The sequence below is a fragment of the Hesperophylax consimilis genome, chromosome 7 (genome assembly GCF_061612785.1).
Source record: "Hesperophylax consimilis isolate HC1 chromosome 7, BYU_Hcon_1.0, whole genome shotgun sequence".
Classification (NCBI taxonomy): domain Eukaryota; kingdom Metazoa; phylum Arthropoda; class Insecta; order Trichoptera; family Limnephilidae; genus Hesperophylax; species Hesperophylax consimilis.
Genome location: NC_142842.1, coordinates 34,676,892 through 34,801,191, shown reverse-complemented (window position 1 = coordinate 34,801,191; position 124,300 = coordinate 34,676,892). Strand labels below are relative to the sequence as shown.

The 124,300-nt window shown below is 36.0% G+C and overlaps 6 protein-coding genes across 10 annotated transcripts; 4 read left to right on the top strand and 2 right to left on the bottom strand.

Moving 5' to 3' along the window:
• Positions 1-16,838: 16,838 nt before the first annotated feature.
• Positions 16,839-29,823, bottom strand: LOC149422678 (UBA-like domain-containing protein 2). 2 transcript variants are annotated; one of them, XM_089633904.1, is made up of 4 exons: positions 29,610-29,823; positions 25,780-25,857; positions 24,495-24,722; positions 16,839-19,437 (listed from the first exon to the last, which is right to left on the bottom strand). In XM_089633904.1, exons 1-4 carry the CDS (start codon positions 29,718-29,720, stop codon positions 19,435-19,437), a joined length of 420 nt encoding a protein of 139 aa, XP_089490030.1. In that variant the 5' UTR covers positions 29,721-29,823; the 3' UTR covers positions 16,839-19,434. The 2 variants fall into 2 exon arrangements, with proteins under 2 accessions (XP_089490030.1, XP_089490031.1); XM_089633905.1 differs by having other exon boundaries at positions 16,839-19,420.
• Positions 29,824-43,298: 13,475 nt separating this feature from the next.
• LOC149422677 (uncharacterized) lies at positions 43,299-77,319 on the bottom strand. 4 transcript variants are annotated; one of them, XM_089633439.1, is made up of 17 exons: positions 77,204-77,319; positions 76,020-76,649; positions 75,639-75,841; positions 73,848-73,976; positions 73,245-73,377; positions 72,476-72,623; positions 71,996-72,206; positions 61,751-61,983; positions 60,527-60,553; positions 57,909-58,077; positions 56,234-56,275; positions 52,854-53,047; positions 50,650-50,730; positions 50,021-50,192; positions 47,424-47,508; positions 47,131-47,301; positions 43,299-44,602 (listed from the first exon to the last, which is right to left on the bottom strand). In XM_089633439.1, exons 2-17 carry the CDS (start codon positions 76,645-76,647, stop codon positions 44,457-44,459), a joined length of 2,772 nt encoding a protein of 923 aa, XP_089489565.1. In that variant the 5' UTR covers positions 76,648-76,649; positions 77,204-77,319; the 3' UTR covers positions 43,299-44,456. The 4 variants fall into 4 exon arrangements, with proteins under 4 accessions (XP_089489565.1, XP_089489566.1, XP_089489569.1 ...); XM_089633440.1 differs by having other exon boundaries at positions 76,891-77,308; XM_089633443.1 differs by lacking the exon at positions 56,234-56,275.
• A 609-nt stretch (positions 77,320-77,928) lies between these two features.
• On the top strand, positions 77,929-91,580 carry Nhe1 (Na[+]/H[+] hydrogen exchanger 1). Its single transcript, XM_089633438.1, has 7 exons — positions 77,929-79,309; positions 79,449-79,605; positions 81,662-81,816; positions 82,269-82,420; positions 83,950-84,078; positions 85,009-85,101; positions 85,275-91,580. The coding sequence occupies exons 1-7, from the start codon at positions 78,073-78,075 to the stop codon at positions 85,419-85,421; spliced, it is 2,070 nt and encodes a 689-aa protein (XP_089489564.1). The 5' UTR covers positions 77,929-78,072; the 3' UTR covers positions 85,422-91,580.
• Positions 91,581-97,216: 5,636 nt separating this feature from the next.
• LOC149422675 (uncharacterized) lies at positions 97,217-102,727 on the top strand. Its single transcript, XM_089633987.1, has 3 exons — positions 97,217-97,222; positions 99,274-100,809; positions 102,692-102,727. The coding sequence occupies exons 1-3, from the start codon at positions 97,217-97,219 to the stop codon at positions 102,725-102,727; spliced, it is 1,578 nt and encodes a 525-aa protein (XP_089490113.1).
• Positions 102,728-107,304: 4,577 nt separating this feature from the next.
• LOC149422674 (lipase 3-like) lies at positions 107,305-114,248 on the top strand. Its single transcript, XM_089633901.1, has 5 exons — positions 107,305-107,418; positions 110,961-111,159; positions 111,673-112,037; positions 112,857-113,015; positions 113,868-114,248. Exons 1-5 carry the CDS (start codon positions 107,305-107,307, stop codon positions 114,246-114,248), a joined length of 1,218 nt encoding a protein of 405 aa, XP_089490027.1.
• Positions 114,249-118,565: 4,317 nt separating this feature from the next.
• On the top strand, positions 118,566-123,587 carry LOC149422673 (lipase 3-like). Its single transcript, XM_089633902.1, has 5 exons — positions 118,566-118,702; positions 119,185-119,368; positions 120,138-120,484; positions 121,669-121,845; positions 123,169-123,587. Exons 1-5 carry the CDS (start codon positions 118,586-118,588, stop codon positions 123,547-123,549), a joined length of 1,206 nt encoding a protein of 401 aa, XP_089490028.1. The 5' UTR covers positions 118,566-118,585; the 3' UTR covers positions 123,550-123,587.
• The last annotated feature ends 713 nt before the right edge of the window (positions 123,588-124,300 follow it).

Below are 124,300 nucleotides of genomic sequence, written 5' to 3'. Positions count from 1 at the left end.
TCTGCTGGTCTGGTATTCCCCTGCAGGACGAAATGGTACCCGCAACATGCCGAGCTTTCTGACAGTTCCAATGTGAGTTTTCCTGTTCGCGGTTTTTCTTATAAAGACAGCAGTTTTCATAAATCCTTTTAGTTTTCATAATTATTTTCTGTACTGAAAGCAAAGTTAACAAGATAATAAATAATGTGAATGTTTGTTAAACACCCAAGATAAACAATTAAGTGAAGTGAAAAAACTGCTGATGGATTACTGACCTACGCGTTGTTGTTGTTTTTCAATGTTTATTTTTATCACTTAAATTTTATTTAAGATAATAATAATAAAGCATATTATTTTTTATTACCATAATTTTGTATCTAATGTTGTTGTTTGGCTTTCTCCATTATTTCTACATTATTGGTACAATACCACCGCGTTGTTTTTTCGTTAATTAGCATCACTTAGCATAAGTTCGTTTTAAAGCAGTACAATAATAACAGTATCAGCAAATAGGTTTATTTTATTTTATTATCACCCCAAGGACACTTAACTTTTGTTTGATGCTAATATTTTTTTCTAAAGAAAAAATGTTTTATTGCACTTTGCCTGACTGATCTGACGTGAAATTAATACATAACAATTTTGAAATGAAAGAAAAAATGTAGCCCTACTATGGTAGGTACCCCATTCTAAGGCCACGTTGAACAATATTTGTACATTGGGGCTGACTGGATGGGATGCTGGATGCATCGTTATGAATCCTGAGTGGGTGAATCTTCGATGAAACTTACAGTTGTCAGTGTTCAATTCTGGCCTCGTCCGGAGCAGTGGACTAACGTGGGAATGTTGTGAAGCTGAAGAAAGTGGGGGAGAGGAAAGAGAATAGGTTGGGAAGTACCTGACTATTCAGGTTTGATCATCTGCCATCTGAAACAATAACGTTTCAATTCTGAATGGTGGTCTCTGACCTGCAGTGGAAGTTCCGTTGGTAAAAAATTGGAAAACGCTTTCAGTGGAAGACACTTTTAGTGGAAGATACTTTGAGTGGAAAACAATTTCTATGGAAAACACTTTCAGATGAGACACATTTAATTGATGACTTTTTCAGCGGAAAACACTTTTTAGTGAAGATAATTTCATCAGAAGACAATTTCAGTGGAAAATGCTTTCAGTGGAAGATACTTTTAGTGGAATATAATATCAGTGGAGAGCACTTTCAGTGGAAGATACTTTTAGTGGAATATAATATCAGTGGAGAGCACTTTCAGTGGAATATAATATCAGTGGAGAGCACTATCAGTGGAAGATAGTTTTAGTGGAATATAATATCAGTGGAGAGCACTTTCAGTGGAAGATACTTTTAGTGGAATATAATATCAGTGGAGAGCACTTTCAGTGGAAGATACTTTTAGTGGAAGACAATTACAGTGGAAGACAATTTCAGTGGAAGATACTTTTAGTGGGTGACACTTTTAGTGGAAGACACAATTAGTGGAAGACACTTTTTAGTGAAGATAATTTCAACAGAAGACAATTTCAGTGGAAAATGCTTTCAGTGGAAGATACTTTCAGTGGAAGACACTTTTAGTGGAAAATAACATCAGTGGAAAGCACTTTCAGTGGAAGACACTTTCAGTGGAAGACTCTTTCAGTTTTATTAGATATGTAGCTTTCTATTGCTTTTTTGACAAACCATCTCTGAGAATAGCTTTAGCTTTTTTTAATGACCCGATCTGATGTTTTCTTAGCTTCCTCTTCCCCATCTTCTTACCAATTTCTTTCCGTCTCAGAACATTCCCATATGGAGATGTCTGAGTGCCATTGACAAAGGGCAGTTGCAAATTATGTGCGGTATCACATTAAATAAATTTAAAAAATTTTGAGTCTAATATTTTTTTTAAAACTAAGTGAAATGACTTCAAAGCCGTTCCAAAGTTTCATTTTTAGTAAAAAGACTCAATCCCAGACACTAAGATAAAACAAATTGACAATAAAACGCAAAAATTCCACCAAATCGGAACTATTAGTTCCGCTCGGCTAGAGGTGCTCAAAAGATAGAAATCTCCTCCCGCGCCGCTGCAATCCGCTCCCATTTATCCGGGCATCTTTCCGCCCAGCAAGACAGATTGATGACAGCATCATTAAACGAATATTCCGGTAATTGGCGGACCACGTGGCGCCCCTGGACCGAGCGGGCCGGCCAATCAGGGGCGCGCACGGACCTCGGCCACTCCTCCGCACGTTCCATTGGTCAGCCGAGATGAAAACAGATTTAACACCTCGCCTAGGGTTGAATCATGTCATTTCAACTGCGGACTTACAGATGAAAACCTACGGTACCTACCTACCTACGGTACCTACCTACCTACCTACCTACCTACCTATACGATACGACGCCAATGTGTATCAACATCACTTCCGTTTGATTCATTTCAAATTTTCATGGTATCTATACAAATAAATTCGTTGATACTTCCAAGATAAAAGAAAATCATTTCGGGGGACACCTTTGAATGTAGATATTTTTGCACGCCGATACTAGATATGGTAAAAGAGGTCGGGGATGCCCGAGGAAGACACGGCACGATCAAGTGAATCAGATACTTAATTCGAGACATCTCAAGAGTCAGAATAATATAAGATTATGTACGAGACGATGTATAAATGTGAATGTTGCAAGGACTGTGTGCCAAGAAGGATTGGCCTTTCCCTGCGGAGAAACGGCGTGATGGTTAGTTAGTTAGTAGAAATCGTAAAGTCAACTAGTTGGAACTAGTTTGGAACACCCTACAAATTCGCTAAAATACTGGCGTAGCAACGTTTGTCAATTCAGTTTATATTTAACAAACAAAAGTTTTCAGTTTCAGTTTCAAAACTAACTTGGAAAAACATATAAGATGAGAAGAAAAATTAATATCCATAAATAGCGCCATAAGTTATTTCTACCCTATGCTAGTAAGAAGTGAGAAGTTAGAAGTGAGAAGTGGGAAGTGAGAAGTGAGAAGTGAGAAGTGAGAAGTGAGAAGTGAGAAGTGAGAAGTGAGAAGTGAGAAGTGAGAAGTGAGAAGTGAGAAGTGAGAAGTGAGTAGTGAGTAGTGAGAAGTGAGAAGTGAGAAGTGAGAAGTGAGAAGTGAGAAGTGAGAAGTGAGAAGTGAGAAGTGAGAAGTGAGAAGTGAGAAGTGAGAAGTGAGAAGTGAGAAGTGAGAAGTGAGAAGTGAGAAGTGAGATGCGAGAAGCGAGTGGCGAGAATTGAGAAGTGAGAATATTAAATTATCTATAATACAGACAATCAAATACTCCTATATAATACAGAATCATATTTTCATACTCTGCACCTTTTAGGGAAATCGAACATAAAAACCTTAGAAAGCCTGCAAAACCAGATCATTCAACTAATAATGAATGCTCCTTCGTGGATCAGCGTTATAAAAAGCCCCCAATAAAGGAATTAGTTCATTAATTCAATTAATCACTTTCAGAACCATTTTATGTCGGATTACCAAGACATGAAAACCCAACGATAAATTCGCTATCCTAGCTATGATGCAAATTCCACATTCGCATATAAAAAACCGAAAACGGTCCTCCGAGCAGAGTACCTAACTCCTACCATCATCTCTGCACTTAGTTTTATGATTTTCGTCCTGAAAATCTTCATACAAAATATCTCCATATAAATCAATATGTTTACGGTAAATATTTATATGTTATGTTGTATAGGGTCACTGCATAAACTGGTAGAAGTGCAGTGTTGTCAGCGTGTCTCTGAGTCAAAAGTGAGCAAAACATTTCCTTACTATTCGAATATTCACGAACACCTGTTCCGAGATCATGAAAATATACCTATTCGTAATTTACTAAAAGTTTATCAAAAAACCTGTTAAAAACTTGTTTGCAGGCCTTTAACGAATGAATTAACAGTTTTCCTGGTAAGTTTTTAACGATATTATCACGATGTCGGAACACATGTTTGAAAATGTGTATCTACTACCTAACTACTAATATAAACCAGTTATTTGTATCTACTCATTTTTCCAATGAAATATTCAATTTTTATTGGAACAACTTTCCTTTTAATAAGCTTTTAAGGTTATACCCATCAATGTAATATATCATTGAAAAAGAATATAATACTAATAAATCTAAATAAAATATGAAACAGAACATAACGGACTCAACTGGGAATTTAACCAAGGATCTGTCTTATCGGGATAATCAACCCAAGATATTTGTAATTCATGTTCCAACGTCGTGAAAAAGTAGGTACTCGAAATTTACTCAAAAAAATTATCAGGAAACCTCTTACTTCATTCGTGAAAGGTCTGCAATCCCATTTTTAAGCGGATTACCAATACTTTTGATTAAAATATTATTAATAAATTAGCAATACTCATTTTTGCAAATTATAATATTGTTGTATTTGCAAAGACGTCTATGGCCATTTCAAGCAATGTTTGGATACGGAACATATTCAGCTATCGGGGGCAGTTGCTGATATTTCATCAGTAAAATTTGGGCAAACATTGCTGAAGATTCCTTAAAATCTTCATACATAATTCATAAATTCAAAAAAATTGGCTTTTTTCAATGTGAGTATGTACCTACCGCACAAGAGTTCCAACTGCTCTATAAAAAGCGAGACAACATCATCCCCTAATTCTAAACCTACTTGGGGTATGTTGTAAGGCTCTTGGTAGTGGGGAGTGGAAGGAGATGAGGAAATACTTGGCTGTTCAGATCTGGTCACCAAACGGTAACGGTCACGGTTAGAGACATTTCAACGTTTCGATTTTGAACGGTGGTCTTTGACCAAGGAGATTCTAAAAGTATCTGCCACTCTGTAAAGTGCCGCAATTATATAACTATGCAGGGTGTAACAGCATGTACCTGAAGATTATTAACCTGCGGTTCCTGTGCACATATGGAGTTAAAAATGTAGATATCTATGCTGTTTTCAACTAAAAACAAAAAATGTTTTTTTCCATCACACCTTATCACTGGGTACCTGAGTACAGCCTAAGAGGTCACGTGACGCACTCAATCTCGTTCCAGCAGAGCACGGTAACAGATGAGACAACAGTGTGATTAGCGGCGAAAAAAAAGTTTTTAATTGCAAAAAATAACATCGGAGAGCAAAACATCATCTACATTTTTCACCAATCGCGTGTTAAAATCTACGTACTGTTACAGCCTGTATATTATTTTGTTATTAAAAAACTAGTGAATAACACAAATTAATCAGATAAAATTTTCATGCGCAAGTCGGGATTTGAGCCCGCGACCTCCGGATTCGTAGCTAATGATTGTAACCACCACGATTTCAATCACGGAGCCCGCCAACAACTTGGCTAATTTTGTACAGCCACAAATAATTCTTGAAACTCCCAGATAGAGTAGTTCGGTATAAAACGGTTCTTGCAGCTCGGCGGTGACACGCCGCTGCCGAGATCAAACATTTTGCCACCCGCGGTCCTTTCTTCTGCTAATTAGAGGTCTAATGATCTGCCTGTGTCGGCGCGGCCTCTCCATTGAGGGTTCGTCACCGCTACCAGTCATAACTGTCGACTTCCCATATTCCCACGTGTCTAAAGATTATGACACGTGTTCGTGTGACATACTGACATGTGAATCCCAACCCTGATTCCAGAAGTACCTACATATTTCAATAATAATAATAACACTATCCAAATGGACAGTTTATTTCTTCTTTTTGAATGAAACAAAAAATTTTAAAGGCGAGATATTTTTTTCTACACAAATGTATTCACAGAAACTACAGTTTGACATAGGTACTTATAGTGATGTATAAATTCCCGGGAATTTATTTCTGGGGAATATTCCCGGGAATATTCCCGGAAATATTCCCCTGGACGGGAAATTTTGGGAATTTTGATTTTAACAATATAATACCTCAAAAAGAATAATATTTATTAAATAAAAAATAAAATATACACACATATAGTACATATAGAGCAGGATAGATCCATAAAAACTATTCCCATATATATAGGAATAGGATCCAAGAGAAAAATAACATAAAAACACCGATCAAAATTATTTTAAAGTGAGTAGTATCTCTATATAATTGTATACTGTACAGTATTAGTAGCCTATAATATATACTTTATGCTAGTAAACGGTACATATAAAAAATCAATCGTAAAACTGTAAAAATGACACAACTTCACAGATCGTTACTGTTCATCTGATGATACCGATTGGACACTGACACTATCAACTTCGCTTCCACTTTCACCTTCATATTCTTCTTCTTCTTCTTCTTCATCCGACCCTGACGAAGTTGTTGCCGACTCAGAATTATCCACGTTTTCTTCTTCCTCAGCAGGGACCGCGGAAGTACTCTATGACGGGGGGGGCAAACTTGTTTAGTCACCCTCTTCCTTCAGTCTCCTCTCCAATCAATCAACTAGTTATAAATAAGACAAAACGGAGATGACCAGGTCAAACAAATAACAGGTTCAGTAAACATTCATTGAACGATACCAAAAACGTTGCGTCTCTCAGCCGTCTTCAATTTTTCAAAGCAAATTCCCTAAGAATTTCATTTAAATCTGAACTAAATGTTTCCGCCTTACGAGCAAGACTACTAACTTTTCTACTTCATTGATCATTGCTCTTGAAACTTTAGGTAGATTAGCCAGTTCTCTTGCGTACTCTCGGACAGTCTTCACGTGAGGTATTGCTTTCTTAGCTATCTTCATTTGCAATGCTAGTGAGTCAATATCAAAATCAGTTGCGTGAACGCCTAATTCGACACTTTTTCGTTTATGAAAAAAAGCACTGTGAAGGATACAGATAATCTTTACCAGAACAGATAATCCTTCTTTACCTAGGTAGTAAAATTGGAGGGGGCGCGGCCCCCCCCCATTTGATTTTAGGGGGGCATTTGGCCCCCTCTGCCCCCCACTTCCGCGGTCGCTGTTCCTCAGTACCAGATAGGTTTGAAACGTTATGATGCAAAGCAATCTGCTCATCCGTGGAAGAAAGGATTTTCTTGGAAGCAACTTGAGAGCCTCTTTCAGAGGAAAGAAGTTTCCAATTGTGTGCCACAAATGTTATTTTCCCTGCTCTTTGAGTTGTTAGACGATTCCTCCGTGTTGTATGAATGCGACTAAACGTGCTTAAAGATCTCTCAGTGGCTGCTGAAGTAATGGGAGCAGTCAATATTCTTATGGCAACCTGTGACGAATCAGAACATGCGCACATCCCCTTCCACCAGGTCACTGGCGTGATTTTATCGACACACTTCCATAGGAATGCCTTGCTCCGTGATTCTTCTTTAGTCCTATAATTGGCTAAATCAACATGAACATTTGCACTATCAACAGCCTCCATATGACTCGCTACTTGGTCAATGAATTCAAGTGCTTCAAGTTGATGTGCGTGGCTTAGCAGATGTCCTTGGGAACGCGGATCTAGTAAGGCAGCAGCCCTACCAACCAGTATTGGAGCAATAGCTAATTCTTTGCGCAGCGCCGCCTTTTCCAGTATTTGCTTCTCTTCGGCATGTGACAGTAGAGACGCTGGAAGAGTTTTACTTAGACTGCTCTCAATATCCTCAAAAGCATACAATGCTTTGTGGGTTAGTAGATCGTCTCCCTCTAGTTGTGTAATCCAGGAAACAATCGGTCGCAGAACATCGGCTAATGATGTCACTCTTGTCCAGTAAACATCATCATCCAACAGGCTGTTCTTCATATCATGAGGCAGCTTCGTTTACTGCAAATGTTTGCAGGCTTACTTTACACGCTAACACTCAATAAAGCATCCAAGAGAAGTGTAGAAACCATTTTATTAAAAATAAAATAAATTCCCCGTTTTCGGGAATTTATTTCAGGTCGGGGAATATTCCCGGGTCTACATCACTAGGTACTTATCATGTCGATTAAACTCCGCAAGAAGAGGCAGGAAGCGCCAAGAAGAGCTAAGAAGGTACGAGTACAAGAGACGACAAGAGAAGCCAAGAAGAGACAAGAAGATACAAGAGACGACAAGTGAAGCCTACAAGAGACAAGAAGAACCAATAAGAGCCAAGCAGAGAGAAGAAAATCAAAAAGATGCAAGTAGAGTCAATAATAGTCAGTGGTAATTATTTTATAGAGATCCGATATGAACTTTGAAACACAGAAGTCATGATATCTGAAGTTTAATACGATTTACATAGATAATTACTTGGCTATTTAGAGTCACCACACGACAATATTTATGCTTATTTTTTTTAAGTTACTGTAGTTATGCCCGTAGTTCGTGGCTCGACTCGCGAATATTGTGTTCTGTTTATCATACCCTAAGAGACTGTAATGGAATCTGATATTTATTGCTAGTGATGTCCCTCAGAGGCTTGAAGGGTTAAAAAAGGTGAAAAGAAAAAATCGATAGGTACCTATATAGGTATATTATATATCCATCAATCCCGATTCCAATTTATCCTGGACAAAGTTACACATTATATTATATGTACAAACAAACAAAAATTGCGATTTTTAGATACGAAATAGCGGTCAAAGTAAACATTTTTCTATATTCATTTAATTGGTCAATCACACTCAGCCTTTTGCTAAATATAGATTCAGCCTAGTATTCAAATTTCAAGAGCTTGATATAGCTTGTGCGGTCGTTCAGTGAAATGCCACCCTTCATAAATCAGGGGTGCGATGGGGTAGGAATTTTGGAATGCGGAAATGTAGACGAATTTGCTGAAGCATTAAAAAGAATTATTCTAAGGAGTTCAGTAGTATTATAAGATGCACATATCACAATTCGCATTTCTCACCTACCAAAGTGCGTCATCCGGGTTTTCGACACGAGCCATTTTCTGACAGTATCTACCTACACTATATAAAAGAGCTTCTAAAAAATCGTCACTAATTACTTTCCATAATTATTTAATAACATACCGCGTAAATAAAATGAAATGTAGTACCTACCTTCCTAAACTCGAATGTCATCAAATAGTAATAGCTTGGTGTTTTGGAATGTAGTACTTATGTACCTGTCATCGTGCAAACTTTTTAAAATTGGTTACATATAAAAATATATATAGCTGTCGTTTTCCTACCCAGCGTTTGCTCGAGGTTATGGATACTTTGAAGTAAAATTTTGAGGTTGTGAATTCAAGATAAGTAGTAAATAATTTTACTATTCCATTATAGATTCTGCAGGTTCGTCAAGACGCATCTTTCCTATTACACATTCCCGGTATTTCCTCTTTTCACTTCTAGGGTTTACAATCGTTGCATTGCATCGACAGTCCACCTATTGAAAAAATGGCACGCCTGACATAATCCAATGTATGGTCATATTGCGCATTTTGCAAAAGATTCGAATTCAGCTCCCCTCGAACCTCCCTTATGGGCTACAGGTAGGTACCGATTTGGAAACAAATCGGTGGAGAACTCAAGATGGTTTTACAATTATAAGATTTCAACTAACTAACCATCACGCCGTTTCCCCACAGGGGTAGGCAGAGAGGACGGACCGCCAGACAACTCGGTCTTGGCACACACTTCTTGCCTCATTCACATTCATACATCATCTCATACATACTCTTCTATTATTCTGACTCTTGACATGGCCCGACTTGAGTATCTGATTCACTTGATCGTGCCATGTCTTCTTCGAGCGTCCCCGACTTCTGCTACATGCCCAAACCATCTAAGCGTCCCTTTCTTGATCTTACTCATTACGCTTACATCAGCCTTGCACTCTTTATGGATCTCCACATTCTTCACACGATCATACATGGTTTTATCACTCATACGCCTCAGTGATCTCCTTTTAACAGCATTCAATCTACTTTCATCCTTTCTCTGCCAGGTCCATGCCTCACTTCCATACATCAGGGTAGGTACCAGCACTCCATTGTGGACTGCTAACTTCGCTTCTTTGGACAATTTTTTGCCAGCGCCAACTGCGTTCAGTCCTCCATTAATTAATTAATTTTGACATGAGATTAGAATTCAGCTTCCTCTAATAGCGGGTTCAGACGTTTCAATTTTAATTGATCAACTCGACATTTAAAAGGATATTGACAAGTTTGAACCTTCTTTCGATAAAATTGATCAAGTTTTTTGTTAAATCTCATAAAAGATTCTAAATCAGCTCCACCTTAACCTCTCCTACACCGATATTGAAATCGGTGGACAACTCTAGAAATTTATATATTATTTTGAACCTCGATCCAGCTTGATGTAACATTATTTGTCCAAGAATCAACATAGTGTACAGGTGAAGGTTTGTAGAAAATATATTTAACTCTTAAACCCTACCTGGGGTACTGGAGTACCCCCCTGGTGTTTAAAATATCCACAATTTTGAAAATATTGCACTGTTGCAAAAATCGCTCTAGCTAATCTACTCTCGATAATTGGCGCGTAAATAGGTCGGTAAGCCGTGACCTCCCGGCAAGTGCAGTCGCGTCCACAGGTGTTCCGGGGTACCCCAGTACCCCGTAGTAGGAATAGTGTTAGTTCTTCCTTCCAGTTATACTTGAATTACTGAAGTTGTTTTTCGACATCTCTCTGGTAAGTTTGCACATTATTTATGATTTAATTTACTTTGTGATAATGGCTAGAGTACCTACAGTGTTGATAGAGAGGGCCTGCGCCCAGTAACGCGACATTCATGGACTAATAATGTGTTATGAATGTAATGACAGTGTTTGCAGTGTAATGAGGTGTCTGAATTGTTTTCAGGTATGGCATCCCAGACTCGAAATCTTGGGGGTGGGGGGTGAAATTGCAGCTGCTTTGTTGGTTTCTGACGACGAAAAGCTAAACCTAGAAGATTCAGAAGATGAGCCCTAGTTTTTATCGAGGATTTCTGGGACCATTCTGAAGTCGCATCTCATGAAGACGGTGATCAATTGGAAGGAGATGAAGAGTATTTAGTGCCTGACAATGATGGGGCTGGTATAAATGAAGAAGATAGGCGCTTGGTTCGTGTGCTAGATTCTCCATTAGTTCTGTACAGAAAAGGTCATAATAATGTCATGGAACTGACTGCTCCCTTACAAGGTCTTAACAGAAACCTGACATGTAACAATTGGTTCACGTTTATACCTACGGCCAAGAAGTTACTGGAAAAAGGGATAAAATTAGTTGGAACTATAAAGAAGAATAAACGAGAAATTCCTCCTGTTTTCTTGGACACTAAAAATCGAAAGAGATGCACCTCAATGTTTGCCTACGACGGACCTCTCACACTTTTGTCGTATTGTCCTCTGAAGTCAGCTAAGAAGAAAGTTGTAATCATGCTGTCCACCATGCATGACAGCCCTGACACGGATAATGAAGTGTATCTTCCAGAAATAATACATTTCTATAGTAAAACCAAATGCGGGGTGGATGTGTTCGACCAACTTTGTAAGAAGTACTCTACGTCCAGGAAGACCAAAAGGTGGCCCATGTGTCTTTTATACGGGTTGCTAAATGCCGTTGGTGTCAACTCTTGGGTTTTATTCAAGCTGTCTACTAACATTGATAAAGAGAAAATAACCAAGCGGCGTGAATTTCTTAAGAGTTTGTCGATGGCACTAATAAAGCCTCATATGAGAGCAAAATTACAATAGCCAAGTTTACCCCGGGATATCAGAGAAACTATACATGCAGTCTTGAATATTCATAGTGAAGATCATAGGCCGGTCCCTGATAATCCCAAACCTGGTCATTGCTGTTTTTGTCCGGGCACAAAGGACAGAAAATCTCGATCTGTCTGTAACACTTGTCGAAGCCATATTTGTGTTGAGCATTAATACAAAATCTGTCCTCCATGTAACGACAAAAAGGTCTATTAGTTTTTATTAATAAATTTTATTGTCTTTTCTTATTACTTTGCCATAATAAAAATAATATTTTAAAAAATATCAAAGACTATTATTTTATAATTTTTTTTTGCGCGGGGTACTTCAGTACCCCGTGGTAGGAATAATTACATTCCCAGAGTGGTAGGGTTTAAGAGTTAACAATAATACTATTTCTACCTTTACTACACCCAGTTTTCAGGTACACCAGAAATGGAAGCCTCAAAACTTTACTCCAAATCATTTAAAACCCTGAGCAACGCCGGGTACACGTTAGCTATCAAATATTACCTTTGGTATACCTTTTCATGCACTTATGTAGGTTCTTACATACCACTAGATACTTTGAATAAATCACCATTACACACTTTAAGCCATTGTTGTATTTAGCAGCCACCTCAGGTCTGGAGCCCAAAAACAAACCATTGACTCAGTGCAGAAACGGGCAGTCCGTTTAATAGATTCCCCTTGCTTAACAAACAGATATCAATTTTTAGAGCACAGGTGTCAGGTGGGAATTCTGTCCTTGTTCTACCGGTATTACAATGGAAAATACTCCGAGAAACTGGTGTCATTTATCTCTTCGGCACCGGTGCATATTCGGGAAAAACGCCAAACACGCGCCCAACATTTATACTTGGTTGAAATTTATTTAAATCAGAACACAATGTGATTTGAGATTTTCACGGCAAAAAGTAAAGTGATTTATTTTTGGGGTATTATGCCATGTTGGGTGACCTCTTTATTTAGCCAACGCTTCAAACATTACACATCTGCCCTGATTGTGGATACGGTAATGCTTTCCGAAATGTTGGCTAAAGGAGGTAGCATAACATGACATAATACCCAAAAAATATATCACTATAATACTTGAAAATCTCAAATAATCTTGGTTGACATTATTGTTGACATTATTACATCTCATAAGAACGGGTCATTTCTACGACTCGTTCATGAGTTCAACAGTGCGGCTGAGGAAAGATTTTTTTGTGTTTCCTCCCTCCCGCAACATGGTTCTCTTCAAGACCCAGTGTTCACCATCTCATCTTCTCAAAAAGACCCTCCACAAAGATGAAATAGGTTCTGAAAGAAATTATTTTCCTCAGAGCCTACTGTGTGGAGTTAACGTTTAAAAAATGCTTTATCCATGTTCAAATTTGGTTCATTTGGTGTAATTATGTTTTATTATAAATAAAATGTACTACATAGCTGTGATGTAAAGAGTTTGGGCTATTTCAGTGCCTATGGGGGGGGGGGAAATGGAGAAGAGAAATGTAAAGAAATACCTGGTTATTAAAGTCATTTAAAGCAATGTTTCGATTCCAAACGATGGTCTTTCACGGCTTTCACCAAGGCAATACTGAAAGTATCTACCGCCTTTCTCTACACTTGCCTTTCCATATCTTGGTCATAATATTTATATGTTTGCTAAATGAGACTTTCAATTTGAAAATTTAAATGTATACAAAGGCAATGTACAGATACAAGGTGCTAATAACCTCTATTCTACATCATCAATGTAGAAGTAACACTAAATATATTTCTGGGATTTTTCTGTTCAATTCAGAACATTAGTTTAAATATAATAATTAGTATAATATTACCAACGAGTCATAAATAAATCATTTGCAAATGCATTCAGAGTCACTTGACGCAACTTGTATTGCAGTAAATTCGAAATCTGTGGAAAATTAACCAAAAGCTACATCGCAACTTTCTAACCAATCACCGCTCTCCACGATGAGCCAACCTTGTGAAGTATATATTTTCTACGAATCCTGGGTACAAGTAAGGTTCAGGGATTCTTGCTTGTGTACCTAATGGATCAAATAATGTGATTTTATAATAAATTTATGATACCAACAGCAATGATAAAAAAAAGCATAAAAAATAACATTTTTTTATTAAACTGTGAGGCTTTAGTCACATTGTCACCAGATCTGTGTTCAATTCAATACCAACCTGCTCTACGGGCTTCCGGGTTGGAAGTGTACGGTACATTATTGTGGTTGTTTATAAATAACTAATAAAATGATAGATACGTATTTTAATGTTACCTCGAAATTATGGTTGCACGAATATTCTCACTTTTTTTTGTGCATTTAATATTTGGAGCTATGACTCTTTAAATGATATTGTTTGTTTATAAATATCTTTCACACCATTATTCTGTGAGAAAGATAAATATGAATTTTGTTTGTTTATAAATTTTCAAATCATTCCAGTCCTTTGTCTAGCATTCCTGTAGAGATTATTTAAAAATTATTGGTTCGCATGATAGTATGCACTTTAATATAAATAAAATAAAACATAAATTACTTACTGTACCTAAGCATACAAATAAATATGGACAAAGAATGTTAAACTATATGATTCCCAGTTGTTTTAATATGTTACATGCTGAAATTAAAAACTGTGCCCTAAACAAACAATTGGTGAACTTACTGAAGACTTGGCTTACTGAAAGAATTAATTTGTATTAGCTTACACTGATATATTATTCTAAAGACTTTTAAAATTGTTATTTATGTTTTTTATTTTAAATTTAATTAAAATCAAATTTAATAATATTGAAAATGGCCTTGAAAGCCGAAACAGCTGTAACAATAACAAAAACCAAAAAATACTTGCAGAACTTAATAATTATATTACTAAATTTGATTTTAATTAAATTTAAAAAAAAAAAAATTAAATGGAGTTCTACGAATTAAACACAAAAACAATAAATAGTTATTTATGTTTTTCATAATTTTTTCTTTTGATATTTTTCTGTAAAAATGTAACTGAAAACTCACTATAATAAGATTTATAAACTAAAGAACCCATTAGACAAACTGCTAAAAAGCAGTTTATCGAGACTTTTTTGCCTTATATTTGTAAATTGTGCAATGTATAATAAATAAAAATATATCTATTTGTAATATATGAACATATTGGTCCCGTTTCCTCAACCATTCTATTACCCAAAGATGATCTTCTTTTTTTTCAGTTCCAATTGCACTGACCGCAAGAGCAAATATTGCTTTTCTTGATAAAGGCATGGTCCGATGCACAGTGTAGTCAGCGAACGACTGAGCAGTGATTGAGGGTTCATACAGTGGATGGGTCCGAAATTTGCCAAAACTCGTGCGGTATTTGTATACAAAAAAATTATTACCTAAACAAAACATATTTGTAAAAAGAGTACAAGGTTAACACTAGACCCTTTTTAACCAGCTTGCACGGCGTTCAATGCTGTCATAGGTACGTTCTTGATTTTCAGGCTGAACATCGTGGTACATCCGTATTACACGTTTCCCGATTCCTTCCACATTTTTTATTAATGAAAGTTTCAAGTTTTGTAAGAGATTTCATTTCTTAAATATTCACCGTCACTGTTTAAAATTTAGCAATCCTTCAACGACTTCAATTACATTTTTCTGCGTTTAAAATTCGTGAATTTATTGACATACCTTATCACTTCTTCACTAAAATCGTCAACAGTGTTTTTTATGACGTGGAAGAAAATTCTCCTTCAAAATAATGCACCACCTGTAATAGTTTTTTTTATGTCTTCCCTTCATGTAAAATCTTTGAGATGCTGGTAAGTAGGCCTCACTTGGAGATGTTGGTAACCGATACCTTACTTGCTGAGTGAAGAACGTTGTGGTCCAAATGAGATTTTTTAGTAATTTTAATTTTAAGTACTCCCGACAAGCGTTTGTCTATGTAAACGTCTTCGAGAACGGTCGGAACGAAATGTGGTTGAATTATCAATTTGACATGAAATATTGTACGAAAAGTTATTTATGATGTGAAACATGCTTCATGAATCCAATATTATTCACCACACCTTGTCTTACACCAGGGTGATACTGAGAGCATCTTCCATTTTGGAATGTGCCGCAAATATACTGTATATTATATTAAATGAGTAATTTGTGAAATAACAAAAATTAATCAAATAAAATTTTCTTCCGCACGCCAGGATTTGAACCCGCGACCTCCAGCTTGCTAGTCGAGAGCCTTACAGCTCAACCACGAAGGCCGTCAGAATACGTAGCAAATATTTGTGAAAATTTTCATAACTCATTGTTTTAGAATAACACGAAACTGGGCTGCACAAAATTATTATTATTATCGATTTCTTATAATCACTTCGAACTGCTGGCTGCACGTGCAAGGCGAAAAATCTGAGTAGGTACTTTAGCTCGGTGTATGAATTGTATTCATAATAATTAATAATGTATATAACATAATATTCCTTGTTCCGAACCATATTTAAAATTCATAAAAAAGCAAAACAAATATTTTATCAGAATCACAGATCATTTCAATCTTTTGACCTTTTTACTACAAACATATTTAACTACTTTGATACATAATACGAAAGCGAGCCCGATGAATGTATATCTTGACCACTTTTACACACGAGTATGTCTCATTCTAATTTAAGTCGGGAGTACCAACCAATATTGCAGTGTGCGTGTTTCAGCTATCAGTGTCACTAACACCAACATAAATGAGATGAAAAATAAATGGTTTTGCTAATGTAATAATTTGATTATTATAAGAGATATTACAATGTATTAGTTATTTGCGAAAATCTCATTTTTAATATTATTTTTCAGCACTATAATAAATAAAATAATATCAGTAGTTCCCATGTGATGATATGTAAGAAACAACCATTAAGAGTTTTCGTATTATTTTGTGTTGCATCCTAAATCATACATTTTTTCTTTATGTATTTCATCAGTGGAAAAGCGGAGCTATTCGAGGAGCTAACAGTAACACATCGTCACTGCGCTTGCAAAAACGGCAATGTGCAAGATTTCAGCATAGTGGTTTTTTACACCAAAATTTTCTAAAAAATCAAGTTTCGGCATCAATCTTGGCTATGTGCTTATAAGTTCTACTGTTATTGCACAATACTCACTTTCGTTGTTTGTCTACTCATTTGAATATAAAACAGAGAATTTTTTGCTTCATCTTGCAAGCACAACGATGACATGCATAAATACTATGTGCTACTAAAATAAAAATAACAATATTTAAACTTTTGTCTTTATTCAGTTTATGCTTAAAACTTATTAGCCTTTGCATGTTTTTCTTGTTTGTACAGGAATCGAACAATCCAAACATGGAGGCAAAGCTAATTGGGTTTACCGAGAAAACATATTAGGAATAGGAGAAAAGTATCAAAATAAAACTAGAAACTTTAAATATTTGCATCAATAGAAATTATCGAATGAATCCATTTCAATGACTATTATCAACATATTTACAGCAGACAGTAGTGGAGAATCCAACTATAACAATGATTAAAGCTACCCAAGTCAGCACTCGCAGGTGCAGGGGTCTTTATATATTTATTTATACATTTAGGATAGACAAAACTATCCAATACCCTCCCGCAGTCATGAGGCTGACGTTTAGTTTCACAAATTCACAAATATCACTTTTGATTCACACAATTAAATCAAAACCAATTTCAAAATATACAGCAAACTGAGGCGTAGGTCATCACACCCAACAAACCCGCCAATCCTAAACTGTTGCAAGTTTCTCTACCAGCCGAGATGTAAGCGCACATTTCTGAAAATAAACGTCGCATCTCGTAGTGAAAATCATCATAGATTGTTAATTTATTCAACATAAGCGACCAATGCGATGATTTCATAAATTTTTCTGCCACGTCTCACTATTCCAAAACAATTTACAGAAACAGTCACGCACATATAAGTTATAATGAAAACAAGCCGGGCTACAACAATAATTGTTACACACCAATCGATAATCGCAAGTAAATGAGATATAGATTTATTTAAAAGATTTGCAAATAATTTGGCATTTTGTATTAACTAAGTAAAATAAAAATATCAAAACTATCGCTAAGTGCGAATAAAGCATTATTTCGGTCTAGAAGTAAAGCATTTCATCACGGTCCTTTAAAATATCTCACTGCGGGCGGAAAGCACTACAAATGTATTACAGTTTGTTATTGGAAACTGCAAGTTTGAAAATAATAACACTATCAAAATATTATAATAATAGTACATAATAATCTGATTGTAAATTTACAGTTTACAGTATAGGCGTATCTAACAAATCATAGAACACAACCATTGAAAGGGTGTTCCCATAGTATAGGTTATGGTCAATGGATACTTGAGTATTTTTTGCGTTACAAAGTTTCAAACGAAACATTGTATAATTAAGTATAAGATAATAATATCTTTATTGAATGAATGTATTTTGAAAAGACTAACAACAATCTATATGCTTTTCTTTTCGTGTCATCCATTTTCTTCCTTTTCTTCTGCAGAGAATTGTACAATTTCTTAATTCAGGAAATCTACATAAAAGTAATATGCTACATATTTTCAAGATAAAATATGTTTGCTCGCAGAGGAGATATTGGTTACATCATATTATTATTTTGTGAAATACATACATCACTCTCCAAAACACAGATGAATTATTAATGAAGGATGATAAAAATGAAATGACTAAATACTATTTACAGTGCTCTGAATGGAATCGCTCCAATTTACGCCACCTAATATTTAACAAGTTAACATTTGAACTTATGTAAAGTTATCCTTGATAATATTAAGATATTTAATATGTCAGAAATTTAAGTAGTCAGAAAGTATTTGAATATAATACAGTACTTTATAAAGCAACTCAGTCCAGAGGACTGGCATAACAGATGGATATTTACAGGACCTAAAGCATAACTGAGCCAAAATAATATTATTGTAAAAGGGCCAACCAACCATCAGACCATGACCTGAACCATTAAAGTAAACCTCTCCACCCAGATCAGGGTCATATTACTATTACCTAAATTACACAGGGAAGATTAGCCTGAATTACAAACGACTAAATATTTTGGTTCAAACTTATAGTAATTATAGTGTCCAAAATGTCCAAAGCTAAGCAGACAACACTCCCGTTCAACAAAACACAACGCTCGGGGGACACTTTCTCCAAACTCCTCTCCGCGGCAACGCCTGTCCATGATGAGGAACTCCTTACCACAGCCCACACAAATATATTCTTCTCAAAAATTATAATCACATCACAGAATAAAATGTACATTTTTCAGTTATTTTCATTGAATACGTCATACCATTGCTGTCACCTTCTCCCCCATCAATCCTCGGCTGCCATCCCATTGTTGTCATCACAGAACCACTTTATTCATTTAATATTATTAGAAAGAGAATCCCTAACCTTAAAAAAAAAAATGAATAAATACAAATCACTCGAGTATTATAACATTGATTTAAGAGGAAAGGGAATATTATGTACACCCGAACAACTCGCACACCTTTCCTCGACACTGGGAACTTAACTAGATAGAACATCGAAGAAGAACATTGAATGGAATCCAATTTACTGCGGAGACTTAACTTAAATATTATTTCTCACAAACGAGAGTGAAATTAAGGTTTGATTGAGAAATTATCGTAAACAGGAGCGCACGAGTTGGAGTAGGATGTTTGCTGCCTTCACAATCAGCACCGGAGACCACTGAACACTGGCCAGTGAACCACTCCTCTGGTGTTTCCCATTTGGCAACTACTGCAGTCTCCTGGTCCCCGCTTATCTCTGCATGCGCTGCCCGTCCACCTGCAATCACAACATTACTATGTATTTATTTATGTATGTCCAATATGGCTCTTACATTAATTTTTACTACACTTATGTGTTTTGAAAAGTCAAACACACGGCGCGGCTGATGCATACATACACGTGTGTGTGATCTAGTGGCACCTAATATTCAATCAAAATGTCAAATGGTAGTGAAAAAACAAGTCCCCAAATCTCAGCAGCGCCGATCTCCCACCATTTACTCGGTAAGTACTTAAATCTGTCTGGCTTCGGTTCAGTTTATTTAATTTTAAGGTTTCAGAGAGGGATAAGTATCATTAAAAAAAAGTTGGTAAATCTTCAACCAACCCCGTGTCTTTCATAACCTAGATAAATACACAAACACAACCAACAAATAATAATTTTAAAAAAATAATAAATATATTACAAAAATATTATATTTAATTATATATTTCTTTCACATTCACATTGTTTACCTATTAAGTATTAAATTGCGCTGTTAGTCAGTATATTTAGTTTTAGTTTTTGCCCGAGTGAAGTTATTTCGAGTCAACTACCAAGGTAGGTTTTTGCTCGAGTGAAGTTATCTCGAGTCAGAACCGAGGTAGGTTTTGCTTGAGTGAAGTTATTTCGAGTCAACTACCAAGGTAGGTTTTTGCTCGAGTGAAGTTATCTCGATCTTAACCCCTCCGACATTTCGCGAACTTGAAGCTAAGATGTCTTAACCGAAATGTCAATTTCACGAAAACGTTGTCTTATTACCGCCTCACAATCAAAGCTCTATAAATGAAACATTACTGAACGGAGCCGAATAGTAAAAACTGTTTTAGAAAGGTTACAAAATAGGCTTTCAAATTGTTGTATCATAAATAAATATTAACATTTGTAAATATTTAAATTTAGAATGGAAACATGAAAAATAGGTTAAAAATGACTCACGTCATGTTTTTAGGTGAAAATGGTACTAAAATCACAGATTATGTAAACAAAAATATTTATTCTATTGTATATATGTGTAATAAACACTTTTATCACCTCATTTTTTTATCATTTCATATAAAAATATTTTATAAAAATTTAATATGTGAAGCGCGCGGCGCTACCGGCAGACATTTTGCGCGGATAAAAATTTTGTGTCAATTATGCGACTGTCAGCAGATTCCTGTTTTGTATTTCCATAGACAACTTGGTAGTGATGTGTAGCTTGATCTATAATCGACCTTTTAGTTTTTGTTTGAGGGATGTAACTAAAATAATAACGGAGTAAGAACGATTTCTATGGAGAGACACGCGTTGACGTGTAAACACGCTTATTGTACTTGACTGCTGTCGTATTTTTAACGCATATATCTGCTTACGTTGCTGAGGGGTTAAGTACTAATATTTTTATTTTTAGGAAGAAAGAATTTTTAATCTAAATAAATAAACAAAAAATGTGGGGGGGGGCGCCATCGGTACTTACTGCACAGAGCGCCAGATTTCCAGGATCCGGCACTGTGAAGCACAGGACTAAAACAAGCCACACACCAATAACATTCCTTCTTAGCCAGTCCAGGTGAGTAAGGAATCAGTGTGACAATAAAGATGTCAAAAATTTGGCCATCTTTGAATTAAATAATAATATCTATCGTATTGCTCTTAGCTTTCTATGAATTTTTGATAATTTCTATACTTTATACTAGTGTGACTAGGTCTGTCTGTGCAGATTGAGAATGCGTGACGCGTGATGCTTTCACGTCCAACAGATAGCGCTGTTTAAAAAAAACTTATTTTCCAATAGATGGCCCTCTTTTTTTAATACTTTTTTTTTACCTGTCACGGGTGACATATACAGGGTTTTCCAATAAGAGGTGTTATTTTGAATAGCCCGCTATTTCGGTAGATGTTACTTTTGAAGCTGTCATTTTTTGACATCTGACAAGTAGAAACTTTGCCATTATTAAAAATGGAACGATACACGCTTCAACAATGCATTGAAATTATTAAAATTCACTATTATTAATTATTAGAATTCCATCAAAAAATCATCTTGAATGATGAGGCCCATTTCCACCTCCGTGGCTTCGTCAACAAGCAAAATTGTAGCATCTGGGGCTCGGAAAACCCAAGAGTTATTGTTGAAAAGCCTCTCTATCCTCAATGTGTGACTGTTTGGTGCGGTTTATAGTCCGGCGGAGTCATTGGACCTTACTTTTTCGAAAATGAGGCTGTTGCAACAGTTACGGTGAATGGATTGCGCTATCGAGAGATGATTAATGATTTTTTATGGCCGGAATTGGATGGTATTGATCTGAACAACGTTTACTTTCAACAAGACGGCGCTACGTGCCACACAAGCAACGAAACCATTGATCTTTTATGGGAAAAGTTTCTTTGAATATCAAAATAACACCTCTTATTGGAAAATCCTGTATATACAGGGTGTCCGGAAACTCGTAGTACAAGCGGGAAACTGGTGAATCTACATCACATTTGGAGTCGATTTTGTAGTATATTTTTTTTTGATTTGAGCTTTCGTTATCGAGTAAATCGAGTTTGAAGTTGATTTTTTTTTTTTTTTTTTAATCAAATTCTTATAAATTATTACTAAAGATCAAAGTACCCAACTAATTAAAACTATTTGAAAGTAAAACAAATGAAGAAACTCGGATTTGAAGCATTATTTTGAAATCATCCTTCATTTAACCCGGTGTAATCATAAAATATTTCTGCTCTGCAGGGTTTAAACATCTGTTGTTCAACCCTAAACACCAGAAAAAAACTTTAACTCTAAAATAGCCGAAAAATATTTTTTTTTGGTTTTTTTTTTTTTTTGAAAATGCTCAAATCAAAAAACTTTATGTTTTTTTAGGTTCCCCATGTGGTGTAGATTCTCCAGTTTCCCGCTTGTACTACGAGTTTCCGGACACCGTGTATACAGGGTGTATCGGCACGTACCCGACAAACTTTAACCAGCTATTCCTTAGCATATTTGGAGTAAAAAATCTTATGTGCACTTTGCTGTCCGGTAACGTTTTTTTTTAATAAAAAATTTATTAAACATATTTTCACCACATGTCACCACTGTTTTATACTTTGTCAAAGTTTGAAAACCCATCTGGCAAATATTTTATTCGAATTCCGTTGAATAATGCACGTGTGTACCTATATTGGCGAACTTCTACAATCACAACGAAATGGCACGGCACCATTCGTCTCATTTTTAACTATTATTATTTAGTGTGTGCGAAAGAGCAAAGACGCTTTTTGACATACTTGCTTATAACAGCTGTTGAACACGAAACGCAATGCCAATGACAGTGATGTAGTGTGGAAATTTTAAATATTTTTGTTTTTAATTGAAAAAAAAATGCTACCGGACAGCAAAGTGGCCATAACATTTTTTACTCCAAATGTGCTAAGGAATAGCTGGTTAAAGTTTGTCGGGTTAGTGCCGATACACCCTGTATAATATAGGTATATAAAAACACATGTGTATTCGAATGCAACGTTGTGTCAAAATTTCAAAGCAATCGGGGAAAAACTTTCGGAGATTTAAGATTTTGAACAAACATTTACATTATTATTTACTAGCGACCCGCACCGGCTTCGCACGGGTGCAATTCACTTATGTGGCATCATAAGAGTGCATTTTTAGCACTTTGACACTGACAGTTTATAGTTACAAAAAGTGCAAATTTAGCAATAATTTTGCTTTTCGTAATGTGCTTCATTTTTTATTTATATTTTATTGTAAACATACATTTTTGCACAGCTTTTTTAGATTATAATAGCTGTACATATCAATTTTAATCTTGTATCAGACTATACTGCCAGTAACTACAGAATGTCTTTGTGTACAATGTTTACAGCTTTTCTTTCATTAGACAGCACAAACAGATATTGCTTAGAAGTTACACGCGAAAGGGCTACATATAGTTGTCTATGTGAAAAACACTCAACGCTCAAATCTAAACCTGCACATTAAATGTTTGAGCCCTGCGACTTGTTAATGGTCATTGAAAAATACAGTTTTAATCGAAATTACCAAATGTATGAGCTTTGTTTATGAGGTATAGAAGTTTCTGTACTTTTAAATGGAATACTATTCACTATATCGTATCTGTCTTGTTAAGTTAAATTGATGTTGATATTTTCCTTGATTTATGTCAACTTTGGATTACATGTTGCATAAAGAGATTAGGTTTACCATGATGTCTGACATAAGTCGTTGCGTCCTACGATTTTTCATGCAAATATCGAGGCCCATCCGTGAACGATGAAGGTAGTACATATAATCAATTGTTCAATGTCTGTGTTTATTTGACTGTAAAGCATCCTGAAGATGAACGTAATTTTCTGCTCTTAATTTATTTTGATTATTGTAGAAGTAAGCTAATCGCTCTGATTCAATTTTTGCATATTGATCGACCAAGTAATAGCTCATTAACATCCCTTATTTAAGGGGTTAAAATTATTGTCTTGTCATTATACAATAGCAATAATAGTTCATACATGAAACCGTTTTACGTAGAGGTGCTCCAGTAATCGGATGAACTTGAGAAACATTAATGGCTTATTCGTCTTCTCCCCGACACAGCACCAAAAGATACTGTAAGCCGATATAAGATCTGTGCAACTCTGAGATTTTTTGCAAATTGTCGTCACGTCTGGGCAATACAATATATCTTTTTATCAAATTGTTGTCCAGCTATCAATACTGCTACTTCACTTATGGATGGGGCATTATAGCGGCCGCTGTATTCTCCGAAAGTTACTTTATATACTGTTACTTTTCTATAAATATATTATGCATGTATTATAATTATATATTAACCTTCCGGAAGAAATTCTCTAACCGATAGTGAAAACCGTTTTAAAATCTATTCCGTAGTTTAGGAGAACTAAGCGCACAAATAGACAGACATGAAAAGTGACTTATTTTATACTATTTATAGATAGAAGATAGATAAAATAGTCGTAAAAACATATTTTTTAGGAATAGCTAAAATTTAAGACTGGTATTGTGTAAGCTTGCAGAGATAAAAGAAGCTAAGTGATGCAAATCGCCTTCTTGGGTACGGGAAAGTTACAAGTAAAATTATATTCTCACTGTGGCTGGGAAGTGTATCCTGTTCCTCTGATCGGGAGGTGTGGTGCCGCAGGACTGGTGGGGCGGCAGGGGGGCAGAGGGGGGCGGCAGCGAGGGGCCGGGCCCGGGGGCGCAGGCCAGGGGCGAGGGCGCGGGCCCGGGGCTGCCCGCCGACATGCGTCCGAAGGCGGCCAGCGTGTCGGGGAAGTTGGGCGGGGTGGCGGGCGTGTTACACGGGGTCATCAGTTGCTGTACACAAAGGCAATCAGGTTAGCATTGTCATAAGAAAGCTGTTTATTTTATCCCTATTGGCTGTTTACTTCTACGCAAACTAACGCACTTTTCGCCGCAATCTACACATTTGACCTGATGATGGACACTGCAAGGCTGCTGTATGAAACGTTGACTAAAGGAATTACCATAATACTTTTGGGTGTTTAAAAATGCATTCAAAAGTGCATAGATAGAATTAATAAAATACGCTGAGAAAATTTTGCATGTTTTCATTAGTATATTCAGCAAGCTATTGAAGTGTGTTCACAAATTAAAAATGAAACAAAACATTAGAGAGTAGTACGCCGGGCGATAGAACTGAAATAGCCGCCCCACTCCTGTCAGGGTGCCAGATGACAACAGAACAGCGGCGTTCTGTGACCTACTATCCAATTTTCCAGACAAACGTTTTCCATAATTTTATTTGTATACAAAAAAACTTAAAGAGACAAATTACATACTTTTAAAATATTGTTTGTTCTGGAAAAACACAAAACTGGAATGTAAAGCTATGGCACGCCACTGAAATATACATAAATAAGTGCCATAGTATAGCCACTACATGTTCATTAGTAAATAAGATTGTGTAACAGTAGCGTAATGTTGGTTTCCCACAGTTTCTATTCTAAGGTCTACATATTTCATAAAACAAAAGTTGAAATTGAATCAATCAATGGGTTTCTATCGCATAAAAAGCATGTTCTAATTGATCTATTTCATAGAATCTATGAAATACATAAGGTGGGATCCAAACTTCAGAGAAAAATTTGGAAAAAAATATCTGGAATATGGGATAGTTGATCTTTAAAACCATTATAAATACACGCTTTGGTTGCGATGATTGGCGCTTTTAAGCACTATTTTGAATGATTCCCTACCGTTTTCAAATTCTGATCAGTCATGGAGCATAAGTCATGCTGATAACAACATAACCTTGATGGCTCATCACAATTCGATCAAAAGCTGAAACGGGACGATAATCGAAAACTAAACGATCAACATGCATCTTTTGGGAATACATCTGAATATTAACCTGGCCGAAGTGTGGAGCCGCAATGCCGTTTGGTCCAGTGGGAATGGCCACCTCTTGGAAGAATATTGAAAGCGCTGTCTGAAATGAAAAAATAAAGTAACATTAATGTGTCATATTACATACCTTATACATCAAATATTCTTATTGCAGGTACGTGGCACTGAAAATGTTACTTATTAAGTGTAGATCTAGTACACATGAGCAGGGTTTTTAACCATTCCAGCGATAGCTACCTAAATTTGGGTAACACCATCATTGTCCTTGGGCGTTAGTTACCCAAATTTGGGAAGCTGTAGGTATTTGGTTTTCATGAAATAAAATTTATTTTGAACTATCGGCAGTCAGCTACATAATACGTTTAGTCGTAGCTTGTTACCTTAGCTTCTGTCTAATACCAAAAGATGTCACTAATGTTTCTCTCTTGGAATATTCCAGATAACGTTTTGAGTAATTATTCGGGATCGCTGGCCACGGGTAATACGAAATTTTTAAATAAAACCTTTTAATTCACCATTCGCATACGTAAAATAATATAATGAAAGTGAATTTTCATTTTACTTAGTTAAAAATTAAAATGCTAAAATTAAAAATTTCCCAAATGACGTCAGTTTCTTTTTATAGTAATTAAGGTAAATCAAAAGGTAATTTAAAAAAAACGTGTGCTTGGCCACCAATCCTGAATAATTACCACGTTTTGTATTGTGTGGTCTGGGAGTAGACGTCATTTTAAATTGTTTTCTAAAAATTGAACATTTGTTTACATGTTAAAGATTGCATTTTTTAATTAATATCCGTGACCATAGACATTTTTAATAGACTTAGGGGGTATTTCACTATGTCGGGCTAAATATCTGACTAGCTATCCGTTGGCTGGATTTAAAGATCAGAATAACTTCGTTATTCAACGGCGACCGTTTCACCATTGTTTCGAACTTCCGGATAGATAACACTCGAAATAGTCTGGCAACATCGCAAAATGTTTGCAGTTACTCAATCTACTGCCACGGCTGTCATGCGCCACAGTCCGCACACCGCGAAGTGTGCATTTTTTTGGTTATGTTATGTTGATTATCAGGTCATTTTAGATAGATTCGTGTCGAATTAATACATTGTTTCTTATTTTGAACACAATCAAATAATTCAGGATGGATCATACAAGCATTCAAATTCATTCTACAAAATTCGACTCACTTCTCAGCTGTTAAACTCGGAATGTTTTGAAGCCATCTTTGATTCGAGGAATAGCGCCTAACGTGAAGTTCGAGCACTGATTAGTCAAATCTAACTTTAACCCGAGCGTTAGCGTTATTCAGATATAGTGAAAACGAAAAAATGACTAATCCGCGGATAAGTGCTTGGTCAGAACATAATCAGAGATAGTGAAATACCCCCTATAGATAATAGAGAAATAGTAATATTCAATATTGCTTCAAATAAGTACAAGGTAGGGCAATTTTTATTGTAAGGAATTTAAGTTTATGGTTTAATTTTTATTAACTCTTTGCACGCGGCCGTATCAACTGTTGTTACGGCAAAAAGTCTATACTCACACGCGGCTGTATCAACAGTTGATACGGAAACTTTGACGGCCGATATTCCAGCGCTCTTTCGTCATAAATGTATTTCTTGCTCACTTGGATATTCGTAGTAACTAATCACGATGCTGACATCTACAAGAATTTCTCAAAAATAAAATTGTATTTCATAAAAAAAGATCGATAATCAAGTGAGCCTCTTCGCGCCTTTTAGTTCTTTAGTTTACATTTTTGTCAATGGATGGCGTTAGTACTAGTATGTCATTCACAACTAAAAATGATAAGTGATCATGGTGTCCCAATTGTGTCTATCAACACAGTGGCCTAAGTACACACACGCCGAGTGAATGGCGGGACCACATTCAAAAGATACGGTACGTCTTTCTATGAAATTTTATTTTTTTGTTTTTATAAACATCTAAGAGTGTTGACACACGAGGACTTGTTTTCATATTGTGGAGAATAATCTGTTCTGTCTATATAGTCCAATAAATCATGCCAGAATGCTATAATTTGACATTTAATTGTATGCATAGGTATTTGAAAATATGTACCGCGTACGGGTATAGATAAAACGGAGCAAATTAACGCGTTCAAAAGGTTAAAAAAACTAAAAAATGTGGGATAAATGGTGGAATAAAATGGATTCATTGCCTTTAAAACCAACTTGAGGAGATTTTATATTTTTCCGTATTAATATTAAGAGGTATGATTTTTGTAATAGACGTAACCGAATTCCAAACCAAAATCCCGGAAATGTCTATCGCTCAAGGCGTTTCGTATTTTAAATACGCTATCTCTCGAGTGGTAGACTTGATTTAGACAGCTGTCGCATAATATGTGATCCATCGGCGGCTATCTCCTAATGCGGATGTCAAGTACAATTTGAAAAAATATTTCAAAAATTAAAAGAAACCCATTTTGTTGTCAATCAATCCAATTGAATCAATTTATTAAATTTCAATTGCAAGCTTTTGAAAAAAAAAATTAAAAACATGGCCGAAGTAATATGACCAAGATATAATCCTAACCGCAAAAAACCAGCTTCCGTGATGTCACAATAATTACTGGAATCAATTTCATAAACTACCTAAAACCCATTTAATTTTGTATCCACTGGCAGGGCTTTCAAATTAAAAAAGTAGGGAAAATTTTATTAGTTATTTTACAGAATTTTATTATATTATTATGAATTTCAAAGAAGAAAAAGTATCATAACACTATTTGAGGTTATATTCTTATCACCAACAAGACAAGTGCTGATATTTATAAATATAATTGACAACTTCTTAAATTTGCAGATATAAACAATAAAAACAAGAGAATTAGTTATTATTATTACTTGTTACACACTTAATTATTGCCTTTCTAGAGGATAATAATTGACATTGTAGAAACTCGGTGCATGTGCATGATAAAAACAACGGGTAAATATTTACCTACGACTACCGTTTTTACTACTACAAAAAATTGCCCCTTTAATAACGCCTGCTCGCGTCCCCTTTAGAGTTATATCCCAGTTTTCAAGTAGTTTGTGGGCTACGCTAGGTTTGTATAGACTGGTTTGTGATTTAATTCTACCTAATCCAACCTAACCTAACATGTACGGAATATTTTCTCAAACGGTAGTCGTAGGTAAATAATTACCAAACAACGTAATTAGTAATACTACGTGGAATGCCAAGTTATTAAACAAATAAATAATGCCTTTATAGTGAGAAATAATGTCAATGTAGTAGAAACAATTTCGTCATTCATTAAACGATGACGAATCTCAATCCAGCCGTTCTACCTCAATATAAAACATAAACATGGATTACGTGTTGTCTTTTCATTCCATCAGAAATGTTGTATTTTTTGATCGGGAAGGATATTATATTATCAAGGAAAATAATGGTTCGTCCGGGACGTTTCCCTGACCTTGTGCCTTATAAAACCCAGGGGTCAATACACATTACACATGCCAAACTGTTGACAAACAGGACAGATTGTCCACATGACAATTTGTTGGTAAACTCCGCAGCATTTCGAGATTGCGGGGCGGAAATTCCTAGTAATCGCTAATGTTTTGCCATTCGCAGTCTTGGGATAGTAATTCCACGCTAATCAAAATATCGTTTTCAGTGCCCTTGCAAAAGTTTACGACAAAATGTTGGCAGCTGTCCCTCTCGACGCAAGACGCGAAGTGGCCGCAGAGAGGGACGGCGATATGCCGATTACAAAACCACCGCAAGGAAGGAAGCAGCCATTTCATGACCAATGTTTGTTTACATGTGAATAAACCTAAATACTCACCTCGAATTGCCAATGTGCAGCTTGTAATAACTGTTTAGCCTGTTCCCTGGCACAACCAGCGGCTAACACGAATTGGTTTATCATAACTTGCTCGCGCAACGTTGTATCCATTTTAATATTTATTTGTCGACACAATGCACAATTTTTACCACCGGCCGTGTTATGGTCTGTTTTTACTTGTTTCCCGCACCCTTCCCTTTCCCTCTGAAACGTACTATCTTTCCGTCGTAGTACATTCACATTGCGTTGATTTTACGTTATAACGACTGCATTAACTTATCAAGCCAAAATAACCTTTATAAACAGTCAGTTACAGGTTATTATCTCATACACTAGTGGACGAGATACTCTCGACATAGTTTACCATTTACTGAAAGTATTATTTATTTCATTGCAAATCTAATTACAAAATGCATACCAGCAAAAAATCATTTTTTGAAAAGTTTTTTATTATTTCACACAGTACACGACTGTATTAGTTCGAAAGTCAACTGATCAAGCTAAAATATTCTCTATTTGCACAAGTCACAGGTTGTTATCGCATGCACAAGATACTCTGTAGGTGAAATATATATCATTAAATATTATAACTCTGGCTTTGTCACCCAAGAAAATATTTATAAATTTCATAATTTCTTATCCTCAAAAATACCCTCCACGCAGCATCCCCGAAGATGTCATGGTGAAATTATTTACGTCGGGGCCTTTGATTATATATAATATAATTATATTTATATAATCAAAGGTCGGGGCGTTATGTGAGGAATTAAAAAAAATCTTTGTTCACGTCACGGTAATGTTGTACCGCAATGTTTCGTTCTTAATCACGATGACGTATCGGATTGACCATAAACTATAATTTAAAATTTCGACTGATCTGCCGAAGCAATGATAGTATTATTATTTATTATCAAATACTAAAATTCCCAGTTATACACAACATGTCAAACTGCTAAAGAAAATACATATTTTCATGTTATTATTTTCAACGACATTATTTCAGAATTTTAATTTGCTATACTTACTTGAACTCGCCGAAAATTAACTAAAAACAGTACCTACCTAATGGAAGGTTTATCAAGGAGCAATGAAACAAAATATGGACAGAATGGTTTATTTACGAATGAGACACTTGCTTGTGTAGTTGTAGTGTACGATGGATCAAAATATATACAGCTCGACATTTAAGTGTAGAAAACAAATGATGGCGCTGCAATCGTTTTCTAGGTTTTAAATGGCAACACCAAGATGGCTCATAAGACAATGAATGTATGTTAAAAAAAAAACACTTCAGCCAAAATGCATATTTCATAACGTATTTGTATTTTCAAAAATTTTGCACAAAAAACTGTAATTTAAATGGAAGTAAAATAAAACAAAACAAGTCTTAAGTGGGCGTTTATTTCGCTATAAAAACGTAGGTACAAAAGGTATTTAAAAATCTGAGTCTATTAATTCAACACCTGACATGTAATTATTATCTTCGTCCTCATGCGATTCTTCTTCTTCCGTATCTTCATCTTCATCTAAACGTATTATCAGTTCATCGATATCATCATACAGAGTACTGCCTCGTGCATAATATTCTGCCTCAATTTTCATCACGTGTTTGCAACAATTTTTCCAATCATCAGCACTTATGCTATTAAAAGCATTTTCTGTCAGCTCTTTTATATTGACCGTGTTTCCAATATTCTGAGATGCAACTTTTCGTTTGGCCTGTGCCCAAATTAGCTCAATCGGGTTAAGGTCGCAGTGGTAAGGGGGAAGCCTTACAACCGTGTGACCATGCTCTCCTAATACTTCATCAATATCATATACAGGCTCTGGCTTATGCATTTTAACCAGAGCCAACAATGATGGTTTCCTTAATGAATTGTCAAAAACAATGTTGTTATGTAATAACCATGCTTTTATGTCATTAACTCTCGTTGAGGTTGTTGGTGCCTTGTTTCTCACAACACTGTGATAAGGCGCATTATCCATGACAATAATGGAGGGCTCTGCTATATTGGGTATGAGCTTCTCAACAACCCACTTTTTAAAATTATGTGCATTCATTTCAGAATGGTAATCCTCTTTTTTGTTTGTTCCACTAAAAATTAATAGGGCATTAGGGACAAAACCCATTTCACTTCCAGCGTGAACAATGATCCAGCGCTTACCTTTTGAAATATCGTGTTGAACTCCTGTCACATCCATAGATTGCCAGCATTTCTTTAGCTTGTAGGATGAATGGATATAACTTTCATCCAAGTAAATAATATTTTTTTGCAGTTCTTCAGGTAAATTTCGGTTATCCATGATAATTTTTAAGTAATGCTCTCTTTTCGCCGCAATATTTGTTTTTTCAATAAGAGCACTTCTGTTTGTTTTGCACTTTTTATAAACAAAGCCGATGGAATGCCAAATTCTTCTTAAATATTCCCGGCTACCATCAAATCCAATGTCTTCTTTGAGTACAGTTAGTAATGTTCTTAAAGTTGGGACTTCTTTTCGCACTATGTAAAAAAAATGAATTTTTTGTCGAATGGCACAAATATCAAAATCATCCAACTCTTTTTTAGGGCGTCCTATTTTCCGTTTTCCCGGTGTTTCAAATTTTCCGTCTGCCTTTTCCCCTTCCTTGACGATTCGTCTTACCGTTGATTCAGATTTTCCTGTGTGTGAAAAACATCATTAAAATTAGTATTATAGAAAAAAATTATAGTTAAAAAAACACATACTAGATAATATTCATTTAGAAAGAAAGAAAGAAAGATAAAATTAAGAAAAAAGTTACTTTTCTATGAGTTTAAAGAAGTTGCAATTTTTTTTTTTTAATTGAGTTATTCCCTTTTTCCTGTGGCCTCATATGAACTGTCAAAAGGAAATGTCAAATTCGGATTGTTAAGCATAACCTCAAATCAGATTGTAACGGTTATAATCGCTCGAAAATTGGCATAAATCTTCTAATACTAATGAAATATATTAAAAAAACTATACTACGTACCAGTCATTTCTGCAGTTCGTTTGTAAACATCTTCTAAATTAGATAGGAGCATCTTCGCGCGATATTCGGCTAGGCAGCGTTGAAAAACGCTGTATATAACTTCTCTTGCACCACTACGTATCGGTTTGTTCATTTTAATTAAATTCAAACAATATACAGGCAAACAATGAAAAAATAATTATTAAATGAGCGGATCATACACGGATTTAAGACAGTAAATCGGAGCAACATGACCATAACATGACAGACATACAAAACGTCATAGACAAAGCAACTAATTCGGTGTTGCCATAGTAATGAAAAATTTAGTTCCAATTTAATACATTTCTAGACATGCTGGATTCACTGTAGTTTAACCGTCTGATTGCCAATCGTCGACTTTCGTCGATTCGTGTTTTAACGAAGATTGCCGATCGTCGATTTCCGTCGATTGCTTCAGTCGTGTTCTGATTCGCGCGTACGTCGGGTGTGGTGCTGCGGCGTTGGTAAATATTATTCTAATATTATCTTAATAGTTGTAAGATCGTAGTGAACCGTTTAAATTTCAGATTAATTTATTATTTTTTTTTATTTTAGTTAATTGAAAAAATATAACGTCGAGGGCGTCCTCTGAAATGTCTGACAGCGGGAGCGACGATTTCCACTCCTCTAATTCAAGTTCGAGTAGCTCTGATGAGAGTGATGTCATACCTGTGTTTCCCAACCGCAGGGTGCGAATTTCCAGTAATTCTTCGGATCGTGACCAAGAAATGGAGAGTAACACCGGAAATTACTCATTTTCAAATGTACCTCCCGGAACCAATTTTTCTATCGAAAATTCTCATTTTATCGAAACGCCTGGACTTCGGGATCCTCCTCCGCGTGATTCTAAACCAATATCATATTTTGATTTATTTTTTAATGTCAATCTGTTAACAATGATAAAAAATGAAACCAACAAATATGCCCAACAATTTTTTGAAAACTCTTCTGAATCTTTACGAAACAAATCACGTGCAAAGGCTTGGAAACCGGTGTCTGTATTGGAAATGAAGGCTTTCATAGCGGTCATACTTGAAATGGGTATTACACGACGACCGTCAATTGTTTCCTACTGGAGTACAGATTCAAGGGGCATACCATGGTTCAAACAAATGTTCTCAAGAAATCGATTTCAGATAATTTTGAAATTTTTTCATCTAACTGATAATTCCACCTTGGCTCCATCCAATCATCCAGACTACGACCCCTGTGCAAAATTCAATATGATACTTGTCCATGCCAATGAAGTTTTCCGACGCCATTATATCCCTAATCGCCAGCTCTTTGTTGATGAGTCATTGGTAGGGACTCACTGCCACTCAAAAATCAAACAATATCTCCCTAACAAAAAACACCACAGATGGGGAGTAAAGTTTTGGATGTTATGCGACTCCATAACCCATTATTGCTTGGCATTTTTTTGTTACCGAGGAGCAAAATTAGAGCAAGACGAGGATGATACAAAAAAATTTGGCCTTGGCCATGTTGTAGTAATGAATCTGTTAAAAATTGGTAACTACCTGGACAAAGGTTATCATATTTTTGTTGACAATTTTTTTACAAGCATTCAACTGGCCAAGACTTTATTGGAAAGAATTACGTATATTACAGGAACCATCCGTCGAAACAGGAAATATATACCACGTGAGGCACAAGTGTCTCAAGTTGGAAAACCGAATTATTATAAAAGTGACGACATTCTTCTCTGTTCATATCGAGATAAAAAAACCAAAAAACACCCGGTCATCCTAATTTCTACAAATAGTAATACGAGTGACGTCACAGTGAAAAAATATAGGGGTTCATACGAAACGCAAACAGAAAAACCACAGATGATTCATGAGTACAATAAATACATGGGCGGATTAGATGAGTCTGATAAAATGTTGTATGTATATTTAGATGAAAGAAGAACATTGAAATATTGGAAAAAGGTAACATTTAACATTTTTGGAAGAATGGTTTTAAACGCATATATAATATATTCAATCAATAATGAAGGCAAAAAAATTTCAAGACACGAGTTCACATCAAAAATAATTGAATCGATTGAAAGGGAATGGTTACCTACAAAAAAAAAAGCTGAAATTTCTTCAACAATTTCATTCCATAAATCCAAACTGCAGAAGCTTCCAGGAAAGAATTTACGTCGCTGTGTGGTCTGTAGTAATAAAGATGGTGCTGGGCTGCGTAGATCAACGACTATTTGTGCGTATTGCAAGAAGGGTGTCCACACGGCGTGTGCAGGAAAACACAGTTGTTGATTTTTTTTGTTTTTCATTTTTTTCTGAATAAAATACTGTATTAATTTATACAAGCGTTTTATTTCAAATATTTCAATATTCTTTAATAAAACACCGAAAAAATCATTGAAATCCTTGAAAATTCAAAGAATTTATGGGGTTTTAAAAAAATATAGTTTCATAAAAAATAATGTTTTTTTGGTGGCATTTTACAAGCAACTGTATGAATTTTTCGGCACTCAAAAGGTTAATCTATATAAATAAAAATCTAAATGTCCAAAATCTTAAATCTCTGAAAGTTTATCACGGATTGCTTTGAAATTTTGACACAACTTTGCATTCTAATACGCGTGTGTTTTTATGGTGACCGGATAAATCATCAAAATGATAATTCATCACATCTTTAAAAAGTTATATAAAGTCATAGAGAGTGATGAAACAAAAACTTTAACTAGGTTAGGTTAATTTTTTTTTTCATCGTTTTTATTGACTTTATATCACTTTTTAAAAGTTTGTTGAATAGTCACTGTGTTGAGTTAGCATGGAACCGTTTTTATATAGATGTAACCTGTGACAAGTAAAACATGCTCTTTTTGACAAACAACGCCATCTGTTGGACGTAAAAGCACATGCGCTATTGTTTCTCTATCTGCACGGACAGACCGACCCACAGCCACCCGTGGCGAGGTACAGCTACTTTAATAATAATTATGTTCTCATTAGGAAGTTGACGAACGAAACAAAAAAAACATTATTTGTTGAATTGAATCGCGACTCTAAATTTAACCTTTTGAACGCGTTAATTTGCTCCGTTTTATCTATACCCGTACGCGGTACATATTTTCAAATACCTATGCACGCAATTAAATGTCAAATTATAGCATTCTGGCATTATTTATTGGACTATATAGACAGAACAGATTATTCTCCACAATATGAAAACAAATCCTCGTGTTTCAACACTCTTAGATGTTTATAAAAACAAAAACATAAAATTTCATACAAAGACGTACCGTATCTTTTGAATGTGGTCCCGCCATTCACTCGCCGTGTGTGTACTTAGGCCACTGCGTTGATAGACATAAGTGGGACACCATGATCACTTATCATTTTTAGTTCTGAAAACTTTTTCTCAAACTCTTTTCTAAACTCAACACTTAAAAATAACACATAAATTTTATATTAAATCAAATAAAACACTTTGTTTATTAACCACGACTTTATTATTATTACATCTACCGGTTTCGCTACGGTCGAGCTTCATCAGGATGTGAAATATAACTAAAAACTAAGACAGAGGTGATGCATATTTATAGGAAAACAGAGGGAGACAGAATATAATACATTATAAAAGTGTGAAGGAACACCAGAGGAAAACACCAGAGTGAAGGAACATGTACGGTGTTTAAATGGTAAAGGTTTTTCGGAACTCGCCAACCACTTAATATCAGCAGACCATAGATTTGATAAAATAACAGGTACTAGCCTCTTACATAAAAATAGTATAGGCATTAGGTTAGACAATTTAGAATCATTAGAAATCAGGAAATCTATAAACAGTAACTTATCAGACCATTTATTAAATACACAAGTTAATTTATCTAATCAAAAAAACACATTCTATAGTCCTATATTTAACTTGTTTCCCAGAATCCTTTCCACTCTTAAATAATAAGTTTATGCTTTTTCCTATGTCTTTAAAATGTATTATTATATGTATAATTCATGTAAAAATGTTAATTGTTATTATATATCTTCAATTCACTATGCCTATGTAATATTTGACTCCTCCCACTTTTATAATGTATTATATTCTGTCTCCCTCTGTTTTCCTATAAATATGCATCACCTCTGTCTTAGTTTTTAGTTATATTTCACATCCTGATGAAGCTCGACCGTAGCGAAACCGGTAGATGTAATAATAATAAAGTCGTGGTTAATAAACAAAGTGTTTTATTTGATTTAATATAATATGTCTAACCACAAAGTGATTGCTTCCTACGAAAAAAAAAAAAAAAAAAAAAAAAAAAAAAAAAAAAAGAAAAAAAAAAAAAAACATAAATTTTATATCACTTAATAAATATTGTTTTTTAAGCACTTTAGAGGAATCTCTGTCTGTCACATTTTTTTGGAACTATGGTAAACTTTAAAACAGGGTTCGATACATAAAGACACACCACATTCTTTACATACGTATCTCGTTAACTGCATTTTTTTATTTTTCAATCGGCATACACGACATCGTCTACGCGGTTTTTTTATTTTGCCAGTTGATGGAATCAATTCGGCCATATGCTTAGCGGCATATTTAGGCAAAACCCGAAACGGGTTGAGGTGGGCTGATGTATTAGGCTCTGGTATTTGAGAAATCTCTGGTTTATATTTCTCAACTAGTTGCATAATAACCGCCAATTGAAAATCTGCTAGAGATTTTTTTATACCTGTCACTTGGGTGTACAAAATAAATGAATTCAATAAATATAGGTCAAGTATGTGAAAAAATACTTTTTTATACCATTTTATGGTCTTCCTCATACAGGATAAACTGCTCAGCATCATGTCGCTTTTGTCAACAGCTCCCATAGATTTATTGTAATCAATGACACAGGCAGGCTTGCGAATGGGTTGTTTAGTTTGGTGATTTATTTTACTGGTTTCCTTAAATGAGTTATCGTGCAAGGTAGTTAGCATATGTACATCCCTTTTATCACACCATTTTAATGCTAAAAGGGGACCGCGGCTTTTTGACTCAAATTCGCCTTTTTTCAGTTTAATAAATTTTGGCATTTCCTTCCGGTTCTTTTTTACCGTCCCACAGGCATTTGTTTTTTTCGAATGCAAAAAATTGAATAAATTTGGACTTGAGTACCAATTGTCACACCATAAATTGTGCCCTTTGCCAAAATAATCAGTTAGGAGTGTAGTAACAACAGCGCCGGTTATTCCCAAGTTTTGTTCATCTGTAATTTCCGTGCCTTCTCCGCAGTAAATTATGAAATCTAGAATGTATCCAGTTTTCACATCACACAAAACAAACATTTTGATTCCAAAGCGATGTCGTTTTGATGGAATATATTGCTTAAAAATTAGCCTACCCTTGAAAACAATGATACTTTCATCTATACATAGGTCTTCATAAGGTATCACAGACTCCTTAAATAGTGTTCGGGTGTGATTTAAAACTAACCTTATTTTATAAAGACGATCTATAGGAAGCGAATTTGAGTCACAGAAATGTAAATTTTGCAACAACAATTGATATCGGTCTCTACTCATGATCTGGCCAAAAATAGGGGAACTTAGATATATATTTGTACTCCAATACTCTTCAATAGTCAAATGTTCGTTTCTTGTCATAAGCATGGTTATTGCAAAAAATAGATACATTTCTTCAATACTTGTGTCCTTCCACTTATGAATTCGTGACTTCGCACCAAATTCCTTTGAAATGAGAAGAAAAGTATGGTAGTCGTTTGTTTCTCGAACAATTTCATTCATAATCGAGCGATTTAAAAAATGTTCAAAAAAATCACTTTCTGTTGAATTTTCGTTAAATTGTACAGAAACGCCGGATTGAAAATCATCAAATTCGTGTACTATTGGAATATGAGGTCCAGACACCCAGGAGTGTAGCACTTCTTCACTTACAGACTCATTCGCTTGAGTTTCTGTATCTGAAAGTTCCGAAGGTTCAAATTCATCTTCGGACATTTCATAATCAGAATCCAAAACGTTCAATATATTTTCAATTTCATCATCTTCCAAACTATGGGCCATTTTTTATCCGAAAAATCAAATGAATTAAAAAACTAAAAACTTGTGAACGTTTCCTAATAAATTTTGAAATAGTATATAAAACACGAAAATAACACGCACTTTAGTAATATATAACTAATACATATATATAACAAAATATATTTAAATTAATAAAGTATATAGTAAAGTCAATAACTCAGTTTTGTAACACAGTAAAATGTTAAAAAATACGCGCAATCGGCACAATATGGTCACTCGTGGATACAGTAAAATTGAATTTGCTAGACGAAACACAAGAAATCAAAAAAAAAAAGATTTCTGAAGTGAACAAATTAATTTGAATTTTTCGTAATAATTCAATATTACAGCAGAACACAGAATGTTATCGGCGCAGATTCCACAGATCAACTCGGCGCGCGCAAGCGCAGATAACATACTAGTACTAACGCCATCCGTTGACAAAATTGTGAACTAAAGCACTCAAAGGCGCGAAGAGGCGCACTTGATTATGGATCTTTTTTTATGAAATACAATTTTATTTTTGAGAAATACTTGTAGATGTCAGCATCGTGATAGTTCTACGAATGTCCAAGCGAGCAAGAAATACATTAATGACGAAAGAGCGCTGGAATATCGGCCGTCAAAGTTTCCGTATCAACTGTTGATACGGCCGCGTGTGAGTATAGACTTTTTGCCGTAACAACAGTTGATACGGCCGCGTGCAAAAGATTAAACGGAATTGACAACCGTCGCTACGCACCCAGATATGTGGTTTATTTATGGCACCCAGTTTCTTTAGCTACAGTCGAACTTGGTTATAGCGATCACGGCAATAGCGAGTTCACGGCTATAATGAGCAATTACAAAACCATATTTTAGTTCAGGCTTATCTTCATATAATTGTTGAATGTTATAACGAGGTGGATTCACTGATATACTGAGTAAATAATTTTGTCAACACAATTTCTGAATACATGAATGGGTCGCTGGGTCTAAAAAGTAGTAGGAAATTATTCAAGAATTATTCCGGAAGTAAGTAGTAACAAACAAAGGGGCGGGAATTTCCTATCCCGTTAGGAACGGATTCATATTTTTTATGGCACTACCTGTGTAAGATTGTCGGTTATGTGAACCGTTTGCTATCCATCGGGCACAATGTAAAATTGTCATAAAATCTGCGAAATTTGAGCTTCGCACGTTGGTTCCCTTTTTACATCATCTTTTGTATTACAACTCATCGTCAATTTTGTTTTAAAAACCAATAAATATGTTTGTGAAGATACCTAGTTACGAGTACATCCCTGCACGGGGTAAATTTATGCCAGTGATGCACAACTTTTTCAACTTTAAGGTTTCTGTTGATCTTTGTGTTATACAAACCGGTTCTTCAAATTTGGTTCCATTTAGGAAATGCAGCATAAATTAACCAAAATTCTATAAAAAATGTTCTCAGCCAAAAATAATTCAAGAATTACCCCAAACATTGAGATATTTCTCTACAGCCAAGTAGAGAAATATCGGTACCTATACCAAGTAGAGAATACCCGTATGAAATTGACACGCGGGCCACAAGAATGGGGCTGCGGGTTGTGCATCACTGGTTTGTGACAAATAATTTTTTACAACCGAAAACCAAAACAATCCCGCATTTATGACGAGTGCAATTTTACAAGCGGAAGGTAGTAGGTACAGCGCGCACAAACTAGTGATAAAAAGATATACAATTTAGTGATATTTTTCTTGGAAGCCTTGAACCAGGTAATGATAGTTATAATGTGTTGATTATTTTGAAGAGGAAATTGAGAAGCATGAAAGCAAAATCTTAAAAAAATCATTGATAATAAATTTGAGTAATATAAGTGTATTTTTCAAAATTATTTTGTTAATAGGTAATACCTACTCGTATTTTGAAAATATACTGCACATTTGCGAATATATTGATAGTAGAGGCATTTAGGTAGGTACATACGACTTAAAAAAAAACCTATTTGGATATAAAGATTAATGGCTATAAGGAGCAAATTTAGTTGGTCCCCTCGTGCTCGTTATAACCAAGTTTGACTGTATTTGCGGAGCTAGTTCAGAAAACTTAATTATGTACAAGTTAAAATGTTAATTTTTTTGACGCCCAAGGTACAATGGTCTATGATTTCTCCCTGTGTTTATTATTCTGAACAAAAAGTAGTGACAAGTTATTATGTTATCACCAATAACAGTGATAATAAAAAATTGCAGATTTTATATTATTTCTACTTCTAAAACTATTATTAGTATGCTGTAGTGCACTTTCTTCTTCATAAGTCCTGCGTCCAGCTTTTCTCAAATTTCGCCAATGCCGAGATTTCTTTTCAGGTTGAAATGACCTTCCCAGCATATGAGCCACCTGTCCTCTCAGCATAATCCCATTTCAGGTTGAAGATTCTGATGGTAACGTCAGCCACCTGTGATTTAGTTCTAATTTAACCATTCTTCTTTCTACAGAGCTTGACTTTTTGTGTGGTGGTCATTTTTGTCACTAAATTCGTGGTAGGATTCCATGTGTGTAGTCCAATCGTTAGTACTGTTAGTATATCACCTCAGCACTTAGGAATTACGCCATATATGCCAGGCATAAGACGGAAGTTGAAGCTCACGAGAATCCATCATTCAATAGGTTAATTTCAACGTAGCTTCATAAGCCAATACCCAGAGCATGATCCTTCGATTACCTATTTAATTTTGGATGTGTAATAAATTGATGTTGTGGAGCGTCAAGGATTAATAGAACTACATAATTTGATATATTGTAATGCCCATTTATTTATACCTTGCCAGTAGATGAGTGAGTTCTGCGTTTTGCCGGAGGCCTCCAAGGAGTGCTTCCTTTTAAAATATCTCGAGTACTAGGAGTGGGTCCGGGTTCCGAGTTCTTGGGTACGCACTGTATGAGGCACGGTTCCGGCCCCGAACTCGGTCCCGGACCTGGACCAGGACTCGCACCAGTGCAGGTCCGGACCCGCACGCGGTTCACGTTCTCGGTGAGAAGTATCGAGAAATCTCGCGAGTGAGGCAAATGCGGGAGACGCGGATGCCAGGAAGACACGCTGCCGAGCGCTGAGTACATACGAAGAGGCATTCTGGTCGAATTCTCTGGGAGAAGTTGATTTGAAAAAGGAGTGGGAGTGGGATCCGCTTCCCGCAAAGGACTCTGGTTCAAGAACTCATTCCGGTTGAACCTACACGCCGCTAGTGGCCAGCATTGGGGCGCAATAAGACGAGGAAGGGTTTCCAGTTGGAATGGCAACACTGCTTCGGCCTACCCATATAACCGAACAGCGAGATAATGTCAACTTGTGTTTGAATCATGAATAAACAGTTATATACAGATTTAAGGACTGTTATTTTACATTCTCCTGCATAATAAGATACCAAAGAGTTACAATATGTACTATATTTTTAAATTTTTTAAAGAAAGTCAAACATTCCCGGGTTACGAATAACTTGACAATATTTGAAAATCTCCTACTACCACCACAGTAAGCGGAAAATGTTGATGTGTTGTGATGGAGGACTTAGCCTGCCGAGGAATTGAACACACTACGCCTAGGTGGGACCCAAACGTGATGTCAACTCTGCCACCAACCGGTCGAAATTTGTACCAGTAGTTGCATCTTAGTCTATATATTTGATACTAGGAACGTACATATTAATAGGTAGGTATGTATTTTCCCGAAGATGAGAAACATTAAAAATAAAACAAGTCATGTAGATAAAAATATTTAATTGCAATTATTTTAGTTACAGAAGGTGAACGGCGAATTGATTTTACGTTTCATGTCATTTGTCGATAATATTTTTTTGAATGTTAACATTTTTGGCTAGCACGCTAGCACATTACACTAAACGAGGAAACAATGCCCAGAACATTCTCTCAATTTAAACCCATCTTCTTTCTTTATGGTTTTACTCATTCACAATCATATCAGAAGTCCCTGTTAGTCAAGCAAACCCTAATTAGGGATGCTATGTCCTTAATGGTACTATACATTAGCTAATGAGCCACGAATTACGGAAAAGGAACAAAGCAATCGCAAGCGGCATTGCGCACCATTTGCGGTTGCTTCGTTCCTTTCTCGTAAGTCGTGGTTCAGCTCTGCAGTTCATCTCGCTTGTTTATACGCACCCTTAAATACGTACAATTGTTTTATAAGGTCCTGTTATTCACAATAATTTTATATGAAACTGTTTAATATTTCGTGTTAATGTTTTCAGTCCACGGCATTACCAGTGGATTATGGTAAATATAATTATACTATCGATATTAAATAATGTAACTCGATTACATTATTTAATACTATGGATATTAAATAATGTAATCAAGTGCGAGAATTTGATATTTTACATTATATCAAATAGTATATTAAATAATGTAATCGAGTGCGAGAATTTGCTATTTTAAAATTCGGGTCACTTATAAAAAAAAGAGCCGGTGCAATTACACTCATTGCAGTAGACACTTTTCATACGAAAGTTAGACAAACCTAAAATAAAATAATTATGTAAAACCCGTGCTTAAATTGTTGGTTACCTTATGAAAATAAACTCAACACTGGAAACATTTATTCAACAACTAATTATTATGTATTATTTATGTATTACAAGACAGGAAAACGAAACGCACTACGTATTATGTGTTGCACTAAAATCCTACAAAATTTACAGATCTGGCCCGTATTGATGGGTTTTAGTATAAAAATAATATTTGACGAAATGTAATACATACTAATATCTCAAAAAGTTCTTCACAAATAATCCTTAAATCTAGAGATGTATCGCTTTGAATTACACACTATTCATGGGAATTATCATTAGTCTCAAAAAGTAGAATGAAAATATGCTTTAGCTATTTGGCATTACTTGTTCAGCTAAAAATAATAATATTCAAAATTAATGTTTCCACAGAGTACAGAAATGATTGCTAAAGAATATGTCACCATAAAAAAAAGGTTTCGGTCTAACATAGAATAAAAAATAACACTAGAAATGCCTACTATATGGATTTGAATGAAACCAACGTCATCGCTGTTTTAGTACCTTTTGGTTCCACCCTATTTAGCATCCCATTTGAATTTCATAATGTTGGTGAAACACCCCACGAGACATGTTCTGTGTTTTTCCTTATTCTAAGCTATCTAAGCTAGACATTTGTACAACATTTAGTGACTAAACATAAAACATAAATCTATTTTCTGCGACAAAACTGACTGGGCGTGATGGGTCACTGTGATCAATATCAATTCTGACTTTTATACAATGCAATTTAAAATACTGTCGGTGTCTGTTACACTGGTTTATAGACAGAGATAGAGATGGCAGCGCACATGCTCAATCCTTCTAGGACTTATTGGCATCGCTGCATTCCAGAATCAATCCACTAGTTAGTATTTCATTAACTAGAGTTCTTTTAGGTATTACTTACCATCCGGAGTCGTAAAGTCTTGAAGAGGGAGAAACGAGGACAATGGAATTTGACAGCAGGGTCATATGACTTGAGACTAAAGTGATGTACACACTATTTACCCAAAGTGTTGCTTTGCGCTCAGTCATTGGATCACACCCGACACAAACAGTTCCAAGAAAGCCATGTGTTTTAACTATACACTACTAAATCACATGTGTAATAATAAGATTATGACTAAACCTAAAGAAATTGATCTGTTTTGGTGACGGCCAAAACGTGTTGGACCCATTCGACTTTCATACAAAAGGGAATGTTTGGGGGTCGAGTTTGACAATCTCCAGTCTGGGGGAGATTGAGTGAAGAAGCAATCCTACTCCTGTGGGATGGCGTCACTATCAAATCTTGGAGCGCTTGCGGGCGATGGCGTCCTCTACTGCCTTCAATTGCTTCAGAAGCTCCTCGCGCCGTGACACAGGCCGCTTGGCTGGAGCTGCATTGCTGGGTGGCGATGATGCCGTTCTCTTCTTGGACACTGAGGGATCTGCCAAACAAACAAAAATCATTACTTATTGTCTTGCTCGAGATCATAAAACTATATTTTTACATCAAATATTATGTATGACTACTTTACGAAGTTCTGCAAACAAAAAAAGTGGGTGTGTCAAGCCTACGCAAGACAGAAGTGAAACTTCTAGTATTCCTCTCTCTCTATTTTCATTTCATCATCTCTATTTTCTCTCTTAGGTTAGTTTGAAAATTAGAGGTTAAATAATTCAACGACGAAGCATGGATTTGCTTTTTCTAATATTTTCTTATAGATGAATGACGTTCGATTAATGTATAGTTCCAAAAATTTTCAATTTATTCACAAGTATACAATATTACATAAATAACAATATTACAATTAAAAATTACAAAGAAATTACAATGACAATTTACCAATCATGTGCCATTTTCATTGTCAATTTCATGAATATCATTTCCTAATGTCGTGATAATTGGGTTATGGTAACTAAAGTGCGAGATATATACATGAGCACTTAAATCCTTAATGAATCGTGCAAAAACTGCATCGATTGTTGTCCCGTGTCGGGAGAGAACGTTCGTGAGCGGCTCCCCCACCTCAACAAGCGCATATGGTGAGAGAGGGACAGTGAACGGTGAGCGGTGGTGGGGGTACCCGCATTTTCGTGTCGATCCTGACTCGGTTTTACTCCGTCCCCGAATTACGCGCCTAAAGAAGTTTCACTTCAAAAATATTATATTATCTATAATCAATATATAAATAAATAGGTACCGCAGAGGTAGGCAGAGAGTATGGATCGCCTAACAATTCGGTCTTGGCACACACTCCTTCACTCACACACTTCATTCATATTCATACATACTCTTCTATTATTCCGACATTCCTGAAGTGGCCCAACTCAAGTATCTGATTCACTGGATCGTGCCTTGTTCCTCGGGCGTCCCCGACTTCTACCATTCACATTGGCGTCATATATTCTCCTTACACTCCTTTCTTCATTCATTCGCTCTACATGCCCAAATCATTTGAGCGTCCCTTTCTTAATCTTACTTATCACGCTTACATTTGCAGATCTCCACAATTCTCACACGATCATACATGGTTTTAGGACACATACGCCTCAGGCCTCTATGACAGCTTCCGTGGTCGAGGGGTGAGGCAAGCTGGAGGTCGCGGGTTCAAATCCTGGCACGCGCAAGTAAATTTTATTTCATTAATTTGTGTTATTTAACGATTTACTCATTTAAAATAATAAATAGTATATTTGCGGCTTGTTCCAGAGTGGAAGATACTCTCAATATTGTCCTGGTGTAAGACCACCATTCAGAATTGAAATGGCTTTGGCAGTGTTTGGTTTGTGAATAACCAGGTACTTCCCTCCCCACCTCTTTCCCCTCTTCTTGACCTTCAGCTTCACAACATAACCAATTGGGGATGCCATAGTCTCACTGGCTCTAGATGGTTGGGAGCAGTTGGATATCGCATAGTTTCACATAAAAAAGGATCTCATTTTTACAGCATTCAGTCTACTTTCATCATTCCTCCATGCCTCACTGCCATACATCAGGGTAGGTACCAGCACTCCATTGTGTACTGCTACCTTCGATTCTTTGGACAATATTTTGTTAGTGCAAACCGCGTTCAGTTCTCCATTAATGGAGTTACCTGCATAACCTTTATTTCAATATCTCTGTCAGCCTTCCCATCTCTCGTAAACATACTTCCCAAATACAGGGTGCAGCAAAACAGACAGTGCAGTTTTGAAAGGCTATTAAAAAGAACAGTGATACATTAATGAAGGCGATTTCCTACCAAATTCGATTCTCGAGTTCTTCCAAGGTGTGAGGCCGATGTTTAAAAACATTTTCCTTCAGGTAGCCCCACAGGGAGAAGTCACAAATTGCAGCCGGAAGGCTGGCTGGGTGGCGATGAAAGAACGGCCATTTTCAAGCAATGTGCGGACGGCGAAGCTCCGGTGTTATCCAAACCAAACCATGGTATTGAGTGAAAATTGCACGACCCTCCTGACACAATGAGACCCCTCCCAGGTTCCTACCCCCACCACATGGGATGTATTAACCCTTCAAAACTGCAGTCCCCCTGCTCCAAGTATTCACCATTCACTATATTGAACAATGTTTTCGTTCTCTCTCTTTCAAACACCATGACTTTAGACTTGCTCGGTATTAGGGTTGAAGAGTGTAAAAATAGTTCCATATAAGGGTCAATAGCGTCCACACAATGAGAGACAGGCGTACTAGACAGCTTAGCAACGCGCACCTCTTGCCATGTAGACAAATCTCGAATAGGCAGTGTGCACTCGAGGGTAAGCAGATAAAACAGAAAGTGACAATTAGAACATGATAAAAAATAGTTTAGGTTAGTTGTTTGTTTGGTCTTTTCTTCAATGTTCTGTTTTGTCTTGGAACACTTGAGACACAATCATAATGCCTCTCGCCGTGTGGACAAAGCTAACTAAATTGAAAGGTGGAATTAGTAAGAAAGTGTTTGTTAGTATCTGCATATCATGAATGACTACTGACTGTTATCGAGTGCATCCTTCTTGGCATCCAGCTGGCGGGGCAGAGCAGCGGAGGGAGGCACGGGAGGCGCCGCGGGGCGCCGCTCGGCGGGTGCCCGGCGAGGGGCAGAGCCCGAGCTGCTGCTGGAGCTGCCCGACTCTGAGTCAGAGTCACTCGAACTTGAAGATGAGTCTGTAAAAAACACACATTTTTTAAATGTTATTCTTGAGAAAATTATGAAATGTTAAATGTAATGTAGAAAATGGAATAGCAACGCCGACTATGTGAATTAAAAGAAAAAGTAAATAACATACCTGAAGCTGATGACGAGGAGTTGGAGTAGTGTTTGCGTGGTTTGCCCTTTGTTGGCTTGGTCCTTCCAAAGGCATCCACTCCACCCTATAAAAAGTTTTTTTTTAAATATATCAAATTTACTCTGAGGACAGATTGCTCTCCCCACAATAAATAATAGTAATAAGTGTTTTATTATCTTCTTTTTTTGTAACAAATAGATATAATGATATCCTCACTGGGATCTCCCGTGCTGAGGATTTCATGTACATATTATTAAAATTTAGTGGTATAGATAATATAAAGTAATTATAAATATATTAAATAGCGCTTTTTCTGAAATACTTATACATATATTTCATAGTGTTTGGTTCAGTTGAGTGGTTTCAGTTTAAAATAAAGTTGTCTACAAGTCGATAAACATAGTTAAAATAAATATCACAAGGAAATCAAAATTATTTGCCATTTTTTAACGAATAGAAACATATTCGAACATGGGTAAAAAGAGCTTTGACAGTTATTCATGAAATCTCAGAAAATGGTAAACGACGACCGGCCAAAAAAACATAATTATGTATGTTAAAAAAAATTATTGATAAAATCAGTTTTGCAAAACTAACTAATTTGAATTAGATGTTTCATTACAACAGTTTGCCATGTAATAGATAAAGAGTCAGTATTGTCATCGTAGGGTAACTTTTTGTTAATGTAATTATTATTACTTGTGACAGCTGTTTCGCCCTCTAAAGGCATTATCAAACTGTTACAGTTTGACATTGCCTTCAATAATACTTGTTAATGTAATAAAACATTTTTTACAAATAAAACTACACTAAATGGCCCAACACTGACTTTAACTTTGTAACGATTTGAAACTACTCGCCCCGGTGTCAAGCGCTTGCAAGAACTGATTAACTTAAGAAGCGTGCAATTGTGAACACAGCGACGGCCGGGTACATAATCATAGACATCAGAGATTGCAAGCCAGTTCTAGGGAGATTGGACAACGGTCAGGACGTGCGTCACGGAACGGATTCCAAAGAGGTTTTGCGCCATTAAACACGTGAGCGATTGTCATCATGCTAATTTAGATTTCACAACATGGTTTACTTTAATTTATAAATTTGTTCTTCACAAGATGATTGGGAAGAGCTGGCGCCCTATGTAATCAAAGCAAGATTAATATTTGAGATGTAAAACTTTATCCTTTTGATTTTTAGTATCCACAGATTAGCATATTAGAATTGTAAATTCGCATCACTAGTCAGATTTAGTTTAACGATCTGAACATGCCCTGATTTTAATAATAAACGTAGAGTCTCTTGCTATTTAACTTGATAATAATGTAATTTAATAGATGATAAAGTACTTTGATAAATAACCTCAATAAATTTTGTTCTTAGCATCCACACTATTCTTTAATTTCAGATTCCCTTATTTAATATTGTGCAACACATGAGATATTTGTTTACACACCTTTCAGAAATTTCACACCAATAAATCACGGTACAACTTCACAGGATGTGGTGGTAAAAAATATCATTTGAATCATGTACATATTATAATCGGTTGTCTACTGCGATTTTAACTGTATAAGTGTCAAGAATTGAGACTATCCAGAGAGTTTAACGGGTCTGCGTCTAGAAGAATTAAAAGAGAAGATAGGTTACTGAGACAATGTGCGTGGTATCACTGAACTAGGTCCAGTGGACAAACTTGAGATTTACAGCGTCTAGAATTACACATAAGTTTGTTCGTCAGACAAGCTGTCAACAGCTGCCACAGACACCTCGGTGTAGGCTCTTTTTTGTGAAAAAAAAATGCCTTCCGATACTTTTGAGAGGTGCCCAAATCCAAGTCCAAAAGCCAAATCTGATGTACTTTCTTTCCATTTGTATGTAATCAAAAATCACTTATAATTTCAATAAATACAATTATTCACAAGGCAGGAAATTGGTAATGTTGAATAAAATAAAGTGAGATAGCAAACGCAGAAACACGTAAGTGCATGAATGACAACCTAGTGACAGTACGTCGTATTCTACAACTCTGTTCGCTCGGCTTAAAGCGGCCCACTGAAGGGCGAGCATAGCTGTTTCACCCGTACCCACATATTCTTTGAACAGCTATCCCTTTCTTATGAGTTCCGTTCTATGCTAAGCAGGCTGTTAGTAGCTATTTCATCTATTCATACTTATTGGCTATTCTTTTCTTATGCATTTATGAATCGCTATGAATTCGCTATGAATCTAGAAACTGGAATGTGCTATATTTTTTGTTCGATTAGTGTGAACATAATGAATTTTGTATTTATGGCAATGGGTCTGCGCTAGTTGATAGTCAATGTGAAGTAAGCTGTCAAATTAGCTTGCTTGACATCGACTTTATTGTATTGATTGTATGATATAGCCGTGCTAGGCTCCCTAGTTCGGTAAGCAAAGTTTCAGAAGAATTTGATATGAGGGACTAAAAATAGTAGCTGGCTTCATCACCTTGCATCAAACCTTGTACAGATATAGGTGGGCTGTACGTGGTAAGTTACAATACTTCAGCCAGTGACCAAGGACAACCTGAAGTTTAGACAGTTGGTTTGTTAGGGTGGCATGTACTGTTGGCTAACCTTGGCTGCCTTGGGCGGAGGGGGCGGGTTGGCGGCGTGCTGGCGGGCGGCAGCTGGTGAGGGCTGGCGGCGCCGCGCCGAGGGGGCCGGCGGGTTCATGGCCAGCGCGCGTGCAGTGGCGGCCCGCCGCTCCTGCACTATCACAGAGGGAGACAAGGCCGGGCGGGCAACCCTGAAACATACAAAATATTATCAATAAATCTATATATATTTTTTGGACAATCTGTGAAAAGTGCACTTTTGCCAAAACAATACAATAAATCCACATTTCTTTAGCTAAAATAAACATATAACTACTGAGAGCATGGACAATTGATTTCAGACCTGATCACTAAACGCACTGGCTACTGCCATTTCTTCAAATCTCAAAATTTCTTCAAATCCATTTCAAGTAACTTTTCGATTATGAATGGTGGTATTTCAGTAAGGTAATACTGAGAGTACATCTATCACTACTGTGGTGCTATTTTATGTAATTATTTTTTTTAATATAAATACTACAGAAGAGTATTAACTGCTCGCAACAAGCTAGAGCCAGTGGGATTATGGGGTCCCCAAATGGGTTGTGTCGCGAGGCTGAAGGTAATGGGGAAGAGCAAGGTGGATGAGTTGAATTAATGGTTGTTTACCTCTGTCTGGGCGGAGAGCGAGCTCCTCGCTTGGCCGCGGTGCGAGACGGAGACTTGGCTGAACTGTTGGACGAGCGGGAGCTAGAACCAGAGGAACTGTTGGAGCAATGGGCACACAAATGGCAAGGAAGATGCGTCATAGCAGTCAGTCAACATCAAGGAACATGCGCACCAGTGAGACAATGTTGTATCATGAACAAGACGAGACATAGATGAACAACGGTTGTGGAAACAAACAACATCCCAGTGAGACAGTGTCATACAATGAGCAAGGCGTGGCAAAGATGAACAAACCGTTGTGGAAAAAAATAAAATCCAGTGAGACAATGTAGTATCATGAACAAGGTGAGACATAGATAAACAACCGTTGTGGAAGCAAAGAACATCCCAGAAATGGTCCAATCATGAACAAGTTGAGACGTAGATGATACATTTTGTGGAGCAAAGCATTGGAGAATGAAGAGAATAGAGAGGAGTTGCAAGGTCGAAACAGAAAATGAATGGGTCAAGGTTAAGGAGGAGAAAAAGAAAATAAATCCATTAATCTTATTAATTTTGTGCCTAACTTTTAAGAGCATAATGTACAGATTATTATGTTACAATTATCGATTTGTAAGTTCAAACACTAGGGCCTAAGAGTTTATCTCCAGCATAATTTATTTTTATTTTTTATAAAGTCCGTTGGTCACTGTGTATAATGTACAGTCTGTCAAGAAAGTGTAGAATTTTAATAAAATTTTCATTACTGGAAACTGGTGAATCTAAATCACATTTGGAGATGATTTTGTGGTACAACTTTTTTGTTTGAGCTTTCGTTTTTTATTATTTAGAAATGTTAACATTCATTTCGACTACAAACCATCTACCTGAGAGATAGTTTCATCTAGTTTCTAATATGGTATTTGTTTTTAAAACTTCAAAAATAAGAAATACATATATAGAACATTTAAAATAACTCTGAAGCTAAAATATTTGTAATTTTGTATTTATTTGTTTTTATTAATTTTATTTTAGTATTTTGTACATTTAAGTTTAGGTTTTCCGGCAGCGCATTATAGTATTTCATCCCTTTATATAGTATACTATTCTGAGTATTTGCCTTGTCCTTTTTTGGTAGCCTGATTTCATTGCACGTTTTATGTTTGTATATGTCCTTGTTGTATACAATTTTATTTGAAAAATATTTGGGTAGCAGGTTGTTTACTATTTTATGTACAAATATCATCGTGTTCAAGGTCAACATCTGTTTCACCGTTAGCCAATTTAGTTCGTTTAACATTTTGTTTACTTTTGAATACCTATTTCGTCTGAGTATTGTTCTCATTGCCCTATTTTGGAGAATTATTAAATATTAAATCTTAACTAAAATATTCCAAAATTCAATGAGAAATTTCACCGTCGTTGGGACTTGTAGATGAAAAATATTTGAAAGTCCGTACAGTGGAATGCCGATGGGTCTCTGGAGAACATGCGAGCATTCTAATATTTTCCTTTTTAGAATAATTTGCGATGCGATTTTGACCTTAATTCTTCGAAAAATGTAAGAAAAACCAAATCGGCATAGCTCGCTTGGGCTAATAAAACTTTACATTCCACTTTAAATTTTTATGAATGGCGTCTCTCTGAAGGCTTAAAAAATATTTTTCTGTTGTATGCTCCGACCTTCAACAGGTTTAAAAAGTAAAAAATAAAATTGAAATGCCCAGATTGAAAAAATAAAGTTTTTGGAGTTCTCCGTACATTGTAGATTCAACAGTTTCCCGCTTGTACTAAGGACGGGTTGTTTCGGAGAATCTGAACAATTCATCAAATTTCAACGTTGGTTTTCAAGTTCTGTTTTTATTTCAGTTTTGTCAAACAACTAGCCTACAATGATACAATAACAGAACTTAAATATGACTTTCACAGAACCCGAAAATGAACGTTGAAATTTGATGAATTGTTCAAATTCACCGAAACAACCCGTCCTAAGAGTTAATATATATGTATTTTCAATTGCTAAAAATGCGTGATTCTTCCACATAGATTTAATTATGAAATAACATCTAATAAATGGCATCTTTGATATAATACAAAATAAAAACAACAGGGAAAGTTCGAGAAGAATTAATATTAAGGAGCAAGGAAAGAAATAAGTTCAGTTGTTAGTCATATCAAAGCCCGGACAGATTTGGCCGGGCAGAGTGGTAACAATGAATGCTTACCTGGACGAGGAGTATGAGCTGGCGGAGCTGTACTTGCCGGGGCGGCGACGGCGCTCGGGGTTGGCGGGACGGCCGCCGCTGCGCATCCACGGGTCGGCCCACTCGTCCCCGCGCCCGCCCCCACCCCCACCCCCGCCACCGCTGGGCACCATGGCCTTCTGCACTATGACCTCACGGGTGGCGCGCGGACGGCGCTGTTACATAACAAACACAATAGTTAGAAAACGTCAATTATTCATTAAGAAAAATCAATCCGTAATAAAAACAAAGTTGTTTTACTATAATATATTTATTTTTAATTTTCGTGCCATTTCTTGAGCAATTTCAAGTAGGCAATTTCAGAGAAATGTGATTGTGAGTGCGCATAAGTACCACCAAAAGTTGATAGAATGCATCGTCATCGACAACGAGTCTATATGCCGAGTTTCAGCTCAATGAGAAGTGGGTCATTTTCCACTTCCAAGATCTGCATTCATTCATTCATTCACAAAAACAAAATTCAAAATATCTATTTAAAAAAAAAACTACTGCGAAGCTGTCCACAGCTCGAGGAGTATGTAAATTTTTACTGGACCAAAACAGAACATAATAAAATCATAAGTTAGGTTAAAATAGTTTTTCAATAGTATGCACATTTGTTTCCGGACAAAACAAAACATGTGAATATTCACATTACTTGTAAGGTTTTTCCCTGAACAACATTGAAGTGAGCTACAAACCCAAGTTAGCCTACTGGAAATACCAAAATAATTAGAAATTCGACAGTCTAAAACGACTTAGTAACAAATGTAATTAATATAATTGATTAAAAACCCTTGTAGACGACCCCTCTCCCCCTCCCCCACATGTTATATATATAAACCGTAGACTAAGAATAATTTGTACCAGTCTGAAGACGGCTTTAACGAGCTGAAACCGGTTACAGTCAATAAAATAAAAGTGGAAAAAAGTTTCATATTTATTTTATTATAATATATTATAACGGAATTCCACCATGAATAGTCAGTTTCAAAAATAGAAACATTAGAACATAATACGTTAGGTTAGAAGAGTTTTTTTTTTTAATATTACTTTTTGATATTACGTACATTTGGTAACTGAACAAAACAAAACATAACAAAATAATAAGTTTCGTGAGAATAGTCTTTTTGCTATCAATTTTCATGACTTTTTATATCACTTTTCAATAGTGTTTTGTTGTGTCATGGAACCGTAAATTTCAACAAATTCACGAAAAAACCAAACTTCTACTTCAAAATGTTTATAAGTGTAGAAGAATAACAGAGAAAGTCTTTATAAGGAAACATAATAAGAAAGATCCATTTTATAACAATCACACAGAACATCATTTTAATAACGGGTTTTCCAATAAGAGGTGTTATTTTGATATTCAATCGTAAAAGATCAATGGTTTCGTTGCTTGTGTGGCACGTAGCGCTGTTTTGTTGAAAGTAAACGTTGTCCAGATCAATACCATCCAATTCATCCACTCGAGAGGGCAATCCATTCACCGTAACTGTTGCTCCAGCCTCATTTTCGAAAAAGTAAGGTCAATGACTCCGCCGGACCATAAACCGCACCAAACAGTCACACGTTGAAGATAGAGAGGCTTTTCAACAATAACTCTTGGGTTTTCCGAGCCCCAGATGTGACAATTTTGCTTGTTGACGAAGCCACCGAGGTGGAAATGGGCCTCATCACTCAAGATGATTTGCATTTTATTCACTCAAGTGAATTTTAATATTTAAATATTGAAGACAATATTAGTGATTTCTAAACGAAAATCTGAAACAGAAAAATCAGAAAAGGAAACGGTCACATCTGGGACTCGAACCCAGGACCCTTGTCTTTCCGTGACAGTGCTCTACCAACTGAGCTAATGGGACCCTATTCCCCTCGGTCACTTTTAACTGTATCATACTTCGAATAAGAACCACTTACATTGTCTTCATTTTTTCACCGCACATTTTTATTGGCAACTATCTTTATGTATGATCGCAAGATTCAACCCGAACTAAATGCAATCCAGACAGCGTCTATTTAGATAAACCTATCTTATTTTTTTATTTTAAATGTGCGACATCTGTTGACTTTTCTGCAAGTCTAGAATGAATATTTTATTTTTCGGAAGAACTTTATTGAGTAAAACCTCAAATTGTAATATTTTAATTTTAATAATTTCAATGCATTGTTGAAGCGTGTATAGTTCCATTTTTATTAATGGCGTAGTTTTTACTTGTCAAATGTCAAAAAATAACAGCTTCAAAAGTAACATCTACCGAAATAGCGGGCTATTCAAAATAACACCTCTTATTGGAAATCCCTGTAGTTGCAAAAACCCTTAACACCTGGCAGCATCCATATTTCATTAAATGAAAGATTAAGTTAATATATTATTGGTCTGCATATAAATCAAACCCACTATCTCCCATTGCATATAATATCACCCAAGTCTTTTTCAACTCAGAATTCTACTTTTGAAATTCAAGTAATTAAAAGGTTAACTGCTCAGGCTAATTTGTTCAGTTTTGGAAACAAACAGATATTACCCATAGTCAATATGTATGTATATACCGCCATAGTTAGAAATAATATGAACTAAAAACCCTTTAGAAAGAGAAAACACCAAGCTTTCTTTCTTTATCTATTATATAAACAAAAAATGTATATTTGTTCAAAATTTCACGCTTTTTGTCACCTGTTACAGGTAAAAACATGCTTTTTTTGAAAAACAACGCCATCTATTGGACAAATAGGCTTTTTTTGAAAAACTACCATCTGTTGGACGTAAAAGCAACACGCGCTATTGTTTCTCTATCTGCACTGAGCCACAGCAACTCGTGGCAGGATACAGTTAGTATTCGAATTTAGAAGTTAATCACAAATTGATTAAAATGTACACCTCTATGAAACTAAAGGTTTCAACTACAATTTGAGAAACATTTATGAAACTTTGTGTTTTTTTAAGGTGAGCCATTTTTTAAACTTTTTACGTTTGATTTCAAAATTATTTGTTTATTTCTAATAATAAAATTTTAAAGTGTATTTTGTCACCTTAAGAAAGGTAAAAAGTAACCCTTAAAGGTGTTATTAGTTTTCTTTCGGATAAATTCAGAAATATACCATTGATTTGGATTTTATTGTGAAGTGTAAATACACACAAATTCTGTGACTTTCTGCGGCATCTTTAAGAAATATAACGGTCAATATGTCAGAGGTTTAATAAGATAAATTATATTATTGGGGGACAGCATTAGTATAATGAAAAAAAACTAATAACACTTTATGCAACACAAGTATAAATGAAAAGTTTTGTTAGTTCTACTGACTACAATATTATTATGAATATGAAAAATAGAATGAAGAAGATTAATAATTACAGGTTTGAGAGGTCCTTGTGCGGGAGGCTGCCTCTCCTCCATCTTTGTAGGCAATAAATAATGTTACAGAATTGTTAGTCCATGTTATTTATTACAGATTATCAAATACATTTTAAGATTATTGTGATAAATTTTTGTGTTATTACACCGTGTTGCGCTTCCATCTTCTTTAACCATCTACCCTGATGATGGACATTGTTCTCGAGCCTGTACTGGGCATTGCAGAAACATTTTATGCATGAATTCACGCCCATGAAAACGCGTCTATCAATTGCCTTGCACGGTATGCGGAAAATGAATATACCATACATAAAAAACATCCTCTGAAATATCTAACCTCCCCAAATTGCAGCCATGTTCCCTTTGCAAATATTGTTTAACCCTTAAATGCATACTGTTGCAAAACGGCAACATACCGTTCAAACCACCTTTAACTCTTTGGTGTATACTTAACCCTTAAATGCATACTGTTGCAAAACTGCAACATACCGTTCAAACCACCTTTAACTCTTTGGTGTATACTTAACCCTTAAATGCATACTGTTGCAAAACTGCAACATACCGTTCAAACCACCTTTAACTCTTTGGTGTATACTTAATGCATGCCGTTTTAGAATTATCAAGTTCACGGTAATATATTTTATCGAGTGGCATCACCTTTTTTTTCTTTCGCGAATGTCAAATGTCACTTTTTCTTTAACAAAGTGAAGATTCTCAAAAATTGGTTGGAGGTTAGAATTACAGTTTTGTTTTGCTGTTATTATTTTGATTTTCTTAGATAAGTAGATACAATAATACAATACTTATATGTAATAACTCGTATTTTTGCGGGACACTTATTAGTTTTGAGAAATTTTTTTAGGTTTTTTTTTTTTTTTTCATACGTAAATTGTTCATATTAATTTTTATTAAATACATGGTGTTGTAAACCTTCAACAATTTTTTTTTAATCAAATATCATTAAAAAATTACAAAAAAATAAAATTCTTTATATTTCCTTGCATATGCATGTAAATATCTACAAAATATATTTTTTTCGCATTTAAGGGTTAAGAAACTCTAAAGTATATAATTTTTCCAACAACCAAAGTAATATAAACTCAACATGAAAGAGAAAGGGGACTGTAATATCCTCGATATTAGTATAAGAGCTCATAGATGGCACTAGATATTGGTCTATTAGGTTACTCATAGATGGCGTTAAGTTGTTAAGTATTGCAGAGACAAATGAGGTGGGGAACCTTAAGGTCGGGATCCACATTATTCCAACTGCCTGCTAAATAAGATATCAGAGCCCATTGTCAATCTACCACATTAAAAGTTCAAGTGTTTTGTTGAGCCGGAGTCTTATTTAATATGAGTTTGAGAAACCACGAGATATAACAAAGCCTTTTTGGACCAGAGCTTTGTATGTCGGTACATCAAAAGTCAAAACACACTGTCTGTAACGCTGTTCGAAATGTTGACTAATGGAGGAAGCGCAGCAAGGCATAATAATAATACAAAAATTGATAATAGAGAGGATTACAAGATTAATTTGCAGATCCAGAACCGTTAGAGGCAAATAAATGGAAAGATTAAAAAAATTAATTAATTTAATCAATTAATAAAATTTATTATTTTAATAAGTTTCCTATGCCAGAATAAGATGAAAGTTAAGTAAAAGCGGACTCACGGATTTATGGTGTCCTTGAATCTCAGGGGCCCCCTTCTCCTGATAATAGTGTGGGGGGGACTCCTCTGGGGGGGCCTCGAGGCGGGAGTAGCGAGGCACGCGCCCTGCACGCTCCCGGGGGGCATAGGACCCCTGCCCTCGGGGTGCTGATTCCTCGTAAACTGCGCGCCTGAGGGAATTCATCATATTCATTCTTCCATATTTTTGCCTTCATTATGCATCAATTGACTATGTTTCTTTATGTGAATACCACACACACACATACAGACATACAGCATTGGTTCTATTTCATGGCTATGAAATAATGTTTGGCAAAAATAATGAAACTTTCCTGCCGCCGGTTTAGTCACGTCACAAACCCGTATTAACTCTTCCCTTACGGTGTTCAAAAATTCCTCATCCTCCGGTGCTATACACTCGGTAAATATATTGTAATTACTTAATGCAATAAATAAATGTATTGCGGAGGAATACCAAAAAATTTGAACTCTGTGTTTAGTATATTTGCAGAGATATTTTATTAATTAGAGACAATGTGAACTCAGTTGACAGCACCGGTAAGGAAAGGTTAAACCACGAACTTACTGGTTTGTTAACCCGAAAGATACAGAGTGGGCCCCCTGGTAGTATTCATGCACCAAACCATTATTATCCAAATTAAGGACATTTCAATAACTTGTAAAATAAATTAACTGTAATAATACTGCTACCAATTTGGTGTGCAAAAAATTATACAACCATTCAAAGGAACAGGTAGTTGAATTTTATATGAAACAGTAATAATATTTAGATAGCAGTGGCGTGCGGTCCGTAAAGTCTAAAAGCTGTGCAACATACCCTAAAAATAACAAACTGCGACAAATCTCTCATCAATAAAATGATTTAGTTGATAGTCCAGTATTGTTAGAATTGATAAGCTTTCAGATTTCATAACGTAATACTAGAAGTCAGGATTTATTTCAGTGCAGAAATTCTGGGACTAACTACCATATGTATTCCTATTTACCCAGAATACTAATGGAGGGAAACAATTATACCAAGTCAGTGGACATCTTCAATTTATGTTTAAACAAATATAAAATGTTATTAATTAAACAATTCAGTTATGTACAATAAATAATGAATATTTCTTAATATTCTCACGTAAAAGCAACGAAAAAGGGCGTTAATAAATAAATAATTATTGTGAATATGTTTCATGTCACAATTGTTGTTACGTTGATAAATTATATCTATTTGACAAATTTCTATTTTAGTCACAGACTTATGGCAATTATTTCCTACAACTACCTGATACCTGGACGAGATTGGGGAACCCCTTGTCTGCTAGCTTGTATAATTTTATTTTATTTATTTAGTAACACAAACAAAATATTTACATATGAAAGCATAAAAACATTTACTATAAACAATCTGCACGTAAATATCAGAGTGTTCGTCTGCTCAAAATCTTAAATCTCCGAAAGTTCTTCACAGATTGCTTTGAAATTTTGACACAACGTTGCATTTGAATACAGGTGTTAGATATAAAACATGCTTTTTTTAAAAACAGCGCCATCTGTTGGACGTAAAAGCAAAACGCGCTATTGTATCTCTATCTGCACAGACAGACTGAGCCAAAGCAATGCATGGCGAGGTACAGCTAATATTAAATAAATATGTTGACAACATGTTCGCAATAAAGCGTAAGAATTATATTAATCAACTGTGCGGCCAGGTATTGAGTTATGTCTGAAAGGTTTACTACTACTGGCTAGCACGGGCTGGCTTCGTCCGGAGTGTGTGAAATCAGCCTTAACCACTCGGAACATTAGAACGTCAAAAGACGTAAATATGATAATAGCGGTCAAGACATTAGTACGTCTTTTCACGTAAATGCGCTTGATTTTACAAAAATCGATTTATTTCCATCACTAGTATACGGATTGCCATGATTTAAAAAACAGAGTTTCGATAATGAATCTACGCGTCTGCATTCAAGAATATCTATGGAATGTAGAGGTGCATTATCTGAGTCGATTGAATCTGTCATCTTGTTCGTTCATAATTTATTGCGTTTTTAAATAATTTATTAAAAATATTTTAGTTTGGACGGTTAATATTTTGAGGTGACTAATAGTTTTTAATTATATTTCTTCAATATATAAAGTGTTATTTCTTTATGATACTCAGAAAAAAGTACATTTTTCACAGCTTTGAAATAATGGTCAGCGATTTTTACATATTTTTGACGTTTTCAGAAAATGTATATTTAGACACGCAAATATTTACGTGTAACAAAACAATACGATAGTGAATTTCATAATCTTTCCAAAACATTTTTTAGAATGAGGCTACGTTTCCCAAAACGTGAGTTATGAAGCTTTTAACAAAACTCGTGAATAACACAAAAATTTTCGCGTTTTGACAGTTCGCAAAGGAACACAAAGTAAATAAAAGTCCTTTTCTGAGAGGTTAATAAAAACACGTAATTAAAAATTTTCGACCTACGTAAGTTTTGAAAAAGTGTGAAAGTTCGAATTAAAAAAAAAATCAAAAAACTACATCCCACCTTTAGTCATATAGCAATGCATGCCGCTGGTAAATACTACTGGGTAATAATTAGATAGAAAAAGTACCTCTCAATCAGTCTCTGATACTCTTCCCTGGAAAACAAATTATTAAATTGTTAAGTAAATTGAAAAATATACAACAATCTTAAATTCCACACAACACAAGGAAGCTTTGACTGTTCTAATGCTATGTGCACAAGTATATTCATGTTTAACGGTTTGGCTCGATCGAACATGTTGACTTGAAACCATGCTCGTCGTTGCGTCTACACGCTTGAGCAGCTCGACACAGGAAATCAAATCGTAAATTTCCGTTGAATATCAAGCAATAATTACAGACTTTTGCTAGATATTGAACAAAAACGCATTGTGCGATACGGTACCCGTTAAGACATGTTCAAATGAGCGTAAAACCATCGAGCATGAACGAGCGTGGCTACTGGCCTTAAGACTGCAAACAGATAATGAATTGTACAGAAAAAAAAGGCAGTATCAGAGTCTGAATGTTAAAATTGTTGATAAACAACAAAATTCTCTTGTGGGTAAGTTGTGCAAATTTCATTACTTGATTTATTTTATTAGACATTATCAGCTTTTTATTACAAACTTTGTGACGGTGTCAGTTTGCCAAATTATAATTAAGCTGCTTTGTTTAACCCTCGTCCCACGGGTCGGTAAGCAATCGACATATACCGAATGCTGCAAAAGACCCTGCGCAGAAAAGTTTCACACTGAACTCCGCTGCAGACTGTTACCTTATAATAGTAAACTTCATTTTTTTGCGCAGGGCATCACAGCATTCGGTTTATGTCGATTACTTACAGACGCGTGAGACGGCAGGATAAGTCATTTTCAAAATTCACTTGACATTCACGTTTCAGAATGTGTACTTGCACTACTTCAGGAAAAGCACAAAACATTGCACAAAGTACAATGTTATCTTCATATTATTTATAAAACTATTTTTGAAGGTTTTGACGTTTTAAACCTGATATTTGACGATCATCAAATTCATGATCAGCGTCATTTTGAATTTGTGAAATTATTTATGATACCTAAATGTAATAACAATGTTCAACAATAAAATATAGAAATTATTCATGTTTTTTCTCCTCCTTAAAATTAGCAAATATTCATATAAGTGTCACTACAGTGGAAGATGAATCAATTGTTAACAGGATAAAACAGAGCAAGATAAAAATGAAGGTTAGGTTAGGTTATGTTTTTTTTTTTTCAATGTTTTAATTATTTTGTCACAAAAGGCATCGTTAGTCTAAGATGAAATATTACCTCTCGGCCTGTCTGTAATAATCTTCTCTCTCTCGTTCACGTTCGCGCTTGACGAGACCTGGCGGGGGAGAGCGGGGGGCGGGTGGGGCGTAGCCAGCGTAGGCCGCCAGCTCGGGATCCTCCTCGTCAGGCCCGAGGGAGCCGGCCCTACCTGACGCAGCCAGGGACAGGTGCATCTTCTTCTCCTCGAAGTCTGTGTCCTGCTCCTTACGCTTGGTAGCCTTGCGCATCATCTGATAAAGGATACAATCGATTTATGATTTATAAAATTAGTGAAGGTGTGGGTAAGTTTTGTTAAGCTGGAAACTGCTTATAAAATTTGAATGTGATGAAAAGAATTAATAAAAAATCTTAATATTTTTTTTGGTTTGTCATGGAACATAGGTACCCATATTATTTATATTCATCTCATTTTAATCTAGGTATTACTAACTACCCTTCTGTAACGGACGTTGTTGGCCACATTATTTAATTTCATCAAAATATGTTTTACATTTATAAAGTGTGTCTACCCCACGCCACTGGCGAAATCATCACTCCCCGCCACTGGTCATTTTGTTCCCATTTTCGGCCAAGGCGGCCTGAAAACTTTGTCTCCGAATGGCATCGATACCGCATCGCGCGCCTACCTCTGCTGAGCGGATCGATGTTCAACTTTTTGCTATGTAAAATTTACTAGGAAAAATCAATTTTTAAATGTTGCAAATGTCTATATTTTACTTGTACATCTCCTCAGCGGTAGTTAAATAAACACTATTTGCTATGTACTACCACGGAGGAGATATTAACCTTTTCGTCCCGGAGAGAAAAAAATCACATAAGATCCGAAGGGGGGTCACTAGGGTCCCCCAATTTGTTTTGCTTATTAAAGGATGTTATTGGCATAATATTGCGTAATTTGTTTTAGTAATAATTAGGGGGGAGTATATTCAACGTGTTTCAGAAGTCATTATCTAAATAATTCCATAAATAAAGTCGTAGTTAGTATTCTAATGAATTTAGATAATAATGCGCCTTTTCCCATACAAAACAGGGAAGGCATAACGAGCATAACTCCTCAATTCTGAATCTCGACTGGCGATTGGCGATTACAGCGTAGCTAGTTTGTTGCACAGGGTGGTCCGTAAATGATGGATATATTTATAAATATATATTTTTTAAGTTTTAAAAACCTACCACTACTAAACCAGGTACGGATGTTATTTCGAATATTATGGAATTTTTAGATGTAAGTGAAGGTTATAATTCCTAATTTATGATTTTATATAGTACATTTACATTTAGGGTTAAATCGTAGTGTTTGCCTTACCATAAATAATGGGTTCGTTTGTATGTCAAGGGGTTCGAAATAAAACGAATTTTTGGAAAATAGTGAAAAAACAAGGTATTTTTAAAACTTAAACGTGGAGTAAATTATTTTTAATTGTAACCTCAGATATTCCTGTTTTTGATTTTTCTATGTAAATACACCATAACAGTCCCAACTGCTCCTAATCATCTGGAACCAGTGCGACTATGGCATTCCCAAATGGGGGATGTTGGAGTGGCGGCTCGTAACTTTTAGGTGTACTAGTGATAATATTTCAATTAATAGTAGACCCAAAAGTCACTAGCCGCTACTGGTATGTTGTAAGGCTAAAGGTAGTGGGGAGGGTAAGGAGATGGGGAAGAGGAAGGTGGGGAAATACCTGGCTATTCAGATCTGGTCACCAAACAAGGTAAAAGTCAGGTAAGTTTTTAGATTCTCACGGCCAAAAGCATTTTTGTTGTTTGTTTTTGGGGTGTTATGCCGTGTTGCGCTAACTCCTTCTTTAGCCGACGTTTCGGACAGCGTTGCAGTGCCCTGATGATGGACACTGCAACGCTGTCCGAAACGTCGGCTAAAGAAGGAGTTAGCGCAACACGGCATAACACCCCAAAAACAAACAACAAAAAAGGTAAAAGTCATTTCAAGCAACATTCGGAAGTATGAATGAACTACTTACCAGTCTGAAGATGCCCATAGCAGGGCAAAACTAGTCCGGTTTTGCAAAGAATTATTTACCACGAAAATTAAGAGAATTAGCAACTAAAACCCAATATAAAATTTAACAGATGTTTGCGATAGACTTTTTAACCATATAGTACTCTGTTTTTATTCAAGTTATTTCAAATTACTTAAAAATGTATGCAAAATATGTGTCTCTTTCTGACCGATTTCTTTTCCATGTGAGAAACAGAGACAGACATAATTTTAATGTTGTCTCTAAACATGAAACATTTACCGGATGCATGCCAGACAGGCCGATCTTAGTCCGGCAAGTGAACATTTTAGCATCGCAAAAGGAAATACCAGTAGTGCAGTGTACGCGACCGGGAGTTAGCCCTTTGGAAGCTGAGGTGCGGGGCAGGGAACAGGAATTTTGTACAAATTATTTAATATCTAAGAAACTAGAAATGAAATATATATTTTTTAAATGCAGATCGATTTTTTTAGGATTACCTAAATTACAGAGTATGTGGTGTAAAAAACAACTTAGATATAGCATAAAACTCTAAATAAGTGTAAGTGTGTTCCCCCCGTCCGGTACGGGAGTGTTAAAAATGCTGTTTTTCACACATATGTATAACCATTTTTGTACAATAATTTTTACCTTTTTTGCGTGTACAAAAATCCAGGAACCTCGTAGATCATTTTTACACTTTTATTTACAAACTTTTCTTATTTTTTGTCGTATCTTGGCAAACTAAAAATCTAGTTGTCAAGATACACATTCTTATAACTACTATGCATTTAAACTATGTAATTGTTATTCATGTAAGCCTTCAAAATCTTTTCAAACTCTAAAATTTAAGCGACTACCTTCGGCTATGCTACCGGCAAAATGAATATGCGACAATAAAATATATTTCTAGAAAACAATAAAATATTACATTCCAATCAATTCGGATTCTTAAAAACAAAAAGCACACAAGATGCAATAGCAAATGTAACATCATTTATATACTCTGCACTTGATGAAGGAAATAAATGCGCAGGAATATTCATAGACCTAAGAAAAGCATTCGATAGTATCTCACACGCAAAGCTTATCAAAAAACTGAAATTAAATAACATCAATGATAAAGCCGTCCAATGGATAGAAAGTTATTTGAACAATCGTACACAATTTGTTAAAATAAATGACCAAACTAGCGACCAAGAAACATCAAATTTTGGTATCCCACAGGGCACCGTGCTTGGACCAATATTGTTCATTTTGTATGTAAACGACATATTTATTCAACCATTGCATGGCCAAATTATCTCTTACGCTGATGATACAGTCCTTATAATAAAAGAAAAAACTTGGGAAAAAATTAATCTAAAAGCTACAGAAGACATAAATAATCTAAAAATATGGTTTGACAATAACCTCTTGTCGTTAAATAGTGATAAAACATATGTCATTCCTTTCGAAATTAACACTAACATTGTACCTCCAAATCTTCAAATATTCTTACATAATCATTCTCTCGCACAACACGATACTAATCACTGCCAACAAAAATGTTCACTTCTGAAAATAGCGGATAAAATTACATATCTTGGAATAATCATAGATAAAAACCTAAAATGGAAAGATCACATCGACCATACAATAAAAAGAGTTAGGAAGTTAATTCATATATTCTTACGGATACGAAACTTTTTATCAACGAAAAACCTATACTCAATATACTACGCATAAGTACAGTCTATTCTTCAGTATGCCATTATCAGTTGGGGAGCAGCTTACAAAACTAATCTGACCCCCATAGAAATTGTTCAAAAACTAATAATAAAAATTATACTAAAAAAACCTCCAGACTTCCCAACTGACAGCATATTCGAAGAATTCAAAGTTCCAACATTTAAAAACTTATTTATAAAAAATTCAATTATACAAATTATAAAAGAAAAAGATAAATACGCATTCATAACTGAAAATCGTACTAGACTTAAACATGTATTTGTGTGCCCCAAATTAAACATTTCTTTTGCACAACACCATTATACTCACCAAGGAAAATTCTTTTTCAATAACCTACCAATAGAAATCAGAAGCATTAGGAACAAAATTCAATTGTTGAACTCCATCAAAAAATATTTTAGAGAATGTCACAATAAAAATCTTACTTGTTTTTCTTCTTACTGAATACATATATGTTTACATATTTTAGTTAACGGGTCTGATTGCCATGTGTCTATATTACCTACACATACATATATATTGAAATACATGATTATAGTAAATAGTAATTGTAATTATATGAAATGTATTAACTGTACCAACTGCATTGTATTAACTGTACACGTGACTTTATTTGTACATAATATGTGAAATGTTAACTCTTCTTCCATCCACAAGCTAAGGCTTTTAATGGAAGACCAGTAAAATTATAATATATTAAAAAGACATTTTGCCGGGGCATATAAACACATTACTGGCGCGGATAGAATCCCCCACCACTTTTTGACTCACAGCCCAATGTCGGGTGCGAGTCATGCTTATTGCATATAAGCAGCCACATAAAAAATAAAAATTAGTTCATCTTTACCACCGAAACCAAGCGTTTTATTTATCAACAAGTGACTCCTGCCCACCATCTGCCTCACCTCGCCAAGTCTTCTGCTCCAAACCTTCTGGTGTTACCTCCTCGAGATCAGTCGGCCCTACTCTGGAAAACCGCCAACGCCAGAAGCGAGTAGAGACGAAAGCACACCCAGTACCTAACATTCACCAAGCACTGGGTGCGGGAGGCAGATTTTTCATCAATTTACACTACTATCATCATCATCGGCCGTAAAGGAGCATTCTCATCGGTTGAAGACACGGTTTGGAACCGGCGCCCAAATCTACAGTCTTGTGCGGACTCCCGTCCAGTACACCTTCACTAGAAATGCGTAGATGTTATGCTAAGTGAAAATATTTTAGATGTAAAATATCTTTTGGCGAGCCTAGGGGAGTAAAACTGATTCTTGCAAAGCAAGGGTGGCAAGACGCTCTTGCACGGAACGACGCTTTATTCCAACAGTCTCTTTCCACCCGTCCGCCAAAACTCTGTGCGGGGAAGGCTCATCAAAGAGTAAACTTTGTGGGATGTTTTGTCATCCTGGAGTTTGTTGTTGTACAGTAAGGCTTTCTTCAATATCGATACTTTCACTAAAACCATTAATATTTTCTTTAGTAATCTGTGATCCTTCATTGAAAAATGATTAATTTACGATACAACTTAACCGCTATACATTATATGTATATACAGTAAAACTCGCTTAACCCATTGGCCTCAAACGACGCCATCCTGGCGGGTCTGGTGTCGTCGGCTTAAAAACGAAAAAGGGATACATTATTGACATCTGTGTTTAAAATTTTAAATGCCAATCGCTCTGTAGATAGTTAAGCATTCATTTCGTAGTAATTGGCAGGACTCCGTTGGTACAGTTTTTTCCTGATATTTACGATTGAAATTTTGTTATATTTCAGCGTCATTGAATTTTTTTTTAAATAGCGTGTGGTTCGGGAATTGACAAGCTTGTTCGTAAAATGCGTGGTGGGCGGCTAACATCAGCCCAAATTGAAATAAAATATATTATGGTCATAAGTATGATTAATGTAAAACTTTTCTTAATCCAATTATAAAAAAAAGAAAAAAAAAATGGGTTTTATGAAAAAAAATATTTTTATATCCTCGTTTAATCATATTATTATTATTTTTTAAAAAACTGCATATATTTTTTGCATACCTTAATTCAATGAACGAGTAAATTTAAAAAAATTGTTTCGTTTGTATGTTTAGTTTAAAAGTTATGTAAGATTTAGTACACCACTGCAGATTTAAAACTTCGGCACAAAACAATTCGGAGGCCAATGGGTTAAGAAGTTCCCACTTAAGAAGTTTTCACGCTTAAGAAGTTTTGATTTTTGGTCCCTTGAAAATTCCATACAAAAAACACGATTTTTTCCCACATAAGAAGTTTTAGAGCTAAAACTCCTTCCCGCTTAAGAAGTTTTAGAAATCCGGCGGTAAAATCAACACAAACGAAATATTGTGTCGCAAAATATCTAAAATGAACCTTTTTCCAAGTCATAAATTGAAAGACGTTAACTGAAACCCATACCTAGTACCTGAGACCATAAAACCCTTTGTCGGCCGCCGGGCCGTAAGCCGTAACCTGCCGTAACCAATAAACATCCAATAAATAAACCAAATACCCCGTCTCCTAATCCCCTAACTAGGTAAAATAGCAATGGAACGAATAAACAATGCGGAATTATGTAACAAATATGCAAGCGTCTTTAAGGCCGAAATAACATGAAAGATTATATTAAACTCAACCTTAATGACAACGTGGGCTAGATCTACATTTGCATACATTTGACGCCTCCTTCAATAATCTTCCCTTTGATAATGAACATAGAGATGTTTCGTAATATTATTGTATAAAAATTTTATTCCATCGAATTTTTAAAACACGAAAAACTTTTGATAATCTATCGGATCACGGTTAATACGGAATATTTCACCTTTAAATACATAACAACATGATTATATGGCGGGGGAGATGGTAAAATATGCATTATAATTACGTTTTTTTCATTCAAACATCAAAAATTGCCGTGCATCATGTTTCATCTGACATTTGTCGTAAATTAAGTTTGAAGGTTAGGAAATACATATGCATAAATTTAAAATGTAGATTGAAACGAAACTTCGCAAATGATTTTTGTAGTTTTTGTATGCGTTCACAGATTATACATAATTCCAGCGTCAAACAGCTTGTATGATATAACTTTCTGATTCAAGCATCAAGCCATTTATTTATGTGCGAAATCGTAGCTATTCGATGTCTGCTAGTTAGGTAGGACCATAAATGAACCTACAGGTGCATAATATTGAGCTGCGCATATTATTTTCATAAGGAATTTCTAGAAAAGGATTAAAATATCTTTAAAAATACATCATAACAATAGTCTCTCAAATCTCAAATGCCATTGGAGCAAGCAGCAAGCGTGCAAAAAAGTTAAAGTCCGCCAACTAATAAGCAGTTTGCCGCGTAGACTTTGTGAGATTTTTCTGTGCAGTGCCATGGCAGGGTTGCAGTACGCAAACGGTTCTGAGGCAAAGAACCCGCTATCATTATTTGCGGTTAACAAAATTACTTGCGGTGTCCTTTGATCAAACCGCTTGGTAAAATTAACCACAACAAGTCTTTCTTTCTCCCTCAGTTCATATAGTAAACGAAAGCGTAAAAAAGAGACGGCGTATATCCACAGCTCTGTCTTCAACTGTCAAGTTAAGAGTGAGTAATCACTAACAAGTAAATATGTATAATCCATTGCCTTTACACCAATTTAAAATAAGATCAACAGTATGAACCTTTTGGAATGCTGCAACTTTTACTATCCGAATTCGAGTGGCTTTTTCGAGGGATGTACTTTAACAGTTTTAAAATTGTGTTTACTTTGTCCATGGGATGGTTTTGTTTTGATTTTTAATGTTTAGTCTCGATTTTAACGTTTCACCATCTACACCTTACCACCAACGCTCCATTTCTTCACCCGCTGACCTACGCTTTTTCGATTTTTTACCTACTGAACTCTCTGACCAACGCTATTTTCCACTGACTGTCCTATCTCAACCGCCGACCCACCGCTTTTCCACTGTTTTTCGAGTTATTTTATCCAGTATCATACCGCCGAATATCGCATTTCCCAACCGCCGACCCGCCGCTTTTCAATTGATTTTCGAGTGATTTTTTCCAGTATTATACCGCCGAATATCGCTTTTTTTCGCTACCGATATTTCCCCGCCGACCTCCGCATTTCCACTATTTTCCGATAATCTGACAATTTTTGTGCGTGTTTTTCTATCATGTTTTTATCCGGAGTGCCTAAACCGGTTGTTGTAAAACGAAAACCATTAACGATTTCCCAAAAAATTGAAATCATCAGAGAGTTAGACGCGTCGCGCGGAGAAACGCGCATTCAATTGGCAAAAAGGCTCGCGATTCCGGTGACAACTTTAAATGGAATAGTGGCGAAAAGGGAGAATATCTTGAAACAATCACAGGAAACAGGACCTCTGAATCGCCAGAAGACAAAGTCCAGCAAGTACGAGAAGGTGGAGGCTGTCCTTCTGGAATGGTTCAGACAAAAACGCGCTCTCAACCTTCCACTAAGTGGACCAATAATCAAGGAAAGGGCTGAAGATATAGCACGGAGGCTAAATATTCCATTCACGGCCTCCAACGGCTGGATCGACAGATTCCGGCGACGTGCTAACATTGTGTACAAAACAGTCAATGGGGAGTGCAACAGTGTGAATAAGGAGGTAGTAGACGTATGGAGGACGACCACGCTGCCGGCTCTTCTGGCAGCTTACAAGCCAAGTGATGTGTACAATGCAGATGAATGCGGACTGTTTTTTAATATGTTGCCAGATAAAACATTTGCCTTTAAAGGAGAAGCCTGCCATGGTGGGAAACGGAGCAAGGAGAGGATCACAGTTCTGGTATGTGCCAATGCGGATGGTTCCGACAAGTGGCCTTTATGGGTAATCGGGAAGGCCAAAAACCCAAGATGTTTTAAAAACATCAGGAACCTTCCGTGCACATACCGGAACAATAAATCGGCATGGATGACATGCAAGACTTTCCACGAATACCTCCTCAGCATGGACCGGAAGATGGCAGCACAAGACAGAAAAATAATTTTGTTTGTGGACCACTGCGCTGCACATCCAAAGGACCTTGGATATTTGAAGAATGTAAGGGTGGAATTTCTTCCCGCCAATACAACATCAGTGCTGCAACCTATGGACCAGGGAATAATTGCTTCCCTGAAGCAGCACTTCAGGAAAAAAATGGTCTGTAGGTTGCTACAAAAGATAAATGAAGAAAATCAAATGTATAAATTGGATTTGCTCGAAGCCGTTTGCTTCCTTTCGTCTTCCTGGAACTCGGTGACACAGCAAACCGTTGCCAACTGCTTCAGGAAAGCCGGGTTCCAAGACACGCCAGAAGAGAGGGAGCAGCCTGAAGATGATTTCGATGCCACATGGGATGTTCTCCGGGGAAGAATGGAATTGCCGGAGACATTTTCGGATTACGTCCGAATCGATTCTGAATTGGTTCCTTGTGGAGTACAGGACACATCCGATCTATGCTCCGAGGAACCAGAAGAGGATGAAGAAGATATTGCTGAAGAAAATGAAAACCCCAAGAAAATACCAACCTGTGGGCAAGCACTCGCCCACTTAGATGCCTTTCAGCATTTCTTGATGGGGAGTACAGAAGTGCCCGAGTGCTTCAAGGGTTATTTGGCAGAGATGCAAAATTTTACAACAAAAGAATTTAATAATAGAGTTAAGCAATCTACTATAGATAAATACTTCGAAAAAAAATAATAATTTATATGTAGGTATGTAAATAAACTTTTTATAATCAACTATGTTCTACCATTTTTCATTTATTTCACTTTCCCACCTTTTTCTAAATACATAATACTAATTACCATGATAACTAGAAGATGTATATATATATTATTTTTTTGACCGCTTGGATCATATGAGCTTGTTTTCATGACAATTTAACGTAGGTAGACATAGGAATGACGTATGCCCCGGACTCGAGTTATTAAATGGCTAAAATTGAATCCCACTTAAGAAGTTTTCCCACTTAAGAAGTTTTTTTTCCCCGGTCCCTTGGAAAACTTCTTAAGAGAGTTTCACTGTATTTTAAAAAATTTGTAATATATTTCTTTGTGCACAGTTTAATAATAATAAAATAATTCTTATATATCAAAATTATAAAGACTTGTTTAATTTCATTTTCGCTTAATTCAATAAAAATCAATTTCAATGTTTCACATCTGCCAGGCATCCTGTGACTGCTATTCAAAAATTTTTAAATCATTATCGTCACATCACATCATATATCGAATAGTGAGATTCTGACACAAATCAACTAAGTGAAAATGTAATTTTCTTTTATCTGGAATAAAAAAACTGATTTGTGGCAGTCTCACACTCAGGGACGTCGCTACAACAGACGAGCAACCCGCTATCCTGAATAAGGTGAATGACATCAGTTTTCTGGAGGCACTTCTGTGCTTAACCAAGTGACTCGCAATACTGTTAACTGTCTGGAAAACCTTAACATTCCAATTTGACTCCACCGTACAAAGAAGAAGAACCGTTTGTAATAGTATTCTACTAGATAACAAGTTAAAGCCGCGTATTTACCTCTTTAGCAGTGCGCAGTCCTCTCTCCCAAGCGCTCTCGGAGCGAGAGTTGCCCCCTTGGCCTCCCCCCAGGGTGGCGGGGTGCGCGCTGATTGCGTGGCCCCCGGGCGGGGGGTGGTGGTGGGCATGGGAGGCATACCCGGGAGGCATGGCTCGCACCATGTCGAACATCGTGTAGTTGCCTTTGTCCGTCACGCCGGGGTGCAGGAATCTAAAGGTAGATTACATCAGGATTTAAATTAAAGCAAAGCGATAATTAAGGGAAATTTATAACAAAACCTACTTTCTTTCCAACACACGTCTTGGCACTTCTAATTTTAATAGAAAAGACTATGTGTATATACAACATACAACCACACGAAAGCAGTGTATCATTAGAAAAAAACCTTATTAAAACAATATTTAATCATTCAAAGCTAAATATAGCAACCTTGTGTTTGAATATTGAACATCCTGTGTTATGAAACATGTTGAACAAACCTGCAGCTGACCCCCCAGGTGCACTGGCCGCGCGAGTAAAAGCGGCACACGGGGCGCGGCTCCGTCTCCTCGGGGCGTCTCTCTTCCTCGTCAGACACCTCCCCCTCCTCAAGCGAGGACGCCACGCCTCCTGAACCTTCGTCGTCATCTGGAAAACAACGAGGGTTCTTCAATTCAGAACAAGACACAGACATTAATTTATACACTTGCTGTGCAGCACACTCAGTTAAGAGATGAACTGATAGAAGTGTGTTAGAAGTCGAAAGATCTTATGTAAATTGTTTTCTTTCAAATTCACCCAGATCACCCTTCTATGAATTATCTGTTCGGTGGGCATGCCCCTTTCAAAGTTTAAAAGCAACATCGCTAGATACATAATTTTAATTTCCTCACTAGGTGTAACCTGTTCTGAGATATTTACATTTGATTATATTTTCCTACTTGCTACACTAGCTGGCGCCATGTTGTAGCAAGTAGTCTACAACTTCATTTTGAGTAAGATGAAAATTTAAAAAAAATGAATATCATTATAATAATAAAACAATACAGGAATAACGTTGAGTAAATCAAAACAATAGAGGTAAATAAAATAAATACAGGTAAAAATTTAATTGACGCATTGTGTTATATCTAGTGATTTAAAATAAATAATTGAGTGGCTAGTTAGAAAAAAATAAGTATTAAAAAAGAATCAAATAATCAGAATTAATTTGCATGACGTAATTTTACCAGGTAAAATTTATTGTTTTATCATATTATTGTTACTAACCTTTGTTTACTTCCGAGTTCTTGTCCACATTGTTCAGCTTTGGTTCAGGAGCTTCCACGCATTCTCCCTCTTCGGCTTCAAAATCTAACTGTTCCTCCACATCTTCTGTTTTACTGGTCTTCTCTTGGGGTATCTGCGGAATCAGAACATAATATGATTTGAGATTTTCACGGTAAAAAGTATTAGTGATTTATTTTTGGGGTATTATGCCGGGTTGTTCTACCTTCTTTACCCAACGTTTCGGACAGCATTACAGTGTCAATCATCAGGGCAGATGTGTGAAACGTTGGCTAGAGAAGAAGGTAGCGCAACACGGCATAAATCACTATAACAAAACATGATGTTTACAGCAAGAGTCGGTATATTAAACAGTCTTTATTTCAGTTAAACAGAGTGGGCAGTAGATGTTTAGTGTACTCCACATTGTGCAACTAAAGGACATGGCCCAATTACAACCCAGTCTGGGGGAACTTCAGGGACAGGGACTGGACTATGTCAAAGGAATTAAGTGAAACATGGGAGATGGCAGCACAATGAGCATGTAGCCTCAGTGATTACGGGAGTCATTGTGTCTGTAACTTGTGTTTTGATGTAAATGTTTACCTTATCTAGTTTGGGTGTCTCCAGCGCTGTGCCGTTGCTGGCTGCCTTGGGGGGCACTTTGGAGATGTTTCCATTGAGCTTGGTCTCATACTTCACAGGGGACTCTCGACTGTCAGAGTGCTCTGGCGCCTGAAAACAGAATCATGCACATACAGTACCATTTTAATTATTGATCAAATTGAGGATCTCCAGAAACCGTAAATCGGAAAAAAATTGTAATGCAAAGACAGAAACAATTGGAATATTTATTTAAATATCCTTGGAATGATATCCCATCTTTTAAGCCCCCCGCATTCTGAATTTCTATTGATTTATAACATATTTTTCTTAAACACGTTTTTAAGATCTTAAAAAAATATGTTATTTTTTATGATAATATCTATACATTTGTAATGCCGTAATGCAGTAATTATATGAAATTTGCGAAGTAAGCTCCGAAAATTATTAATACATTTTGTTCTGTTATTTAACACACTTGAACGGGAAAGGTATTACTACCCGTTCGGTCGATTGTTGCTTAAGGACGGGAAGGGTATTTTTACCTTTTGCAACGGCTTCATTTCAATGGCATTAAATTTCAATGGAATTCTATATGCCCAATCACAATACAATTTTTATTTTTATATTTGATTATTTGGTGTACATCAGTATTTCAACAAAGGGACCTTTTATTATTGAATACCTGACACTTGATAAGCAATGCGTTTGAAGAATAACGGAATAAGTAATTTATCGGTTAGTCATTTTATATCTTGGGTATGCTGAGTTAGTAGGTAGAAATTTTTATAATTTTTAGAAATAGCGATTTAAAACAAATTAAAATAATTCGCGCAGGATCTTTATTTTCGCCCGTCGCAAGTGGTCCGCGGGCGCAAAAGATACCCGCCTGAAATGTGTTAATATGTTATAGGTATGAAAAAAAGCAGTGTTTTTTTAAATGCAAATTAAGCATTTGTAGAGAGATTTTTTGGTATATTCAAACGAGTAGTGTTTTATTAAATATTTTCACCAGTTTCGCTTAATTATTATCTTTTTTCAACATAAGCGTGCTCTTTCTAACATCCGTATTTACGTATCTCCATTTCAAACTATCTTTGAACGCTTACTACGGGGCCTTAATGCTATAAATGCCTGTCAGCTGTTCAATGTGGGAGAATTCGTGGTAATTATTGGGGAAAGGGGAACAAAACCAAGTTTCGCGGAGGGGGCATGAACGTCTCCCTTTCTATAATTTGTCAATAAATTAATCTTATAGTACACAGGCAACTCGCATTGTAATATCACCATTAGTCTGCCAAAATAAAATCTGCTTATGAATTGATATTCCTTTATACAATAGCGCACAAATTGTAGGCTATGTAAAGAACTTAACTTCAAATCCCCAATCAGGCTTGTTTCCAAAACTGAATATTTTTGTTACACTATTTAGTTGGACACTTTTACAAATGCGTTATAATTTACCGATATCACTCATCTTTAGCGTAGCTACGCAGCTTGTTTTGAAGGCGGTTCGGTTGCCTTACTTTAGCGAACTTTGCTATTTTGCACAGGGTTTGGTTATTTTAAGGTGCTCTTTGGCGTTCAACGTACGACTGATGTCGAAGATTATTTATTCAAAGCATTCTAGAATGCTCCTGGCGCCAATGACATGGCCCACCAAATGAATTAAAAAAATCTGTACAAAATAGTCTGTAAAACAGAAAAATAAGGACTGCGAGCCAGCAAACTGTGACTGACAGTAAGACAGAGTTGTGTGGCGGTTGGTTGGATAGTTAACACTGTTTTCCTCACCCTAATGGGACTCTTCTTGACCGTCCTTTGCTCCTCCTCCGAGGCAGCCCCCAGGGACTCGAGGTCTGACACGTCGGACAGGTCTTCGTGGCTGATGTTCACATTGCTCTCCGAGGTTTTCTTCTCCCGCCCGGCAGATTTGGCTTCTTTGGACGGCTCCTTCTTGTCTGTCTTCTCTTGTTCATGCTCCGACTCCATCTCTCCTACAAACAATTATCATAATCATAAGGCAAATAATATATTTATATTTTGATGACTTTGTGGTTTGACACAAAAGCAAAACCCTTGTGCAATTTGTTTTATGATAATATGAGAGGAAAAAATGGTAATATGTTTGATGTGAATGCATTTTACAATTACTATTAAAAGTGGGTTAGGTACCTTCAGATATCTCTTCAGTGGGCGGGTGTTTGGTTGAGCGTGAGCGGGGGCTGGAGTCTCCACTGGAGCGACTGGAGGAGCGGCGCCGGCGCCCCGCTTTCTCCGCCGCATCCCACTTAGGGCTGCCCGGTGGGGACACTGAGTGTTGGCGACTGCCAAAGTCACTCTTGGTGCTCCACTTGTCTGGGGGTGTCTCATTACTCTCAGAGTCAGGGGAACGAGGGGCTGACTCAGGGGAAGGGGGGCGGTGTTGAGGAGAGGGGGAAGCAGGCGGTGGACTAGCTGGGGGCGGGGAAGCAGGAGGTGGACTACCGGGACTTTGCGGCCGGCTCGGAGAAGAATCATCCCCTGAATCGCTTTTCTTGTCTTCCGGAGAATGTGGGTATTCCTTATAGTCCCTCTTTTCTGGAGAATCTGGTCTCCAATTTGGTTCGGGTGAGTTTACCCGAGAATTCTTTTCAGAACCTGCCCCGGCCGGGGACTCGGGCCCCTTGTTGGAGGAGGGACTGGCAGGAGACTTGGGAGAGGGGGGACTCCGCGGCCCCGCGGGGGACGCGGACCCGCTACTGCTGCTACTTGACGAGCTCGCATTTCCCACCGCGCCTTCGCGGGAATCTTCCGAATCCATCCCTACAAAAACCCAATCGACACGTTAATGCGATAAACTCAAATGGAATAAGTGATTAAAAAAATGCAGGCCATAAACAATAATTCATTATGACAGGTAAAAAAAAAAACAAGAAAGGCAATCAGACTTTTCAATGTATATTCGCTTTTAGAAAACCGAGTTAACCGGACTTGCCCTTAAAGCGTTAACAGATACATTCGACTACAGTTGGAAACCTTTGAAAGACTTCCTGAACGTTCTTACCTGGACACGACGGCCCTGAAGTATACGACAGCGACACTTTGTTTCACTTTTCATTTTAACTATTTACTTCAACTTAACTTTAAAACTTTGAAATACACAACACAAAACAGTAACTGCAGTCTTTGGTAACACTTACTGTATACTCGTTTAAAACGAACTGAACTTTAAAATAACTTTGACATGGCTAGAATGAAAGAAGCATAATGGTCACTACAATTTCAACATGGCGACATGGGTATATGTAGAACTGTTGTTTTGCGAAAATAAACCACTTTAGCCGAGGATTTTGTTTATTCGTATCTTACCCTCTTACCTTAAAGACGGTAGAATTGGCGAATTCTGCTAGGATGTCCTGCAATTTTCTCGCCAAAATTTCTCAGGAAGCCAACGGAAAACTCGCCGACAAACGACAATGATTATTTATCAATTTATTTTCTATGGTGAGAAAATCATAGACAATTTTTTTTTATTGCCAGATAATGAAAAAATATATCCCAAGAACTTTCAGCTCTAAAAGGAACTATTCATGAAATGTTTTACGGGGAGGAGGAAGAAATTACAAAATTAAGTCACATGCTTACCGACAGCAAACTTGCCAAGCGCAGGTCACTTGCCTGTTATCGCTATTTACCCAGCTGGTTATTCTTAATTCAGTTTGTGAAACACAAAAAAAAATATTACTTAAAAAAAACGACGTTCGAAAAATTTACATATCAAATTTTGTACAGCAACAAAAGATTAAGATACAATAACTTAAACATTTTGTAAACACTCGTTATTTAATGACAAGACAATAATTTTTTTATCATTTAGCAAAAGGAATTACGATACGTTTTTGAAATTTCAAAAATTTATCTTAGATTTTTACATGTAGGGGATCATGTAGCACTCTCAAACTTCTAAACGTTATTACGATAAAATTTTATGTTCACTTAATTATTCTTTTATTTTATTTTACATTAACGAAAACATTTTTGGTTCCACGTACAGCAGAACAGTTTAGTTAGGAATGTGATTATTATTTCACAATATCGCCACACCACGTAGTTTTGACGTTTGACAGAATCGATGGAAAATACTGGAAAATTCATGGAAAAATTCCGTTCGTAGCTCGTAGTTCGGTGCTGTCAGTTGGTTCTTAGTCATTCCTGTTGTTGAATACTTCAATAATATTTGCAGAAAATGTTTTCAAATTCAATTTCGCAATTCCCGTCCCTAAAGCACTGCGTGTTTTTTTGCTTGCTAATATATCCTGCTGGAGTATGGAGCACAGCTGACTATTCGACGAAGCCAGATCCTTTGGAAAAGTTCATAGAATATCCCGAAGAGATTTATAATAATGATAACCTTTCAGACTCCGGCATATTGCCGATGTATGATTCTGAATTACATAGAATCAGAAGGTCAAATCAAAACACTTCAGTTTCGTCTACAGAAAGTTCTAAAACGGATTTGTTATCATCTTCTACGAGCAGCGATAATTCCAGTGAATCTCAATCTGATTTGCACACCAATATAACTGTGATTGCTTGGAGTGTTCCCACCCCCAACGTGTCCACTCCAACCACCAATGTGTCCACATCCACCACCCCCGCATACCCCGTCCTACCCGAGAAGAGTTCTGCGCAAGATGAGCACCACAGTTCCATGTCTATCTTCTTTGTGCTGTGCGTGTTGGCCTTGGGGATCCTGTTGATCCATACAATGCTTCAAACGGGCTTCTCGTACCTGCCTGAGAGCGTTGTTATAGTATTCCTGGGTGGCCTCATCGGACTGATAATAAACCTGATGTCTATTAAGAACATCGCCAACTGGAAAAAGGAAGAAGCCTTTTCTCCGACAGCCTTCTTCCTTGTTCTACTACCGCCGATCATTTTCGAATCAGGCTATAATTTGCACAAGGGTAACTTTTTCCAAAACATTGGATCTATTTTGGTGTTTGCAATTCTGGGCACTGCCATATCTGCATTTGTGATAGGAGCAGGAGTTTACCTACTGGGCCTAGCTCAAGTAGCCTACAAACTCAGTTTCGTGGAGTCCTTTGCTTTTGGTTCGCTTATTTCTGCTGTGGATCCTGTCGCCACGGTGGCCATCTTCCACGCCCTGGACATTGACCCTGTCCTTAACATGTTGGTGTTCGGAGAGAGTATCCTAAACGACGCTATAGCAATTGTGCTTACCACCGCTGTCCTGGATACCAATGAGACTACCATGTCCACTGGAGAAGCTATCTTGTCTTCGATAAATCGGTTCTGCTTGATGTTCTTTGCTTCTGCGGGGATCGGAGTGCTGTTTGCCCTGATCAGCGCCCTCCTGCTGAAGCATGTGGACTTGAGAAAGAACCCTTCTCTGGAGTTTGGAATGATGCTGGTGTTTACATATGCGCCCTATGTACTTGCAGAAGGAATTCAGTTATCAGGTACAATAAAACATACTATCTTACATTTTTTATGACTAACGAGGATTAAAGTTAAAGTCTAGAATTTGTGTTAATCTTTTTATGATTACTTTAAACATTTCCATGACTAATGTATTAATGATGTATGTATTTGTTCTAGGAATAATGGCGATTCTGTTTTGCGGAATCGTGATGTCCCACTACACCCATTTCAACCTGTCCACCGTGACGCAGATCACCATGCAGCAGACCATGAGAACTCTGGCCTTTATTGCAGAGACATGTGTCTTTGCATATTTGGGTTTGGCCATCTTTAGGTAAAGAATATCTACTTCTCTATAAGAATAATATCACTTATTTTTTCTTAACCCTTCAGGGTAATTTGTTGGCTTTTGAGAACAACTCATAGGTCTCATAGAAATCTCCCTTACTGTCATGGTAAGAAATATGATCTAAACGATGTTAGAAATAGAAAAAAACATGCTTTATATTAAAATCTAGAAGTTAAACACGGAATAATTAATTTGTGCGCCTTTATTAAACCAAAGGTTCCGAATCCAATTTTAAAAGAAATTATGAAACTTATACTGTGAATTTTTCAATAATTTTTTTCATATGAGACAACAAGAAAATGAGATAACAGTAAAGTTCATAATACACTTGCAGAGGCGGTTCCTTGGTACGTGCTTTTGTGCATTGCACTGCTTTTCTTCAATCTCCACATAACAAATTACAACGCCATCTGTGCCCCAGTGATCGATGTAAGAAATTCGTAATTCCCGTCAGGTCATTATTTGAGCTATCTTCTAGTAAAAAAATCCCGCGCAAGAGCAAGCGGTCGTGCATACCCCGATATGCACAGAACCAACTTTTACCATACTACTAAAACAGCATCGGGCGGTATCGAGACAGCCCGAAGTAGCCGAAACGGTGACATGAGCGAGACAGATTACACTCTTAACGTCAAATTACGTGTTAGAGCAGTGCAGATACATAACCCATTCCGTGCATTATCGAAGTGCTTTGACGGCGAGTGAATTTTGAATCACTTTGAACATGTGTAATCCAATGCGTTTGGAATGGATTCGCTTAGAAATACTAATGTTCAATGTTAACGCAACAACATTAACACATTGGAACTCGTTCGCGGTGAAATCAAACGGTTTCGCTATATTTTCAACGATGAATTGAGTGTCCTTTATTTTCGAGATAATTTTGTATTATCAGTTATTTTACAAATATAACTTAGAAGATATAATGAATTGCAGTAGGTGTTCCCATTCATTAATTTGCTCCATCTAAATTACAGACTAGGTACATTTTATAAGTGAAATGCACTGCTGGTAATTACAGTCACGGGCCGCGTCTGTACACTTGTCTAATAAAGTGCGTGTGTTTTTATATATTTTTTCATTGTCAGTAATTTTAGTTACAAAGAATGTAAGGTGTGCCATTTTTAATTGCATTTTATGTTCGCTTTAAAAATTTGAATAAATAAAAAATTATTAAGGACGGGTTGTTTCGGAGAATTTGAACAATTCATCAAATTTCAACGTTCATTTTCGGGTTCTGTGAAAGATTTATTCAAGTTCTGTTTTTATATCATTGTAGGCTAGTTGCTTGACAAAACTGAAATAAAAACAGAACTTGAAAAAATCTTTCACAGAACTTGAAAATGAACGTTGAAATTTGATGAATTGTTCAGATTCTCCGAAACAACCCGTCCTAAGAGTATTTTATTATCTTTCAAAAGCAGTTTTTAGTTTTCCGATACATTCAGAAGTATTCCATTTATTTTATTGCAAAGCAGATTTTATTGCAAAGTGGAAATACTCCTACCTTCTGTCAAAATATAGCAGAGGCCTGAGGAGCAAAGGACAAACAAACATGACATTTTCTTAAAAGGACAACAAATCACTCCCGGGTTACGAATAACCTGACAGTGTAATTGTGAATTCCTCATACTTCCATCCATCCATGAAGAACCATCATCATCCGTCATGCAATATTTTAAAATTAAAGAAATGTTTTTCAATTCTGTAAGATATTCCAGTTTATATTTATGTAAGGAGTTTCTCAAACTATGAGAGTTTTATATTGTTGTAACTCTGAGTTGTCTCACAAACCCTTAAAATAAAACATCCGGGGCCTACGAAACACTTTTATTTAGTGATAGAATACAATTAGCTCAGATGGCTTTATTAGCAGGCAGTAGGAATAATTCTGGGTCTCGACCATGGACTTGTAATCGTACTTATCTAAGTCTCAATCCCTGCTTTATCGACAGCTTTATAGTTACCAGTGCCATCTATGAGTAACCTCTAAAGTACTATCTAAGATATCACGTATATAATATTTGTTTTGAATGCACAGTTTCAGGCACCGCGTAGAGCCAGCTCTTGTGGTCTGGAGTATATTCCTCTGCCTCCTTGGTAGAGCATGTAACATATTCCCTCTGGCATTGCTTTGCAACAGATTTCGTGAACACAAAATCACTAAGAAAATGGCATTCATCATGTGGTTCAGTGGTAAGTTAATCCAACATCACCTAATAATTCTTCATGTACCTTACAATTCTTTTGTAAAAGTATATAGACGATGCAAAAGAAAATAAAAGTTGTCAATAACGAAGATGGTGAATGGTATCAATAATCTATGTAGTCCTTCTTCCTCTCTGCATGTTTACGAAAAGCTGCCATTAAGTATTATGTTTTTCCTTCTTAATTCATCTGCTAACTTATTTAATTTATGTGTTCATTTCATAACCGAGCATCGTGTAATGACACTTTGTTTTTGTGCAGACGATGCTTCGGGTTCCGTAATATTGGTTCCACTTCTAACAATCATTGTTATTCCACTCTCCCATAATAATATCATGTGAATGGCACGTCCGTCTCGATTAAAAGTACACTTTGTAGCAATGTCAAATAAGTAACGATTATAATTAAGATTCTCTAATCTTACGTGCTTAATTTTCTAGGACTCCGTGGTGCAATTTCCTACGCCCTTTCCCTGCATTTGGGATTTTCAGATGAGACTCGCCATGTTATAATTACGACAACACTTATTATTGTGTTATTTACGACATTGTTCTTTGGTGGTTCTACAATGCCGCTTCTCAAATTCCTAAGGGTAAGTTTACATTTAACAGATTTTTAAAGATTAACTCTATTATGTACCTGTTTATCTGTAGGTCTTTATGAAGAAAAACAAAATAATATTTTTAGAGAAGGTACTTACTGTTGCGGATATGTGATGTCGCCCCACTTAAATATTCCCTGTAATATAAACAAACTAACCACTAACCAAAATCTCTAAATAGTATAAAATAAAGTCGCTTTCCGCTTCTGTCTGTTTGTGTGCTTAGCTCTTCTAAACTACGCAATGAATTTTGGTAGGGTTTACACAATCATTTAGAGAATTTCTTCTGGAAGGTTTATATACAGGGTTTTCCAATAAGAGGTGTTATTTTGATATTCAATCGTATAATATCAATGGTTTCGTTGCTTGTGTGGCACGTAGCGCCGTCTTGTTGAAAGTAAACGTTGTCCAGATCAATACCATCCAATTCCGGCCATAAAAAATCATTAATCATCTCTCGATAGCGCAATCCATTCACCGTAACTGTTGCTCCAGCCTCATTTTCGAAAAAGTAAGGTCCAATGACTCCGCCGGACCATAAACCGCACCAAACAGTCACACATTGAGGATAGAGAGGCTTTTCATAGAGAGGCTTATTGACGAAGCCACCGAGGTGGAAATGGGCCTCATCACTCAAGATGATTTTCATTTGATTCACTCAAGTGAATTTTAATAATTTCAATGCGTTGTTGAAGCGTGTATCGTTCTATTTTTATTAATGGCGTAATTTCTATTTGTCAAATGTCAAAAAATGACAGCTTCAAAAGTAACATCTACCGAAATAGCGGGCTATTCAAAATAACACCTCTTATTGGAAAACCCAATACATGCATATTATTATTTTTTTATTTGGTACAAATTTTTTATATTTTAAAACTTTCCAGTAATGTTGGCCTCACTGGGTGAGAAAATTTGTAGAAAGTAGAGAAAAGTCAATGTTTTGTAATTAAGTATTAAAAAAAATACTATCGGCCGCTGACATTGCTAACGCTGGCTAAACCTTATGAGATACATCAATATAATGTACTACGGAATTGTACACGGTAAAAAGGCCTACACAAAAGTCCGCAACGGTATATGTCTATCTTCTAAGGATGACTCACAGCAACGCCGGGTACACGTCTACTAGTAGTTATTAAACGGACACTTCACTAAACACACATATTGTCATTTTGCATTCTTGAGATGCTCAGCCGACAGCTGACCTGGCCGCTGACTCAGCACTACACAGCGTGAACACCACTGATAATATATACTTAAAGTATTCTTAAACTAACAATAACTGAACTACCAATTTCTTAAAATATATTGGATGATCAAGGCAGTATTAAAATATCAAAAATATGTTATTGTTTAATTTTTGCTGTCCACTTTTAGTGTTCAAATGTTATTTTTTATTGCAAAGACAAATATTTGTCTTTTAATTTGTTCTATGGTAAAATACAAGCCATTTTTCTTTTGTGTAAAGCTGCTGTGAATTACATTATGGATTTAACATTATTGTGTAATGTTTATTTTAGGCTAATAAGAAACACAAGCGATCTCGTTCGGCTCGACGGCGCAAGGAGGTCTCTCTGTCTAAGACCAAGGAGTGGGGGCAGGCCATCGACTCTGAACTGCTCTCCGAAATTACTGAAGAGGAGATGGAGGTAATATTATTTTTTAGAAGTTGATTAGACTACTTGCCACTCGACCGTATTTGAAAAAAAATCCCTCGAGTGATATAGATTTACTTGCGTTTAGTTTTGGATTCGGCCACGCTCCTTCCAAAAATTATATTAAGGAAACATATAAACTGCTTACAGTGGTTTAAATCCAATGAATACACTGATATTTCACCATTTATTTCATATTTTTAGGTTTTATATTAATAAAATTTAAAAAGTACTAAATTTGTAAATGCGTAAATTCTGCATGTCAGTTATTGAAATTGCCCTACCTTGTACGTATTTGGGCAGTATTGAATATTACTATTTATTTATTTAAGTATGTCTACTGGAAATATCTGTAGTCACAGATCACAGACATGTTTATTATTTAGAAAACAATTTTAAATTGCGTCTACACGCAGACTACACCATTTAAAACATCATCTAGAATATTCCATGGTACATTAGTGACATATTTTGGTATTCGACAGAAGCTTAAGCTAGCTAACGACTAAACATATTAGCTGATAGCGAGAAGTTCTAAATAAATTCATTAAAATCTCCTACGTTCTACCAGTTTTTTAGTGTAGCAATTTGAACACCATTGATGTAATCAAATCTCTTTATTCTGACTGAATACATACAGCTACCCAAATTCTTCTGGTTTTTTTAGTGTAGCAATTTGAACACCTTTGATCTAATCAAATCTCTTTATTCCGACTGAATACCTACAGCTACCCAAATTCAACTTTTTTTTTAGTGTAGCAATTTGAACACGTTTGATGTAATCAAATTTCTTTATTCTGACTGAATCTGCTGCATACCATCAACCAAAGAGTTTCCGATTTGGTTTCCTTTGGCTCACCGTGAACCACATATAATAGGTACATATATAGAATATAATAATATAGATATGTATTTTTCTTCCAGGTAAACTTTGCGCAGTCGGCTCGCGTCAGAGGATTTGCCCGACTTGACCTGAAATATCTGATTCCTTTCTTCACGAGGCGATTCACCCATCAGGTAAATTCTTATATTATTCATCATCAGCGAAATAATAAATACATTAACGATTGATGATCATAACGATTTCTATAAGACCATTAGAACTGTTCCCAAAAGTGAACAAATCAGCCTGCGGGGTTGAGAATTATTTTGTCTTTAAATTTGTATTAATTTCCAATTGTTATCTCCAGGAACTGAAAGATTGCAAGAGTCAAATGACAGACCTGACCAACCAGTGGTACCAGGCTATCAGAATCTCACCGGAGAGGGAAACTGATGAAGAGAGTGTTCCTCCATCCAATTCCAATTCTCAATCCAGTCTGCAACGAAGCACTTAATTTAGTAACCCGTCAGCGGTCAGCTTGGAACATGTATAAATGATAAAGTGCGTGGTACAGGGGCACCTAGCGTCGAAATTTCACACGCTTAAAGAGTTAAAAAAATTATTCCTTATCAAAATACATAATACTAAACAATACTAACATGGTATCAACTGGAACAACAGTCATGTATGTAATCCTGTACATAATATTATCTTCTTTACCGCAGCTGAAAAGACATTTACGTATTGTCCATCAAACTAACAATTGACATTTGGCAGCATCCATGTCGATGACATTAAGCCAATATATTGTATCTCCATAAATATTATTTTAACACAAATTAAGTAAAAAAATTTGAATCTCTTAGAAAATTTGATTAACCACCACAATATTTATTAATACAGGCCATGCTGTAGAAACTGGACTGACAGTTAAAGATAAGATTTTTCGAACTTCTTGCACTGGGCTTAGCAGGGTTTAGTACTAAAATCTGCTAAACCCAGTGCAGTTTCTACAGCATGGCCTGTAGTAATAAAGATGGCGGTGGATTAACGCATTGAAATTTGTAAATATCTCTGGAATTGTAAGAGTTACAGATGTCAAATTTTTACACAGACCGATTTGTTTAAGGCGATGCACTACGTAGCAATGCAAAATCATGTGTTTTTGGTTTGAAAATTTGGTCGCCTAGAAATGTTTCAGATGCTTTAAATAAATACCGCGAGTATAATACATCTTGGCCTTTGAAATAATCGAGTATTTTTTACATAAGTCTTTTTATAAGCCCAGAAAAAATAATTTATAAGGCCCATGAAAACTGCTTTAAAGTTCAAAATTTCCTACTTACGAACCCATTTTCAGCTATGGTTTTATTGTATAATGTGGCAAATTAAGTTATTTATAAAATGATCGGAAAACATTTAAATATTTATGCCTGAACATCCACAAAATAAAATAAAAGGCACTTTTGGGCCATGTTTTTTTCTTGCCTAAATCAAAACAGCTGGATGGTGTTAGGCGGGAATTTAAGCCTTATCGCCATCTACGTAAGGAGTGTTATTGATGGCGGCTCGATTCAAAATATTACACGACGTAGTGCATCGCCTTAATTCTGAATACATAGTTCTTCTCTTCTTTCTACTCATTTTCGCCAAAATGTGGAGAAACGAGAAACAATGTGTCTATTTCTATGCCATCGATATATTAAATGAAAACTGCATGTTGATATTTATTCTTGCGCTGCTTGGGATTTGAACCCAGTACACTTCTAACAAGTCAAATGTATGAAGCATTATGCTACAGAGGTTGCTATTCAGATTGGATGCTTTGAAATATGAAATTAACAGCTTTTACAAGTTTTCTAAAATCTATTAGCTGATAATTGTGAATTTTTATTTCATATTAAGAGGCTCATTTTGAACCAAAGTGTCATATTTTGTTATTTATGACTATTCCTATTTTATTTGCAGCAGTCGTGATTGTAAAAATGATTGGTTACCACTAGATTATTATGAACACATATTTGTATTAGGATTAAATTTAATTTTTTTTTTAGATATATGTACATATTTGATGAACATTGTTTGTACATACTCGACTAATGTTTTCAGATGCACTTAATTATTGTTGTGCTAATCTTCTCTGTTCTAGTCTGAAAGTATTCGCTAAAACTATTATTGTAGTTAAAATTATATTAGTATTTAATGCACATGGTGTTATTCGAATTTGTAATCCAAGTTAGTTGATCATTTGTGAAGAGATTTGAAAAGAATGCATGTCCAATTAGCTTAACGCACAAGACAATGTAAGGGATGCGTAAATGGTTTGGACATGGAGAGATGATGGATTAAGGATGGGGTACCTGTAACGTATACCACAAACAGGTTGATGGATGAAGTTGGGAATACTCCCGGAAAAGATTGGCACAATCAACTGAGTCAAATATTTGTGTTGGAATAACAGAAGAGTGTGGATGAAGCTAGGAATGTGTGCCAAAACAGAGCTGTGTGGCATCTTCTCTGCGGAGTAATGCCGTAATGGTTAGTTAGTTGTTTTTAGAATTTATTCAAATTGTTTGTCCATAGCATAAACGTGTAAGTAGGTGACTATTGCCAAAGTATATTAGTTGGTTGGTTCCTAACTTAGACACTATTTGACGCTCTGAGCATCTGCACAGTGTCATAATAATATGTTTGCTGTTTGTGAATTTGTATCAAATTAGATTATACTCATCTTATATTTCTTCTAAAATACACTTCTAGTGTTTGTTCAAATCAGTGGACAAAAATAGATCTTCTATATACATTTCAATCAATGAACAATAAGGATAAATATATAAGGTTAAACGCAACCTATGTTATAATGTACGCGTTCGTAGGTGGCGTTAATTTTATTATTTTATTAAAATACACTTTTTGCAAGTTATGCTTTACAATATTAAGATAAATTATTTGTTTGTGCCAGTACATACGAGATATTTTTATGAATACATAAATAGTTTTGTCTGTGTACAACTCTATTTTTTCAAGAAAGGCTTGCAAATACAATATTGGGTTGAATCACCTATACAATATTGTATTTTGTATGCCTTTCTTGACAGAACTGAGTTTTTATACGGATAAAATTATTTATTCATATATCGTATGTTTGGGCGCAACCAAATAATTTGTCTTGATATTATAAATCATGATTTGCAAAAAGTGTATTCTAATAAAATTATTATTTTTTTTATGTGAAACTGCACAAGAGTGTCAACTGCTCCCAACCGTCTGGAGCCAGTGAGACTATGGCATCCCCTATTAGGGTATGTTGTATGAAGTTAGTGGGGAGGGGAGGGAGATGGGAAAGAGGATGGTAGACCTGGATATTCAGATCTAGTCACCAAAAACTGCCAAAGCCATTTCAAGCAACGTTTCAATTTTGAATGTTGGTCTTACACCAGGGCGACACTGAGAGTATCTTCCACATACTATATATCATTTTGAGTGAGTAATTTATGAAATATCACGCATTAATCAAATAAGTGATATCCTTCTTGCTAGTCGAGAGCCTTACCCCTCGACTGCGTACATTATAATGTACGTTATGTTTAACCTTAAACCTTTACTTTTGCTTTTTTAAGCAAATTTAAAAAAAAATTATTTACATAAGTATGTTTTCCCCAGAACCAGTGTATTATTATAAATTTAGTTGGTATATTAATTCTTTATACATAATTTATTGAATAACCTTGCATAATATTGCGTTGTATGATAATACTGATATGTAATTCTTGCACATAACTGTTATTTTTTATAACTAAATTACAAATGTGGGCAGGCATTGTACAATATGGAACTTTAGTTCACTGCTTAGCAGTTATGTAGTTTTCAAGAGGTTTGTTTCTAAAACATCTTAGAATGGCTTATGTTAAGGCGGGAACAAATAGTATTTTAAATTTAATTATTTACAACTCCTAGATACTTACTTTATATTATAATTTATAATGGTATAAAAATAAATACTATATTTTTCTATTTACAATTTTTGGTACATTTTGTTAATTTTAGTGATGATTGATGATATTGTATGTCTTACATTAAAACATGTCTTGTTTTAATTTTTATTTATTGTATAATTTTTAGCATCGAAGATTTATTAGACATATCGATTATATATTATTATATGTCATTTGGGACCAACAGGAAGAATACCCGAATCTCAAGGTTAATTTATATTAAAAATGTATTTATCGATATTCCTTAACCCATCTGGTGTATTCTTTCGAAAGGTCAGAGTATTTCTGTTTTGCAATAAAATCCAAATAAATGGAATATTTATGAATGTGACCGAAAACTACAAACTTTTTTCAAAGGTGATGAAATAAGCATTCAAATATTAAAATTTTTTAATAATGGCTCACCTTCGTTTTTTCTACTAAAAAACTAAAATTACTGATGACAAAAAGAAAACACACACATACACATTTTATTAGACAAATATACTATAAACGATTTTGTCACCTCATTTTTTTGTCATTTTGTATAAAAATAATGAATAAACAATTCACAAAGTTTCATAAATGTTTAAATTTCATTGAAAAATACTTTTTTTTTAATTCTTCTGTGGCTAACTTCTAGATTTGAAAATAAAGCGTGGTGTTTTCTCTTTCTAACACCGTTTAGATCATATTCATCACCATGACTGCAAGGGAGACAACGATTTCTATGATAAGACAGCTTTACATCTATTTTTGTTACCCTCATAAATCTTATCAGTTACACCACGATGCACAAAACTATATGTTTTGTGCACAGTAGTAATAGAATTTTGAAAAAAGTTATTATCCTTTCTACTTCTAAAATCATGTGGAATCACACCCCGGTACAGGAAATCGCACATAAAACTTTAATTCGTAGATATTTGCAAAAACATTTAACTTCCATTTGTCACGCTCCACATTCCTGACGCTAGATTAAAACATGAATGTTTTTAAAATCATTATAAATTAATTCGTAAGAAACTACACCTATTTGCTATAACAGTTTGTTTGGATGTCACCATGCTAATATCCATCTTGTGACTTTCTAGAAAGATGCAAGTCATGAGTAAACTCCTTGAATTGTAGATTCCGCAATCCACGTAGCTTCAAAGCTATTCAGATTGCAGACTTGAGTTTGTGTAGGCGCTCAAATTACATTGCGGTCAAATGTGGGAATATGTATGTATTATTGTGATTCAAATCACCATTTGAATAAAAATAAACTTTATTATTTGTAATCGTTGACAAAGCCTTTTTATTTTCTGTGTCTGTCTCTTCACATTTTCATTGAGAGTTGACATATTATCTTCGTCAATGATTAAATATTATAATGAGGTTTATAATCATAAGTTATCCCTAATAAAATTAAATGTTTATTATTTGTGCTCATCATGGTTCTGATACCATTTTTTTCATCATAAATAATATGAGATGAATAGAAACATAGTTGGCAGTACCGTACAATAAACAATAAATAACAAATATAAATCTGCTGCCACGGTTTGATAAATTCAACGGTTCTTTTTGAAACTAACAGAGGGCCCTACTTCCATTTACAACAATCATAAATGTACAGTAATTTCGATGATAATAATCATATTTGTTGGTTTATGAATAGTTTTAATTAAAAACCTGTTTTTGGTAACTAGATTCAGTAAAACGTAAGGAGCATCTACAATCTGTTGGTTATTGGTTTTCAACATTTTCAAGATGTATTTCCTAAGATATCTGTTTTTTTTTATAAAATAACCTTCCGTTTTGCTTTCAAACTTTGTGACATTGCCGAGTTTGTCGTGGACAGATTTTTAGATTTATTAGTTTATTTAGACTTGCACAATACATTTTGACGCAAGTGATAAGGTATATTAAATAAATTATAGATGGTAAAAGTACCTATTACGTATGTCCATTTGATATCTTAGTCATTTTGCCTGGGACGAAAATGGTTCTTAATCTTAACCAATAACTATTATTGGTCCTTATTTAATATTGACATTGACCATTATTGTCTTCAACGTACGGTGGTGTTTTAGTCACATTGTATTATTCTAGTAATGGGAGAGAAAGTATCTCTGAAAGATATTATTTGTATTTTTGATGAGAAGATAAAACTATTTTTTTATACTTTTTTGTATTAATAACTATCTAATGTATTGTGATGGATTTAAGAACTTGAGTCTGTAAGCATTTAAAAAAATTATTTAGATTTAAATTAAATGAAATGAAGATCTTTTGGTAATCAAAGAGTTACTTATATTGTAGCATGATTTTAACCAGAGGTTACCAACCTTTTTGGGCCCATTGTCCACTTTTCAATTATATTTTTCTTCAGCTTCAGCTTTTCGTACAAAACAAAAATTTGGATTTGAAGCCAAAATACAAAACCAAACTGAATAGTACTTTCTTAATCAAAAAGTTGAGCATATGTCTAGTACAGATATGCAATTTTATTTATTTGTGTTTTAAATTATGACATTATGAACATTAAAGAATTCAATTTTGAATGATTTTAGAGGAAACTTTGGCATTTTTTGTGAGTTAATTGTTACTTATTAAAAAAATATTTTGTCTACAAATTTCAATTTATGTACAACAAATTTGTGTTCCAACTTAAATCGGTAGTTTGTAATTTAAATTTACGCCCATTAAAATGCTTTATTAATTAATTTTTATTTTGGTAAGTTTTTAGATTCTCACGGCCAAAAGCATTTTTGTTGTTTGTTTTTGGGGTGTTATGCCGTGTTGCGCTAACTCCTTCTTTAGCCGACGTTTCGGACAGCGTTGCAGTGTCCATCATCAGGGCAGATCCGGTAGATCCGAAGATGTGTAAATTTTGGTTGTCGAGTTTGTGCTTATTTATTTGTGGCCTGGGCCCGTCCAAGTGCGAAATGCCAACGGAAGTGGCGACAAGATGGCGCCACTTCCGTTGGCATTTCGCACTTGGATGGGCCCCAGGCTAACATAAATACTGTGCTTTCAGAATTCGCCACAAGATGTCGCCACTTCCGTTGGCATTTCGCACTTGGACGGGCCCAGGCCACAAATAAATAAGCACAAACTCGACAACCAAAATTTACACATCTTCGGATCTACCGGATCTGCCCTGATGATGGACACTGCAACGCTGTCCGAAACGTCGGCTAAAGAAGGAGTTAGCGCAACACGGCATAACACCCCAAAAACAAACAACAAAAAATTTTATTTTGTATTTCAGAATATGTGTATAAATAAAAGAGCAAAATTATTTTTTTAAATAATCATCATACTCACAAATAATTGCCAAAGTTTCCTCTAAAATCATGAATAATTGAGTTTTTAAAATTTAAAACACATAAATAAAGTAATACAAATCCGTACTAGGTATTTGCTTATGCCTTTTGATTAAAACAATATTTATTAAGTTTCTTTATTTTGTCCTCAAATTAAAATTTAAGTTTTTTTATGAGTGAGTCAGCTGTTCCTCTTAATCCCCCTACAAGCTACTTAAATCGCCAACTGGTGAGCGATATTGCCGAGGTTGTGATATTATTTTGTTTAGCTTTTGCAGTGTTGCGCAGTAAACTTTTTCCTCCTTCTTGAGTCTGCGTTTAGGAGACCTTTGCAGTGTCCATCGTCAGGGTAGAAGGTAGAAGTTTAGTGTAGAAAAATGTAACACCTAAAGTCATACAAGACAGAAGGTACCATTGGCCATGAGATCTTAAGTCATATTTATTATTTGCTTTAGAGTTGAAAACTAATTATGATATTATGGTTACCTTCCTGAATATTTTTATGTTAGGTATACAAGGTAACACACCTTGTCTAAGTATTACATTGTCTTGATTATAAAGGAATAAAGTCGAAGTTACTATGTTGAAGCAATGCTGCTCAGATATTTTTTAATAATTAATGTTCAGTTTTAATTGCTTTATTTAAAATATTTGCTGGTCCTTCCAATTTCTTAATAAATTCTTAAGATTTAGAAGTAAAGTTTTTTTAGCACACTCAGCGATAAGAGCCAGTTGTTTCACAGAATTAAATTAAAGCTATGTTTCAAGTTTTGTGAAAGTTCCATTCAAGTACTGTTATTGTGTCAATTTTAAGAAGCTACTGGCCCATAATGGTGGTTGTGTTCCCACAAACAGTTCTCCAACTCGTTGTGGAAGGAGATTATAAATAATTGGTTCTTTGTGATAAATCAGGGATTTATTAATGGTGACTCGATAGTCGACTTAACTAGAAGCTGGCTAATTGAGATCTGAGACACTGAGTTTGTCTGAGAGCATTCTAACTGGTCCTGGCGACTACTTAACTGGCTACTAGCTGCCATCTTGCGGACTAACACGCAAGCTGTATGCACTGCCCTCTATGAGTGCATCTGTGCAGCTCTTACTTCCCAACATGGTATAATAACAGAACTTGAATTTTTCAAATTCTGTGAAGCAACCCGTCCTAAGTTTTTCAAGGATTTGGTTTTTAAAATTATTTTGCAATTTGTGCGTACATAATATATTTTATATAATATTATACCTATTCAAAATTTTATTGTAACATTTCTTTTTTGTGTTTATTTATAATGCAAATGAATAACATGTATATATTGATGATATAATAATATGATGTCATTCTGTAACATTAAATGGTGTTTAAATAAACTGTCTGAAATTTAACAATAATTTATTTGTTACTCTTTTATGAAGGCGGGTTTGGGTACCGTTGCACACGGTATTTATTGTGTAATCTACTCCTCTGCCATATGTCACTCCAAGTGGTTCGCTACGTTTGGTGACTAAGCAGGGTTGCCGGGGTTCATGTGGTATTGTTTTTCTAGGTCTTGTTGGTTGATGCGTCTGCCCACCTACTATGTGGCAGGCTTGTTCGGGAGATACTGGTTGAGGGAGACTCTTTGACTTCTCCAACAGAACTCTATCGTCCCATCGCCCTGCACTGCATTGGGATTCATAACTCCGTCACTCTTGGATACATTGACCCCCAAATTCGTACACACCCCTCATACCTGTTTCCTTCCCAGAATTTCCCCTCCTTTATTTCCTTTTCCTCCACACAGAATCCCCAAAGATGACATTGGCCATGTGGTATGTCCAGTTAAATAACACCTAAAAGGTCCTGAAAATAATTTCCACTTATTATTGGCAAGAATTACTGTTTACCGTTTGCGGGGTATGATTTCTCTATAAACAAAAATGTTCTAATCCTACAGTCAATTGATTTAAGCCTTAGACACATTACGCTATATAATGCGCGCATAGTTTGGGCGATGCATATACGTATTATATGTTGGTGGTGACACACTACGTTTAATCTTCCTCGGGAGAGGGGGTCAGATCAATTGGGGGACTGCAGCGGAATATCATTTCTTTGTATGGGATCTGTCACTTCGACAGATGACAGCCGCGATGATTATGTAATTACGGCGCTCGCGTAAATTGTTCTGGCCCCTCTCCTGCCGTAGGGATAAATAAATAAATATCGCCTGGCTAGCAGTCCTGGCTGGCAACACTTATAACACATCATATTTTTAGGTGTGACCTGTATGGGATTTTATGGCAAGCAATATGGAGAGATATAAAACGCTTTGAACTTACGTCATCTGTCACTTCTTTTATTCATGGTATTTGTGAATCTTTGCCATAGATCACCCTAAGTGATTCGCAGGGGAGCCCGGGTTCATGGGGGGAGGATTTTATAGGTCTCGGCGGCGGATACGACTGCCCACCTACTGTGTGGTTACTGGTGGAGGAAGATTTTTTTTACATCTCCAGCAGGACTCTCTCGACGTATCGCCTCGCACCGCAGTGGGAGGGATGAATTCAAACGTCCTTCTCTCCTGGATACACTGGCGGACAGATCCCCAGATACTTACCCACCCCTCACACCCTTTTCCTTCCCAGATTTTCCTCTCCTTCCTTTCCTTAAAAATCCTTTACACAGCATCGCCAAAGACGACATAGGCCCTGAAGGAAATTATTGTAAAAAGAAGAGTTATATACGTATTCAGTTTTGAATTATTTCAGACAGGCGGATATTGCATTAGGGCTAAGCACAAAATGAATGTCACGTGAAATGTAATCATAATTTAACAAATAAATTATAATTCAGATACCTAATCAATGTTCAGTATATTGTGACATATTTGTAATCTTTTATCTTAATACGTATAATTTAAATAAATCTGGTGAATACCAGAAATATGCATTTTGTGACGTGCAAAGCCGACAATTGCCTCTCACTAAAATACCAAAACCACACCACAGAAAAGATAAATGATTATATTTATAACTTCAGTCATTTTTTGTAAATTGGACTGTCACATAGAATTAAAATAATTTTCTCTAAAAATAATTATGTTATAGATGGGTACTTTATCGCTTGTCTGAATTCTTGATCCATTAGTCCCTGTTTTGAAAATGATAAAATAATTTTCTGTTGATATATTATATTGTAGTTAGGTACTTTATAGCTTGTCTGAATTCTTGAAACATTGGTTCCAATTGTCATAAAGCAATTAAAATATATATTTTTTTACTATTTATTAAATGTAAGTACTTCTCGCTTGTCTGGATTCTTGACACGATCAGTTCCAATTATAAAATGACACTAATTCAAAATAAATCGGAGTTCATTGAACCAAACATATCTTCCATAATATTGTTTCCGTTAAATTTCTTGTGATTTGGCAGAACCAGATTATCCTGAAGTAATTTAATGAGTTATGTATGTTATTTTTTTGAGTGAAACTTTACACAGGTCTCCCAAATCATTTTTCTTAAGTAAGCTCCCCACAAGAGTCCCTGACGAAAAAGAAAGTCATCTTTGGGGGTGCTGTGTTGTACCAGCCACGTAGTAGTTGGGCAAACGCATCCGCCGCCATGACCTAGACAAACCTCACCCCGATGAACCCGGGCACCCCTGATAAGTCACCAAACGTAGCGAACCACTTGGGGTGACATATGGCAGAGGTGTTGGTTATCTAATAAATGGTTCCCGGGGCGGCGATACCCAAACCCGCCTCCTAAATTGGATCTACTTAAAATTCACAAACAATTTACACTATCTAAAGAGTACTCGTTTTGGAATTTCATACATTACACTATTTAAAAAAATATTATTGATTTATTTCCGTATCATTTTTTCAAATGAAGCCTTAATTTTGAAACTAATTACTTTTCTATTTCTCCTTGAAAACAAAGTGTTAAAAATAATTTATAAAAGTAGGATAATTTAACCACGTCTTATGGTAATTAATATTGTGCTCCATTGCAGATCCTCCTTCGTTGTCATAAATGACGCATGCACCAGAAAAAGTACAACGGAACTTTCAGAAGCAATACCTTCACAAAAGAGATGTCGATGGCGCCTTGATTACAGGCAATATTTTAACACCAATGTTATTAATAAGAAAACGATTTTATTTTTTATATCACCTTCGTGAAATGTCATTCGAAGAACGCTTTACAAATCTAGAAAAAAACTTGAAATTATGGATAAATTAATTAAACTGGTAGGTACATATTATATTGGCTATGAAAAAATTGTCAATAGAAATATAAATTTTACGCCGACGAACCGACCATATTACTACATGTTCAAGAATTCCGGTGCACCATCACAGGGTAACGATTCTCAAATTCAGGCCGCTCGCAATCGTCGTCGAAAGTAAATACATCGGTCGAAGCTCTTATTCTTGAGTCTCGTCGAAGGTACATACTTACATACGCCGAAAGTCAGAAGTCATACGATTTGAACAACGAGCGGGTCGAACAACGAGTGAACAGCTTTAATAAAAATCAATTTCGATATCTCACATCTGCCTGGCGTCCCGTGACGGTTATTTTATTTTTATTGCTTTTTAAAAAGTTTGCAACAACTACTTACAAAAGTGACATTTATAGTTCTAGCCCGCACAACGCGCGTGAGCCGCCCCCAACTAACGCCTTGCCAAGGCGAGGGTCCTGAGTTCAAATCCTAGATGCGACCGTATCTTTTTCAAATTTTCGTTTAAAAATCGCTAATATTGTCTTAAATAATTAAACATAATTTACTTGCGCACGTTTGGATTTAAACCCGCGACCAGTTTGTAATCGAGAGACTTACCCATCCAACATAAAGGCCATTAACCGATACACTATTAAAGCCAAAATTCTTTTCACACACTTTATTTAGCCTTTTGATTTCTTAATTATTTATTTGCTAAGTTGAGAGCGGCTCACGTGCGTTGAGCGCGTAAATTTGATAATTTTTCGACAAATGTTACTTATAATGAATTTATTTTTTGAACAGTCTTCCGACCATGGCTGTTAGTAGGTAATTTCGTGTATCTGCCTAATATTACGACCTATTTAATTACAATAGCATTGAAACCTTTCAGTCTACCTAGCTAAAGAATAGTTGCTTTATTAGTATCGTGACAAAAACGAACATAAAATGACCGTTTACTTGCGTTTTCAAACAATTATGAATTTATGAGTTTTCCTTCGATGTAAGTTTCTTTACGTTGTGGAATTAGTTGTGGCCAGACCTAAACTTTGGATATTTTTGAAGATGATTAGTTTTTGAGAATAATCCAACTTCAATAAGATGCATTACATAAACGTAAGTTGTTTTTCTCAAATTTGAATGTAGATTAAAATAACTTCGCACCCCATTTCGTATTATAACATTATCTTATTATTCACGAAAATGTTCACGTAAGCGTGATATTGTTAATAATATAATTAATTAATAATACGTAGTTTAATCCCCTTTGACATAATGTAATAATTAGCAGATAAGGAAGTGATTATTATAAAAATAACTTATTTATGTAAAAATGAATAAGTAATCTGAATTCATTACAATTAGCGTGTGAAATTGAAAACAATATCTTACATACCTACTCACACATTTTACTTAGGTAACTTATTTATACAGGTTTTCCAATAAGAGGTGTTATTTTGAATAGCCCGCCATTTCGGTAGATGTTACTTTTGAAGCTGTCATTTTTTGACATTTGACAAGTAAAAACTACGCCATTAATAAAAATGGAACGATACACGCTTCAACAACGCATTGAAATTATTAAAATTTACTTGAGTGAATCAAATGCAAATCATCTTGAGTGATGAGGCCCATTTCCACCTCGGTGGCTTCGTCAACAAGCAAAATTGTCTGAGGCTCGGAAAACCAAAGAGTTATTGTTGAAAAGCCTCTCTATCCTCAACGTGTGACTGTTTGGTGCGGTTTATGGTCCGGCGGAGTCATTGGACCTTACTTTTTCGAAAATGAGGCTGGAGCAACAGTTACGGTGAATGGATTGCTCTATCGTGAGATGATTAATGATTTTTTATGGCCGGAATTGGATGGTATATATCTGGACAACGTTTACTTTCAACAAGGCGGTGCTACGTGCCACACAAGTAACGAAACCATTGGTCTTTTACGATTGAATGTCAAAATAACACCTCTTATTGGAAAACCCTGTAGTAAGCCAAATACCAGCAAATGTGGAATTTTCAGAACCATAAACCATAAAAATGTGAAAATTTGTAGGTACCTACTTGAACACAATAAATTATTCAGCGGTATAACACTAATTTATCCGGATAAGCACCAGTCTTTTTTTTATTTTGGAAAACTAAATTTAATTTTAAGTTTATCTGTTTTAAATATTCAATAATATTATATTTATAAATAAACTGTTTTCTTAGTTATTTAACAAATATCTTTCATTACTTAGATGGGTATTTACTTATTGTACCACACTCGGCTTCGCCAGAGATTTAAATACCCGTTCGAAATTACGGAGGTTTTTTTAATGGTTTATCAATGATAATCTATAAAAAATACTTATCTGCTTTTAAGTACCTAGCTTTTAGATTTTTTCAAAATGTTAAGCCGCACACCAGTCCCAACTGCTCCTAACCGTCCGGAGCCAGTGAAACTTTGTCATCCCCAATTGGGGTATGTTGAGAGGCTGAAGGTAGGAGGGAGGGGAAACAGATGGGGAAGAGGGAGATGGGGAAGTACTTGGCTATTCATATCTGGTCACCAAACACGGCCAAAGCCATTTCAAGCAACGTTTCAATTCTGAATGGTGGTCTTACACCAGGGCGATACTAAGAATATCTTCCGCTCTGGAACGTGCCGCAAATATACTATATCATATTTTATATGAGTAAATTGTGAAATAACACAAATTAATCGAAATTAAAATGACTTGCGCACGTCAAGATTTGAACCCACGACCTCCGGCTTGCGAATCGAGATCCTTACTTCTCGACCACGAAAACCGTCAAAATGATGCATTGTGTTTTATAGTTGGTTAATGACTTATTTTATTGCATGTGAAAATGTGACCAATGCTTGCAGGCAGCTGGTCGGCTGGCGATACAGTGGTTGTTCGTTGCGCTGGTGCTCTGGGGACTGCTCACCCTCATGAGCCTAGACACGCTGCTCCCCTGGAGGGACGACAGTCCTGCCGGGGGCTCCCCTACCCCACTCGAACTCCCGATGCAGCTGTTTCAGGTCCAGGAGGCGTTCAACCTCACGGCCCTCCAGCTGCGCGGCGTGGACCCACGCCTGCCGCCCTCAGACTGGGAGGAGTTCACGGAGATCAACCGCGCATACCCTAGTCTCCCCATCCTCTTTTTTGAAAGAACCAGGAAAAATCATAACCTTATGTTCTATAAGAACAAAACCTGCGCACCTCTCCCCTCGGCGTACATGGTAGACTTCGACAACACGTACTGGCAAACCTTGCACTCCAGCGACGGGGTGTTCTATATTTACAAGGCTTATTACGACTCCCGCAGGAAATCCATCATAGGCGCCAGTGTGCGTATCTTGGCTATGGTCAACAGGGTTTCTCCACAGGTGACGACCTACTGTCAATTCTGGTTTGAATCTCAAAATGAACCCGTAATTGTCAAACGTTACGATTACAAGTACATCTGGAAGCCCGAGATGGGACCTTACGTAGACGGAGTTCTTCAGCCATATTTGGTGACCTGCAAAATTCCGTCAGAGTATATCTTTAAGGTGCCTGTCGCCGTGTCATTGGTGGAATCGGAATGTAGTAGTGCTAAAAACTTTCTGCGAGTTATCAACGAGGTTCCGGAGAATAAAGGAACATTTGCCGTGTGTGTGAGGGGACGACATCTGCTTGAAGATACGTCGCCGAGGTTAATCGAATGGATGGAGTTTCTCTATGTTTTGGGAGCTGAAAAAATATTTTTTTACAATTTCTTCACACATCCAAACATTTCAAAAGTTATCGATCATTACGTGGCCTTGGGCAAAGCAGAAGTAACATCGATCAGTCTACCCGGAGGAAGACCCAACTTTCCGCTGCTGCAGCATTATTATCTGTCACATCACCCTCACCAGCAATACGTCAATGAGATTATTCTTTACAATGATTGCTTGTACAGGAATCTGAACTCTTACAAATATGTCATCCCATTAGATGTAGACGAAGTGGTGGTGCCGGTGAACAACGGAGACTGGACTTCACTTTTGGACAGCATTACGTCCAATCTTGAAGGAGAGGCAGATAAGGTCTACGCCTCCTATAATGTCCTCCAATCTCACTTCTTGGATAAATTACAAGATGGCCAAGCGTTCGAATTTTGGGATATTCCATATTTCATGCATATTCTTCAGCATGTGTATCGAACGAGCGAGTTAAGATCTTCCAATGATGATGATTATTCCAAAGCCTTTTATGATACTGAGCGGGTTATTTCTCTGTACGACAGGTTTCCCGTCCACGTGCACGATTATATCCAGGACACTTATTTCATAAGCAACGAGTCCGCGAAGGTACACAGTTACAGCAAGGATTGCATCGAGGGATTGGACGAAGATTGTGAAGTAATCAGGACAAATCCTGTGGAGGATAGAACCGTTTGGAATTACAAAACGATTCTAATTAACCGCACTATACAAGCTTTACAAGATATGGGTTTTTTTTACAGTGATGATTAAGTCCATTCTCTAATACTGATTAATTGATCAAGTATTTCATTTTGCATGAAGAAATTATTTCCAAAATTTTGACTATTTTGGGTAATTGAACGTCGTTCTTCAGTAGTTAGCCTAAAATTTTAAACCAGGATGTATTTTTCTTTACAGTTAGTAAATAGACCATTCAGCTGTTATACTGATCAGATTTTATAACGCTTGTTTTTCTATTGTTAATAAGTTAGAATCTATATAAATAAAAATGTGAATGTTCGTTTGTTCAACATCTTAAATCTCCGAAAGTTCTACACTGATTGCTTTGAAATTTGACACAACGTCGCATTCTAATATGTTTGTGTTTTTGTGTACCAATATTATATAGATGTCACCTGTGGACATTTAAAAACATGTGTTTTAAACAAAAAAGAGCGCCATCTGTTGGAGGTAAAAGTAAAATTGGCTATTGTTTCTCAATCTTCATAGACAGACGGGTTACGGCTAGTTATTAATATTTGATTGTTTTTAAAGAATTTTATTTAGAACAAAGTAAAAAAAGTTTTCATAATAAATATCATATTGTTTTATATCATATAGCAAAGGAGTTTTGACTATCTGGAGCGTAGGGTTGCTGTAAATCAATTTGGGGAACGTTTTGAGTACGACCATAATGGAAAAGAGGAATAAGAAGAAAAGGAAAAAGTAGGTTTGGGAAGTCTATTATATTGGGTATATTATCCTTTCTGTTCGATTTAATTCTGAATTGTGTTCTATCACAGTTGTAGTTTTATTTGGTTCAATGTGTGTAATATGTACCTGTTTTGATTGATTTAAATTCAAACCCCTTACTTATAAATGTGTTTACAATTTTATACATTAATGGAAGTTTAACAGTTGCGTAAAATTAAATACACGTATATAAAAATGTATAAAAAAAAAGAAAAAGTGTTTTATTCATCAATTTCTCAGAATCAGCGCACATTAGCCCATTGGCACATTAGCGTTCAATTAAAAAATATATTTTAAACCTTCAATGAGACTGTTAAACAAATTATTTAGGAATATTATCGTAAGAACATTCAATTTGATAAACGAAAATGGTTTCATCAAAGGAATCCTGAATGGTTCCGGGATGGACGTGTATTCTTCCTACATACCATACTAAAACTATCATAGGCATTATTATAATATATTATTATTTATGCCATTCCTGGCCATTATGGCCTTCTGGAGATGGGCGCCCATCTAACATCTTTCAAGAGATTATGTATAGTCTTATTATATTTTGCAACCATTTAGGGTGCGCCTGTCTCTCTTATGGACATCGTATATCGTCATCCCATTTTATCGTTCTCACTATTCGTTTCACAGTTCTAAATATGAAATTTAAACAAAGAAAGGTCAGACTTTTGGATCACGAAACACGCCCACATCACATTTCTTGTGTTTTATTTTTATTCAGTGGTCATTTCCAACAGAATGGGTGAAAAGTACCTACCTACTCAAACTGCTTTCGACAGCTCTGAAATTAAATTGCTATCGCTCAAGATTGTAGGTGGGTACTCATATTATATCATTTAATTACAGTCAAGATAGAACTCCATTCAAAATAACGAGATGAAACTGGATTGTGACGTTATTAATGACATTACAAACAATATCATTTTTCAAATTTAGGGCCTCAAAAATTTGGCAAAACACACACCTGCTCGATCGGTGGAAATCTCCAGGCCTCGGTCATTCTCAAGTAAGCAGAAAATTGAACAAAGTAAACAGATTGTGTGTTGACTTTGAAACATTAATAATATAATGAAATACTCATATACAGACAATCCACGAAGCTGGAACCAGAGAAACTATCTAAACAAATTCTTAGCCAAATGTCAACCACCATACACGTTTTGGTGAGGGAGGTTAAAATCACATTAAATCATTAGGAAACATCTTCAGGGATCCTTAACCAGGCCTACGTCAAATAGTGTCCGGAGCAGACACAATTTTGGCTACCCTAAAAATCTAAAACCTTCGCTATTCCTACTTGGACTAGCTTAAACCAATTGAGACCTTTTATAACCAGCATGATGATGCAAATGATTTAATTAGGTTCATGATCTTGTGTGTTATATTCGCATGAAAATAACACCTACCCATGGATAAAGAAACATAACTTGAACCTTGATCTCTAACCCTTTTATACTTTTTATAAATATTTGATCACTACATAATCCCACACTAGTGAATACTATTTAACGTTCTTGTGGTAAGTAAGATATGTAATTTAAAAGTCTTGATAACTTCTTCCGGTTTTAAAAACTTGCAGTATCAATTCTGCTGCGAATAGAGTTTTTTTAATGTTTCTGGATTTCACCCTTCAACCTAAGTCGTCTAAATGCTCGTCATTTTGACGAACGTTAGCTATCTGGGGTTAACTTCTGTATTAGCATTAGGGCCTAGTCTAACATGAGTATTAATGCCATGGCTACATCCTCGTTAAGTCACATCCGCTCCTCGTTTTACTGAACATACAGGGTGCGCCAGAGAAACTTACTTATTTGAAAGTTCAATAAAAACAAAAGCACTGTAGTTATTGTTGTAATTCTTTTTTTATTTGAAAATGCAATGTACCAAGTTTTTTTTTATACTGTCTAAAAAATTACATCTTTTAAATGGCGACCCTCATCGCGCATACACTGGTTAAGTCGTTTTTTGAAGTTTTCGTCCACTCTTCTCAGCATATCAATCGGAATATTGGCAATAGCATCAGGAATGTTGTTCTTCAGGTAATCTATGGTCCGTGGTCGATCGACATAAACAAGGGATTTCAAATAACCCCATAAAAAAAATCACATGGAGTTAAATCCGGAGAGCGCGCCGGCCATGGGAGATCGTCTTGGAGAGAGATGAGGCGGTTGGGGAAATGTTGTCGCAGCAAATTCATGCCCGCTGCTCTCTAGAGAAACTTACACAGCATAATGGCAACTGACGAGAATGGGAAACAAACTTGGGGACGTCTTTCTCCAGATGCGCCCCCTCCCGCCCCTCTACCTGCCCAACTCAACAGTCGGGAATTTTTTCAAATAAGTAAGTTTCTCTGGCGCACCCTGTACATATCCTTCAACCAGTATATTATGAGTATCAGGGCCTTAACCAAATCTACGTTAAGTCATATCTACTCCTCGCTTTACTGAGCATGCATATCCTTCAACCAGTCTATTATGAGTATTAGGTCCTTAACTAAATCTACGTTAAGTTACATCTACTCCTCGCTTTACTGAGCATGCATATCCTTCAACCAGTCTATTATGAGTATTAGGTCCTTAACCAAATCTACGTTAAGTCACATCTACTCCTCGCTTTACTGAGCATGCATATCCTTCAACCAGTCTATTATGAGTATTAGGGCCTTAACCAAATCTACGTTAAGTCACATCTACTCCTCGCTTTACTGAGCATGCATATCCTTCAACCAGTCTATTATGAGTATTAGGGCCTTAACCAAATCTACGTTAAGTCACATCTACTCCTCGCTTTACTGAGCATGCATATCCTTCAACCAGTCTATTATGAGTATTAGGTCCTTAACTAAATCTACGTTAAGTTACATCTACTCCTCGCTTTACTGAGCATGCATATCCTTCAACCAGTCTATTATGAGTATTAGGTCCTTAACCAAATCTACGTTAAGTCACATCTACTCCTCGCTTTACTGAGCATGCATATCCTTCAACCAGTCTATTATGAGTATTAGGGCCTTAACCAAATCTACGTTAAGTCACATCTACTCCTCGCTTTACTGAGCATGCATATCCTTCAACCAGTCTATTATGAGTATTAGGGCCTTAACCAAATCTACGTTAAGTCACATCTACTCCTCGCTTTACTGAGCATGAATATCATCCAACCAGTCTATTATGAGTATTAGGGCCTTAACCAAATCTACGTTAAGTCACATCTACTCCTCGCTTTACTGAGCATGCATATCCTTCAACCAGTCTATTATGAGTATTAGGTCCTTAACCGAATCTACGTTAAGTCACATCTACTCCTCGCTTTACTGAGCATGCATATCTTTCAACCAGTCTATTATGAGTATTAGGTCCTTAACCGAATCTACGTTAAGTCACATCTACTCCTCGCTTTACTGAGCGTGCATATCCTTCAACCAGTCTATTATGAGTATTAGGTTCTTAACCGAATCTACGTTAAGTCACATATACTCCTCGCTTTACTGAGCATGCATATCCTTCAACCAGTCTATTATGAGTATTAGGTCCTTAACCGAATCTACGTTAAGTCACATCTACTCCTCGCTTTACTGAGCATGCATATCCTTCAACCAGTCTATTATGAGTATTAGGTCTTTAACCGAATCTACGTTAAGTCACATCTACTCCTCGCTTTACTGAGCATGCATATCCTTCAACCAGTCTATTATGAGTATTAGGTCCTTAACCGAATCTACGTTAAGTCACATCTACTCCTCGCTTTACTGAGCATGCATATCCTTCAACCAGTCTATTATGAGTATTAGGTCCTTAACCGAATCTACGTTAAGTCACATCTACTCCTCGCTTTACTGAGCATGCATATCCTTCAACCAGTCTATTATGAGTATTAGGTCCTTAACTAAATCTACGTTAAGTTACATCTACTCCTCGCTTTACTGAGCATGCATATCCTTCAACCAGTCTATTATGAGTATTAGGTCTTTAACCGAATCTACGTTAAGTCACATCTACTCCTCGCTTTACTGAGCATGCATATCCTTCAACCAGTCTATTATGAGTATTAGGTCCTTAACCGAATCTACGTTAAGTCACATCTACTCCTCGCTTTACTGAGCATGCATATCCTTCAACCAGTCTATTATGAGTATTAGGTCCTTAACCGAATCTACGTTAAGTCACATCTACTCCTCGCTTTACTGAGCATGCATATCCTTCAACCAGTCTATTATGAGTATTAGGTCCTTAACTAAATCTACGTTAAGTTACATCTACTCCTCGCTTTACTGAGCATGCATATCCTTCAACCAGTCTATTATGAGTATTAGGTCTTTAACCGAATCTACGTTAAGTCACATCTACTCCTCGCTTTACTGAGCATGCATATCCTTCAACCAGTCTATTATGAGTATTAGGTCCTTAACCGAATCTACGTTAAGTCACATCTACTCCTCGCTTTACTGAGCATGCATATCCTTCAACCAGTCTATTATGAGTATTAGGTCCTTAACCGAATCTACGTTAAGTCACATCTACTCCTCGCTTTACTGAGCATGCATATCCTTCAACCAGTCTATTATGAGTATTAGGTCCTTAACTAAATCTACGTTAAGTTACATCTACTCCTCGCTTTACTGAGCATGCATATCCTTCAACCAGTCTATTATGAGTATTAGGTCTTTAACCGAATCTACGTTAAGTCACATCTACTCCTCGCTTTACTGAGCATGCATATGCTTCAACCAGTCTATTATGAGTATTAGGTCCTTAACCGAATCTACGTTAAGTCACATCTACTCCTCGCTTTACTGAGCACTCATATCGTTCAACCAGTCTAGTATGAGTATTATAGCTTTTAATAAATCCATGTAAAGTCACATCCGCTCCTCGCTTTACCGAGAATACATATCCTATAACCAGTCTTGCATCAGAATTTTATGGGGCCTCGATTGAACCCATATTATTAATTTCTTGGTTTACAGTGAAAAACTCACTCTTTTAGGTTTTCCAGTCTTCGACATTTCGGGGAAATACAATGTAATTGAAAAGGAGATATTGACTGCTGAAATATATTCAAAGGTGATACCGGAGGAGTCAAATTGAAACCAATATGATCTTATCCAGCAAGCCTTCAGTCCAGTCCAGGAGCATCAACATTGTCCGCATCAACGTTGTCTGCTGCTAAATAAATATAACATTATCAGCTACTCGTTTATTGACATCTTCGGGATGGCGGATTCAGGCCATCTCTAAAGGAACCATCAAAATGAAAACTCTTTATACAGTTATACTGATATCACCAAATAAGGTGATTCTTCCGATTGCAAGGGACAAAGGCATGTTTTACACTTTATTGCTGCGTGATCGATGTGATGGTGTTTCTTCTATGATTTTCTTGTCGTAGGGATACTTGATTAATGAAGGAAATGGGCAACTCATAACACTGCACAGGTAGTCTGCTTGCCTTGGTGAAATTATCTGGAATATAGAATACTATCTCAGTCACAATTAAATCAAAACTCAATTACCAAAAGATGACCTCTTTGATGATCAAGATTAATAATACATAATTGTGTTGCAATTATATTGCACTCATTTCAGATTCTTAACTATCGATAAATACCGTTCGTAATAAGATCGATTAGATTTAACTTGGACTTATCTGGTTGTATAAAAAGCTTTATAATTGAGGAGTCATTGATAGTTGTAACAAGACATGGTTCTTCAAGTGTTTGTATTCCTCGCGGCTGTGGCGCTGGTTTGTGGAAGAAGCCAGAAGCCCGAAGATAGGATCAGCATCGACGTCGCCGAAGATGCAAAATTGGACACCGTAAGAATATTATAATAAATTAACTAAATTACGTACCCAATATTGTTTTATACTAACCAAAAATATCACTATCGACTAGTTTCTAAACAACTCTTCCTTTAACTAAGACGATCGTTATACTAACAAACAATAAGGGAAACAAATAATGTCAACATCTACAGACTACAGAGATGTGGTTGAAAGCACTGCTTGCCTAGTCCCAGCGATTTTTTTTATGCAATCTTTAATGAGCATGCACGACATTTTATATTTCAAATAAAGTTTATTTTATTTAGTACTTGCTGTATCCGCAATGCGTTGCTGTTGCTCAGTATTTCTGTGCAGATAGAGAAACAAGAGCGCGTGTTTATAAAAACACAGGCGTTTTCGAATGCAAAGTTGTGTCGAAATTTCAAAGCAATCTGTAAAATACTTGCGAATTAAGATTTAGAACAAACGAACATTTACATTTTTATTTATATACATAGATGTGTGATGACAGGAAAAATTATTTGAAAAATCTCACAACTTTCTCTTTTCTTTGTTCATAAAAAAGTTTTCCAGGGAAATATAAGTGTGAAATGAGTAGTAAAAAATGGCAACAATTTCAAAAAGTGCAGTGAAATGTATTTTTAGTTTTTTTAAATGATAATATTTGAACAATTGAACGCACAAAAAACAACTTCAAAAAGTTAAAAAAATTGGGTAACAGGTAACATTCAACAAATCACAGAAAAAATGTTATTAAATGATTTAAAAAATATACAAAAACACGGAAGGTATAAAAAATATATTTCTTTTTTTTTCTGCAACAATTCGAAGTGGTGATATTTTGAATCCAAAAAAATTCGTAGACGATAATATGGTATGTTTCAATTCTGCCAAAAGATAAATTAATTAAACTTTTTTTTTTTGGTTTTAGGCATTTCACCCTGAAAAGAGTGCAAATTACTATATTAGCTGAGTATAAGTCCTTGGCGTTGCCCGGTCTTTACACAGGGTTTTTAGAAATCTAATGTAAACAGTTTCCCTGGTCCACTGAGCTACGTTGGCCGACGTAACCTTTATCTTATTTTGGGAAAAATTCATAATTCTGTAGATTTGTATTCAAATCAAATCCACGCCGCCCGCTACGGGTCATGGACATTTTTCTTTATTTATTAATAAGAAAATAATATTTCAAGTGCGCCATCTATGATTGGTGTAGTGTCATTTAAGACAGTATTTTCTGGAGCTCTTCAACAATACAGCCGATGGGCATACGCATTCGCCACCAATACCTGGACAAACCTCACCCCATAAACACGGGTACCTCTGCTAAGTTTCCAAACGTAGCGAACCACTTGTGGTGGCCTATGGCAGAGGTGTTGGTTATCCAATTAATGGTTCCGGGCGGCGGTAACTATGCCCGCCTCCTCCCTCCCAAGTTCGGGTACGTGCTGATACACCTGTGATACGCTTAGTGTGTAACAAATTCTAGTACATTAGATCAGTGTTCCGCAACCGGTGTGCCGTGGCACACTGGTGTGCCGTGAGCCGGACACAGGTGTGCCGCGGGCAAATTCAATGTATTTGACATTTTACAATATTTCATTGTGTATTTAATACACAATGACAAAATATTTTTCATAATATTGTCTATTTTTCATTGTCTGCAGATACTGTTAAAAGACGTATTCACAATATATTATAAACACTGATTAGAAAACTGTTATTGGCTGCACTTCAGATCAACGAAACAACCGAGATTAAAAATAAAGCACAGTTGATAGCTATTGTACTTTTAGTTGACGAGGACATTATTAAAGAACATTATTTATTTTGTACGGAGGTTCCAGAGCAAACTACAAGTGAAGAATTTTTTTAAGTAACCGATGATTTCTTCAAAATATATAATATTAAATGCAGCAATTGCATTGCTGTTTGCACGGATGGCGCTGCGGCAATAACGGGTAGTAAAAAGGGTTTTGTCTCTTGTGTAAAACAAAAAAATCCAACGTTAAAATTTACACACTGCTGCATACATCGAGAAGCATTGATGGTCAATAATTTACCGGATGAACTTTTAAACACGATGAATGAATGCATTAAAATTGTAAACATAATTAAATCAAGAGCCCTAAACTCGCGAATCTTCTGGAATACTCTGTGCAGAAATAGGAGCCGAATATGAATCCTTATTGTTTTATACTGAAATTCGTTGGCTATCCCGAGGCAAACTTTTGGCTAGATTGTTTGAGCTTCGTCACGAGGTGTCTGAGTTTCTTTTAAATCAAAATATTCCCAAACTATATCAGCACCTAGATGATAATTACTGGATAGCCAAACTTGCATACATGGCTGATATATTCGAGCATTTGAATGAACTTAATAACGAACTTTGGCAGAAAGAGCTGCAAAAAGGATGTTTGGAAATGTACCAAAGGATCAATCATAGTACAATTGAAAACAAACAATTTACTGTGGATCTGGCCCAACTACATTTAAGTATGCTTCAGCAGAAATTTGGTCAGTATTTTTATTCCATTAATTACAAGAACTTCGGGTTGCGCTGTCAAAAATCAAGCCGAATATAAAACTTGTGTTCATTGAAACAAGCGCAGGATAATTTAACAATTAATCGCTCATTAATTTATTATTATTTTATAATAATTATTAAGATTGCGTAAAAATAAATATGTTATATTTATATGTATGTATGTATACTTTTCAAATAAAAAACAAGAAATTATTGTAAAATTTGTGTATCAATTTAATATCTAATTTTAGCTTTTAGTGTGCCGCGGAATTCTAGGAAGCAATTTGGTGTGTCGTAGGTGAGAAAAGGTTGCGGAGCACTGCATTAGATAACCTAGTTAGTTCTGGCACGTATTAAAGAATAAAATTAAACTTTTATCTTATAAGTAATTCAATTAATCCGTTGATGAGAGTTTTCAGAAAATCGGTTAAGGGGCTACGATAAACAGTAGAACTTACTTAAATATATCGTTACACTCTTAATCTTGTATTTTATTGCCCTTTAGTCAATCCCAGAAACATATTAGTTCAAGTATGTTATTAAGGTTTAATAATTATTTAATTTATATGTATTTTCAAGTTATCAATTAATTTCTGCAGATTTAATTTGGTATACGATTTGTTCACTAACAAGGTTTTGCCTGTGTTTTTTTTCCTCCTCATACAAAAATATACATGTGTGATGGTCGGTAATTTTATTTTTGCAAAAAGAAAGCAAGTTGTTGGTACATTCCGTTTCCGATTTAAGATGGTGGCCGTTTTAGTGGTTCTGTAAAGATTCTATTTTCATATGTGATATCGTCGTGTTTATTCGTTCTTATTCGCAATTCTTCAAAATTATCCCATACCTTCTACCTTCAGCCTTACAATATGCCCCGATTGGGGATGCCATAGTCTCATACAATAGTCATACAAGGTTGAAAATAATACTACTTTAAAAAAATATCGCTACAAGCAACATTAGGTGCGTTATATTATGGGGAATAGGTTAAAAATAATAGGAATAAATAATCATAAAGCTAACCAACTCTTTTTTTCTATTTCAGGCTGGTTTGATAACCAAGTACGGATATCCTAATGAAGTCCACACCGTCATCACGGAGGACGACTATGTCCTGACTATGCACCGTATCCCACACCTGCAGGGACAAGACCCGCAGCAGGACAGACCCGTGGTGTTCCTCATGCACGGCCTGCTCAGCTCCTCCGCTGATTGGGTCAATATGGGGCCCGGCAGTGGCTTTGGTAAGTTATCACACTTCGATCTGAAGTTCACCATCTCAAGTCCACTGTCTATGTTCAATATTTTGTGTTCACCAAACACTAAATCTTCAGTCCAACATTATGTGTTCTCCATTTAAAGTCTACCGTCTTAAGTTCACCATCTGAAGTGCACCATCTTAAGTTCAACAATTTACGATTTTGCATTTTAATTCCACTATCTTAAGTCAACCATTGGAAGTCCACTCGTCCCGTTATTGCAGAACTTGCTTATCCTAATTTTATAAAATTTTCTGGAGAGATTTTATATATAATAGTAGACGCACTTATATTCACATTTCACGTTCTCCATTTTAAGTACAAAATATAAAGTGTAACATTTTAAGTCCACCATCTTAGGTTCACCGAACGTACATATCAATAGCTTCAATCCTTGGCTACCAGCATCCATTAAAGTCAAAAGCATATTTATAGACAGTAAAACTTTAGAGGACACAAAAGTTCGCATTGTGGTGTTGAACTGTCTTTAAATTTTAGGGTATCTTCTCGCTGACGAAGGCTTTGACGTGTGGATGGGAAATGCTCGTGGAAACACCTACTCTCGCAAGCACACCACTCTCGACCCTGACAAGGATTCCAAGTTCTGGAAGTTCAGCTGGAACGAGATCGGTTACTATGATCTGCCAGCCATGGTTGACTATATTCTGGCTAAGACTGGCAAGACCCAGCTGCATTACTCTGGACACTCTCAGGGAACCACCTCTTTCTTCGTCATGTGCGCCCTGAGGAAGGAGTACAACGCTAAATTCAAGTCGATGCACGCTCTAGCTCCTGTCGGCTACATGTCTCATTTGAAGAGTCCCCTTGTCAAGTTGTTGTCTCCAATTGCAAATACTGCAGAGGTAAGAACCGGAGTTTGTGTGATACTTTTCCTTTTAGATAAGAACATAAGAATTGTGAAGGAAGGTGGGGCGGTTTAGTTGTAGCCCAAGTTCCACATTTTCAGTTGGAATCTCAATATTGCATATTGCGGATAGACCCGACATTGACCGTCAAAGGCAGGCCATCAGCATACGAGGAGGTTCTATATAAATGCTATTCTAAAACTATTTAAAGCTATTCAATGCATTCTGTACAAAGCTCTCTACACGGCAGACCCGTGGATTCACTATAATATGCAAGCACAATGAAATGCCGTAAGAGTTTAATATAGAACGCCCATACACAATTTTTTTTGTTACCGAGGTCTTGGAATGCCAGCGAAATGTTTATATCAGGTAAATTAAATCATTTTTTTGCTACAATAAGACTGAAAGTGTGAACTTCCAATGCTAGCTATTAAACTCCCAAAATGCTCTAATAAAAGTCACCATCGCTTTCGCGAAAAGCTTCAATTTATTCAAACCAATTTTTTTGTTATTCGTAATGTAAACCAATTCGTGGTAAAGATAAATAGAAAATAGTCATTTCATTTTGATTACTTTAATAATTAGTCCGGTCGGGGGCCGAGTTGACATCGCGCTTGGGTCTCACTCGGGCGTAGTGTGTTCAATTCCTCTGCTGGCTAAGTCCTCCATCATAACACAAGCAACATTTTCAGCTTACTGTTTTACTTACTATCAACGGGGATTTTCAAATATTGTCAGATTATTCGTAACCCGGGAATGTTTGTCTTTCTTTTAAAAAAAAAAATATATATATATATTTATGATTGTTTAAAGCTCCTGTCATCACTCATCGGAATAAATGAGCTCCTGCCAAGTACCGAGCTGATGTCCATCGCTGGAGAGCTCCTGTGCAAGGACAATGCGATATTCCAACCTGTCTGCTCCAACATTTTGTTCCTCCTTTGTGGGTTTGACCCTGAATTGCTTAACGCTGTAAGTTATTATGAACATTTAATACTTTGGTCTATTTATTTATTTATACTGGGTTTTACAGATGATCACACTTACGTGAGAACAATCCACTTATAAAAACTCAGTTATTGTACAATTACAAAAATCTACAATTAAATAAAGATACAAAAAATTAAATACAGATACATACAATTAAATACAGATACATACAATTAGAAAACAAAAACATCAAAAATTAAATACACAATCATATACAAGCTCGCTCAAGTAACACATTACATTATACATTATTACAAGTGGTAAGAGGCATAAGAAATATGAGAGGTATGCATAGAGAGAAAATTGACACAATAAATTAGCTAATATTTTTTAATAGCGCCAGAACTTTTTTTTCTGAATCCGTACAAAAGGTACTAAAAAGTACTAAAGGTATGGAGCATATTTATAAGGTTTTATTGAAAATAGCTCTTCGATCATTCCATTGAAGTATTATGAAATCTTGAATAGAATATTCCAAATACTATTTGATATTATTTTTATATCCTTATGAACGAACATGGTTTTGAAACATGTTGATAATTTTCATTAAATAGTGATGTATAAAATTTAGGATGCAGGTCTGCGTTCATGGGGTGAGATTTATCTGGGTCTTGGCAGCAGATTCGTATGTCCACTTATTGTGTGGCTGAGACTGGTTGAGGGAGAACTTTTGACTACCTTAGCAAGAGTCTCTCGACCCATCGTTTTGCACCACAGTGGGAGTGATGGATTCATACGTCCGTCATTCCTAGACACACTGACCGAGGTTTTTCGTAAACACCTCACTACGAGAACCGGTCTTTCCGATGTGTAATGAACGTTTGTGTATTGCAGACTATGCTGCCTATCATGCTGGCGCACACGCCCGCTGGCTCCTCAAGCAGACAGATGGTGCACTATGGGCAGGAGCACCAGTCAGCTAAGTTCCGCAAGTACGATTTTGGCTCAGTCCTCAACCTGGTTGAGTATGGAAAGATCAACCCACCCGATTATGAGCTGAAGGACGTGACCGCTCCCGTGACTCTGCACTACGCCGTCAACGACTGGATGGCCGAGCCTGTGGACGTCCTGCAGCTGTACGGAGAGCTTGGCAACGCCGATGGAATGTACAAAATTAACCATCCCAGTTTCAACCACTTAGATTTCTTGTGGGCCATCGACGTCAGGTCACTGGTTTATGACAATGTTATTCGGCTGATGAAGGGCAAAGAATAATAAAACAATTAAGAAAGAGAAACGTGTATTATATTAATATGGAAAATTGTGCTTTCTTAAATAAATTTATAGAAACTATTTGTTTTATCTTTTTCATACCAAAATATATTCCCGTTCAAAGGTAAAATCTAAAAAAAATCTTATTTGAAACCGAACAAGTTTCAACTGCTCCCAACCGTCTGGAGCCAGTGAGACTAAGGCATTCCCAATTGGGGTATGTTGTGAGGCTGAAGGTAGTGGGGACGGTAAGGAGATGGAAAAGAGAAAGAGGAAGTACCTGGCTATTCAGATCTGATGATCAAACACGGCCAAAGCCATTTCAAACAACGTTTCAATTCAGAATGGTGGTCTTACACCAGGGCGACACTGAGAGTATCTTCCACTCTGGAACTTACCACAAATATACAACATATTATTTTAAATGAGTGATTTGTGAAATAACACAAATTTCCAAACAAATTTACTAGCGCACGCAGGGATTTGAACCCGCGACCTCCAGCTTGCTAGTCGAGAGCCTTACCCCTCGACCACGGAGGCCGTGAATGAATGATTCAACCAATGTGGGGCAGAACTATCAACGTATTTATTGATTTAAGAAATTGATGACCTAAAGAATGTGGATTCCAAATAATCAAAATAATAAACAATATCTGTAACTACGAGTATACAATCCACTTATATTGAAAGAGGTCAACTAATATATATATTTTTTATTTAATAAATATTTACACGATGATACAGTTCATTTTTTTTTACTATAACACTAGGCTAATGCCCGTGTTGTGTGCCTAACCTATCCTCCTGGGAGATCCCACGAACTTTTTTTATATTCCGGAAGCGAGGACTTCTGTCTATCTGAACGCGCCAATCAACACAGCGACTCAACTGCTTATAACAAGTTTCTCGTCATGTCTGTTTTTAAGTTCGAAAAAAAGTTAATTTTTAATATAATGTCTAAACATTTGTTATGCCGAAACGTTAATTATATGAAATTTGTTTTGTTCTGTTATTTAATATGTTAAAGGCATGAGAAAATGCACAGTGTATCTTTAATGCAACTAAAGCATTTGTCGAGAGATTTATGCCCTATTTCAAACAAGCCGTATTGTATTAATTATTTTCACCATTTTAGATTAATTATTATAGTTTTTTAAAACAATCGTATTCACATATCTTCCTTTTAAACCATCTTTGAAAGCGTACTATGGGGCCTTAACGGTTCTGAATTGACCATCAACATTTTTAACGTCACTAACAGACAGTTCAGCAACCTTTTAACGTATTTGAGAATGCACGGAGAGTACCCGCGATTCATGCATCACGAAGATTTGCTTGCCGAAACGCGCTACCAAAGTCTCCACTCGAGGAGGAGTGGGGCCCTTGCAGTAACGGCGTAATGCTATAAGTTGTTCGTACCGAACAACTACAGCCATTACGGCACCATGATCTGCTATGTATCCCACGTGGCAGAACGGACGTACTGGCTCGGCATAGCATGACACGAGGTATGGCGCTGTTAAACAACGCCTCCATGACTATCGATATTTTCAATAGTAATAGTAGCCTTGAAGAATTCAAGAGGCATGTCAATGCCAAAATTCACTATTCATAACTTGTTATTTCTATTCTTTTTTATCTATATGTAGTTAATGTTACATGTGTATTGTAAATGGACACACAGTCTGTAATACACAAAAAAAAAAATGTCACAAAATAGTAAAACTGCCCACATGACCTTTTATACTTACCTCAAATGTATATATGTACCTTAAATTTGTAATCTTCTCTGTAATTTATTGGTGCATAACCGTTTTATGGTGAATACGAATGAATAAATAATATAATAATACTTGGATGACTTGTATAGCGCCGTTTTTGTGCAAAAACACCTCAAGGGCGCTGTAGTTTATGTTTTATCTACGATTGAATAAATAAATTATCTACAAATCTATTACTTTACAGCAGTGAACTAATTTATAAATTATATCACAATAAAATAATATGTATTCTTTAATGTATAATACCACTTTTTAATTAGTCATTAAACATTATTAATAAGCAATTACCAATAAATTATTTGTAAAAATTATGACAAAAGCATGAAAAACATATAAAAGTTAGCTCAAGTGAAGTAGATACAGACTTGTAAAACCCATCAATATCTTCGTTCCAAGTTTAATTTGGGCTAGCTTAATGGGGTATTTTCATAAACTATGAATAATGTTAAAAATGTGTGGAAGATTTAGAGTTTATTTTCCTGATTCTGTTATTGTACAAAAAAATTTGTAATTTTAATATTTTCATTCGTAATTAATGACTTTAAAACATTTTAACTAATTGTTACACTAATCGACAAAAATACCCTATTATGCAGAACAAATCTCAATATTGAAAGATTACCATGGGATATAACATAACTCATATAATACTGAATTACCATTTTTAAGTTTGTTATAGTTAAGCGCACTTGAAGTGAAATAACACTAAACTGCGCTATATAAATGCCATGTTATTATTATTATTAACATGTATTCAGTAAAACACACTTGAGTTACACTGTATTTTACAGGAGTTACAGGAGATTTTACAGCACTTACTATTCGGTGAGGGAATCGGTTTCCGAATCATGTCGCTTCCTATTGGTGTGGGTTAAGATAGATGATATGTGATTTTTGTTCTCATTGACGGGAGGCATGGGGGCGCTCTGTTTAGGGGAGGGCTGCTCAACAGGTTGTGAGTCGAACATCTTGTTAGCTCCCGAAACACTTGATTGTTGATTTTGTACTTTTTTTACTGGACCTGTTACGTAAAATCATGGATTATGACTATTCTAATAGAGAAAATCTTCCTAGTTGAACAGTAAAAACTTTCTATCTTAAAAGTATAATTCGTAATCTGTGACGTAAATAAATAAATGTACTCAGGAACAACTTTTAATTTTATTTTTTAAGGTAAAGTCTTAATCCACTCGACTGGTTTAAAACGCCCCTGCCCCGGTAAGAAAAGAGATTCTGGGTTCGATTCCTAATTGTGACTGTTATCTTTTTATTTGTCTGTGTCTTGTTCTGTTTCATGTTTCGTGTAGATTTATTAATTTTATCTTTTTATTCAATAAAATAAATGTACAGTTAACAAAAATAAGAAGATTTGAATGATGTAACAACACGCTAAATTCGCTAGGCACTAGAGTGCATCCTTGCGGTACTCCTATCCGAACGTCTAACGCCCAGAATGTAATATGTTTGATGTCAACTAACGAATCACTGCTACCATATATGTTGTATTAATATGATCAGATCGCAAAGATTACAGACGAATCTAAAAATAAACAAAATCATAGATTTTTCTCAAGTCATTGATTGATTGATTTCTATTGATGACTTGTTATGATAGCGTCAAAGGGGGAATTCTAAAGATAAAAAAAGATAAATGTGTAATACTTCAGCCTATACACCCAGGCAAGTGTTGAATTTATTACTAACATTTGTTAAAATATGGTTATTTTAATATTTATCATTATTCATTATTTGTGTCAAACGTTAGTAATTCTGATAACTTTTTTTTATTTTATTTTATTTTTTTTTATTATTTTAATATACATCATATGGGTTACATTAATACATACATATTTTGCATAATATAATATTAAGGTTCATATATGGTCATGTATACCTTATGAACATATTGTGTTTAATTGTTTTTTGTATTAATTAATACAAATAATAACACTGAGTTCTGCAAACTAAACCTAAAAACTACACATAACAGCATTTTCAACTCAGTGCCTACACATGTACTTGTTGGATGGCTCTCTAATATTATCAATGATATCATCAGTAAAAAGATTGCTATCTAGTTTTTTGCTGATGGCATCTTAAATGATAATTATATTATAAACAAATATACAAAAATTATAACGAAACACATACAGGGCTTTATTGTATACGCTGGTGCAGAGTATCACGACGAACTTTCAGGAGGCACAAAACGCAATGTAATTTGTTTTGTTTTTCATGTGGCATAATCAGGTGAACTACTAAGGTGCTGCAAATCTTATGTGACTAGAAAATGGCGAACCGAGTCCTGATTCATACTGAAATGGACCTCGGTAGACTGTAGTAAATGCAAAAAAGACATTAACTATGTCACCTGTACCCAAAAGACATGAGTTCAACTGAACATTATAAGTTATTCGATTACCAATCGATTCAGATTCTTAACTCCAGACCAACGTCATTTGAAATGTCGATTAGGAACAGTATGAGCTTATCAGGGTGTATAAAAGATTTAATTGCTCAGTTTCTTCATATTGAAGCAATTGAGAGTTCTAACACGACATGAACCTACTTCAAGTAGTTGTTTTTGTTACCACCGTGGTCTTAGTGTGTGGAGGAGGCCACGGAGGTGAAGGGCGGACCAGTTCAGACATCGCCGAAGATGCGGGTTTAGATACCGTAAGTACACTTACCAATTTCTTATCAACGATAGGCTATTAAACCTTTTCGGACCGTGTGTATATTTGAAAATACATAGCTTTGACACTTTTTTCCTCCCTATCTAGAGCGAATATAAATTGGCGGTTGTCGATTTTCAATTTCTGATATAACTGGCTTTGCGCGTTATCTTTTTATTGGATTTTCGCTACTCGTTTAGGCGGTAGCCATTTTTATATTTTTAAATGATTTTCGTGTTCAATCTCGATCAAATTTTTTTACCCGACTTGTTAAAAATGTAAGTTTAAAAGGTATTTTTTTAACTTTTTGCTTTTGTGTATTTTAACTTGAGTAAAATGTAATAATTTTTTTTTAATTCTTCTTAATTTTATGTGAAATACGCCATCCTAAACATAATGTTCTTTCAAATGAAATTAGCAGTAACTTCCAATCGACTTTTCTAAAAGTTTAAATGAATTTTGTTTAAAACTTTAATATTTCAGGCTGGTCTGTTGACTAAGTACGGATATCCCAATGAAGTGCACACCGTGGTGACAGAAGACGGGTTCATCCTGACGGTCCACCGCATCCCGCACCTGCAGCAGAACAGGCCCGTGGCGTTCCTCATGCACGGCTTGCTGAGCTCCTCAGCTGACTGGGTTAACATGGGGCCCGGCAATGGCCTTGGTGAGAACCCTACCTACTCTCCTTTGAAGGCTCGAAAATAAAATATATCTTTAAAACAAACAATGCAGAATATTTTGGCAAACCGACTGAAATCGAATTTCTGACTCGAAAACAAAAAAGTATGATTCCTAAACATTTGAGCGCTTCCACCTCTCCATATGGGAGTAATTATTTATTTATAATATTAATGTGTTGGCCCACAATATGTTATTATAGTCTTCTTGTAACTCCGTGCAGTTGAACACACCTAATATTTCTGCGAAAGTATCGCCAACTGCATAAATTCTATATAGAAGAAAGTATCTAAATACTCAGACTCAGACCTGATATTATTGTTACAATCAAAAATAATCTTGAATCAAGTAGTTCTAGTTGCTATATGAAAGGCAATCAGTCCACAAAATAAAAAGATAGTCAAGTTGGAAACAAGTCTACTATCATCATTTTAATTCTTTCAAATTATTGTAATTTGTGGTTTCGATAGATAGACCGGGCTTATAGTCAATATATCTTAGAAATTTATGATGAATTTTGTCCAGAAAGAAGAATTATATAAGTGTATTCAACTTACTTCGAACTATTGACCTGACACTAACCCACTTTCAATGATGAAGTTAACAAGGACATTGGGTTATAGGAGATGTCTCCTGGTTCACCGATGCCTTTTCCAAGGTACCGACAGAATGAACCTTTTCCCACTAAGGCAAGATATTTGGACCATAGTTGAATCGGAGTTTCGAATTGCCAATGAGGATCCTTCAATTTTTAGGATATCTTCTCGCTGATGAGGGTTATGACGTATGGATGGGAAATGCTCGCGGAAATACTTACTCCCGTAGACACGTCTCTCTTAATCCCGACACGGATGTCAAGTTCTGGAGGTTCAGCTGGAACGAGATCGGCTACTATGACCTGCCAGCCATGATCGACTATATCCTGGCCAAGACTGGCGTGCCTCAGCTGCACTACGTGGGACACTCCCAGGGCACTTCCACCTTCTTTGTGATGTGCTCTAGGAAAGAGGAGTATAATGATAAAATCAAGTCGATGAACGCCCTTGCTCCGATGGCCAACGTGTCCGAATCGCAGAGTCCTTTCTTCAACTTCTTAGGTCCAATTACAAATAGGAATAGTTCTGAGGCAGGTACCAATGTTAAATTTATTGCTTTATCCCACGAGCACAAATAAGTTTTTATTCAATTATTGAAGACAATATTAGCGATTTCTAAACGAAAATCTGAAACAGAAAAGGATACGGTCACATCTAGGACTCGAACCCAGGACCCTTGTCTTTCCGGGACACCGCTCTACCAACTGAGCTAATTGGACCCTATCCCCTTCGGTCTCTTTTAACTGTATCATACTTCGAATAAGAACTGCCAACATTGTCTTTATTTTTTCACCGCACATTTTTACTGGCAACTATCTTTATATCAGTGTCTTTTTAGATAAACCTATCTTATTTTTTTAATTTTTAATGTGCGACATCTATTGACTTTTTCTGCAAGTCTAGAATGAATGTTTATTTTTCGGAATAAATTTATTGAGTAAATCCTCAAATTGTAATATTTAATTATTGAAGACAATATTAGCGATTTCTAAACGAAAATCTGAAACAGAAAAATCAGGAAAGGATACAGTCACATCTAGGACTCGAACCCAGGACCCTTGTCTTTTATAATAAGTGAAAAATAAATAAGTTTTCTATTTGAGCTAAGTTTGTACATAATTATGACTTAGGTGGTAATTGCAGTAAGTTATGTATTCAATAAAACATAGTATCAAAGAACATGTATAAGAATATTGTTACAGTTTTAACAGTTGTCCTCACTAGGGTTTCCTGACGTCTTTTCATTGTCTTATTAATGTTTGCAAGTTGATTATTAATCAGTTCTCTCAGTCATGTTTTGAATTAAGTTTTAAATATCCTACTTACTGTTTTTTTTACCTAACCTAACCAATTCTAATTGAGACTTATATGAAATGTGTTTCAGCGACAGTATCAATATTGCATAATACAATCGCATTATTATCAAATATCCAATTTAGAATGATGTGAAGAGACAACAAGCTAATGAAGCAATGCGTAACCTATCTAATAATTAAATTACATTTACTCTTATTGTTTCTTTCCACAAATGTATAAAATTAAACAAATTTTCGGTTAAACCTAATTAAATTTTCGATCTTTAGCAAGCCACTTGATTAATAATAAGTTTGCGTAAGGCACATAATTAAGAAGTAGGTTTTGTAAGGAACTTGATTGAGATTAAGATTTGTTAAAAACTACTTACTAAAACATTATAAACGTTTTGCAGCTCCTGTCCTCTTTCATTGGAGAAAATGAATTCCAGCCGAGTTCTGAACTGATGTCGATTGCAGAGGATCTGCTTTGTAAGGACAACGAAGCTTTCCTACCTGTCTGCTCCAACATATTGTTCCTCCTTTGTGGATTTAATCCTGATGTGCTAAACACGGTGAGTTTTCAACAACGACATTTTTAATAATAACTCCTCTTGCAAATTTTCCCTCCACAGCTTCGGTCTCTCGCCATTCGTATCCAGACCTCTGTCCTTCTCTTGTTTCACCTTCTCTACCCCAAAATTACCTGCATCCCAAGATCTCAAGAATATTGTGCAATAAACGAGATGCTGCCAAGTAATAAAAAGATATTCCCACGGTTGAAACAAAAAACCCACAATCCCGGTATTAAGACAAGCAAGTATTAAGGTTAAACAATAATGTAAGTTAGTTTTTAGAAAGATTTTTCCGATTCTGATATTTGTCGGGCCAGGGAACCATTCATATATATGTATATTTGTTTTTGGTATTAATAAACGTGCTGGAAGAAAGTAGTATGAGTCGGGTGAAAGATCGTGAAGAGGAGCAATTGATGAACAGTATATGTCATCGACTTACGCGATCGTAGCCGATGATACAACACGCGAAACATTCGCACCACACAAATGGAGGTCGCGCCACTCCACCGGAACAAGGAGTGGTGAACGAATTTTGCAAATCAGTAACCTATATACCTCAGTATGCCAGTCTCGGACTTCAGACAACACTTGCCAACTGCTCTTTTCACGACTCTACGCTTTGTCTGACTGATTTCTGCGTACTTCTACCTTCTACTTCTAGCCCTTGGATACCCAACCGCAGTAGCAAATTTGCACCCCAGGACCAGGCCCATCATAAGCAGGGATGTAGCGGCTAACCCAGGACTTACCGGCGCCCTATTTTACAGTCTATGTGAGGGACGTGAGAGTGTTCCTTACATCTTCCATACAGTCAATCCACCTCTTTTCGGTCTACCCCTATTTCGCTCGTCCTATGTTCTGTCATTTGGAATTCTTTCTGCATTCCTCTTGGAATGCTACAGCTTAAACGTGCCCGAAAACATCAGGCGTAATCGTCGCCATGACTTGTCCAAGATACCACACTGCAGAACAGATGTTATAGTACAACATTACATGACACGAGGAATTGTGCTTTTGAATGAATTTTTCGAATGAGTGGATGTATTTAATTCCTCTTTAAACAGCCTCAAGAATATTTTTGTAAATTATTTTACCAGATGTTAAGAGTATCGGGATGGGAAGGTTGTGCTGTAAAAGGATTAATAATTAATAATAAAAAAGCATATTTTCTCCTTGTTTTAATTTGTTCGGGGACCCATCAATTCGACTCTTCTATCAGTGGCCTCCATCCATTCCATACCCAGCTTCTTTCCGCCCATCTTCTGGACCTGCTTTTCTCAATATTGCATATAATGAATGTACAAAATTTGTATATTGCAGACCATGTTGCCCATCATGCTGGCGCACACCCCCGCCGGTACGTCCAGCAGGCTGATAACGCACTACGGCCAGGAGCAACAGTCGGTCAGATTCTGCGACTACGACCACGGTTACGTCTACAACATATTAGAGTACGGCAGCGCCATCCCACCCGAGTACCTGCCAGGGAACATCACCGCCCCCGTGGCCCTGCACTACGCGGCCGGGGACTGGATGGCCGACCCGCTGGACGTGTTGCAACTGTACGAGCTGCTGGGCAACCCTGACGGACTATACCTGGTTGATCACCCCACGTTTAATCATTTGGATTTCTTGTGGGCCACCGATGTTAAGTCGCTGGTTTATGACAATGTTATTAGGTTAATGAAAGCTAAAGATTAAATAAAATTCTCCTCGCTCTCCCACTGAGGTGTTCAAGTTTCCATGTTAAAACAATGTGTGGGTAAATAATTATATTTTCAAAAATTGTATTTTTGTTTATTTAGAGAGGAATTTTGTAAATTTCACTGTCTCCATTTCCTTTAATCCTTCTTCTCCTACACATTATACCAATTACATCATATTAGTCAATTGATTAATTAAAACCTTAATTATCATGAATTCATTGGTATTTACAAGAGATAATTGATAATTAATGTTGATTAAATGTTTCATTGTTAATGTTTACTTATTAATTATCCATTTTAATTTATTAATAACTAACGATATTATTAATGTAACTTAATTGATTATTAATATTAAATTTAATTAATTTTTAATGTTCACTAATTCGTGTTCATTAAGATTTTATATTAATATTCATATAAATTAATTCGTGTCAATTCAATGCAAATTAATTGATGTAAACAAGTTAAAATTTTATATAATTTAATTAATTATCTATTATCTTTTTCTCTTCTGATTGCCCTCGTATGTAGTGAGGTGACTTCCTTTTCAACCCATCATTCAAATAATCTTTTTTATCGTTCCTTACAATGCAATTAAAATAATATTTAAGTTTTCTTCTTCTAATAGCTAACAAAAGTTCACAACGTATCGCCATTCGATAAAGAATTGGATGCCATATGTATCCAGGGTATTTTGAGAATACACTTTATATATCCATCCATATTAATCTATCTATGTCCATAAA

What these genes read in the sequence shown, in the direction of transcription:
- LOC149422678 (XM_089633905.1), bottom strand. Translation starts at nt 29,720, where the DNA reads ATGGATACAACGTTGCGCGAGCAAGTTATGATAAACCAATTCGTGTTA. An exon ending in CGGCTCCACACTTCGGCCAG is followed by an intron (nt 24,723 to 25,779) that starts GTTAATATTCAG and finishes CTTTGTGTACAG; the next exon opens with CAACTGATGACCCCGTGTAA. An exon ending in GGATACACTTCCCAGCCACA is followed by an intron (nt 19,421 to 24,494) that starts GTGAGAATATAA and finishes TTGTGATTGCAG; the next exon opens with GTGGACGGGCAGCGCATGCA.
- LOC149422677 (XM_089633439.1), bottom strand. Translation starts at nt 76,647, where the DNA reads ATGGATTCGGAAGATTCCCGCGAAGGCGCGGTGGGAAATGCGAGCTCG. An exon ending in AGACACCCAAACTAGATAAG is followed by an intron (nt 73,378 to 73,847) that starts GTAAACATTTAC and finishes CTGATTCCGCAG; the next exon opens with ATACCCCAAGAGAAGACCAG. An exon ending in CTCCGCCCAAGGCAGCCAAG is followed by an intron (nt 47,509 to 50,020) that starts GTTAGCCAACAG and finishes AACTTTTTATAG; the next exon opens with GGTGGAGTGGATGCCTTTGG.
- Nhe1 (XM_089633438.1), top strand. Translation starts at nt 78,073, where the DNA reads ATGTTTTCAAATTCAATTTCGCAATTCCCGTCCCTAAAGCACTGCGTG. An exon ending in CGCTTCTCAAATTCCTAAGG is followed by an intron (nt 82,421 to 83,949) that starts GTAAGTTTACAT and finishes TGTTTATTTTAG; the next exon opens with GCTAATAAGAAACACAAGCG. An exon ending in TTACTGAAGAGGAGATGGAG is followed by an intron (nt 84,079 to 85,008) that starts GTAATATTATTT and finishes TTTTTCTTCCAG; the next exon opens with GTAAACTTTGCGCAGTCGGC.
- LOC149422675 (XM_089633987.1), top strand. An exon ending in ATCCTGTGGAGGATAGAACC is followed by an intron (nt 100,810 to 102,691) that starts GTTTGGAATTAC and finishes ACTCATATACAG; the next exon opens with ACAATCCACGAAGCTGGAAC.
- LOC149422674 (XM_089633901.1), top strand. Translation starts at nt 107,305, where the DNA reads ATGGTTCTTCAAGTGTTTGTATTCCTCGCGGCTGTGGCGCTGGTTTGT. An exon ending in AAGATGCAAAATTGGACACC is followed by an intron (nt 107,419 to 110,960) that starts GTAAGAATATTA and finishes TTTCTATTTCAG; the next exon opens with GCTGGTTTGATAACCAAGTA. An exon ending in GGGGCCCGGCAGTGGCTTTG is followed by an intron (nt 111,160 to 111,672) that starts GTAAGTTATCAC and finishes TTTAAATTTTAG; the next exon opens with GGTATCTTCTCGCTGACGAA.
- LOC149422673 (XM_089633902.1), top strand. Translation starts at nt 118,586, where the DNA reads ATGAACCTACTTCAAGTAGTTGTTTTTGTTACCACCGTGGTCTTAGTG. An exon ending in AAGATGCGGGTTTAGATACC is followed by an intron (nt 118,703 to 119,184) that starts GTAAGTACACTT and finishes TTAATATTTCAG; the next exon opens with GCTGGTCTGTTGACTAAGTA. An exon ending in GGGGCCCGGCAATGGCCTTG is followed by an intron (nt 119,369 to 120,137) that starts GTGAGAACCCTA and finishes TTCAATTTTTAG; the next exon opens with GATATCTTCTCGCTGATGAG.